The 125393-nt window shown below is 42.3% G+C and overlaps 3 protein-coding genes and 1 pseudogene across 5 annotated transcripts; 2 read left to right on the top strand and 2 right to left on the bottom strand.

The window, feature by feature from the left end:
- The first annotated feature begins 29388 nt into the window (after positions 1-29388).
- Positions 29389-32399, top strand: LOC139023546 (cGMP-dependent protein kinase 1-like; annotated as a pseudogene).
- A 208-nt stretch (positions 32400-32607) lies between these two features.
- On the top strand, positions 32608-62723 carry acsl2 (acyl-CoA synthetase long chain family member 2). Of its 3 annotated transcripts, XM_023978631.2 has the most exons (22): positions 32608-32732; positions 47805-47906; positions 52918-53171; positions 53839-53965; positions 54067-54131; positions 54248-54349; positions 54547-54646; positions 54767-54945; positions 55133-55165; positions 55266-55317; positions 55542-55615; positions 55896-55973; positions 56073-56207; positions 56307-56441; positions 56543-56638; positions 56754-56826; positions 56941-57029; positions 60487-60603; positions 60709-60852; positions 60949-61050; positions 61164-61235; positions 61768-62723. In XM_023978631.2, exons 3-22 carry the CDS (start codon positions 52920-52922, stop codon positions 61906-61908), a joined length of 2166 nt encoding a protein of 721 aa, XP_023834399.1. In that variant the 5' UTR covers positions 32608-32732; positions 47805-47906; positions 52918-52919; the 3' UTR covers positions 61909-62723. The 3 variants fall into 3 exon arrangements, with proteins under 3 accessions (XP_023834399.1, XP_023834400.1, XP_023834398.1); XM_023978632.2 differs by lacking the exon at positions 47805-47906 and having other exon boundaries at positions 53851-53965; XM_023978630.2 differs by lacking the exon at positions 47805-47906.
- Positions 62718-97473, bottom strand: bin3 (bridging integrator 3). The gene is made up of 9 exons (XM_023978636.1): positions 97332-97473; positions 91893-91941; positions 89341-89381; positions 83965-84026; positions 81277-81413; positions 77419-77459; positions 71358-71499; positions 67369-67503; positions 62718-64232 (listed from the first exon to the last, which is right to left on the bottom strand). The coding sequence occupies exons 1-9, from the start codon at positions 97337-97339 to the stop codon at positions 64086-64088; spliced, it is 762 nt and encodes a 253-aa protein (XP_023834404.1). The 5' UTR covers positions 97340-97473; the 3' UTR covers positions 62718-64085.
- Positions 97474-98009: 536 nt separating this feature from the next.
- egr3 (early growth response 3) lies at positions 98010-107814 on the bottom strand. The gene is made up of 2 exons (XM_023978635.2): positions 107351-107814; positions 98010-104091 (listed from the first exon to the last, which is right to left on the bottom strand). The coding sequence occupies exons 1-2, from the start codon at positions 107502-107504 to the stop codon at positions 102983-102985; spliced, it is 1263 nt and encodes a 420-aa protein (XP_023834403.1). The 5' UTR covers positions 107505-107814; the 3' UTR covers positions 98010-102982.
- Positions 107815-125393: the final 17579 nt, after the last annotated feature.

Below are 125393 nucleotides of genomic sequence, written 5' to 3'. Positions count from 1 at the left end.
CCGCCAAAGCCGTCATATCGGTTTAGCTCATTAGGGAACCTCCCCTATCATTTCCCTGTAACCATATCTACCTGTTTTGGTGTTTATGCATTTCTGTGATTATTTAGTTAGTTAGTAAATAAATGATTTAGACAATTGATGTATGGATGATTCATAGTAAAGGCTGGGTTCGTGCAGATAACCAACCATTTACGATGTTTGGAATGAGACTAACGTGAGGTAAAGAATAATTCATTCATTAGAAGACTAATTGATCAGATATTAAAATATCTGAAGAGTTATATCAGGAAAATTATAACTTTGTAATCTGAAAATTTTCCTTGGTGCCCCGACTTCCTAGTTAATGACATTTACATGATTAGTTTAATCACGTAATAATAATTACACAGAATTGATTTGATAAAATAACAGTCTTCACTTTAATGATGCCAGAGACACGACATTATAAAGGTTCATGTTTATGGTGAACAAAATTACTTACCCATAACTTGAAACTCACGCAACACATGCTAATAGCTAGACTACAAACTATCTAGCTAGCTAATGTTGGCTAACTTAGTCTTGTTGTTAACACCTGGTTAGCATAACAGCTAAACTAAACTTGAAACCAATCAGACTTACCAGTGATGAACTGATTGGAGTAGACTGTCTGGGTTCAGGTCTTGACGTTCAAAAAGTTTATTTTTATTTTTCTGACAGCTCTTGTCTTATCTCCTTGGTGTTTCATGATTGCGGGTAATCTTTTTTTTTTTATCCAGTTGTCTTTCCTGCCTTGTTAGAGCAGCCAAATACTGCACAGAAATTGATCATGGTAAGGAATCAACTAGTGTTATGCACTGTTATCATACAGCTTGGGGTAGCCACTCAGCTGTTGTTHTCGAAAGAATTGATGCGGTGGTCTTCCAACATGGCCGCTAAAAGCCATCATACAGTGCCTTGCAAAAGTATTCACACCCCTTGTCATTTTCCCTATTTTGTTAACTTACAACCTGGAATTAAAATAGATTTTTGGGGGGTTTGTATCATTTGATTTACACCACATGCCTACCACTTTGAAGATGTAAAATATTTTTTATTGTGAAACAAACAAAAAATTACACAGAAAACTGAAAACTTGAGCATGCATAACTATTGACCCCCCCCCCCCCAAAGTCAATACTTTGTAGAGCTACCTTTTGCAGAAATTACAGCTGCAAGTCTCTTGGGATCTGTCTCTATAAGCTTGGCACATCTAGCCACCGGGATATTTGTCCCATTCTTCAAGGCAAAGCTGCTCCAGCTCTTTCAAGTTGGATGGGTTCCTGCTGGTGTAACAGCAATCTTTATGTCATACCACAGATTCTCAGTTGGATTGAGGTCTGGGCTTTGACTAGGCCATTCCAAGACATTTAAAAGTTTCCCCTTAAAACCTCTACGGACCCCCCATCCCGGACCGGGATCATCCCTCATCAAAAAAGCTGACTAGCATAGCCTAGCCTAGCGCCACAGGGATATCATATAATATAATTCATGAAATCACAAGTCCAATACAGCAAATGAAAGATAAAACATCTTGTGAATCCAGCCAACCATTTACGATTTTTTAAATGTTTTACAGCGAAAACACAATATATATTTATGTTAGCTCACCACAATAGCCAAACACCACAACGCCATGTTTTCACCGCAAAGGTAGCTTTCACAAACCCACAAAATAGAGATAAAATTCATCACTAACCTTTGAAACAACTTCATCAGATGACAGTCTTATAACATTGTTATACAATACATTTATGTTTTGTTCGAAAATTTGCATATTTATAGGTATAAATCGTAGTTTTACATTGCAGCCACCGTCACAAAATAGCACCAAAACAGCCAGAATAATTACAGAGAGCAACGTGAAATACATAAATACTCATCATAAAACATTTATGAAAAATACATGTTGTACAGCAAATGATAGATAAACATCTTGTGAATCCAGCCAATATTTCCGATTTTTTAAGTGTTTTACAGCGAAAACACAACATATATTTATGTTAGCTCACCACAATATCCAAAAACACAACGCCATTTTTCCACCGCAAAGGTAGCTTTCACAAAACCCACAAATAGAGATAAACTTAATCACTAACCTTTGAACAACTTCATCAGATGACAGTCTTATAACATCATGTTATACAATACATTTATGTTTTGTTCGAAAATGTGCATATTTATAGGTACAAATCCTGGTTTTACATTGTGAATACGGCGCCATAATGCACCAAATTGTCCGGAGAAATTTTGGACAGTCACGTAATCTAACCAAAGAACTCATCATAAACTTTACTAAAAAATACATGTTGTACAGCAAATGAAAGATACACTGGTTCTTAATGCAACCGCTGTGTTWGATTTAAAAAAATAACTTTAGTACAAAGTACAGCATGCAATATTGTGATACAGCGCCCAGCAATTCTCCGCCTTGTTGGAGCCAACATATACCACAAAAATACGAAATAACATCATAAATATTCTCTTACCTTTGATGATCTACCATCAGAATGTAGTGCAAGGAGTCCTATTTCCACAATAAATCGTTGTTTTGTTTTAGAATGTCAATTTCTTCTGTCGAATTAGCAACTTTGGCTAGCATTGTGGCACACGTGTCCATCATCTCCTGGCGCATGGAACGAAAAATTCCAAAAGTCACAATAAACGTCGAATAAACTGGTCAAACTCGGTTGAAAATCCATCTTTATGATGTTTTTCTCATATGTATCCAATAAAGTCCGAGACGGAGCATTTCGTCGTGTATACCTAACGCATTTCAGAAGACAATGTCGTGTTCCCTGGTGCGCAGTTGAATACTGCCAATAGGGCGGACCTGTCACTCCAAAAGCTTTCATTCGGTCTCACATCAAGCTAGACACCCCATTCAACATTCTACTGCCTGTTGACATCTAGTGGAAGGCGTATGAAGTGCATACAGATCCATAAATATAAGGCAATTGAATAGGCAAGCCCTGACACAGAGCCCCATTTTCAGAATTTTCACTTCCTGTTTGGAAGTTTGCTGCCAAATGAGTTCTGTTTTACTCACAGATATAATTTAAACAGTTTTAGAAACTTCAGAGTGTTTTCTACCCAATAGTAATAATAATATGCATATTGTATGATCTAGAACAGAGTACGAGGCCGTTTAATTTGGGCACGATTTTTTCCCAAAGTGAAAACAGCGCCCCCTATTTCCAAGAGGTTTTAAACCACTCAAGTGTTGCTTTAGCAGTATGCTTAGGGTCATTGTCCTGCTGGAGGGTGAACCTCCGTCCCAGTCTCAAATCTCTGGAAGACTGAAACAGGTTTCCCTCAAGAATTTCCCTGTATTTAGCGCCATCCATCCTTCCTTCAATTCTGACCAGTTTCCCAGTCCCTGCCGATGAAAAAACATTCCCACAGCATGATGCTGCCACCACCATGCTTCACTGTGGAGATTGTGTTCTCGGGGTGATGAGAGGTGTTGAGTTTGTGCCAGACATAGCGTTTTCCTTGATGGCCAAAAAGCTGAAGTTTAGGCTCACCTTACCAGAGTACCTTGGGGAGTCTCCCACATGCCTTTTGGCAAACACCAAACGCGTTTGCTTATTTTTTTCTTTAAGCAATGGCTTTTTTCTGGCCACTCTTCAGTAAAGCCCAGCTCTGTTGAGTGTATGGCTTAAAGTGGTCCTATAGACAGATACAATCAATCTCCGCTGTGGAGCTTTGCAGCTCCTTCAGGGTTATCTTTGGTCTCTTTGTTGCCTCTCTGATTAATGCCCTCCTTGCCTGGTCTGTGAGTTTTGGTGGGCAGCCCTCTCTTGGCAGGTTTGTTGTGGTGCCATATTCTTTCCATTTTTTAATAATGGATTTAATGGTGCTCCGTGGGATGTTCAAAGTTTCTGATATTTTTTATAACCCAACCCCGATCTGTACTTCTCCACAACTTTGTCCCTGACCTGTTTGGAGAACTTCTTGGTCTTCATGGTGCCGCTTGCTTGGTGGTGCCCCTTGCTTAGTGGTGTTGCAGATTCTGGGGCCTTTCAGAACAGGTGAATATATACTGAGATAATGGGACAGATCATGTGACACTTCGATTGCACACCGGTAGACTTTTTAAAATTCATTATGTGACTTCTGAAGGTAATTTGTTGCACCAGATCTTATTTAGGGACTTCATACCAAAGGTGGTGAATACATACGCAAGCACCCCTTTTCCGTTTTTTCTTTTTTTACATTTGTATTTGTATTTTTTTCATTTTTTCATTTCATTTCACCAATTTGGACTATTTTGTGTATGTCCACATGAAATCCAAATAAAAATCTATTTAAAAATTTGAAAAACGTCGATGGGGGTGAATACTTTTGCAAGGCACTGGCAACCCTCTATAATCAAGTGCTGCTAAGGACCTTGTTAAACTACAGCTGGCCAAGAACAGAGCGGCATGTTTTGCTCTTCATTGTAATCAAAGGGCTAATATCAATACTATGCATGCCAGTTTCTCTTGGCTAAGAGTTGAGGAAAGACTGAAAGCATCACTTTTTGTTTTTATAAGAAACATTAATGAGTTGAAAATTCCAAATTGTTTGCATCATCAACTTACACACAGGACTGACACACACACTTACCAGACATGCCACCAGGGGTCTTTTCAAAGTCCGCAGGTCCAGAAAAATTTAAGGAAACGTACAGTATTATACAGAACCATGATTGCATGCAACTCCCTTCCATCTCATATAGCGCAAGTGAACATCAAACCTGGTTTCAAAAACCAAATAAAGCAACACCTCACAGTACAATGGCTCTCCCCTATGTAACCTAATTTTGTGTGTACAGTATGTACTGACATGTATAGTATGTGTAACTGATAAATGCACACACACAACATGTTAACGTTTTTAAATGTATGTAAATTGTAAAGTATTATGTCTGTAATGTCTTTTTCGTTACGTGTCGGACCCCAGTAAGACTAGCTGTTGCCATTTTCGTCGGCTAATGGYGATTCTAATAAAATAAAATCAAACCTTAACCCCTAGCCTAGCTAATGTTAGCCACCGAGTGGCATAGCGGTCTAAGGCACTGCATCTCAGTGCAAGAGGCAATACTACAGTCCCTGGTTCAAATCCAGGATGAATCACATCCGGCTGTGATTTGGAGTTCCATAGGGCGGCGCACAATTGGCCCAGCATTGTCTGGGGTAGGCTGTAATGGTAAATAAAAAATGGTTCATAACTGGCTTGCCTAGTTAAAACCTTTTCTCAATAGGGGGGCGCCATTTCGACTTTGTAAAAATTTGTTCCCAAATTAAACTGCCTCGTACTCAATTCTTGCTCGTACAATATGCATATTATTATTACTATTGGATAGAAAACACTCTCTAGTTTCTAAAACCGTTTGAATTATATCTGTGAGTAAAACAGAACTCATTTTGCAGCAAACTTCCTGTCAGGAACTGAAAAATCTCAAATCGGGGGCTCTGTTCCAGGGTCAGTTTATAACTTTCCATGTAATCTATGGGTCGACATGCACTGCATACGCCTTCCCCTAGATGTCAGTAAGCAGTGAGAATTGGAATGGTGTGTCTAGGTAGATCTGAGGCCGTATAAAAACTCTTGGAACCGGGTGTGCACTCTTTTCAACGTTCATCATGACGCAAGACAGACCTCAGGATTGCATTCTGAAAAGCTCTCGTTATAGGCTTTAGATATATCCGGCTCTGATTTTATTCGATATAGGTGTTAAAAACATCATAATGTAGTTATTTTAAACCGAGTTATATCAGTTTATATCAGTATATTGCGATTTTCGGTATTTCATTTGTGCTGCGTTATAGTGAGTTGGGCACGTCTTCGCCACATGGCTAATGTTTACTGCTAATTCCAAAGTTGAAGACGACAATCTACAACCGAGCAACGATTCTTCTGGACAAAGGACAACTTGCACAAGAATTCGAATGGAGCATCCATCAAATAGTAAGAACTATTTATGATGTTAATTCGTTGTTCTGTTGAAAAATGTTAAACTACTATTCCGGCATTAATTTCGGTGCGGTCTCACTTTAACGCACGCTGTATGTCGTAGTAACGTTAATTTTAAAAATGTAACACAGCGGTGTGCATTAGAACTAATGTATCTTTCATTTGCTGTCCAACTGTATTTTTTAGTCAAGTTTATGATTAGTTAATGATTAGATTAGGTGCCTCTCCCAAGATTTCTCCCGACATTTTGTTTGCAGCTTGGCTGCTATTCTCATTGTATAACCACGATTTGTGCCGCTAAATATGCACATTTTCGAACAAACAATATATGTATTGTGTAATATGATGTATAGGACTGTCATCTGATGAAGTTTTGAGAAGGTTAGTGAAATTTTTTATATCTTTTGCTGGTTTATTCGCTATCGCTAACGTGCAATGAATCAATGCTGCTGTGTGGTTGGCTATTGTAGTAAGCTAATATAATGCTAAATTGTGTTTTCGCTGTAAAACACTTAAAAAATCTGAAATATTGGCTGGATTCACAAGATCTTTGTCTTTCATTTGCTGTACGCTGTGTATTTTCATAAATGTTTTATGTGAGTATTTAGGTAATTCACGTTGCTCTCTGTAGTTATTCTAGTTGCTTTGGTGAGAGTGGTGATGGTGGCTGCAATGTAAAACTATGATTTATACCTGAAATATGCACATTTTTCGAACAAAACATATGCTATACAATAAATATGTTATCAGACTGTCATCTGATGAAGTTGTTTTTGGTTAGTGACTATTTATATCTTTATTTGGTCGAATTTGTGATAGCTACCTATGCAGTAAAAAAATGGTGGAGAAAAAAAAGTTGGGTCTTTTGCTATCGTGGTTAGCTAATAGAAATACATATTGTGTCTTCCCTGTAAAACATTTTAAAAATCAGAAATGATGGCTGGATTCACAAGATGTGTATCTTTCATCTGGTGTCTTGGACTTGTGATTTCATGATATTTAGATGCTAGTATTTACTTGTGGCGCTATGCTAGGCTATGCTAGTCAGCTTTTTTACTGATGAGGGTGCTCCCGGATCCGGGATTGGACCAATTAGAAGTTAATATAGGTTCAATAAGATTTTTTTTTTTTTTTAAACCTAGCTAAACATTAGTGTTAGCCACCTAGCTGATGTTAGCACAACAAATTGGAGTTCATAACATATCATACGTATTGCAGATTCGTGACCTATCGAACGAATTGCAATTCGTAACATATTGTACGAATTGCAATTTGTAACATACCATGTGAATTGTAAAATCGTTACATATCATACGATTTAACTTTACTATGTTTACGTCTACCCCTGAGTCCGGGTTGGAAATGTTCTCTTAGGCTGATAAAGTGTTTCCTGCACAGACAATAATCATAATGATTGATTTATACACACTGTATGACATTGGCTCAAGGCTTTAGTGCCTTTGTTGTCAAACCTAACCACAATGACATTACTATTAGATATCCCTCTAGTGGGTGGGGGCTGTGCTTTGGCAAAGTGGGTGGGGTTAAATCCTTCCTGTTTGGCCCTGTCCGAGGGTATCATCGGATGGGGCCACAGTGTCTCCTGACCCCTCCTGTCTCAGCCTCCAGTATTTATGCTGCAGTAGTTTGTGTCGGGGGGCTAGGGTCAGTTGGTTATATCTGGAGTACTTCTCCTGTCTTATCGGTGTCCTGTGTGAATTTAAGTATGCTCTCTCTAATTTCTCCTTCTCTCTTTCTTTCTCTCTCTCGGAGGACCTGAGCCCTAGGACCATGCGTCAGGACTACCGGGCATGATGACTCCTTGCTGTCCCCAGTCCACCTGGCCTTGCTGCTGTTCCAGTTTCAACTGTTCTGCTGCGGCTATGGAACCTGACCTTCCACCCGGACGTGCTACTGTCCCAGACCTGCTGTTTTCAACTCTCTAGAGACCGCAGGAGCGGTAGAGATACTCTTGATGATCGGCTATGAAAAGCCAACTGACTTTTACTCCTGAGGTACCCTCACCCTGATAACTACTGTGATTATTATTATTTGACCATGCTGGTCATTATGAATTTGAACATTGAACTCCTTGGCCATGTTCTGTTATAATCTCCACCCGGCACAGCCAGAAAAGGACTGGCCACCCCTCGTAGCCTGGTTCCTCTCTAGGTTTCTTCCTAGGTTTTGGCCTTTCTAGGGAGTTTTTCCTAGCCACCGTGCTTCTACACCTGCATTGCTTGCTGTTTGGGGTTTTAGGCTGGGTTTCTGTACAGCACTTCGAGATATTAGCTGATGTACGAAGGGCTATATAAAATAAACTTGATTTGAATCTTGATTTGATTTGATACTTATTGATTGCCTCCCACACGGTTTACTACTTCAGGTCACATGAGCTGATTAAGACCTCCTTTTTAGAGAATTACTTTCTAAAGAACCTGGAAAGTGGGCAAATCCTGGCTATAATGGACTGTGTGTACCCCACCACGGTCAACCAAGGCTGCTGCGTCATTCAAGAGGGAGACAGTGGAACTCTTGCCTATATTCTAAAAGGTAAGAAGTTAAATCAACAGTTGTTTATAGGTGGTGAGTAAAGTGGGGATTGGGAATACAGCCACTTCAAGGTCCTTCAAGGTCCCAACCACTGTTTTCTTGAATTTTCATGCATAGCCCTACTCTCAAAAACCAAAGTCCCCAATGTAGAGTAATTGCTTGAGACATTTTGGTGAATTATTCATCAAGCACTTGGTCTCCACAATCGAAGCGCAGTCAGCTCATGGTCTTTAATGAATGCTGCTTATTTGTCTTTTATGTTTGCTCAGAGATGGCCCAGTGAATGTTACTCAACAGTTGCCCCTCCTCATTTCCTCCTCCCTCTGGCTCATGTACGAATTGCAATTTGTACGAATTGCAATTCGGGGTGTCAGGTGGCCTAGTGGTTAGAGCATTGGACTAGTAACTGAAATGGTTGCAAGCTCAAATCCCCAAGCTGACAAGGTAAAAATCTGCCCCTGAACAAGGCACTTAACCTCCTGTTCCTAGGCCATCATTGAAAATAAGAATTTGTTTTTAACTGACCTGCCTAATTAAATAAAGGTTTAAAAAAAAGTTGAGTTGGTATTCTCCTCTGTTAGTGCCAGCACTGCTTTATAGCGCAATGAGGGGAAATGTTAGAATGATCTGTTTCTGGAAGGAGAGAGTGAGAGATGGTGGTGGTATGCATGACAATAAGTGGCATACATAATGTTTTGTGATGAAATGTCAGGCAGGGACAGGGCAAGAGGTCCAACTCAGCCCTGGTATGCAATGCTCATTGATAATGGTGCTCAGGCATTTCTCAGACTACCCTCATATCTGATGTGACGGCTGTCCAATTTGCTTTTCTTGTTACCTGAGGCCTAGACTTTGTCTGTTTCTGCTGTGGTGTTGTAGATTAGTGTCTCTACCTGTCACATGGCATATCTCAGACAGCTGCGTTTATCTGATGGTGTGTCAGACACACTCCCTGTCAATCACCTGCAGCTGGGAGCTGAGTAAGGAGGGCTGAGCTAATGTGTGGTCACACCTCTTCAGCTGCCACCCTGCTGTCGTGGGGGACGCCACAGACTGCCATCATCATCCTTTATCATCCTCCTCTGAAGGAGCTCAAACAGAAGCTGCACTGTCACACACACACACACACACACACACACACACACACACACACACACACACCACACACACACACACACACACACCACACCACACACAACACACACACACACACACAAACACACACACACACACACACACCACACACACACACACCACACACACACACACACACACACACACACACACACACACACACACACACACACACACACACACCACACACACACACACACACACACCACACAGTCCTACGCCCAGTTTTTAGCACCTCATACAGTTTTTTTTCAATCACTTTCGCAAATGTTTCATATGTAAGTGGTATAACCTCTAAGCTGATAACAATGCCCCCTATCTTGTGTTCAGAACCTTTGATTGTGCATTAATTGGGGTTTCACATTTTTCACCCCTGAGTCATTCATGATCAATCAAAGTTTTCCGTGAAATACCATGATAACATTTTGTTTAGTCACCAATACATCAGATAATGATAGGCTCACCATTTAATCCAATAGCAAAAAACACAAGATACACCTTTCAAAACAGCTATTTTTGAAGTGCTAAATAAAAATAATAGTAGATGGTACATTTTCCATCCAGTATTTGACTATAACTTGACATGCACCATTTAAAAATAATAATTAGCATCCAATGGCAGGTTGTGAACATGTTGAGAAACATGTCAGTCTTACAGTTTCATTATCGTTATACAGTACATGCGTAGGATAAATCATCAGAAATTGAGGTATTGTAAAGTAGTTGGACAATGTAAAAATGTAGCACAGTATGCCAATTCTGCCCAATGCAACCCTGTACAAGATCACCTTCTTTTTTTATGTGACAGTATCGCCTATCTCTCTGCTTCAAATCCATCAGTTTACAGTGTATCAATGAAATTCAGATAATGAGTGGAATATATTGTTAAATACAACTCAGGTATTTCAGTAGTGCATTGTACAATACTCTATAATTCCAAATGGTAGCACATAGTGACTCTTTCCACTTTTTCCTATTGAAGCACACTGGCTGATGTAGAATGATGATGTACAGTGCCTTTAGAAAGTATTCATTTTTCCACATTTTGTTGTGTTACAAAGTGGGATTGAAATTGATTTAATTGTCATTTTGTGTCAACGATCCACATAAAATACTCTAATGTCAAAGTGGAAGAAAAATTTGAACATTTGGAAAACATTTATTGCCGAAAAAACACTAATATATCTTTATTAGATAAGTATTCAACCCCCTAAGTCAATACATTTAGAATCACCTTTGGCAGCGATTACATCTGTGAGTAGTTCTGGAAGGAACGTGAGGAAGGCTCCACACCCCTCTCTCATTTGAGTATCTTACCTAGTTATTTTCAGATGAAGAACGGCGAGTTCAGCTAAGCCCATACTGCCCTTCAGTCCCTTGACTTTTTGGCCCTGACGGAGACATAAATCACCCCAGAGAACAATGCTTCTCCAGCTGCTCTCTCTTCATCTGATTAAGTTTTTTCTCATTGTCCGAGAGCATCTGGTCGTCGCGGTGGTGGCACAGGGATACTAATTTCTCCTCAGTACAGATTTTCTCTTTTCTCTTTTCTCTTTTCTCTTTTCTCTTTTCTCTCTCTCTCTCTCTCTCTCTCTCTCTCTCTCTCTCTCTCTCTCTCTCTCTCTCTCTCTCTCTCTCTCTCTCTCTCTCTCTCAATTCAATTCAATTCAATTCAATTCAAGGGGCTTTATTGGCATGGGAAACATGTGTTAACATTGCCAAAGCAAGTGAGGTAGATAATACACAAAAGTGAAATAAACAATACAAATTAACAGTAAACATTACACATACAGAAGTTTCAAAACAAGAAAGACATTACAAATGTCATATTATATATATACAGTGTTGTAACAATGTACAAATGGTTAAAGCACACAAGTTAAAATAAATAAGCATAAATATGGGTTGTATTTACAATGGTGTTTGTTCTTCACTCTCTCTCTCTCTCTCTCTCTCTCTCTCTCTCTCTCTCTCTCTCTCTCTCTCTCTCTCTCTCTCTCTCACCTGTCCATCTCCTCATTTGAATTCCATACTGTCACTGTCACTTGTCCACTCAAGCTTAACATTGTTGTCATCTTTCACCCACCAGGTGCCCTTAGAGCGTTCCTCAATGGGCTTGACACCTTGATAAGCTAATTTCCTGACGATGGCTCACCGCTCTTCGTACTTAGCTACTTCAACCCCCGACATCTGCCTTCGATTCATTTATTTCCAATGCGCTCTTTCTCCTCCTTGCCTCTTTTGACCTCACCCTTTTCCAGTCCCCTTACACTCACAAGGCAGGCATCTTTACTAGAGGATGTTCGCATACTAATCTCTCACTGCAAACCCCCTCCAGGTCTCTGATCACTACTTTGTTTCCTTTTCTGTCTCCCTTTCCTCCAAACCTAGTCACTCAGCCCGTACCCAGATGGTCATGCGCCATTGCAATCTTCGCCCCCCCCACTACTCTCTCATCTTCTATCCTATCATCTCTCCCTTCTGCTAAATCCTTCTCCATCCTGTCTTCTAATTCTGCCTCTTCGACCCTACTCTCCACACTTTCCACATCCTATGACTCGATTTGTCCCCTTTCCTCCGGGGCCGTCTCAGCCCTCCCCTCCTGCTCCATGTCTGAGTGACATTGCGACCTTACAGAACAGGGCTGCGGGCAGCTGATCGAAAATGGAGGGAAACTAAACTTCTGGAGGACCTATCATCCTTTCACTACCTCCGCTCTACCTTCTCTTCCTCTGTATCCACTGCTAAAGCCACTTTCTATCACTCAAAATGTCAAGTTTCTGCTTCTAACCTTAGGAAACTCTTTTCCACCTTCTCCTCCCCCTAACTCTCCACCCCCTCTCCCTCCGTCTCTGCGGATGACTTTGTGAATCACTTTGAAAAGACGGTTGCCTATTTATTCCACTGTTTCCACACACACAGAACTACCCTACACCTTGACCTCTTTCTCCCCTCTCTCTCCAGATGAAATCCTGCTACTAGTGAGGTCCAGCTGCCGACCAACCTGCCCACTCGACCCCATCCCCTCCTCCCCTCTCCAGACCATCTCTGGAGACCTTCCCCCATTCCTCACTTCCCTCATCAACTCATCCCTGACCACTGGCTGCATCCCAAAAATGTCCAGAGACCCTCCCCTCCTCAAGAAACCAACACTCAACTCCTCCCTTGTCAAAAACCTCCTTAACTTCTTGACGCTAGGAGGCAGAATTTTTATGTTTGGAAAAATAACGTTCCCAATGTAAACGGCCTATTTCTCAGGCCCAGATGCTAGAATATGCATATAATTGACATATTAGGATAGAAAACACTCTAAAGTTTCCAAAACTGTCAAAATATTGTCTGTGAGTATAACAGAACTGATTTTGCAGGCGAAAACCTGAGGAAAACCTGAGTGTCTCTTATTTTGAAAAATCCCTGTTCCATTGCCTGCCTATCCTCCATTTAAAGGGATATCAACCAGATTCCTTTTCCAATGGCTTCCACAGGTTGTGAACAGGCTTTAGACATAGTTTCAAGCTTTTATTCTGAAAAATGAGCGAGATTTATCAAATCGTGTCAGTGGATAGCCAGATGTCCTTTGATTAGTTCTTGCGCGCAAAAGTGGTAGTTCAACATTTTCTTTCTCTATTGTATTGAATAGTTTACCGTCCGGTTGAAATATTATCGATTATTTATGTCAAAAACAACCTGAGGATTGATTATAAAAACGTTTGACATGTTTCTACGAACTTTACGGATACTATTTGGAATTTTCGTCTGCCCTTCATGACCTGCCTGGGCCTGTGGATTTCTGAACATAATGCGCCAAACAAATTGAGTTTTTTTTATATAAAAATTATCTTTATCGAACAAAAGGAAAATGTATTGTGTAACTGGGAGTCTCGTGAGTGCAAACATCCGAAGATCATCAAAGGTAAGCGATTAATTGTATTTATTTTCTGACTTTCGTGACCAATCTACTTTGCTGCTAGCTGTGTGTAATGTTTTGTCTGCTGAGAGCTGTCCTCACATAATCGCATGGTTTGCTTTCACCGTAAAGCCTTTTTGAAATCTGACACGCCAGGTGGATTAACAACAAGCTAAGCTGTGTTTTGCTATATTGCACTTGTGATTTCATGAAATTAAATARTTTAGTAATTTAAAAAAAAATTGGCGCTCTGCAATTCAGCGGTTGTTGATGAAAATGATCCCGCTAAAGGGATCCGTGCGCCAAGAGGTTTTAAGCGTGCTGTCTCTGACCAACTCGCTCAGATTGATATTCTTGACCCTAACCAATCAGGCTTCAAGWTGGGTGTCACTGCGACTCTCCACACTGCCAAAGCTGACGCTTTCTCCTCTGTTCTCATCCTCCTAGATCTATCTGCTGCCTTCAACACTGAGAACCATCAGATCCTCCTCTCCACCCTCTCAGGGCTGGGCGTCTCAGGCTCTGCACACTCTTGGATTGCATCTTACCTGGCAGGCCGCTCCTACCAGGTGAAGTGGAGAGGATCTCTGTCTGCACCACGTACTCTCACTACTGGTGTCCCCCAGGGCTCGTTTCTAGGCTCTCTCCTCTTCTCTCTATACACCAAGTCACTCGGCTCCATCATATCCTCACATCATATCCTCTCTCCTATCATTGCTATGCAGATGACACTCAATTACTTTTCTCCTTCCTTCTTCTGACACCCAGGTGGCGACACGAATCTCTGCGTGCCTGGCAGATATCTCAGCTTGGATGTCGGCCCACTACCTCAAGCTCAACCTCGAAAAGATGGAGCTGCTCTTTCTCCTGTGGAAGGGAGAAATAAAGAAGTAGTCCTATTCATTGTAAGTGTCACTCCAGGTGGACTCTACTGTTTTGGTGCGCGTGAACTGGAGCGCGCTTCACGTTGTTTTTATCCGGTATTAGAAACAGTTTATTCCGTCTTAAATTTGATAGATTATTTACATTTTAGGGTACCTGAGTTTGGATTAGGAACGTTGTTTGAAATGTTTGGACCAAGTTTACAGGTAACTTATTAGATACTTTGTAGGCATGTTGGGCGAGTTGAAACCGGTGTATTTCTGAATCAAACGCGCCAAATAAATTGACATTTTTGGGACATAAAGAAGGACATTATCGAACAAAAGGACCATTTGTGATGTTTCTGGGACATTTCGGAGTGCCAACAGAAGAAGATCTTCAAAGGTAAGGCATTAATTATATAGCTATTTCTGACTTTTGTGGCGCACCTGACTGGTTGAAATATGATTTTCATGTGTTTGTATGCGGGGCGCTGTCCTCAGATAATCGCATGGTTTGCTTTTGCCGTAAAGCCCTTTTGAAATCTGACACAGTGGCTGGATTAACAAGAAGTTAAGCTTTATTTTGATGTATAACACATACTGTATATCTTCAATAATGTTAAATATTTGAATTTGGTATTTTTGAATTTCGCGCTCTGCAATTTCACCGGATATTAAGAAGTTTTAACTAGGCAAGTCAGTTAAGAACAAAATGTTATTTACAATGACGGCCTACCCTGGCCAAACCCGGACGACGCTGGGCCAATTGTGCGCCGCCCTATGGGACACCCAATCACGGCCGGATGTGATGTAGCCTGGTGTCCCCCTCCCAGAGTGCAAAGAACCTTGCCGTGACCCTGGACAATACCCTGTCATTCTCTGAAAACATCAAAGCAGTAACTCGCTCCTGCAGGTTCATGCTCTACTACGTCCATAGAGTACGATCCTACCTCACACAGGAAGCGGCACAGGTCTTAATCCAGGCACTTGTCATCTCCCGTCTGGACAACTGCAAGTTTCTGTTGGCTGGGCTCCCTATTTGTGCCATCAAACCCATGCAGTGCAACCGCCTGGTGTTCAACCTTCCCAAGGTCTCCCATGTCACCCCGCTCCTCTGCACACTCCACTGGCTTCCAGTCGAAGCTCCCATCCATTACAAGACCATCGTATTTGTCTAAGGAGCAGCAAAAGGAAATGCCCCTCCCTACCATCACGCTGTGCTCAAACCCTCTGTTCTCTGTTCTGCACTCTGTTCTTCCACCTCTGGTCTCTTTGCCCTCACTCTTCTCTGTTCTGGCACAAATAATCCCACAGCACTCCCCCCCCCACACACTTTTTTCTACATTGTAGAATAATAGTGAAGACATCGCAACTATGAAATAACACACATGGAATCATGTAGCAACCAAAAAAGTGTTAAACAAATCAAATTATATTTTATATTTGATATTCTTCAAAGTAGCCACCCTTTGCCTTGATGACAGGTTTGCGCACTCTTGGTATTCTCTCAACCATCTGCATTAGGTAGTCACCTGGAATGCATTTCAATTAACAGGTGTGCCTGGTTACAAGTTAATTTGTGTAATTTCTTTCCTTCTTAATGTATTTGAGCCAATCAGTTGTGTTGTGACAAGGTACCTATTTGGTAAAAGACCAAGTCCATATTATGGCAAGAACAGCTAAAATAAGCAAAGAGAAACAACAGTCCATCATTACTTTAAGACATGAAGGTCAGTCAATCCAGAACTTTTCAAGAACTTTGAAAGTTTCAGTGCAGTCCCAAAAACCATCAAGCGTTATGATGAAACTAGCTGTCATGAGGACCACCACAGGAAAGGAAGACCCAGAGTTACCTCTGCTGCAGAGGATAAGTTCATTAAAGTTACCAGCAAGTTGCAGCCCAAATAAATGCTTCACAGAGTTCAAGTAACAGACACATCTCAACATCAACTGTTCAGAGGAGACTGCATTAGTCAGGCCTTCGTGGTCGAATTGCTGCAAAGAAACCACTACTAAAGGACACGAATAAGAACAAGAGACTTGCTTGGGCCAAGAAACACGAGCAATGGACATTAGACCAGTGGAAATCTGTCCTTTGGTCTGATGAGTCCAAATGTGATATTTTTGGTTCCAACTGCTGTGTCTTTGTGAGATGTAGAGTAGGTGAACGGATGATCTCTGCATGTGTGGTTCCCATAGTGAAGCATGGAGGAGGAGGTGATGGTGTGGGGGTGCTTTGCCTGTGACACTTTCTGTGATTTATTTATAATTGAAGGCCCACTTAACCAGCACGGCTACCACTGCATTCTGCAGTGATACGTCATCCCATCTGGTTTGCGCTTAGTGGGACTATCATTTGTTTTCAACAGGACAATGACCCAAAACATACCTCCAGGCTGTGTAAGGCTACTTGATCAAGGAGAGTGATGGAGTGCTGCATCAGATGACTTGGCCTTCACAATCACCTGACCTCAACCCAATTGAGATGGTTTGGGATGAGTTGGATCGCAGAATGAAGGAGAAGCAGCCAACAAGTGCTCAGCATATGTGGGAACTCCTTCAAGACTGTTGGAAAAGCATACCTCATGAAACTGGTTGAGAGAATGCCAAGAGTGTTCAAAGCTGTCATCAAGGTAAAGGGTGGCTACTTTGAAGAGTCTAACATATGAAACATATTTTGATTTGTTTAACACTTTTTTGGTTACTGTCAGGTTTTGGCCAGGACTGTTCAGGTTTTGGTCACTAGATGTCCCCATTGCACCTTTTTTGTACCTTTTGTTTTTTCCTTGCTCTAATTATTGTTTGCACCTGTGTGTCGTTCCCTTGTTAGTATTTAAACCCTGTGTGTTCCTCAGTTCTTTGCTCAGTGTTTGTATGTTTAGCACCAGCCCCAGCCTTGTGTGAACATATTTTCTTATTGGATTTTCCAGAGGTTCTCTGGTTTAGTGCTTGTGTATTTTTGAGTAGTCTTTTGAGGTTTGTTTTTCCCTGCTGTTTTTACCACTTTGTGGAGTTTTTCTTGTATTTTGGAGGATATCCATTTTGTGCCTCTTGGCTTTATTTTAGGACGTGGTGGATTTATATTCTTTGCCTGAAGATCTTGTCCTTTTATTAAACCACCATTTCTAGTACTGCTGAGTCTGCCTTATCTTCTGGGTTCTGCCGACTATTAGTGACTGTTTCTCTCACCGGGTCCTGACAGAAAACACTGAGCCATTAAAATGAACCCAGAGGCAGCCAGTACCCAGGACTTTTTTCCCATGCTGTCCCACCACGAGGGGACTGTCCAACGTCACGAAGCTGCTCTGGTTCAGCAAGAGGCCTTACTGGCTGGACATTCTCAACTTCTGTCGGAGATGATGACTTCCATAAAACAGATTTCTGATCAATTTTCCCCTGCAACCGCTTCTGCTCCAGTTCATCAGATTCAAGTGCCCGTGGCAGTTAACCCCTGGCTGAACCTCGTCTGCCGCCTCCCCAACGGTTCTCAGGTGATCCGAGTGTTTGTAAGGGTTTTTCACCCAATGTTTCTCTCTCCTTCGAGCTGCAACCCTCGTCGTTTCCACCGACCGGTCCAAGATAGCATATATCATCACCCTGCTGTCGGAAAAAGCCCTAGCCTGGGCTACTGCTGTGTGGGATGCCCAAAGTCCCTGCTGTGCCAGCTACTCTACCTTTGCTGAAGAATTCAAGCGAGTGTTTCAAGATCCCACCAGGGGTCCTGACTCAGCCAAACAGCTCCTGACTCTCAGCCAAGGTCGGCGCAGCGTGACGGACTATGCCATCCAGTTCCGCACGGTGGCAGCAGCGAGTGTGCTGGAACGACGAGGCGCTCACAGTGTGTTTTTTGAAGGGTCTTTCCGACACCAATCCAAGATGAACTGGCCACTCGGGAACCACCGGACAACCTCGAGTCCCTGATCAAGTTGGCTTCACGCATAGACCAGCGTCTGAGAGAGAGAGAGCTCAACCGTAGATCTCTCACCCTAGCTCTATCGGTCCCAGCTCCGAGTCTCCACCTTTATCCTCGCTGACTCCACCGGAATCCATGCAGGTTGGACGCATCCTCCAGGCTGAGAGAGACCGCCGGATAAGGGAGCGATGCTGTCTATATTGCGGCAAACCGGGCCATTTCTCTCCACGTGTCCCGGCTCCAGGGAAAACGCACTCTCCCGTGCAGGCCTGGGAGGACTGTAACGGGAAACATAACCTCCTCCCATCCATCCAACTCCCGCCTGCTTATTCCAGTTACCCTTTCCTGGGACAACCACGAGCTTCCCCTTCAAGCCTTGGTAGACTCTGGAGCCGCAGGTAACTTCATGGATGGTGTTTGGGCGAAGGAGAATGGCGTTCCCTCTGAACCTCTAAGTGACCCCATAAGGGTTACTACGTTGGATGGAAGCCCTTTGGGATCTGGACTTGTCACTCGTGTCACTACCCCCTTGCGACTTTCAGTTTCCCAACACCAGGAAGTGATGAACTTTCATCTGACCTCGTGTTCGAGTTCCCCTCTCGTCCTTGGATACCCCTGGCTTCACAGCCATAACCCTCACATCGACTGGTCTGTGGGCACTATCAAGCAGTGGGGTCCTACGTGCCAAGCCACTTGTATCTTCCCTAGTTCCCCAGTTCCCCTCCCGAGTCTCTAGAATCCATCGACCTGTCCCGAGTTCCCGAGTGTTACCATGACCTAAACCGGTATTTAGCAAACAGAGGGCCACCAAACTACCACCCCATAGACCTTACGATTGCCCCATCGACCTGTTTCGGGCACCTGCCCCCCCGGGGTCGGATCTTTTCCCTATCTCCTCCCGAACGAGCTGCTATGATACCTACATCAAGGACGCTCTGGCAGCAGGCCTCATGCGTCCATCCACCTCGCCGGCGGGAGCAGGGTTTTTCTTTGTGGCCAAAAAAGACGGTGGATTACGACCTTGCATCGACTACCGGGGACTTAATGCCAAAACCGTCCGTAACCGCTACCGCTACCCTTATGGCCACAGCCTTTGAGCTGCTCCAGGAAGCAGTGGTCTTCACTAAGCTTGACCTACGGAACGCATACCATCTTGTGCGGATCAAACCCGGTGACGAGTGGAAGACCGCTTTCAAACACCCTACTGGTCACTACGAATACTTGGTGATGCCCTTCGGCCTGACCAACGCCCCGGCTGTGTTCCAAGCGCTCATAAACGATGTGCTTAGGGATATGCTTAACGTTTTCGTGTTTGTTTACTTGGATGACATCCTCATCTTTTCGAGCTCCCTTCAAGAACACACTAAGCATGTCAGACAAGTGCTCAAACGCCTCCTAGACAGCCATTTGTACGTTAAGCCGGAAAAGTGTGAATTCCATTCCTCTCGAGTACAATTCCTGGGATTTGTAGTGGAACCGGTCGAGTCCAGATGGACCCCAAGAAGGTAGGGGCGGTAGCGGATTGGCCCACCCCCAAGTCCGTTAAGGAAGTTCAGCGTTTCCTGGGCTTCACTAACTTTTACCGCAAGTTCATCAAGAACTTCAGCTCGTGGCAGCCCCTCTCTCAGCTGTAACCAAGGGTGGCAACACAGGTTTCTGTGGGGAAGAGAAGCTGAGACGGCCTTCCAAGGACTCAAGCAGCGCATCCTCTCTGCTCCAAATCCTGACACTACCGACGGCGGATGAACCTTTTGTGGTGGAGGTAGACCGATCAGGGTTGGTGTTGGAGCTGTCCTGTCTCAGAGGGGGAAGACAAGAGCTTCATCCTTGCGCCTTCTTCTCTCACCGGCTTACCCCGGCCGAGAGGAATTACGATGTGGGGGATCGTGAACTCCTAGCGGTTAAGATGGCATTGAAGGAATGGAGACACTGGCTCGAGGGGGCTTCTCAACCATTTCAAGTGCTTACGGACCACAAAAATCTGGAGTATATCCAGCAGGCGAAGCGGTTGAACTCCAGACAAGCTCGATGGTCTCTTTTTTTCAGCCGATTCCAGTTTATCCTCACCTATAGACCCGGGTCGAAGAATCTCAAACCGGACGCCTTGTCACGAGTCTACTCTCCTGCCATTCGAGAAGATACTGACATGACTGTTCTTCCTGCCGCTAAGATCGTGGCTCCAATCTCGTGGCAAGTTGAGGATACCGTGAGACAAGCTCAAGCCATCGAACCGGGTCCTAAGGGAGGTCCTGCCAATCGGTTGTTTGTTCCCAAGGCAGCAAGATCCCAAGTCCTTCTGTGGGGGCACTCCTCTCGCCTCACCTGTCACCCGGGCGTAGGGTCGCACCTTGGAGTTCATTCAGCGTAAGTTCTGGTGGCCCACATAAGAGAAGACGTTGCCACTTTCGTCAGGCCTGTCCGTGTGCTGCCAGGGCAAATCTCTCACCTCCGCCCTCAAGGCTCCTTCACCCTTTATCTATTCCCACCGACCCTGGTCCCATATCTCGTTGGACTTTATTACTGGCCTTCCTCCGTCCCATGGTAATACTACTATCCTAGTCATCATCGACAGGTTTTCTAAGGCGGCCAGGTTTGTTCCCTTGACCAAATTACCTTCTGCCAAGGAAACAGCTGAGTTGGTGATTAACCATGTGTTCCGAGTCTTTGGCATTCCGCAAGATATGGTTTCCGACAGAGGTCCCCAGTTCGCCTCAAGGTTTTGGAAGGCCTTCTGCCAACTCATAGGGGCCACGGAGTTTATCTTCAGGGTACCATCGGAGTCCAACGGCCAAACCGAGAGGATGAATCAGGAGCTGGAAACCACCCTCAGATGTATGGTTTCCCAACCCCGTCCACATGGTCATCCTTCATTGTTTGGGCCGAGTACGCGCACAACACCTTGTGCTCCTCCTCCACTGGTATATCCCGCACGAGTGTCAGTTTGGCTATGCTCCTCTATTGTTCCCGGACCAGGAGGCAGAAGTCAGAGTGCCTTCAGCCTCGAGGTTCATCAGACGCTGTCGGCTTACGTGGAAGAAGGCCCGTCTTAATCTTCTGCGTTCCTCACAGCAGTACCAGCGACAAGCCAACAGACGTCGCCGTCCCGGTCCTACCCTGTACCCCGGCCAGAGAGTATGGTCTTCAACAAAGAACTTACCGCTACGGTGGAGTCTCGTAAGCTGTCCCAGAGATTCATCGGTCCCTTTAAGATTGCCAGGAGAGTCAACTCCGTTACTTTTCGCCTGCACTTACCCAGATCCCTTAAGATCAATCCAACATTTCACATTTCTTTATTAAAACCTGTTGTTTTTTCTCCCTTATCTGGCAGGCAGACCTCCGCCCCGTGTCATCGGAGGCCAGTCGGCTTATACCGGATACTGGATTCCCGCCGGGTGCAGCGGTCCTGGCAGTATCTGGTGGACTGGGAAGGCTACGGTCCCGAGGAGCGCTCCTGGGTTCCTGCCAAGGACATACTGGACCCTGACCTCATTCGTCAGTTCAGGGCCCTCCACCCTGAGAAGGCTGGTAGGAACGGCTCCTGACGTTCCTCACCCCTCCCCTCCCGAGGAGAGTTCTGTCAGGTTTTGCCAGATTCTGTTCAGGTTTTGTCACTAGTATGTCCCCCATTGCACCTTTTTTGTACCTTTTGTTTTTTCCTTGCTCTAATTATTGTTTGCACCTGTGTGTCGTTCCCTTGTTAGTATTTAAACCCTGTGTGTTCCTCAGTTCTTTGCTCAGTGTTTGTATGTTAGCACCAGCCCCAGCCCTGTTGTGAACATATTTCTCTTATTGGATTTTCCAGAGGTTCTCTGGTTTAGTGCTTGTGTATTTTTGAGTAGTCTTTTGAGGTTTGTTTTTTTTCCCTGCTGTTTTTACCACTTTGTGGAGTTTCTTTGTATTTTGGAGGATATCCATTTTGTGCCTCTTGGCTTTATTTTTGGACGTGGTGGATTTATATTCTTTGCCTGAAGATCTTGTCCTTTTATTAAACCACCATTTCTAGTACTGCTGAGTCTGCCTTATCTTCTGGGTTCTGCCGACTATTAGTGACTGTTTCTCTCACCGGGTCCTGACAGTTACTACATGATTCCATATGTGTTATTTCATAGTTTTGATGTCTTCACTATTATTATACAATGTAGAACATAGTAAAAATTAAGAAAAACCCTTGAATGAGTAGGTGTGTCCAAACATTTGACTGGTACTGTACTTGTGAAAATTGCACCAGAGTGATTGAAAAAAAGAACTGTAAACACGCACATTCAAAATGTAAACATGCACAAAGGTAAAGACACACGTGTACACACACGCCACATAATGCTGCAACATCCCTGCCTTCTGCCACACTATGATTATTATTCAGTTGACAATGATATATTCAGTATTTGCTGCATTGTGTATGTATGTTTAAATGTGTGTTTAACAGAAGGGAAGATGGAGGTGACGAAGGATGCCAAGAAGCTACTCACAATTGAACCAGGAAAAGTGTTTGGGGAATTGGCACTCCTGTTCAACTGCACACACACCTACAAGTACTGGAGCGTTGTGCATGGAGTGCTGTGTAGCGTGGTTGTTCTATTCTATTGTAATAACAGCTGAAGTGAATATAAAATGTCATCCAGAAATCCTTTCTTTTGCTGTGTTTGGATGGATTTTTCATAATAATTATTATTCAAGAGAGCAGAACAATCACAGACCAGCCTATTCACAGCTGAGTAGATCTGGTGCAGAGGGAAGTACTCTAGAATTTCTCATCAAAATATATTTTTCAAATAACATCACAGCTTTACATGCTCCTCTCTGAGATGTGGGGAATACAAAACACGTCTTGCTTTGGCTCATAAAAACTCATCTCCTGTCTCAGGGCTCCCACTATTTATACCCGGTCCTTGGAAATGGAAATTACTGTATGCTAATATGTAAAATGGTATATCAACACATTTTATTTGATTATACATTATTTGATCAATTTCACAAAATTTTTCCTCATGACCAACCAAATATCCCCTCAATGAGAGCTATTATTTCTCAGTGGCTTTAACTTGATTTTCTCAATGGAAAATGAAATGTGTGCTATAGCTACACTGTCTGTGCTCAGCCTCTGCTGCTCACATCTGACTTGCTTTCACAAAGAAATAGGTTGACGAAATGGAAAGAATCAGTGCAAATTTTAAAATATTTTTTTCCCTTCACAGTGTTTCCTATACACTTTTCCTCTGTGCATTTTCTCTTTCAGTGCAATGATGCTTTCCTGATTAATTGTATAGCACCTTTATCTTTCAGTCAATCCCTCTCCAATTCCCTCTCTCTGTATATCCGTTCTCACAGCAACAGTTCAGCAGTTCTTTCTTCCATATCCACTCCACCCATTCCTTTCCCTGGCTTGGCACTGACCTTGTTCTCCTGGCTGACTTGAAATGACTTTCCCTTTGTTGCCATCAGAGAACATCAATAAAGCTTCCTCTCCTGTGGTCTGACTCACTGTGACTGCAAGAGGTTCTAGTGAAAAAAGGAGTTCATGGTTGCACAGGATGTTCTTCCCAGAAAATGGCAGAGAGTATGACATAAAAGGGTTAGACAAATATCTTAGAATGCTCTATTAGGTGTCAGTTGACATTCAGGTTTTAAACTCAAATATACTGTAGCGATCCTCACTATATGAGCCACGTTACAACACCCACCAAGAGGGTTAATCCTATTTGCGTGATACATAGGGTGTTTGTCTTTCAAGCCAGCAACCCTGGTTCACTTCTCTGCCCTGCTGTTCGCTACAATTACGTACCATATAAAGATAACAATGTCATTGATTTCACACAGCAAGTTAATTTAGGGACTTAAATAATGACATGATTGGTAAGAATTCAGAGCATTTCTCAAGGTTAATTAACCCCATTTTGGAATGGAATCTTCATAGTTGACACAGTATGCACCTATTTACACCTCTTTCCTGTATGTGACCTATTCCTTACTGTTATTTCATTGTCACTATTAAATTCATTAGTGTGATGTTTGCAATGTAATCTAAGCGTGTAGTGTCTATTGTACAGTAGAGAGGAAGGACTAGAAGGATTGGAGTTGTACGGTTAGTACAAGACAGAGGCTCCTGTTTGACGAAGCCCTGCTGAATCAATTCTTCTGTTTCATTATAATTTAGAACATCTCTGTCAGAGTTCCATTCCTGTCTGGCCAAATAACCAACAATGAAAGAGAGGAAGGCTGCATGGAGTAATATGATCTAGAATCTGTCCTCCTTATTCCCTTATCCACAACACCTTCAGAGAAAGGAACACAAACACTCAGATATTCCTTAAGAGTAGAGGGAACATTTCTAGTACTGTTATCTGACTGTGTTTCTAAGAGGGAAATGGTTGGAGAGCATCATTTGCAAACACAGCCTTGACAGGTGCTGCATCTATTTACAGAGTTAAACATGTGAAACAGAAGACATTTGCTAAGTCCCCTGGATCCTTTCACAGCATTATAAGACTGCGTTTAAAAATATATATTTGTATTTTACCTTTATTTAACTAGGCAAGTCAGTTAAAAACACATTTTTATTTTCAATGATGACTTAGGAACAGTGGGTTAACTGCCTTGATCTTGCAACCTTTCGGTTACTAGTCCAACACTCTTACCACTAGGCTACCTGCCACCTTTGAGACAATGACTTATCATTGACCCAAGCCCAGCTCAGTTAATCCTTACCATTGTGTCGCTGAGTTGTCATGATGCTTCAGAAAATGTACATTATCCCAGGGGCATTGGAAGACACAATGTAAGTAACCTAATTAATGTCCTTCTAACTGCCCTGAATGCCTCCGCTGATCCTACAGCTATTGTATGTTGTAATCATGTGCCTATGAACCAGAGTTATATTGTTAGCATTGAGGCTGTGTGCCTTAGTAGGAAGTCTACTTTGTGCAGCTCACCCTGCTCTAAGATAAATAACATGAGCATGTCTACTTCTGCTAAGCTTCCCAGCAAAGCAATGAAAACAATCAAGTATCCCAGAAAAGTGCTAAAAATAGCCCATGTTAACATATGTAGCTTAAATAAAGGTTCATTTAAAAAAAATATTGGTTCACACACTTCACCACAGTGTTTTCCAGTCTATATAATATATGATTATAGATGTGTTGTTGTTTATTTTATGTATTGCCAAAATAAAGGTTCAATAAAATAAGTAATACACTTGAGTTCTTACTGGTGGCAAAGACTGACTACAAAGACACCACATTCAAGTCCTCCATCCCCCACTTAGTCTGACTGCTGCTCTCTCTGGCTCCACAACAAACCCCCGCCCGGCCATCTAGAGGTGTGAATACCCAGCCAGCCTACAAGTAGAGGATGTGCTTTAAGTGCTAAGTGCTTTACAGCAGAAAGAGACTTGGGATTTGGGACCAGCAGCACAATGATGTGTAGAGGGTGTTCTAAATTCTGTAATTGTAAATACTGTTTTTTTTTTTTTTTTTTACTTTGGGTGGTTTGTGATGTGTTTTCTTATGACATTAGATCAGTGTTGGCTGCTAACTTGGCCCTTTTCTTAAATATTTCAATTCTGTGTTTGGAGACATTGGATCAGCATTCTTGTTGCATCTCTTGTTAGTACATTTTATGGAGGCAAGCTAATGATCCATAATATATGACATTCCTGGGAGTGTGTAAACTAGTTTTTTTATTAGCATAGCATTTTGTATGTTTTCTATAGTTATATTCTTGAAATGGATCAATTAACCAATTCGCCCACTTGGAGGCCACTTGGGTACATTTGGGCAAATCGTGAAGGACACCTAGGTGACTTCATACTAAATGTCATGTAGCTTGCTCATTCTTGAATTTATCAGTCTGAAACTTTGCACATACACTGTTGCCCTCTTGTGGACACCATCTAAATTACCTGTGTGACCTTTCTCTTGCATTTCAAAGATGATGGTACAAAAAAAATACAAAAAACCTGTTGTTTCTTTCTTAGTATTTTCTTTTACCAGATCTAATGTGTTATATTCTCCTACATTCATTTCACATTTCCACAAACTTCAAAGTGTTCCCTTTCAAATGCTATCAAAAATATGCATATCCTCGCATCAATGCCTGAGCTACAGGCAGTTAGATTTGGGTATGTCCCTCTAGGCAAAAATTGAAAAAAAGGGGCTGTGCCTTAAGAGGTTTTAAGGAACCTTTTGGTCCTAGACTTGGCGCTCTGGTACCGCTTGCCGTGCGGTAGCAGAGAGAACAGTCTGACTTGGACGACTGGAGTCTTTGACAATTTTTTGGACTTTCCTTTGACACCGCCCAGTATATACAGTAGGTGATGGATGGCAGGAAGCTTGGCCCCAGTGATGTATTGGGCCGTACGCACTACCCTCTGTAGCGCCTTACGGTCAGATGCCGAGCAGTTGCCATACCAGGCGGTGATGTAACCGGTCAGGATGCTCTTGATGGTGCATCTGTATAACTTTTTGAGGATCTGAGGGCCCAAGTCAAATATTTTCAGCCTCTCGAGGGGAAAAAGGAGTTGTCGTGCCCTCTTCACGACTGTCTTGGTGTATTTGGACCATGATAGTTCGTTAGCGATGTGGACACCAAGGAACTTGAAACTCTCGACCCACTCCACTACAGCCCCGTCATGTTAATGGGGGCCTGTTCGGCCCGCCTATTCCTGTAGTCCACGATCAGCACCTTTGTCTTGCTCACATTGAGGGAGAGGTTGTTGTCCTGGCACCACACTGCCAGTTCTCTGACCTCCTCCATACAGGCTGTCTCATCGTTGTCAGTGATCAGGCCTACCACTGTTGTGTCGTCAGCAAACTTAATGATGGTGTTGGAGTCGTGTTTGGACACGCACTCATGGGTGACCAGGGAGTACAGGAGGGGACTAAGCATGCACCCCTGAGGGGCCCCAGTGTTGAGGATCAGCATGGCAGACGTGTTGTTGCCTACCCTTACCACCAGGGGGCGGCCCGTCAGGAAGTCCTGGATCCAGTTGCAGAGGATGGTGTTTAGTCCCAGGGTCCTTAGCTTAGTGATGAGCTTTGTGGGCACTATGGTGTTGAACGCTGAGCTGTAGTCAATGAACAGCATTCTCACATAGGTGTTCCTTTTGTCCAGGTGGGAAAGTGCAGTATGGAGTGCGATTGAGATTACGTAATCTGTGGATCTGTTGGGGCGGTATGCAAATTGGAGTGGGTCTAGGGTTTCTGGCATGATGGTGTTGATATGAGCGATGACCAGCCTTTCAAAGCATATCATGGCTACTGACGTGAGTGCTACGGGGCGTTTACTCAGTACTTTGTTGAAGCACCTTTGGCAGTGATTACAGTCTTAAGTCTTCTTGGGTATGACACTCCCATTCTTCTCTGCAGATCCTCTCAAGCTTTGTCAGGTTGGATGGGGAGGGTCACTGCATAGCTATTTTCAGGTCTCTCCAGAGATGTTAGATTGGGTTCAAGTCCGTGCTCTGGCTGGGTCACTCAAGGACATTCAGAGACGTGTCCTGAAGCCACTCCTGCGTTGTCTTGGCTGTGTGCTTAGGGTCATTGTAGTGTTGGAAGGTGAACCTTCGCCCCAGTCTGAGGAGGTTGTCATCAAGGATCTCTCTGTATCTTTCTTTCGATCCTGACTAGTCTCCCTGTCCCTGACGCTGAAAAACATCCCCAAAGCATGATGCTGCCACCACCATGCTTCACTGTAGGGGTGGTGCCAGGTTTCCTCCAGGCGTGATGCTTGGCTTATAGGTAAGCCAAAGAGTTCAATCTTGGTTTCATCAGACCAGAGAATCTTGTTTATCATGGTCTGAGAATCTTTAGGTGTCCTTTGGCAAACTCCAGGTGGGATGTGATGTGCCTTTTACTAAGGAGTGGCTTCTGTCTGTCTCCCTTCTCCACAGAGGAACTATGAAGCTTTGTCAGAGTCACCATCGGGTTCTTGGTCACCTCCCTGACCAATGCCTTTCTCCCCRGATTGCTCAGTTTGGCCAGGCGGGCCAGCTCTAGGAAGAGTCTTGGTGGTTCCAAACTTCTTCCATTTAAGATTGATGGAGATCGCTGTGTTCTTGGGGACCTTCATTGCTGCAGAAATGTTTACCTTTCCCCAAATGGTACCCTTCCCCAGATCTGTGCCTAGACACAATCCTGTCTCGGTGCTCTGCGGACAATTCCTTTGATCTCATGGCTTAGTTTTTGCTCTGACATGCACTGTCAACTGTGGGACCTTATATAGACAGGTGTGTGTCTTTTCCAAATCATGTCCAATCAATTTAACCACAGGTGGACTCCAAGTTGTAGGACATCTCAAGGATGATCAATGGAAACAGGATGCACCTGAGCTCAATTTCGAGTCGAGTTTCATAGCAAAGGGTCTGTATACTTATGTAAATAAGGTATTTCATTTCATTTTATTTTTAAGGTGCAAAATTCGCTAAATAACCMGTTTTCATTTTGTCATTATGGGGTATTGTGTGTAGATTGATGAGGAAAACAATTAGTTTAATCATTTTTAGAATAAGGCTGTAACATAACATAATGTGGAAAAGGTGAAAGGGTCTGAATACTAGCCGAATCCAACGTATATTGTGTTAGTGCTTGTTATAAGCATGTATGAACCTTTATTATGTCTTATCATAAGGCTTATAATATGTTTTGTTTCTCTATCTCTCTGTTTTGTATTTTAATGAGCCATGATCCAAATGAATCATTACGATGTATTTAACCTTTATTTAGAACCAGTAAAGCAACATGGGTAACTCTTCTTTTCCGTGTGAGCTGGTCAGAGGAAGATGCAGCTCTCCTCTTCAACGTGTCTCTTCGGGATTTCCAGGTCATATGCAATCTAGTAGAGGGGGAAATCGGTCATTCTGAGCTGATGAGTTGGGAGGAAGTAGTGGGTCAGGCTTGAAAATGTGTCAGTAAATCCCATTGCATTGTTATTGTCTAGTTTCCAACATTTATTTTAATGGATAGGCCCACATGTTGACGTTGTAGTTGATGTTTTTATACTTTTCTCAGGTACAGCTTGAGACCAATATTAACTGCCTTTTCACCATGAGGGTGTTGAGGAAGCATCAGATTCTTATGGTTGGTCAACAGGAGCGCATCCTCAGGGAAAGACACATCCTCATGGCAGCACATAGTCCATTCATCGTGAGGTATGCTCCCACCCACCAGCCTAACATACCTCAATATGATCGCGGGTTATAGGCATTGTACCTTAGGCAATGTTCCCGCGTTCGCAAAGATCCCATTTACGGGAAATGCTGCATATATCAGATCAATCGGAAATTGACTTTAAAAACCGCAATGCCTTTAACCTACGATTGGATTGAAGCCCTGCCCTTATTTTAGACTGGTGAACTCACTATATGGTTATCAACTGGACAATACCTGTGTCTTCTTTGCCACCGCTAGGCTACACCGTACCTTCGGAGATGCGAAGTGCTTGTACATGCTGGCCGAAGCTTGTCTAGGTGGTGAGCTTTGGAGTCTACTGAATAACAGGTACTGCTAACGGCAGTACTGTCTACATATTATGTTTGTATATTTTACAGTATGGATTTTATAACGGAATTGATAGGATTTGAATACTTCTCCTAGGGAACAACATCGGAATATCCCATGAAACTTTKTGATCACTATTGTGCTCTTGCTTCTACATTTCAGAGGCTCGTTTGATGACAGCAGCACATGTTTTTACACTGCCTGTGTTGTTGAGGCCCTCATCTTCTTGCACCACAACGATATCATCTACAGGGACTTGAAGCCTGAAAATGTAGTTCTGGACCAGTGCGGATATGCCAAAGTGGTAACTTAGAGACTACAATTCCATTTGATGCATTTTTAATCCACCCAAGATGAAGAAAGGMGGCATCCTTATAATAATATAGTAATTGTCAATTTCGTACATAGTTACACAAACAAATACAGTACGTCCAAAGGTTACAGTTATATTATCATACATAGAACTGTTTCACTTTGGAAAATCTATGTTATAGATCCATTGAGATACCGAAAATCCATATTTATCACGTTTCAGGTAAGTCCCAGATGCAGACAACTTTGAATGAATAACAGTTTATTAATCCAACAGGGGCAGGAAAAAGACAGGTCAAGGGCAGGCAGGGGTCAGTAATCCAGAGAGGTGGGGCAAAGGTACAGGACGGCAGGCAGGCTCAGGGTCAGGGTTGGCAGAGGTCAGTAATCCAGAAAGGTGGGGCAAAGGTACAGGACGGCAGGCAGGCTCAGGGTTGGCAGAGGTCAGTAATCCAGATAGGTGGGGCAAAGGTACAGGACGGCAGGCAGGCTCAGGGTTGGCAGAGGTCAGTAATCCAGATAGGTGGGGCAAAGGTACAGGACAGCAGGCAGGCTCAGGGTCAGGGCAGGCAGAAAAAGTCAAAACCGGGAAAAACTAGAAAACAGAAACAATCAAGAGACAGGAACAGAGGGAAAAACGCTGGTAGGTTTGACAAAACAAAACGAACTGGCAACAGACAAACAGAGAACACAGGTATAAATACACAGGGGATAATGGGGAAGATGGATGACACCTGGAGGGGGGTGGAGACAATCACAAAGACAGGTGAAACAGATCAGGGTGTGACAATATTCATAACTTGACTGTGCTTTGCCTTTCCTAGGTGGGGTATGGTTCTGCTAAGAAAGTGGGCTTGGGAAAGAAAATGTGGACATTCTATGGCACGCCTGGCTATGTTGCCCCTGAGATAATCCTAAACAAGGGCCACAGTGTATCTGTAGATCTCTGGTCTCTGGGCGTCTTCGTGTTTGAGCTGCTGAGTGGAAGGTAATATTATTAAATAGTCTATTTCTCTCCAGAGTGTTTTGTCCTATTTTTGTTCTCTGTCATCTCTAAGTCCTTCTACTTGATGTCCCTTCTCAATCTTTACCTTTCCAGTCTCCCATTCTGTGGCCCTGATCCTATGAATACGTTCACAGCTACCATCCGTGGGATTGATCTGGTTGAATTCCCTAAAACCATCAGTAAGAGTGCCTCAAATCTGATCAAGAAGCTCTGCAGGTGTGACACAGCTAAGCCATACAACAATGACTGCATACAGACATTCATTGTCTGTATGCCAGCAGCATACCACCCTGCATACCACTGTTGGCTTGCTTCTGAAGCTAAGCAGGGTCGGTCCTGGTCAGTCCCTGGATGGGAGACCAGATGCTGCTGGAAGTGGTGTTGGAGGGCCAGTAGGAGGCACTCTTTCCTCTGGTCTGAAAAATATCCCAATGCCCCAGGGCAGTGATTGGGGACACTGCCCTGTGTAGGGTGCCGTCTTTCGGATGGGATGTTAAACGGGTGTCCTGACTCTCTGAGGTCATTAAAGATCCCATGGCACTTATCGTAAGAGTAGGGGTGTTAACCCCGGTGTCCTGGCTAAATTCCCAATCTGGCCCTCAAACCATCATGGTCACCTAATAATCCCCAGTTTATAATTGGCTCATTCATCCCCCTCCTCTCCCCTGTAACTATTCCCCAGGTCGTTGCTGCAAATGAGAACGTGTTCTCAGTCAACTTACCTGGTAAAATAACGGTAAAATAAATAAATTGTATCATACTACCTCAGCAATTAGTTGTGTGTCATGATGTCTCTCTGTCCTGGTCTCTCAGGAACAACCCCACAGAGACTTGGGAATCATAGAAATGACTCCAAGGACATCAAGAAGCACAAGTAAGATGGCTGAAATGGGTTCCTGGGTGGTGCAGCGGTCTAAGGCACTACATCTCAGTACAAGAGACGTCACTGCAGTCCCTGGTTCAAATCGAGGCTGCATCACATCTGGCTGTGATTGGGAGTCCCATAGGGCAGAGCACAATTGGCCCAGCGTCGTCTGGGTTTGGCTGTGGTAGGTCATCATTGTAAATATGAGTTTGTTCTCGACTGACTTGCCTAGTTAAATAAAAAAGATGGAAACATCAGACTGTGGCACTGTCATCTATATAGCAGCAGGTTTGTTATCTTGTTCTTTCTTTCAGGTGATTTGAAGGTTTCAACTGGGAAGGACTTCACAAAGGCACAATATCTGATTATATGTAAATAGACAAATACATAATTTGAGCTTCATCATGTGAATACATTCAACATTTGGTTGTTAAATCATAGGATGTTTTAGAGCAGTTTAATTAATAGAACAATGTAATCACCTCCAGCATGTTTTTAGTTGAGATACAGTGTGACGCGCTTTACTCGTTCAATAGCTTTTTCTCTCACGATACTTTTTTCAAGCTGACGTCAGTCAAAGAAGAGGGGTGGTTAGGGTGTAGCATGGGGTAACACTTTGGCATGTGGTGGCGGGTGAGTATTTCGCTTCTCATGCTGAAGTAGGGGAACACAATTTGAAGAACATTGGGTAATCTACATTTTACTCAGGTAAGAGGCGGTAACTCGAGACTTGTAAAACTATTTCTTTAAAGGTATTGGGAAAGTTCTGTACTCGCTACAAATCAGCTACAGTATGTAATTGTAACGCACTAGTAGTGACACTATTATTGGATACAAAGTATCCATCGTGGCTTTGTTATAACACTGTTATAACCTGTTCATCATTTCCATTCGATACAAGCTTTGAAACGTTTTGACGATTTTGAATTGTCCTGCTGCATTTTATGTCAATGGAGATAGAGGTGTCGGTTCTGAAGATGATGCATGTTGATTTATATATTTGGCATGGATGGGACAGAAATACGATTTTCGACCTCACCTCACCGACCTCACCAAAATGGTTTTAGTTTTAACATTGTGGCCTTTTGTTTTGTAAGCTACAGCATTGGGCAAAACTCCAATATCTGCACAGTAACTAAAAAACACTCTATTCTAAACTTTGCAATGCATGGTCAAAAAAAAGTCAGTTTCAAGGAAGGATATATATGTACTTCAGCACGTCTCTGTACTTTTAACTGTAGTTTATGGTGTGAAAAAAACTGCACAATTATGTGGTCGTTCTTTTCCCCAAAACACACGTAATTTCTATACGGCTTGAGACCCATGACATTTGGCCAGCTGGACCAAACCCATGTATAGCTTGAGTTCTTTGGAATTCCTAATTTTGCAGTTCATGCTGTACAGTCACTATAAATAATGTCTGGCTGCATGTCCCTATGTGTCTGCTTTGAGTTTGTTTTTGCAAGGGCTTTGTGCCTTTGCCGTAATCTTGAAGGCTATGTCTGTCTATGGAAACCACGGGCAACGTGTTGAAAGTTGTTCCATGTTGTTGGAATGCACAGCCTGGGTAGGGCTGAGTTGGCACACTGGTAGTGATGGGTCGTTCGCGAACGAACTGCTGTTTTCGAACGGATCTTTTTGGTGAACGTCGGGAACGGAATTGTATCTGTGGCAGAGGCCGTTCATTTAGCTCCCTGATTTGCAAACTGCTACTGCTGCTTTCTGTGCTCCAGACAGCTATTATTTTTAGATAAGTTACAAAAAACATTATCTGAAGATGGTAATTCCTCACTGCAGGAACACGTAGTGAGGAGAGTAGTGCTGAGCGATTAGTGCTTTTTGAGGTCGGTTCGATTTCGGTTCAATTATTAATAAATAAAGATTTTCGGTTTCGATTATTATTTTTTTAACATTAAATGCACTATGCATTATGTGGGATGAATGCTGTAGCAACACAGAATAAAACAATTAATTAAAGTCCCATGATGGTAGTGACTGTCCATGACTGCTTCCCTTATTAACCATCAGTTATTGTCATTACTATGCAACAGGGTTGGTTATAGTTCCATTTGCCAATGCATACATGTGCATTCGATGTTTATGTATTCCTATTGCTTGGTTGAATTTACATATCTATTAGATGTTATGCCATTGGCCATGTTTGCAGTCTGATCATGACATGCACTACAGTATTCTATTTTCATATTTACAATGTGTACGAGTTCACTATACATGGCCTGATATATACAGTGCAATCGGAATGTATTCGGGGGCCCTTCCCTTTTTCCACATTTTGTCACATTACAGCCTTATTCTAAAATGCATTAAAAAAAAAATCCTCATCAATCTACACACAATACCCCATAACGACAAAGCGAAACAGGTTTTTAGAAATGTTTGCAAAAAATAAATACAATTACCTTATTTACATAATTATTCAGACCCTTTGCTATGAGACTCGAAATTGAACTCAGGTACATCCTGTTTCCATTGATCATCCTTGAGATGTTTCTACAACTTGATTGTAGTCCACCTGTGGTAAATTCAATTGATTGGACAAGATTTGGAAAGGCACCCACCTGTCTCTATAAGGTCCCACAGTTGACAGTGCATGTCAGAGCAAAAACCAAGCCATGAGGTCGATGGAATTGTCTGTAGAGCTCCGAGACAGGATTGTGTCGAGGCACTAAAATACTTATTTTAGGGCACTAAAAGAATTCTGCAGCATTGAAAGTCTCCAAGAACACAGTGGCCACCATCATTCTTAAATGGAAGAAGTTTGGAACCACCAAGACTCTTCCTAGAGCTGGCTGCCCAGCCAAACTGAGAAATCGGAGGAGAAGTGCCTTGGTTAGGGAGGTGACCAAGAACCCGATGGTCACTCTGACAGAGTTCCAGAGTTCCTCTGTGGAGATGGGAGAACCTTCCAGAAGGACAACCATCTCTGCAGCACTCCACCAATCGGGCCTTTATGGTAGAGTGGCCAGACAGAAGCCACTCCTCAGTAAAAGGCACATGACAGCCCGCTTGGAGTTTGCCAAAAGGCACCTAAAGGACTCTGAGACAATGAGAAACAAGATTCTCTGGTCTGATGAAATCAAGATTGAACTCTTTGGCCTGAATGCCAAGTGTCACGTCTGGAGGAAACCTGGCACCATCCCTACGGTGAAGCATGGTGGTGGTAGCATCATGCTGTGGGGATGTTTTTCCACGGCAGGGACTGGGAGACTAGTTAGTGTCGAGGGCAAGATGAACGGAGCAATGTACAGAGAGTTCCTTGATGAAAACATGTTCCAGAGCGCTCAGGACCTCAGACTGGGGCCAAGGTTCACCTTCCAACAGGGAAACGACCCTAAGCACACAGCCAAGACAACGCAGGAGTGGCTTCAGGATAAGTCTCTGAATGTCCTTGAGTGACCCAGCCAAAGCCCGGACTTGAACCCAGTCGAACATCTCTGGAGAGACCTGGAAATAGCTGTGCAGCGATGCTCCCCATCCAACCTGACAGAGTTTGAGAGGATCTGCAGAGAAGAATGGGAGAAACTCCCCAAATACAGGGGTGCCAAGCTTGTAGCGTCATACCCAAGCAGACTTGAGGCTGTAGTCGCTGCCAAAGGTGCTTCAACAAAGTACTGAGTAAAGGATCTGAATGCTTATGTAAATGTGATATTTCAGTTTTCCATTTTAGAATAAGGTTGTAAAGTAACAAAATGTGAACAAAAAGGTCTGAAAACTTTCTGAATGCACTTTATATATATATATACAGTGGGGAGAACAAGTATTTGATACACTGCCGATTTTGCAGGTTTTCCTACTTACAAAGCATGTAGAGGTCTGTAATTTTTTATCATAGGTACACTTCAACTGTGAGAGACGGAATCTAAAACAAAAATCCAGAAAATCACATTGTATGATTTTTAAGTAATTCATTTGCATTTTATTGCATGACATAAGTATTTGATCACCTACCAACCAGTAAGAATTCCGGCCTCACAGACCTGTTAGTTTTTCTTTAAGAAGCCCTCCTGTTCTCCACTCATTACCTGATTAACTGCACCTGTTTGAACTCGTTACCTGTATAAAAGACACCTGTCCACACACTCAATCAAACAGACTCCAACCTCTCCACAATGGCCAAGACCAGAGAGCTGTGTGTAAGGACATCAGGGATAAAATTGTAGACCTGCACAGGCTGGGATGGGCTACAGGACAATAGGCAAGCAGCTTGGTGAGAAGGCAACAACTGTTGGCGCAATTATTAGATAGAAAAATAGAAGAAGTTCAAGATGATGGTCAATCACCCTCGGTCTGGGGCTCCATGCAAGATACTCACCTCGTGGGGCATCAATGATCATGAGGAAGGTGAGGGATCAGCCCAGAACTACACGGCAGACCTGGTCAATGACCTGAAGAGAGCTGGGACCACAGTCTCAAAGAAAACCATTAGTAACACACTACGCCGTCATGGATTAAAATCCTGCAGCGCACACAAGGTCCCCCTGCTCAAGCAGGCGCATGTCCAGGCCCGTCTGAAGTTTGCCAATGACCATCTGGATGATCCAGAGAGGAATGGAGAAAGGTCATGTGGTCTGATGATTCAAAAATAGAGCTTTTTGGTCTAAACTCCACTCGCCGTGTTTGGGAGGAAGAAGAAGGATGAGTACAACCCCAAGAACACCATCCCAACCGTGAAGCATGGAGGTGGAAACATCATTCTTGGGGATGCTTTTCTGCAAAGGGGACAGGACACTGCACCGTATTGAGGGGAGATGGATGGGGCCATGTATTGCGAGATCTTAGCCAACAACCTCCTTCCCTCAGTAAGAGCATTGATGATGGGTCGTGGCGGGTCTTCCAGCATGACAACGACCCAAAACACACAGCCAGGGCAACTAAGGAGTGGCTCCGTAAGAAGTATCTCAAGGTCCTGGAGTGGCCTAGCCAGTCTCCAGACCTGAACCCAATAGAAAATCTTTGGAGGGAGCTGAAAGTCCGTATTGCCCAGCGACAGCCCCGAAACCTGAAGGATCTGGAGAAGGTCTGTATGAAGGAGTGGCCAAAATCCCCTGCTGCAGTGTGTGCAAACCTGGTCAAGAACTACAGGGAAACGTATGATCTCTTAATTGCAAACAAAGGATTCTGTACCAAATATTAAGTTCTGCTTTTCTGATGTATCAAATACTTATGTCATGCAATAAAATGCGAATTAATTACTTAAAAATCATACAATGTGATTTTCGGATTTTTGTTTTAGATTCCGTCTCTCACAGTTGAAGTGTACCTATGATAAAAATTACAGACCTCTACATGCTTTAAGTAGGAAAATCGGCAAAATCGGCAGTGTATCAAATACTTGTTCTCCCCACTGTATATATACAGTACCAGTAAAGAGTTTGGACACACCTACTCATTCCAGGGTTTTTCTTTATTTTAACTATTTTCTACATTGTAGAATAATAGTGAAAACATCAAAACCATGAAATAATACATATGGAATCATTCAGTAACCAAAAAAGTGTTAAACAAATCAAATTATATTATATATTTGAGATTCTTCAAAGTAGCCACCCTTTGCCTTGATGACAGCTTTGCACACTCTTGGCATTCTCTCAACAAGCTTCATGAGGTAGTCACCTGGAATGCATTTCAATTAACAGATATGCCTTGTTAAAGTTAATTTGTGMAATTTCTTTCCTTCTTAATGTATTTGAGTCAATCAGTGRTGTGACAAGGTAGGGGTATATACAGAAGATAGCCCTATTTGGTAAAAGACAAAGTCCATAGTATGGCAAGAACAGCTCAAATAAGCAAAGAGAAACAACAGTCTATCATTATTTAAGACATGAAGGTCAGTCAATGCGGAAAATTGTAAGAACTTTGAACGTTTCTTCAAGTGCAGTTGCAAAAACCATCAAGGGCTATGATGAAACTGGCTCTCATGAGGACCACCACAGGAAAGGAAGACCCAGAGTTACCTCTGCTACAGAGGATACGTTTAATTAGAGTTAACTACACCTCAGATTGCAGCCCAAATAAATGCTTCACAGAGTTCAAGTAACAGATACATCTCAACATCAACTGTTCAGAGACTGCGTGAATCAGGCCTTCATGGTCGAATTGCTGCAAAGAAACCACTACTAAAGGACATCAATAAGAAGAAGAGACTTGTTTGGAAGAAGAGACATTAGACCGGTGGAAATCTGTCCTTCAGTCTGATGAGTCCAAATTTGAGATTTTTGCTTCCATCCACCGTGTCTTTGTGAGACGCAGAGTAGTTGAACGGATGATCTCCGCATGTGTGGTTCCTACCGGGAAGCATGGAGGAGGAGGTGTGATGGTGCGGGGGTGCTTTGCTGGTGACACCATCTGTGATTTATTTAGAATTCAAGGCACACTTAACCAGCATGGCTACCACTGCATTCTGCAGCCATACACCATCCCATGTGGTTTGCGCTTAGTGGGACTATTATTTCTTTTTGAAAAGGGACAATGACTCAACACACCTCCAGGCTGTGTAAGTGCTATTTGACCAAGAAGGAGAGTGATGGAGTGCTGCATCAGATGACCTGGCCTCCACAATCACCCGACCTCAACCCAATTGAGATGGTTTGGGATGAGTTGGACCGCAGAGTGAAGGAAAAGTAGCCAACAAGTGGTCAGCATATGTGGGAACTCCTTGAAGACTGTTGGAAAAGCATTCTAGGTGAAGCTGGTTGAGAGAATGCCAAGAGCTAACCCTAACCCTAACCACCCTTTAACCTAAGTCCTAACCTTAACCCTAACCCCTAGTTTAGCTAACATTAGTGAGCTAGCTAACGTTAGCCACCTAGCTAGAATTCATAAGATATCATACGTATTGCAAATTCGTACCATATGGTACATTTAGCAAATTCGTACCATATTGTACTTTTTGAACATTCGTAACATATTGTACGTTTTGCAAATTTGTCCCATACAATATGAATTGTAATCCGTTACACATCATTCAAAATGGGTGATGGACATCCACAAATGAATACAAACCATACGAAAAATAACATATCATACTAAATATAGAGTTTTGGTTTTACGTATAGAATAATCCAAAATGCTCTGAGACCAGGTTGCTAGAGGAGAAATCCTCATTCTGGTCTACGCAATMTTTTTCAATGTGTTAAAAATACTTCACCTTTTTTGGAAGTGGTTTAATTTCATGTAAAAAATGTATTTGAACTCACATTTCACGGTCTGGCCTAATAGTAGCCAACTTTTTAGCCTTTACATTAGATATGTTCTATTTTTCATGTTTTTTCATAATTTTTTTAAATTAAGCACTACTAAACAAAGAGCCGTTTGCGAGGGAAATGAATGGCTCTTTTAGGTGAATGGAGCCAAAATATCTGGCTAACCGATAAGACTCGAAATGCCCATCACATACTGTCCTGTCTCTCTCTCTGGTACAGTACAGTTAGACAGGGAAGCTACAGCTGTAGGATCTTAATTTGAGTCAGTTTGCTACAGCAGGATAATAATCCTGCAGCAATGCAGGACATGTGAATTATTATGTTGATTATAATTCATTATTATAACATTTTTGTTGAGGTTGCTACATTTTTCATAAGGGATAATATAGTCAGAAATGTCTAATTACAAACTTCAGAAGCCTTTTTAAACCTCAAATATACAAACATTTTTAAATTTCCTGTTTCAGAGAACAGGTTACTTTGGAGGAAGACTCTTGGACACTTGTCAGATGAAAACACAGGTGATTTGAAATGGTCACTGACTTGTCATGTTATGTTTGTTTTATTTACTGACCAGAGGAAAAACATGAAGTCAACAGGAGTCAAATCTAATTAAAGATTAGAGCTGTGACGATAAACCAAAAATGTGCCTGTCAATCATGTCAGACAGCCACAGCCCTCACAGCTGAACCTGTGAGTCTTGTGTGCTTCTGATTGTTTGTTTGCAAGTGTTTCTTGTTAATATCATTCCAAATACTGCAGTAATGTTTTGATATAGTCAACAAGTTACTTGGCTATATAAAATATCCTTATTAGGGAAAGCAAAAATATATTAATCACTGAAAAGCTCCATTGCTGAAAGCTCCTCCACCACGCACTTGTCTGGTTGAAAGCCTCCTCTCCCACCCTGCCTCCCGACACAAGCCTCTCCCAACTGCCTGGACCCCACCTTTCAGTCTGCTCCCGACTACCCAGGCCTGCTCCCCCTGTCTGGTACAGGTACCTCTGCCACTTGCCCCCTTCTCCCCCGAGCTTCGCTCACCACTCCAGCACCCACTTACATGCACACACTGTGGTCTCTGATTCAAATTGTATTCTTAGCCTGTGGACTTGTGTGGACTTTTACTCTGGAACTTGTATGCATTTAGATTTTTATTTGATATTATATTATATTGTTATTTTATTGTAGCTTATTTCTTGTAGCTTAGGCCTATTTGTGATTAGTGTGCAACTACCTAGTCCTATAGACCGGAGTCTTAGAAAAGGTATGGTTATTTCTCACGTTGATCGATAGGCTACAAACAAACATGTTGTGTTTCTGTTGTCTACCCTTGACTCTTACACTGAGGATGATGCATTTAGGGCCCGATACTAGGCCTGTGGCGGTCACAACATTTTGTCAGCCGGTGATTGTCAAAATCAGCAAATAATTGTCGGCCTCACGGTAATTGACTGCAAATTAACAAACACATTTAACATCTCCTGGCTCTTGGAACATTTACATTTTTAAAAGTCTAATAATTTCATGTAATATAGCCTACACCTTCACAATAAATCCATTCCATTCTTTATTTTAGACAGGTCTAAAGAAACATGATGTGAAGAAAATGGAGTCTATTTCAGAAGAACAGAATAGCATACTCTGAGTTGTCCTTATGTTAGGTCCTGATCTGGCTATGCCATATGGTTGTGGGCTACACTAGTTAATTTAGCAGGCAAGATTCGCTTAGAATTGTGTGTAATGATTTTATATTATTTTATAGTATGAATAATACATATGAACAAAGCTGAATAAAATAAAAATATATTCTATATTTTCTCCAAACGATGAGGGAGTGCGCACATCCGGCTATTCTGTGTTGAGCGGTGAACAAAGAAATAGGTGTCTCCTATATGCTTAATTTAGAGTTATTACTGTAACTTTAGTTGTTTCACAAACGTTGGGCTATATGTTTTGATTTTTAATACATTGCAAGGCTGCATGATGCAACTCTAAATGATGGTTTGAAAAAAGTTGCTTGAAAGGCATGAGCTCTGCTTWGTTTTTTTGCGCAGGCTGTACACACTCCAATAGTCTCTCATTCASAATTTGACAAGCACTTGATAATACCTCGAATTTCCCGGTGGCATCCCCTTTGTGTGGCCATAATGCACCCTAAAAAAATCCATCCCTTTTGCTGCCCTTCTCCCTGAGTGCTGCCTGCTTCGAAGCATCACGTGATCTGGTCTTTCTCACAGGCTACAAATGAAGACAGACACATGCAGGATGAAACTGCGCGCGTCCTTATCCAATTCCAAGGTGCATATTGAAGATATTAAAATAAATTTGCACATTTACTTAGTAGGCCTAACGAATAGCAAAAGCTCTAGCCTATGTCAATCTACTATCCCCCATAGAACAAAAGTTGACCTATTATATTCTGTGTGAGAAATAAATATTCCAAACATAGTCTGGAACAGTTGTGGGATGCGATTGTTCCCAAATGAATACGACCACTAGCATCAAAAAAATGTTTTTACGTAATGAGTCTGAACCAACAGATGAGAACGTTTAGCTTAAAATGTTGATAAAATATTAGGCTATTTCTTCACATATAAGCGCAGCAATGCGCACACGGCAGTAGGCTATAAGTGTGAATGTTCCACTAGTGGGAAAACACAATTATCAAAAGTGCCCACAAATGTGATTATGCATGTAATGCTTTAATTATAAAGGTGCATTTTTATGGTGAAAATTATCTTCCCCAAACTTGAAACTCACTCGCTGCTTATTTATTGCAGTTAGGCTCTACACCCCTTGTAAAGCGGATTAATGTGCTTAATTTTAAGAAGTTATTTGGACACTGTAGTTGTCATACAAACCTTTTCAAAACATATAGGCCTATGGGCTGGGCTACATGAGGTGTGCGGCTATTATATATATATTTTTTTAAATATGGCATTGTTTCTTGCCTTAAGCGGGCATCATACACAAGTGATAATACAGTTGAAGTCGGAAGTTTACATACACCTTAGTCAACTACATTAAACTCAGTTTTTCACAATTCTTGACATTTAATCCTAGTAAATATCCACTGTTTTAGGTCAGTTAGGATCAGCACTTTATTTTAAGAATGTGAAATGTCAGAATAAAAGTAGAGAGAATTATTTATTTCGGCTTTTTATTTATTTTGCCACAACTTTGGAAGATGCTTTGGGGTCATTGTCCATATGGAAGACCATTTGCGACCAAGCTTTAACTTCCTGACTGATGTCTTGAGATGTTGCTTTGATATATCCACATCATTTCCCTCCTCATTATGCCATGTATTTTGTGAAGTGCACCAGTCCCTCCTGCAGCAAAGCACCCCCACAACATGATGCTGCCACCCTCGTGCTTCACGGTTGGGATGGTGTTCTTCGGCTTGCAAGCCTCCCCCTTTTTCCTCCAAAGATAACAATGGTCATTAGGCCAAACAGTTCTATTTTTGTTTCATCAGACCAGAGGACATTTCTCCAAAAAGTACAATCTTTGTCCCCATGTGCAGCTGCAAACCGTAGTCTGTCTTTTTTATGCGGTTTTGAGCAGTGGCTTCTTCCTTGCTGAGCAGCCTTTCAGGTTATGTCGATATAGGACCCGTTTTACTGTGGATATAGATACTTTTGTACATGTTACCTCCAGCATCTTCACAAGGTCCTTTGCTGTTGTTCTGGGATTGATTTGCACTTTTCGCACCAAAGTATGTTCGTCTCTAGGAGACAGAATGCGTCTCCTTTCTGAGCGTATGATGGCTGCGTGGTCCCATGGTGTTCATACTTGCGTACTATTGTTTGTACAGATGAACGTGGTACCTTCAGACATTTTGAACTTGCTCCCAAGGATGAGCCAGACTTGTGGAGGTCTACAAATTTTGGAGGTCTACAAGGTCTTGGCTGATTTCTTTTGATTTTCAATTGATCGTCAAGCAAAGAGGCACTGAGTTTGAAGGTAGGCCTTGAAATACATCCACAGGTACACCTCCAATTGACTCAAATTATGTCAATTAGCCTATCAGAAGCTTTTAAAGCCATGACATAATTTTCTGGAATTTTCCAAGCTGTTTGAAGGCACAGCCAACTTAGTGTATGTAAACTTCTGACCCACTGGGATTGTGAAATAATCTGTCTGTAAACAATTGTTGTAAAAATTACTTGTGTCATGCACAAAGTAGATGTCCTAACCGACTTGCCAAAACTGTAGTTTGTTAACAAGAAATTTGTGGAGTGGTTGAAAAATGAGTTTTAATGACTCCAACCTAAGTGTATGTAAACTTCCGACTTCAACTGTATGTAATTCACAAGTGATAAGCTTATTGTCACCCATCAGACTATTCTTGATTTAATCTTGTCTTTACATATACTAAATAATATATGTGTGAAATTCGTTTTGATTTAGAATGGACCATTACCATGCACCTGTCTCAAAAACAGGGGCACGGAAAAAAGACATATCATCTCTGCACTTAAATAGCGAATGGAGGACACTTTTCCTGTGGTTCATTTTCATGCCAGCCAGGTAGGCTATACTCTTGTTGTAAAGACAAGCAATGTGCTTAATATTAGGAAAGTTGATAAGTAAATATAGTAGGCCTAGCCTATAGAAAACTGATGGCATCCTCCTCTTTTTAATAGAGGCCATCCCTCTGTTTTCTCACGCAATTTCATAGCCTATAGAAATGTAGTGCAACATGAGCTCATGGGCTCTCATGAAGTGTTTGATTAGATTTTCGATTATATTTGCATTGATGTCAGAGTGATTAGAGGGACAATAGAGTGCTGAGTACCAGGCAGTTAGCAAGTTTGGTAGGCTACTAATGACCATCAGCAGCATCAGAGCTTATACAGTCACTGCAACAGCTCTACCCGATACCCCTTAAAAGCAGAGCACTTTAAGTGTTTATTCCATGTTGCGTTCTGGGAGAAATCATGCACTTGCCCCACTATCAATGACAAAGACTTTGGCATTGATGGCTACAATGTTTTTGGGTCAGATTGCAAATCTAAGGGTGGTGGTGTTGCTGTATACATAAAATACATGTTTTTGGCGACCATTCTGACTTACCAAACCCAAGCAATTTGAACATCTGTCTTTAAAAAAAAATCTTTGCACATCCTTGATTCTTTTTGGCTCCTGTTGTTATAAACTCCCATCTGCTATTGCTGGCTCTCTGGATTGTATTTTTGAATTACAAGTCAGAATTTTGAACAAATTTAATTTCAAATTACTTTACCTGTTGTCCGCCAATTTCGCCCCGATGTCGGAGGTAATCTGATACAAAATATCCACAGGGAAGTGTTATGAACCCGACCTTCAGTACGCTGGTCTGCATATCGTTTGTATTTTGTATTTTTTATTTTCAATACTGATGCAATTCGCACGTGACAAACACTTTTACAATGTGGCCGAGCCTAACCAAACACTTCCAGSTGATTGCGAGGAAACGTGCTTCCGTCGACTACATTCGGTTACAGTTTACATATTGCGCATCATGTGCAATGCGTCAACAGATAAAAAATACAACAGACAGAACTTACTGGCGCTGCAAAATGTCGGGTAAACAACACTTTCCTGTGGATACATTATCTCCACCTCCTACCGCCAAAAGTACCAACATGTACAACCGGTAAAGTAAGTGTAAATATAATTTTATTCAACATTCTGCCTTGTAGAGACTATTGCATATTTTTTACAGTGACTTGTTTCTGACTGATATTCATGGTATTTGGTATTTTATTAAGATTGCCATTAGCTGTTGCAAAAGCAGTGGGTCCACACAAAACATGAAACATAATACAGAATGACATAATACAGAACAACATTAGACAAGAACAGCTCAAGGACAGAACAACATACATTTTTAAAAAGGCACACATAGCCTACATATCAATGCATAAACACAAACTATCTAGGTCAAATAGGGGAGAGGCGTTGTGTCGTGAGGTATTGCTTTATCTGTTTTTTGAAACCAGGTTTGCTGTTTATTTGAGCAATATGAGATGGAAGGAAGTTCCATGCAATAAAGGCTCTATATAATACTGTACATTTTCTTAAATTTGTTCTGGATTTGGGGAAAAGACCACAATGTCTTTTGTGGCATGTCTGGTGGGATAAGTGTGTGTGTCAGAGCTGTGGTGTAACATGATAACAGTCTGATGTTTAAGCATGGGTGTCCTGAACCTACACTGGTTGACATCCAACTCTGATCAACTCAAGTATCTGCGTAACAATGTAACAAGGTTGAAAGTAAAGTGTCCTCTAAAATCCTCTTTGATTGATCATATTTTAACCAACACTCCACATCGTTTTAATGATTCTGGTGTTTTTACAAATTGTATAAGTGATCACTGGGCAGTTGCCTTTGTAAGGGATGGTAAAATTCCTAAACTACCTCCACGTATCATGAAAATGAACTGGAAGAAGTTTGATACTCAGGGTTTTCAACATAGCCTGGAATAGAGTTGAATTCAGCCCTGATGAATTAGCCTTTTCTTACTTCCATAAAGCATTCCAGGATATATACAACAAGCATGCCCCTTTCAAACGATACAGAATTAAGGGCAGAGATAACCCTTGGTTCTCAGATGAACTATCTGAAATCATAAGGAAACGGAATGCTATTTGGGCTAAAGCAAGATGGTCTGATTCAGCTGATGATTGGATGGTTTTTAAATGCCTTCGGAATTAGGGTGGGTATGACAAAAACTGAAAGCAGACCTCTACCTCAAATCTACTGCTGATAATATGAATAATCCTTCCAAATTTTGGCAAGTAGTGAAAGGTTTAGAATGCAAAAAATATATTCAGRTCACTTAACAACTGCTGGTTGACCTCTATTCTGAACTCTTTTAAATCAAAATGTTCTTGATGCAGGTAGATTATTTGATAGGGTTAAAGGTAAACATGAGTACCCTGTGTAATTACCTAACACTCCCAAGCACTCCTTCTCGGCCTTCTCTTGTCTGAGGTGCGTAGAGCCCTGAAAGCAATTCATGTCAAAAAATCCCCTGGCCCTGATGATCTACAACAATAAACTGCAGACATCATTGCGCCCCCTTTTGGATTTTATGTCCATATTGCCCAGCTCTATTATATATGTTTAACCTTATTTCAGATAGGTCCTTTTAATCAATACACCATGGACGTCTAATGATGGTGGTAGGAGTGCTGCAAAGGCCTCCTGTGTTCTTTGAGTGTGTGTTGACTAGAAGGAGGGTCTCTGCTCTGCTCTGTCTGCTCCTGGACAGTTCATCATCCCAGCAGCCCTAAATCGTGATGCATAGCTTGCCTCCTTTCTTCCTCTCCATCGCCTTCCCCTTCCCAAAACCTTCATTGTGACTGTGTTTTTCACGCTTAATTTGGGAATCACAGCCAGAAAACACCAGTGCATTTCACTCTCTCTCTCCCCTTACTCTCTCATTCACTAATCTCACGTTAGTATTGTTTTGTGGTGGCTTTTGATCACTGGAAATCTGGAAAACACTGCTTAATTTCTCTGCTTGATGAGGAAGTCCCTTACCAACCACATTCCCCCGTGCACCTCTCTCCTGTGGAACGGAGCCCCAGGTGTGTAGATAAATAAGCCCCTATGTTATTTTAGTGCAAAGACAATGAGGATACCGATAGTGGATGCAATACTTTCCACAGACAAGTATTGCATCATCAAATATTCTTATTTACAAATTGTGTGGTTTCTGTTTTTGTCTTAGTGTTGCATTTTTTAAAATCTATCTCTGCCTGCCAGCAAGAGTGAATATGCACAGACATGCCCTTGGGTGTCTGCCCTTGGGTGCCCTTGGGTGTCTGTTAAGTATTTGTTACTTCCTTTTGAAACTCTAAGCTGGTGCCTTACGGCAGTTTTTAATGCGTACCTTACTGAGCAGTATAGGTGATTCATTCCAGATTGTAGTGTTATATCTATACGTTACAACACAGCAAATATACATGTTAGAGGCCTTTAATCCCTCTTAGATATATAATTTGCTTAGTAACTGTTTGACATGTCTCCATTATTCCCTTTCTCTCATTTCTGTTTGGGAGTAAGTGCCAGGGAAGCACAATAGTCTCTGTCTGGCTCTGACAATAGCCATTATAAATGGGACTGCAGGAGGAAAGGAGAGAATACTAAAGTCTAGATAAAGAGAGAAAGACGGGAACATGGGGGGTATACTCTTCTCAACAAACTATTTTTCTTCATGTGTCATATGAAAGCCCATTTATTTTCTCTTTGTATACGTCAAAAGAGACATGGGGACCTTCCAAACTCCATCTGCAACTTTTCAGCAGGTATTGGCTTCTATTGTAGTGCAACACTTGGGCCAATTGTTGTCATATTTTTTTATTTTATCAGCTAACAGCATTCAAATGATTTATTATTGTGGATGCTGGGCACAGTATGAATTATGCGACAGAGCAATCTAAGCATTTTATTTGAGTATTTTCTATGTTCTGGCTTGATATTGTGCATTTGGAGAGGTCCTAGAACCTTTAAGAACTTTATGAAAAATTAATGAGAAAAAGAATGGTCATTTTATTCTCCAGGGGCGTGTGCTGGGACATGGTCGGCTTGGTTTAAAGACTGAAGGAGAGGGGGTGACATCACTCTTTATCCCCTTTACTTTTGGAAGAAGAGGGAGGAAGTAGGTGAGAGGTTGAGGGGTATGGAGGAGGGGGTTTTATTTGGTGAAGTGAATTCCATGTGCAGATGGAGAGGAAGTGGAACGGTGGGCAAACTCATATTTTGGAGGGACATAAGATATTTTAGAAGACAGGAGGGTGTGAAAATGAAATGTTTTAGTAGATGTAAGTTGGTTTCACATTTCTTTTGGTTAACGTATTGTGGCCAGGATTTTTTCTCTCACACTGGTTTGGTTGTGAGCAATTACAGACTGGCAGGGAAACATGAGGGTGGACCTACGGGCCACCACACTGTCCCTCCCCCTCACCCCATCTCGCCACCAAACTCTGTTACTGTATGCATCTATTCTCTCGCTCACTCTCTCTCTCTCTCTTTTCTCCTCTCTCTAGCTCCATTTCTGTCAGTGGACACAGCATGACAGAGTAACCTCAATAGTGCCTCTTTCTGTTTAGCCAATCATGATTACATCTGAGTCCCTCTCCCCTATACACCCCAGCCATTCATTCTCTCCTCAGTCCCCCTGTCTGTCTGCTGAGCCTGAGAGCCAGTGTGCTTCAGCTGGGCTTTTTTTAAATATCAAAATGGGATGTTGTAGTATTTAGTTTTGTTGTAGTATTTAGTGGCCAAGTTTGTTTGTTGTAATTTTGTTGTATTCATTCTGTATTGTATAGGATTTCAGTCACTTTAATTCTTATTTGTACCTCTTCCACTCTGTGTTTGATCATCCTGTTTTTAATTTGCTGTTTTTGATATTGTTATACTCTTGTGAACTCAATGGTTTTTACTAGATTACTTGTAGTTTTTCATGTTGTCTGTCTGTAATTTTTTGTAAMGACTTGGTGCTGCCTATCTTGGCCAGGACGCTCTTGAAAAAGAGATTTTAAATCTCAATGAGCCCTTCCTGGTTAAATAAAGGTTAAATAAATAAATAAATAAAGATTGACCTCTCTCAGCCCCTCTTGTCCCAGAAACTGACATGTTGAATGCTATTGTATAGGGGAGTTTAGCTACTCTTTCCTGCATACAGCAGATGCTTTATGTTCTGTTTCTAAAGTAGAATAGCACCTATGTGGACATCTTTTTACAAGTTTGTTGAGAATTCCTGGATGTAATTTCTTCCCCTTCACGGATCCCCCCGGTACTGCTGCTCATTCCGTTCACCAGCTCCGGAGGTCTACGTCACCGGCCTTCTAGGCGTCACTGAACTGGATTCATTACTACCAACCCCGGACTGTCTTGTCTCATTACGCACATCTGGTTCCCATTCTCCCTGATTAGTATGTTATATATGTGCCCTCTGTTACAATGTCCGTTGGTCCTGGAGTACCTGTAACTGTTGTATCGGCTTCCATGCTACGTGTATTTGTACACTTGTTTTACGGGTCTCGTCCCGTGTATTATTTGGAGGTTTACTACACGTCGCTCTATTGTTTGGGTGGAGAAAAAAAACTATTACGTATTCCTGCGCCTGTCTCCAATCATTAGACAACGTGACAGAATAACCAACCAAATAAATGGAGACAGCAGGGAAGACCGAGCTATCGACCATCGTAGAGACAGTCCAGCATCACGAAGACTGTCTCTCCAGAGACGTGCTGGCAACCATCCTGTGCTTGGAGGGGAATGTGCAGTCCCTCCAGTCTCTAGCACCGGTTCTGGCACCAGCCCCCACACCACGACCTGACTCTGTCCCATCTGAGCCGGGCTGCAAAATACCCCTGTCCCTCCCGGGGCGCTTTGACGGCATGCCAGCGAGATGCAAGGGATTCTTTCTGCAATGCGACCTGTACCTCGCTCGCTACGCCGAGGCTGTCTCTGGGAGAGACAGGGTTGCCACCGTCATCTCAGCACTGACCGGACGGGCCCCGGATGGGGGGGGGCACTGTCTGGGAAATGGGTGGATCCGAGGTCGAGTCCTACGAGCGCTTCACCCTCCTCTTCCACTCTGTGTTTGATCATCCTGTGGAGGGCCAAGAGGGGGTTGAGCGCCTACTCCGACTAAGCTAGGGATCTAGGACCCCTCGGAGGTCACCCTGGAGTTCTGGACCATCGCGGTCTCCACCGGATGGAACGAGTCGGCTCTGGTCACCGTGTTCCGCCGCAGACTGCGGGAGGAGGTATAGATGGAGTTAGCCTGCCGTGATGACAACCTGTCACTCGACCAGCTCATCAGCATGGCGATTCATTTGGACAACCTCCTGTGGTCCTGACAAAGACCTGCACAGAATCCGGAGCCCATGGCTACACCTGCTCCGTGGCCAGAGCTGATGGAGGTGGACTCTGCACGTTTGTCCGAGGCAGAGCGTAGGACGAGGAGGAATCTGGGCCTCTGCTCCTTTCCCCCTGTGGGGAAAGGGGTTTCCCATTTCTCCTAGACCTGCCTTCTATCCATAAATAGGCGAGGAGGTGACAAGCCAGGGAATTCTCCTGCTCCAACCCAGGTAGGATGCAAGATCTCCCCACCTTTTCTGTCAACTCAACCAGTGTGTTTTCCCATTACATTCCCTGAATACCCTAGCCCCTCACTCCCGTTAGCTCTGATTGATTCCGGAGCTGCCAGGAATCTTTTAGATAGCGCACTGGCCACTGCATTTGGTTCCCCTACAGTCACCTATTCCCGTTCGAGCCCTGGATAATCATCCAATAGAGACAGGGCTCGTACATCACTGTTCCAGTTTATCTGCTGACCCATGACACTCATTTAGAACAGATCACCTTTTTGATTATATACACCCCACGCACCCAGTTGTTTTAGGTCTCCCTTGGTTGAGTTGGTATAACTGTTATTTCCTGGTCTGAGAGGAGACTGCTGGGTTGGTCGCAGGAGTGTCAGGGGAGGTGTCTCGTGGTGTCTGTCAACACCACTACGGTGGAAAGTCCGGACCACGCCCCTCAAGTGGAGTTACCAGAGGAATACCAGGATCTGCACCGGTGTTTCTCTAAGACCCAGGCTACACGCCTGCCTCCTCATCGCCCCTGGGACTGTGCCATTGACCTGCTGTCTGACGCAGCCCTCCTGAGAGGACATGTCTATCCCCTCTCCTATGCGGAGACCGAGGCCATGGAGACCTATGTACAGGAGAGCCTCCAGCATGGTTTTACCCACCCCTCTATGTCACCAGCCTCCTCAAGCTTCTTTTTTGTTAAAAAGAAAGATGCGGGACTACGCCCCTGCATTGATTATCGAACTCTGAATAAAGCCACGGTAAAGTTCAGCTATCCTTTACCCATCATCCCAACCATCATCAAACAAATGCACGGGGTACAGTACTGCATGAAACTGGACTTGAGGAGCGCCTACAATCTGGTGCGCATTCGTGCAGGCAACGAATGGAAAACTGCCTTTTCCACGACCACGGGCCATTACGAGTATCTCGTAATGCCCTTTGGCCCGCCTAATGCTCCTTCAGTCTTCCAGGCCTTTATTAACGAAGTGTTTTGGGACATGCTGGGAAAGGGCGTAGTGGTTTATATAGATTACATTTTGGTCTATTCTGCTGACCACGTCCAGCATGTCTCGCTAGTCAGGTCTGTGCTGTGGAGACTGTTGGAGCATAATCTTTATGTTAAACAAGATAAGTATTTGTTTTTCCAGCGGTCCGTGTCCTTTTTGGGCTACCTCATATCCACAGAGGGAGTGGAGATGGAGGAGCAACGCGTCAGCGAAGTCAGGTCATGGCCCATCCCCAACAATGTGAAAGCAGTCCAGCGATTCCTGGGGTTCGCCAACTATTTCCGGAGGTTCATCCAGGGCTTCAGCACGGTGGTCGCGCCTCTTACCTCCCTGCTGAGAGTTCGGTCACCAGTGGCTTCGTTGGACGGCGGAGGCAGAGAGGGCGTTCGAGACACTGAAGGCACGCCTCACCACTGCTCCCGTGCTGGCACATCCCAACCCCTCACTTCCCTTCATCATCAAGGTGGATGCCTCTGAAGTAGGAGTCGGGGCAGTGCTGTCCCAGTGCACCGGAACCCCTCCCTGCGCCTTCTACTCCAAGCAGCTGAGCCCCGCCCAGAGGAACTACGACGTCGTGGACCGGCAACTCTTGGCGGTCAAGAAGGCTCTGAAGGCGTGGAGGCACTGGCTGGAGAGGTCCAAACACCCTTTCCTGGTGTGGACGGACCACCACTACAACCTGGAGTACATCAGGGCAGCGAAGAGGCTAAACCTGAGACAGGCCGTTTAAAGTCCTGAGGAGGGTTAATGAGGTAACGTACTGTTTGAAACTCCCAGCTGATTACCGCATTAACCCAACTTTTCATGTCTCTCAGGCCAGTGGTGCCTGGTCCCCTCGCTGAGGCTGGACCCAGTGACACCCCGCCTCCTCCTCTGGACATCGAGGGAGGTCCGGCGTACTCGCCCCGTGAAGTCCTGGACTCGAGGCGTCGGGCGGGGTGTCTCCAGTACCTCATCGACTGGGAAGGGTATGGCCCAGAGGAGCGATGCTGTGTTCCTGCAGTGGACATCCTGGACGCTTCGCTGACCAGGGATTTTCACCGTCGCACCGCGCCTCTGTGGTCGAGGCCGGCACGCCGGGGGGGGGGGTACTGCCACGGATCCCCCCGGTACTGTTGCTCATTTCATTCACCAGCTCCGGAGGTCTACGCCACCGGTCTTCTAGTCGTCACGGAACTGGATTCATCACCACCAACCCCGGACTGTCTTGTCTCATTACCCACACCTGGTTCCCATTCCCGCTGATTAGTATGTTATATATGTGCCCTCTGTTACAATGTCCGTTGGTCCTGTGAGTACCTGCGCTGTTGTATCGGCTTCCATGCTACGTGTATTTGTACACTTGTTTTACGGGTCTCGTCCCGTGTATTATTTGGAGGTTTACACATCGCTCTTTTGTTTGGGTGGAGAAATTAAACACCCTATTACGTCTTCCTGCTCCGGTCTCCAATCATTAGACAATGTGACACCCTTTCAGTGTTACACTCATTACATTTCTCTCATTCATTCAGGCAAATACACTCATTCTTTCTCATTTGTCTTTCTCTCTTTTTCTCTCACAGCTATGCATTTTCAGGAGTGGTTACAGTCCCTTCACTCCAGTGGGGGGGTTCGGGGACCTGTGAGGGAGGACTTCTGGAGCCTTCTCCCCTCTCTCCCTTCGTCATCCTCTTTCTCCCTCTCCTCCCTCTCTCGGTCCCCCTCCTCTCTGCTGGGTATAGGGGCTCTGGCCTCCCTCACTGCATACTGGCTGGTGACCCGCCGTCGGCCCATGCAGCCCCCCTGTGATCTCAATGCCCAGTCTATCGCTGTACAGGTGAGAGCATTATGTTCTGTAAGCTTTAAGTAGCAGCTGAGTGAGATTAGTACGGGTTATATTTATTCAGAACAGTCAAGTGCTCGTTTGTGTTATGGATAGTAGTTGTATTCATCATAGTGTTTTGGATTTCAGTTATAACTAATTAACATTGATTACATCCCAAGCCCTGTTTATACCTGGTTCTAACATGTGTCCTTTGTCCACATTCTGATTGTGCCAACATTTTTAAACAGGTGTAGATGATTAAGACGCATTGATCGGATTGTGATCAAATCTTCCTGACCACCCTCGGAGGTAGTCCTACACCATTGTGTCTGGATACCTTGCAAGTGTAGACGGATCTGGACAGTGAAATCATTTAAATCATCTTTATCCCGCCCTCTAAAATCATTGACAAGTGACGCCATTGACTTATGGCATCAATATGTGTTAAAATATTATTTAGAAAGCATATTGTCAATTAATTTGCATACAGGGAGGGACCAGGATACGCGGTCACATTGCGGACACAGTGGATGGATAAGAGACACATTTTACTGCCATGTGTAGGTCCCACGGCTACAATGTGGGCACAATCAGAATATAAATAAGATCAGGACAAAGGACACGTTAGCCCTCGGTATAAACAAGGCTAAAGAGCTGAATAGGGAGAGTTTTTATGCAGTCTGTGTTGCAGGGAGAGCCCAATTGGAGGCGTTCAGCTTTGCTCAAGGACGATGCCCTGTTGGAGTTCTACTATGATGACACCAGGACAGCCTATGACATGTTCCAGAGAGGACTGAGGGTGGCAGGTGAGCTAGCCGGACACAGTGGACTAACAGGCTCGTTAGGAGCAGACATGGACTATTTACCAGACATGCCAGAGTGTACCTGAGACTGTGTTGATGCACAGGGGACGGCCCATGCCTTGGCTTCAGGAAACCTGGGGAGCCTTACCAGTGGATCTCCTACACTGAGGTCTGTGGATCTTTGGTCATTATTACTATTTACAAGGAGAATACAAGCATACAAATATGCTCAAGCTCTATTCAAGGATTGTATTATTGTTTCTGTCTGATTGTTCTCTGTTTTAGGTGGCTGAACAGGCACAGGTGCTGGGCTCTGGGCTTTTGGGCAAAGGCTGCCAACCAAACCCTGAGCAGTTTGTTGGAATATTTGCCCAGAACAGACCAGAGGTGCAGAAGGCTACACATTCCTTCCCTATTATTTTTATGTAGTGAAATGCCATGATGTTTAATGCTAAGGCTTCCCTGTCTGTTAGAGCACTGTCCTTGTAGAGACTCCAGCAATGTAGTGACCAAGCATCAGTTAGGAAGGAGTCTGGGATCTGTCGTTCTAATAGTGTTGCTCTGTCTCCCTCTGTTGGTGGCAGTGGATAATTTCAGAGCTGGCCTGCTACACTTTCTCTATGGCAGTGGTGCCCCTGTATGACACACTTGGAGAGGAGGCCATGGTGCATATCCTCAACCTGGGTAAGGCTGGAATACTCTGCTACAAAAGACTGATGTATGGGGAAATGTATATATAAATCAGTACACTCCCATACCACTGGCCTATAACTATTCATGTTGATTGTCGCTGTTTCCTCCTAGCGGAGATCTCACTGGTGATCTGTGACAAGGAGGAGAAGGCAGAGTCCCTTCTGGGGAATAAGGAGAAAGGTGCAACACCCACTCTCTCCTGTCTGGTGCTCTTTAATGACTGCAGTGATGCCATAGTGGAGAGGGGCAAGAACTGTGGAGTGGAGATCCTAGAACTCACACAGCTCATGGTGAGAAGAGGGTAGCTGCAGACAATGTAAAGATGATGAATTGCTAGAATAGATGCCGGCTTCTTTAGTTGTGACATTGGATCAACATGACAAACACAAGAGAGAAGTCCCTTTCCATGGGGTTAGATTAGAAGACATCTTGATTACCACAGACTATCACAGTGTGACATGACCCTGCATATTGCAGGTACTTGGACGACAGAACCTCAAAGATCCTATGGTGAGTTTTCCTCTGAATGTTGATAAGGTCTCTTTGACAGTTTTTGTTGCTTCACTGCTGTTTTTGATCCTGTTGTCATTCATCTGTCTTTTTGTTYCAGCCACCGAAACCCCAGGACCTAGCAGTCGTGTGCTTCACCAGTGGAACCACAGGTACCATTTGTTTTTATAGATCTCTGTGTGAGTCCTCATGTAGCCTACCCCCACTACTCTGCATGTTAATCATATACTAAAGCATTWACCCACGCTACTAGAGATGTGCCCATGGGGGCCCACTGACAACCTCTCATTATGTTATGAGATGAATTCTTGTGCTGCACAGAGCCGTGCAGTAATGCCCTCCTCCAAACTAAACTGTGTTCTGTTTATTTGGCCAGGAAAGCCGAAGGGAGCCATGATCACCCACGGCAACATCGCCTCCAACTCCTCCTCTGTTATTAAGATCCTGGAGGTCTGTTCTGGCTCCCTCTGTCTGAAATTCAGAAGGAGTTTCATGGCTAGCTCCATTTTCTCTCTATTTCTCTCACTACATCTCTCGTTCCATCTCAATCTGTTCCTGTGATAAATGGGATGTTTAATAGAAATAGTTGACCCATTATTTTCCTTCTAAAAGATACACTCCACATCTAATTGCTGTTGTAAAATCTAGATTGCATATTCAATTGGTATGCCACCTCTATTATCCACTGTGTAACCGTTTTATTTATCAATTCTTTCTCTCCATTTCACAGGGGTCATTTTTTATTCGGCAAGAAGACGTGTCAATCTCTTACTTGCCTCTTGCCCACATGTTTGAGAGGATGATTCAGGTAGCTCACCCTCTTTTGATTACAATAATAAATGTATGTGTCTGTCTTGGACTCAGGGCATGTCAGACAGTTCTTTAAATGCTCCTACGTCTGTCTCAGGTGTCCATGTTCTGTCATGGGGCCAGGGTAGGATTCTACCAGGGGGATATCTCCCTGCTCATGGACGATATTAAGACTCTGAAACCCACTTTCTTCCCAGTGGTGCCTCGCCTACTCAACCGCATCTACGACAAGGTCAGTCCAAATCCTATGATACCAAACATACTATATAAAAATTTAAAAAGTATTTTATTTTCTATGCTCTCTTGTGTGTGAATGCGTGTCTGTGTGTAGATCTTAGGCTCTGTGACGTCCCCATTGCGCCGGGCAGTGCTGCACTATGCAGTGAGAAGGAAGCAGGCTGAGCTCAGCAGTGGGGTTGTACGTAACAACAGTCTGTGGGACAGGCTGGTATTCAACAGGATTCAGGTCAGTCACTGAACACACTGAACGTGGCCCAACGTCTCCCCTTTTAGAAAACTCTACTTGTTAGACGTAATGGGATTCTATTTGTTTTCCATGCGTTTCAGGATCATTTAGGAGGTAATCTGAGGTTCATCCTGACTGCCTCGGCCCCTATCTCCCCCACCGTGCTCTCCTTCCTCAGGGCCACCCTCGGCTGTCTGGTGAGAATGCCTGCCTGGAGCTCAGACTAAGTGTGTGTGTGTTTGTGTTTATTTCTGATGGGAGTGTGGGTATGTGAGGTTTGATGATGTGGAATGTTCCTGCTGCTCTGTGCAGATCTTCGAGGGTTACGGGCAGACTGAATGCACAGCAGGCTGCACCTTCTCCATGCCAGGAGACTGGAGTGCAGGTAAGGGGTTGACTCTCTGACAATGGGGAAACTATCCAAGTATATCTGGAGACGACTAGTCCGTGATACCCATGTCTGCGTGTTGGTTATACTCTGAAACTCTGTGTGTCTCAGGCCATGTTGGCGCTCCCCTGCCCTGTGCAATGGTGAAGTTGGTTGACATCCCTGATATGAACTATTATGCCAAGAATGGAGAAGGAGAGGTGAGGTGGTTAAAAAGCATAATGGTATTACGGTGCTATTTTACAACATAGTGAGTCAGAGATAGTTACCCAGAAAAAGTTTATCCCCCTGGCTGTTGAGTATCGTATGTTATATTAAAACCCATTTAGTCACAATAGTGAGATTTTTGTGGGGGTAATTCACAGGCTCTAGAGAAGTTAAAATTGTATTTAACAACAAATAAGTCATATTATGCATTATAAAGGTGTCTAGTATGATTCAGAGAAGTTTCGGATGATTTCTCAAAATGGTCACAAGACCACAAGCATCTAGAAGGCGTACTTTTACAGATGAATTTGACACCAGAATTCTGTATTCAACAGTTTGAAAAAACAAATTGGTGAAATGTTTTAATTTGGTCTTTGTAAATGTAATGTTTAAAGGGTTGAGTTTACATTTATGCCTTCATTTTCAATAGAGTGAATCCATGATGCTCATGGCATATGAAAATATCTTAGCCCAATGGGAAAATACAGTGGCTCTAACTTTATATACAGTGCATTCGCAAATGCAATTTTTCCACATTGTTACGTTACAGCCTTCTAAATGTAAAAAATAAATAAAATGAATCCCCCTTATCAATCTACACACAACACCCCATAATGACAAAGCAAAAAAGGGTTTTCTACATTGTAGAATAATAGTGAAGACATCAAAACTATGAAATAACACTTATGGAATCATGTAGTAACCAATTTTTTTTTAGTATATTTTTGATTCTTCAAAGTAACCACCCGTTGCCTTGATGACAGCTTTGCACACTCTTGGCATTCTGTCAACCAGCTTCACCTGGAATGCTTTTCCAAGTCTTCAAGGAGTTCCCACATATGCTGAGCACTTGTTGGCTGCTTTCCTTCAATCTGCGGTCCAACTCATCCCAAACCATTTCAATTGGGTTGAGGTTTGGTAATTGTGGAGGACAGGTAATCTGATGCAGCACTCCATCACTCTCCTTCTTGGTCAAATTGCCCTTACACAGCCTGGAGGTGTGTTGGGTCATTGTCCTGTTGAAAAACAAAATGATAGTCCAACTAAGCGCAAACCAGATGGGATGGTGTATCACAGCAGAATGCTGTGGTAGCCATGCTGGTTAAGTGGGCCTTTAATTATAAATAAATCACAGTGTCACCAACAAAGCACCATCACACCACCTCCTCCATGATGGGAACCACACATGCGTAGATCATCCTTTCACCTATTCTGCGTCTCACAAAGACACGTCAGTTGGAACCAAAAATTGCAAATTTGGACTCATCAGACCAAAGGACAGACTTCCACAGGTCTAATGTCCATTGCTCGTGTTTCTTGGCCCAAGAAAGTCTCTTCTTCTTAGTGTCCTTTAGTAGTGGTTTCTTTTCAGCAATTCGACCATGAAGGTCTGACTCAAACAATCCCCTCTGAACAGTTGATGTTGAACTTTGTGAAGCATTTATTTGGGCTGCAATCTGAGGTGCAGGTAACTCTTTTAACGTATCCCCTGCGGCAGAGGTAACTTTGGGTCTTCCTTTCCTGTGGTAGTCCTCGTAAAGCTGGTTGAGAGAATGCCAAGAGTGTGCAAAGCTGTCATCAAGGCAAAGGGTGGCTACTTTGAAGAATCTAGTGTACATTTTTTTTTTTAAGTAACACTTGAATGAGTAGGTGTGTCCAAACTTTTGACTGATACTATATGTATATATATGTGTGTATGTATGTACAGTTGAAGTCGGAAGTTTACATGCACTTAGGCTGGAGTCATTCAAACTCATTTTTCAACCACTCTTGTTAACAAACTATAGTTTTGGCAAGTCGGTTAGGACATCTACTTTGTGCATGACAAGTAATTTTTCCAACAATTGTTTACAGACAGATTATTTCACTCATAACTCACTGTGTCACAAATCCAGTGGGTCAGAAGTTTACATACACTAAGTTTACTGTGCCTTTAAACAGCTTGGAAAATTCCAGAAAATTATGTCATGGCTTTAGAAGCTTCTGATAGGCTAATTGACATCATTTTGAGTCAATTGAAGGCCTACCTTCAAACTCAGTGCCTTTCCCATGACATCATGGGTAAATCAAAAGAAATCAGCCAAGACCTCAGATTTTTTTCTTTGTAGACCTCCACAATTCTGGTTCATCCTTGGAAGCAATTTCCAAATGCCTGAAGGTACCACGTTCATCTGTACAAACAATAGTACACAAGTATAAACACCATGGGACCACGCAGCCGTCATACCGCTCAGGAAGGAAACACGTTCTGTCTCCTAGAGATGAACGTACTTTGGTTCGAAAAGTGCAAATCAATCCCAGAACAGCAAAGGACCTTGTGAAGATGCTGGAGGAAACGGGTACAAAAGTATCTATATCCACAGTAAAACAAGTCCTATATTGACATAACCTGAAAGGCCGCTCAGCAAGGAAGAAGCCACTGCTCCAAAACCGCCATAAAAAAGCCAGACTACGCTTTGCAAATGCACATGGGGACAAAGATCATACTTTTTGGAGAAATGTCCTCTGGTCTGATGAAACAAAAATGGAACTGTTAGGCCATAATGACCATCGTTATGTTTGGAGGAAAAAGGGGGAGGCTTGCAAGCAAAGAATGCCATCCCAACCGTGAAGGACGGTGGTGGCAGCATCATGTTGTGGGGGTGCTTTGCTGCAGGAGGGACTGGTGCACTAGACAAAATAGATGGCATCATGAGGGAGGACAATTATGTGGATACATTGAAGCAACATCAGTCAGGAAGTTAAAGCTTGGTTGCAAATGGGTCTTCCAAATGGACAAGCATACTTCCAAAGTTGTGGCAAAATGGCTTAAGGACAACAAAGTCAAGGTATTGGAGTGGCCATCACAAAGCCCTGACCTCAATCCTATGGAAAGTTTGTGGGCAGAACTGAAAAAGCGTGTGCGAGCAAGGAGGCCTACAAACCTGACTCAGTTACACCAGCTCTGTCAGGAGGAATGGGCCAAAAATCACCAAACTTATTGTGGGAAGCTTGTGGAAGGCTACCCGAAACGTTTGACCCAAGTTAAACAAATGAAAGGCAATGCTACCAAATACTAATTGAGTGTATGTAAACTTCTGACCCACTGGGAATGTGATGAAAGAAATAAAAGCTGAAAGAAATAATTCTCTATTATTCTGACATTTCAAATTCTTAAAATAAAGTGGTGATCCAAACTGACCTAAGACAGGGAATTTTTACGAGGATTAAATGTCAGGAATTGTGAAACTGAGTTTAAATGTATTTGGTTAAGGTGTATGTAAACTACCGACTTCAACTGTGTATAATAAAATATGGTTTACATGTTATTGTTACTAATGGCATAAGATTTGCATAGTGACATTTGGGAACAAATGGGTTAATTTGGGAACAAATTGTGACATTTGGGAACAAATGGGTTAATTTGGGAACAAATTGGTTAACACTGTTCTTACCTTTATGCTTTGTTAGATCTGTATCCGTGGCCACAGTGTGTTCCGGGGTTACCTGAAGGATGAGGAGAAAACAGCAGAGGCCCTGGATAGTGATGGCTGGCTGCACAGTGGAGATGTGGGCCAGTGGTTACTGGTGAGCTGGGTTACAATATAGGACAAAATATGATCACTAGATACTCCAGTCAGTCAAGTCATATACATTTGCATGTGAATGTGTGTTCGTATGTTTTCCTGTTAGAACGGGACACTTCGCATCATCGACAGGAAGAAGCACATCTTCAAGCTGTCCCAGGGAGAGTACATTGCCCCTGAAAGGATTGAGAACATCTACATGCGTTGTGTCCCTGTGCTACAGGTCTTTGTGCACGGTGACAGCTTAAAGGTATGAGATACCGGTACTCTTACATTCACTATCAGAGGATAGTCCTTTTTTTGGGACATACCAGCATTCTCACACTGTTTTATGTTTTGTTTCCAGTCTCAACTGATTGGTATTGTTGTGCCAGACCCAGAAGTGTTTATTGATTGGGTTAAGGAGAGGGGAATCATTGGATCCTACAAGGAGCTCTGCCAGCATCCAGTATGTGACGTCACCGTAGCTCACACAATAGGCCATCTGCAACTTTACAATGTGTGCCTTTGTTGGATTGTATCAACTCAACAGGTACAAATTGAAATCTTGTCTCACTACAGGATGTGAAGAAAGCAGTGTTAGAAGACATGACAGCCGTGGGGAAGGAAGCTGGGCTGAAGTCTTTTGAGCAGGTGAGGAATCAAATCAAACTATTTGTCACATGCACCCGAATACAACATGTATATGGTTAATTACAAGCCCTTAACCAAAAGTACCGTTCAAGAAAGAGTTAATCAAATATTTACCAAATAAACTAAAGTAAAAAGTAACACTATAAAATAACGAGGCTATATACAGGGGGTACCAGTACCGAGTCAATGTGCGGGGGTACAGGTTAGTATAAGTAATTTGTACATGTAGGTAGGGGTGAAGTGACTATGCATAGGCAATAAACAGTGAGTAGCTGCAGTGTAAAAAAACAAATGGGTGGGGGGGTGGGGGGCTGTCTATGAAAATAATCCAGTGGCCGTTTGGTTAATTGTTCAGCAGTCTTATGGCTTGGGGGTAGAAGCTGAACCTTGAAGCTGAATACTTTCATACATTGACTTCGTACTTGTAACAAATGGTGCCATGGTATATGAAGACATAAAACATGGTGTAACAGGAAACTGAATACAACAAAGACAACACTGATAGTTTTGCCATCTCTTTCCTCACTGTCAGCTGAAGGACCTGCACCTGCATCCAGAGATGTTCAGRGTTAGCAACGGCCTTCTCACCCCCACTCTGAAGAGCAGACGAGTGGACATCCGCAGGGTCTTCCAGGAACAGATCACAAACATGTACAGCACAACAGCCATCTAGTAGACCTCAAATCAATGTAATACACTCACTCCACTGACATTTACATGAACTGTATGTTTCCTGTCACTAGACAAAGATATGCAGTTTGCTGGATCTCACTGTCTATAGTACTAAAAACTGWGCATGTAGCCAAAACAACAGACATTCCTACAGTACTTAGCTCAAATACTATCAAACACGTTTGGTACGGTTTCGGGGAATTTCAGTTTGACTCCACTTTCAGTTTGACACCATGCTGCTTCTTGTACATCAGTATGTTAAATGTATTTTCATTGTTTACATATCATAGACAGGAACAACATTGAATGGGACCAAACCATTTTTGCTCCAATGTTGTCCACGCAGAAAACCTAGCCATAGAAATAGCTACAGCTCCACTGTAGAGAGCAGTGGGCAAGTAGACACTACCTGGGCCTGTTAATGGCCTCCTGGATCACACTTCCATCCTTCTGATTAATATAGAGAATCTAAACCTCTGGAAGGCTGCTTTTGAAGTGTACATTACTTACTCTGATTCTAGATATGACAGTTTAGTGTTCTCAGTGAAACAGTGAATGAGTTACAGTAGCTCATTCCAAATCAGACCACCGTCATTTATCCAAGGTTATATGAGGGATTAAAGTGAAATGTTACCCTTGATATCATTTATGTAGTTACCATTAAATAGTCAATTTGTAAATGGTAAGTATATTTTTAGCGGTAAACATTAAGAATGCTGATGAAATAGGCTCACTGGCCACTATTTTAACTAACAATTCCCAACAATGTAGAAATATTCTTGTACGTTTCCCTGAATAAAGAAATMATGATTGTCATTACTCAGTTTTATTTAGTTGAAGAACAATGAAGGAAACCCTTCTTCCAATCCATGTATTGCATGATTGTTCATAGAAAACAACATCTAAACAGATGGTAACATAGCTCAACAAAAATGATAATAAAACCCACTCTTAACAGATTACATGTCAAGTTTCTCACTCAATAATAATAATAATAATGTTAAATTAACTAGAACCAGGCCTGTCAGAAAAGTTAAAAAAATCTACGCTAATTTAGTCAAATGCATTTTGTGCATAGCTGTCCACAAAGAAAAGGCAAGAGGTTTCCCTTAACATGAGAAATTGACAAAGAACGTAGATATGGTCAAATGAACAATGAACTGTAAGTGCCACTAGAGGGAGCAACAGCATTGGTTTTGGAAAACAAGTCCTCCAAACCTATGCGAAGAAGAACAAGAAGGGTAAAAGGACCATCTCAGTCTAAGACAATGTCAGATTATTCCTTAGCCTTTCAGAAGCAGGGGACGATTAGGCAAAAGCCAAAGAAAAATGTTGACACTCCTTTATACAGGCACCATCACAGATCTGAAAAATAATGACATTGACTTATGATATCCATAGTCAGGAAGCTGGAGTGGCTAGTGTTAAATACTACAGGTAACTTTCAATATCATTTTTACCTCAACAAATAAGTTCCTGGTCCACAATACACAGGCTAGATCAGTGTGCATAAACCCTGAGGGGAAATATAGTGAATAACACAGAAATGGAGCGATTCAAATTAATGTAGCTTTTTGACCCACCACCCCGAGTCACATTTCATCCTCTAGTCCGCTTACAGTACTATCCAATTTGCTTCAATAAATTAATTTCCTGTTATACATAGACTTGATGAAATGCATGTTTTGGTACATACCTTGATTTGGAAATGACTAGAAAACGGATTCAAAATGAGTATGCAGCTTTGAGAAGAAAGGTGTGACCCACAGAGATCTATAAATCTATAGTACTATTTGTAATTCTATGGTGTGAACCACAAATTAGTTCTTAGAAGAACGGTTTCATTACACGATTTAAAAAATATATACATATTGGCTTATGATAATAGCATTTAGCTGATGGCTTGGTAAATGTGGCAGTTAAAATGCTTTGAGTTGCTCTCAGTGTTTTTTTAGATGTTAGGAAAGGGTCAGGTGAGTGAATTGAGAGAAGAGTGAAGGAGAGAGAGAGAGGAGATTAGTGCAAGAAAGCTATTAATGATTAGGCTATGACCAAAGCGGTCCATTTTCACAGTGAGAAGGATCCTGAAAAAGATAAATCCATTCACTGAGGTGTGAAAGGAGGCAAGGCCAGAGGTTTAGAGGGAGCCCTTCCCCTTCTTGGTGTTCTCTCACTCTCTCAGTCATCAGCGACAATGGACAGAGCACGCAGCTCATTCAGCTTGGCCTCGTTCTCCCTCTCCCTCTGCTCATCAGTCAGCCCTGCCTGGTCGATCTGATCCGTCAACTCACTGAAGATATTGTGCATCTCTGTGAAGTACACCACCTGAAAGAGATAAGGAAAGAGTGGAATGGTTAGGGAAAGGGTCTTACGTTAACTGTTTACAGTTTACTTACAACATGCAGAGGCTGGTCCTGGTCCTACAGCCCTTCACCTCCACTAATGAAAAGCCATTCAGAAGTAAAGGAGTGAGCCCGGAGAACAAAAACAAACCCCAGAACATCAGTGGGTAGTGACCCTGCCTTTTCTCTTCCAGTCTGAACATGAGATAGAGTGTTCGCTGAAAGCTTTCCTGACACATCCCACCCCTGCTTCTTTCCCCAGTTCATGAGTCAGAATCCCAGGAGAGATACTTTGATGATTAATAGACTTTAATCACATTACAATACTCCAMAAGAGTGGGCCGAGAATGAAAGTACTGGGAAATACAACCCCTTGAAACCCACACACATTTCYATATTTATTCATGCAGCGATGCATATGCTACAGTGCACTTAAGGGGGCATTTCTGATTTATTTGCAAATGTGCACGTTTGTTCTGTTCTATATAGAGGTTGGAATAAAATAATAGCTGCTGCTGGCCAATTATGGGCGTTGATGGGCTGTAGGCCATAACAGAAAATAAATAGAGGCCATTTCAGATAGGAAAATGAAGATCTTTCCTGGGTAGACTAGGGAGAAGACTGTTAACCACATGCTACTATAAGAGCTTTGTCACAGGATGCATGCTGCTAGAGAAATGACAATATGTAGCCATTTTCAACTAATTACATCTGAACTGTGATCAAAGGACATTTAATTCAGTCCAAATGTCTTATCCACATGATGTGTGTGCCAGTGGCAGCAAAAGTTATATTAACAGAAGCTCTTTAGTTGGCTAACCGGAAGAGGAACCCGGTTTGAAAGGCCTCTGTGTGTTTATAGCYAACTCTGCCACCTAGACCACATCAGTGGGCCATGAGTATTAAGTTACCGGTGTATGTGGGGGTAAAGTGGATATTTTTCATTTGAAAAGTGGCTTGGTGAAAAAGCTATGGAATACATGTCAGTAATAATGCACACACAATCACTGTGTTCGTTCCGGCGTGAACATCCTTCTTGTCATCCAGTCTCTACAATTATCCCAGTAAGTCTACATGGACCACATATGAAAAGAAGCCAAATTCAGACTATTATTTGTAAGACCTCCGTGACGTATTTTTTGAACAAACGTCCAAATACACACCCTTGTCCTCACCCTAGCCCTGATTGACTAAATATTGATTTAGACAGAGAGCTACGCCGGCTCATCAGACCTCAACTCTGATTATTTCACTAACAATATTTCAATAACATACAGTACGTTGGAGAAAAAGTAATAGAAATTTGGCATCCAATATGATCCCATCTCTATCAATCTAGTCTATCAATGGGCTCAGGTGCAAAATAACTCAATCATTATGACAGTAGCGTGTGTCAGAAGAACATAATTTCTTTCAGTTTGTACAAGTAGTACAGAACACCGTAACCAAGAACAACCACCGGGAATCCACACTCAGACAATGGCTCAATTATCCAGCATCTGTACAGGTGGACAGGCACATCKGATCACAGCAGAGCCGAGCAGAGCATTGCTTCCCATTCACAGCCGTTTCATGGAACTAGTGGTGTTCGAGCCTCAGAACAAAGAGAGGCATTGTGAGGGTGCTCTGGGAGCCATGCAGCATGTCCGGGGGAGAGAGAGGGGGAGTGGGAGTCCAGACTGCGCTTGCAGGGCCAGCTGAGGGGGTCTGGCCCGGACCCGAGGTCCACTGGGCTGCTGTGCTGTGCTGACTGACCACCCAGTAGRGGCTGTACTGGAGGAGTGGCTGTGTACGCCAGCCCAGCTCTGGAGTCTGTCCCTCTGACCCAACTCCACACAACCCCCCTAATTCACACTGCTAGGGTTAGAGATGAGCTATCTGAGCAAGTTTGAGTCATCAGCGCTCTGCCTCCATCAGAGGGCCCTCATTACTGTTTGAAGCTGCTTCAGCAGTGAGTCAGTCTGTTTGCAAATGACTGAGTAGTACAGGCTTGCTCCAGTGTCCATAGAGGACAGTGCACTGAAACAGGGACAATGTAACAGTGGGAAGGCCCAAAATCTGTACCCATTAATTTTCATCRACAACCAGTCTCTATTAAATCCAAATCTTATAGGGAATGATTATGCTTGTATAATCATCATTCTAGGAAGAGATAATGACACAGGGCTACTATGAAGGAGATAATCCTGATCAGCTAACAAGATTACCAGAGACCTAATGGCAGCTATCAAGTCCATAGAGACTACTTCCAGTGACACCATCTCCTGAGCAGTGAAGATTAGGCTCCGCTGCTGTTACACCCAGGAGGGCTCCATTCACTTAGTCTACTAGTAACAGTCATCACATACAAGCCTACCCACCTGCTCTGCTATCATAGGAACGCACAGAACTTGGATTGATCAAAGGGCACACATATCCTTTGAACCCCCTCTGGGCTTGCCTGMCAGTATCATTGACATGTGGGCTGAGTCTGATAGGCAGCCGTCTGTCTGCCAGTGTTTTTGGGGGCGGGGCGCCAYCCTGGCCTAGTGACGTGGCCACTTCTCAATCTGATTAGGCGTGTGTCAGTCTTTAACCATAAGAGGAAATGACACGGCGGGGGGTGGGGGTAGGGTACGGAGCGTGGGCGACAGTGGCGGGCACTCGGCTCAGCTGCTGGGCTGGTTATAGCGAGGCGGGCTGACCGGGCTCCTAGGTTAGAAAGAGGCTGGAGCAAGACGGACAGACAGACAGACAGACCTGGGCTTCCTGGGCTAATTAGGAAGGCGTGGGGCCGTCACTGGGGTTAATCACATTAAGACTGGGTGGAGGGAGACAGGGAGGATTACACTCACTCTCTTCTACACTACCACTCTCTCTTGCTCTGATGCTGGTCAACAGACGGCTAGGGGCAACACTACACCCACATAAACAATCTATTAAAACGACTCAAATAAAACCCATTGGAAACTATTTGAACTGGGATTGGCAAGTTGTGAACAGSTTTTGTGTGTCAACTGAATGCTTATACCTAGGCCTTATAATTCATAACTGAGCATGCATGCATTATAAAGATGGCTCACCAGAGTTAAACTGGGTCGGTCACGAGTGTGCACCCAATCATACACTATATAGCTCACCTGTGCCCGGATGAGTGCCTCAAAACTGGGCTGAAAGTAGTCGATGCGGCTGTGGTAGAACTTGGGCATCTCATCCAACAGCTGCTTGTTCTTGGATTCAAAGTCCTCCCTGACTGGTCTCAGCTCCTCCTTGGCCTGGARAGATTAGGGCAAACAGAAGACCGGTTGACACTTTAGCATACATACCTAGGGCTGTGGCGGTCATGTCAACCGGTGATTGTCAAGCAAATAACTGCCGGTCTCACAGTAATTGACAAACATATTTAGCACACATGGCCTACAAGCCACTGGTGTAGATCTTTGGAACATCTAAACTCAGCAAAAAAAGAAACGCCCCTTTTTCAGAACCCTGTCTTTCAAAAATAATTTGTAAAAATCCAAATAACTTCCCAGATATTCATTGTAAAGGGTTTAAACACTGTTTCCCATGCTTGTTCAATGAACCATGAACAATTAATGAACATGCACCTGTGGAACGGTCGTTAAGACACTAACAGCTTAAAGACGGTAGGCAATTAAGGTCACAGTTATGAAAACMTAGGACACTAWAYAGGCCTTTCTACTGACTCTGAAAAACAACAAAAGAAAGATGKCCAGGGTCCCTGCTCATCTGCGTGAACGTGCCTTKGGCATGCTGCAAGAAGGCATGAGGACTGCAGATGTGGCCAGGGCAATAAATTGCAATGTCTGTACTGTGAGACGCCTAAGACAGCGCTACAGGGAGACAGGACGGACAGCTTATCGTCCTCGCAGTGGCAGACCACATGTAACAACACCTGCACAGGATCGGTACATCTGAACATCACACCTATGGGACAGGTACAGGATGGCAACAACAACTGCKCGAGTTACACCAGGAACGCACAATTCCTCCATCAGTGCTCAGACTCTCAGCCTATTGCGGACAGAGGCTGGACTGAGGGCTTGTAGGCCTGTTGTAAGGCAGGTCCTCACCAGACATCACCGGCAACAATGTCGCCTATGGGCACAAACCCACTGTCGCTGGACCAGACAGGACTGGCAAAAAGTGCTCTTCACTGACGAGTCGCAGTTTTGTCTCACCAGGGGTGATGGTCGGATTCGCGTTTATCGTCGAAAGAATGAGGGTTACACCGAGGCCTGTACTCTGGAGCGGGACCGACTTGGAGGTGGAGGGTCCGTCATGGTCTGGGGCGGTGTGTCACAGCATCATTGGACTGAGCTTGTTGTCATTGCAGGCAATCTCAACACTGTGCGTTACAGGGAAGACATCCTCCTCCCTTATGTGGTACCCTTCCTGCAGGCTCATCCTGACATGACCCTCCAGCATGACAATGCCACCAGCCATACTGCTTGTTCTGTGCGTGATTTCCTGCAAGACAGYAATGTCAGTGTTCTGCCATGGCCAGTGCGAAGAGCCCGGATCTCAATCCCATTGAGCACGTCTGGGACRTGTTGGATCGGAGGGTGAGGACTAGGGCCATTCCCCCCAGAAATGTCCGTGAAGAAATGTCCGTGAACTTGCAGGTGCCTTGGGTAACATCTCACAGCAAGAACTGGCAAATCTGGTGCAGTCCACGAGGAGGAGATGCACTGCAGTACTTAATGCAGCTGGTGGCCACACCAGATACTGACTGTTACTTTTGATTTTGWCCCCCCCTTTGTTCAGGGACACATTATTCCATTTCTGTTAGTCACATGTCTGTGGAAATTTTTCAGTTTGTCTCTCAGTTGTTGAGTCTTATGTTCATACAAATATTTATATATGTTAAGTTTGCTGAAAATAAACGCAGTTGACAGTGAGGACGTTTCTTCTTTTTTTTTCATTTTAGAAAGTCTAATAAATCTATCCATGTTATATAGCCTACACCATCACAATAAATCCATTATTTGTTTTAGACTGGTCTAAAGAAATATGATATATAGAAAAAAAAAGATTTCAGAAGAACAGAATAGCATACTCTTGAGTTGTCCTTATGTTAGGCCCTGATCTGGTTATGCAATATGGCTGTTGGCTACACTAGTTKATTTAGCAGACAAGATTTGCTTAGAATTCCGTGGCATTATTTTATATTATTTTGTTGTATGAAGAATACTGAACTGAAGAAGAATTGAACATGGCTGAAAAAAATAGAAAGGATATTTTCTCCAAATGATTTGAGGTAGTGCGCACATTACATTTACATTTACATTTAAGTCATTTAGCAGACGCTCTTATCCAGGGCGGCTATTCTGTTTTTGGTGGTTAACAAAGAAACAGGTACTCCTATATGCTTAATTTAGAGTTATTTATGCATCTTTAGTTGCGATACAAACATTGGGCTATATGTTGCAATTTTTTTGGGACATTCTAAGGCTATATGATGAGGCTCTAATGATGATTTGAAAAAYGTTGCATTAGCTCTGCTTTGTTTCTTGCACAGGCTGTACACACTTCATCAGTCTTTCATTCACAATTTGACAAGCACTTGATAATGCCTTGAATTTCCCGGCGCCATCCCCTTTGCGTGGCCATAATGCACCCGAAAAAAATACATGCCTTTTGCGGCCAGTGACCGTTGTGCCCTTGGGCTGAAAATAATAATTATAATTCCCTTCTCCTGGCTGTGTGCTCCAAAGCACCTCTCACCTCCACGGTTCTGTCAGATAGCTAAATTCTTATTAGCCAATGCCCGTCACATGATTGAGTCTCTCTCACAGGCTACAAGTGAAGACAGACACATCGGGGACGCAACTGTGCACGTCCTTATCCGAGGTGCATGTTTAAGGTATTGGAAGAACTGTCCACATTTACTTTTTCATCWGCCAACAAGATGAGTAGGCCTAACAAACAGCAAAAGCACAGAGCATATAGAAATGTTGCGCAATATGAGCTCATGGACTATCATGAAGTGTTTGATTAGATTTTCGATCACATTTGCATTGATGTCAGAGTGATTAGAGGGACAATAGAGTGCTGAGTACCAGGCAGTTAGCAAGTTTGGTAGGCTACTAATGACCATCAGCAGCATCAGAGTTTGTAGAAGTCAAATTAACATGACTAAACATGACTTTAACTGCCGTCATGACTCGTGACCGCCGGTGTGGAGGTAATACGGTCACCGTAACAGCCCTATGCATACCTCATAATCACTACTGGGGCTCAACCATAACATATCAGCTACGTTCTCAGAAATGTCATCCGTCAACAACAGTGAAAAACAACAGGAYAATGAAAATGTCTTCCCACAGAGAAGAATAGAGAAAAAAGAAAAAGCCTAATCACGATCACAAGTGAGGAGGAGTGGGTTATGTGGGAAGAGTTGGCTGTGTGCAGACCACGCCACCGCTGATCAGGAACGTGTGTGATGTATTAGTGGGTAGTCTGGTGGGCATTAAGAGATGATATCTCAATGAATAGGCAATGATARCGTGTGTGCTCGAGAGGGGATATAACATATGTAGAACAGAATCACCTGTGTGAAGTAATATTTATCTTAAGTAACTCCCCTGTGTGTCTGTCCTTTGTTTGTCTTTAAATGGCATGTTAGTGTTTGGTCAGAATCATTTCTCTAAGAGCTGTGAGATTCAAAGGCCAGGGACATAGGGGGCCTCTTGACTCTTTGTGCCACTGACAATGCTTTTCTCGATATGTGTGGGTGGCCACCCATGTGAGGGTGTGTGAGCCCAGGCAGCGCTGCATTGATATCTGTGAATGCTGCCCTAGAGGTCTCAGCGAATGTGTCTACAATACTAAATGACGTGCCCGTTTACYTGCAGCAGTGCCTTTTCAAAAGGCAATACTTGACAGCCTGGTCGCTTGTGTGGGTGAAAAGAGTGCACATGTACAGTTTGTTCATATCCAGTCAGCATTTGTACCTTGTTCATTTATTGATTGTATTCAAAACACTGACACCATGCAAGGCAAGAGCTTAAAGCCTGACTTCTGTTGCTCAACAGACAGATTTCAAGTGGACAACACACGTGACAGCAGCCGCTTTTAGCACAGTTCTGTTACATATATAGTGTACCTGGTGTAGTTTGACCATGATGGGACCTGTCTTCTCCTTCTCTTCATACTTCTCTACCTTGGACTGTAACCTCTTGTAGTCCTGTAGAGCTTGCTCCCTTCGTTTCACGGCCATGTTGAGGCTGGGGAACACACTGCTGTACCTGAGACACACAGAGAATGAGATCTAGGCGCAGAGACTGACAGAGATACTGCTGGACCACATCATGGAGACAAAGTGACACTGCTTTGTACCGGAGATATACGTGGACATAGGCCTAACAAGAAACGATACTGCTCTGTGAACATAGACAGGCAAGAGCCCTGTCAGAGGAACAACTGCCTATTAACAGACAATCTGAATGATTCTTCCTACTTAATGCAATGTGCTCTCAATTCAGACCAATACATCTAAACCAATCATGCCAACTGAACCCTAGATGTTGTCTTGAAATAATAAAAATGTGCATAGAAAACTGCACTTTAAGAAAAAATATTTTTAAAAATCTATGCTTTTTCTGAACCATTGAGAACTTTTTGAATTGGGGTTTACAAATATCTTTCAGAGGTYCTTGTGTGAGGTCACCTGGATCGATACGCATGTAACACAGAAAAGCGCCCTCAAGTAGGAGACCTCAGTGTAGACTAGATACACTGTCCTTGGTTGTTAATATTGAATTACTCTAGTGCAAATGGCATGAAACAATTCATTCGGTTTCAATTATGTTATTCAAAATGAAAATACATTCTTTCAGAGAGAATCCTTGTCTTAGGTACTAAAAATAGGAAACACTCATCTGTAACTTAGCAACAGGAGTCCATGCCTCATCCTGGGACTTACTTTGCTCCAACACACTGGTTCTGTGCGTTCTGCTTTTATTGGGAAATACAGTGCAGGAAAGCAGCTACGCCACTTCATTTGCAAAAGATTAACATTTTCCAAACTACAAAACAAATGGTTGCCAACCTGTTTAGTCAGAAAATCTAACCAAGTGTCACATTTGAGAGCACTTTAATATATTTTGTGTGATTATATATAGGCACAGTAAGACAGGTGTCATATTCACCATGCATGTTTAATTACACAGGTCTAATGCAAGTTTCATAACCTGATGACATTGCTTTGTTTTTCTATTAATCATCTGAGATGATTTCATACAGGCTGCAGATAGCTATAGCGTAGTTCCTTGGTATGCTACTCTCACTAGCGTAAAGTGTGCCAGTGATTCACTTTTTACTCAAACAATGAGCCAATCTTCCTTTCCCTCTACTTACTATGCAACAGGTGAAGGGAATTGACAATGGACCTGACAAGAGGTTGTGAAATCCAGTCTTCCTCAACACAGAGTAGAGTAAGCCCTGTGAAGGGGTGGGCCGGTGGGAGGAGGGCAGTGTGACGTGACCTGGGCCTCAGACAAGGTGTGGATTGTTTCCCCACAGGAAGTTGAGAAGGGAGCGGCCCTGTATCATTTTGGCGACGTCACAGAGCCCAGCCCCACKGCCCACGCTCTCCCTCCATTTATAAAACATCACTTTGGCTCAGTTTACGGCAGGCAGCGCAGAGTGGATGCCTTCCTCTAGTAGTTTACTATCTGCCTCTTGCTCCAGTGTAGTGTTCACATACTTCGAGTGCCAGGGGATTATGCAACCACCCTCTAGGCACGAGTGCACTCTGAAACAATTCCATTGGTCCATGACATTACACACCACACTGGCTCACTAAATAGGCACAAAAGCTGACCACATTCTCCTCCACCAGAGCACACCACCTCTGCACGGTGTCATGAGGTGCCATGATGTCTGATGACTACAGCAAAGCAATAGAGTAGTAATGACAGCATTTAGGTCACTTAGTCACCCTCACACATGATCACATTGTAGGTAGGCGGTATCTGGTAGTGGCGACAGTCAGTCCTTCCTCTTAATGATGTGACTGAGAGAACACCTGTGTGAGCCGATACAAGGAGTTGATCCCATCCTTCCACACTAATGATCTCCTCACTGTCCCAATGCTTGTATACCTAGAGGTAGAGCTCCAAGAGGATGCCAATGTGTCCGTGTTGTGCTCAGACTGTCTCAAGAGGAGCTCTGTGGGAGCCTGTCTGACTCAACTGTAACTCAGACATGTAGTGGCGTGATAGTGGCTGTGTTTGAAGGTCACTGTACACGCTGCGTAATGATAGTTTGGGCTGGATCGCTGGCTGGGTTGGACATTTCCCTAGATGTCTCTGGACTGACGTCCACATACTGACCGGTCAGCTCCAGACCAGCCTATATTTACTCCAGCCTTGTCTAGCCCAGGCTCTGCTGGACCAAGGGCGCACTACCACCGTCTGTGTGACTGGTCATTTAGGGTGTGGTGGCTGGCTGAAAATAGCAGGTGGACGAAAATAGCAACTGGTCGAGAGAGCTTGTTTATGACAAGCTGATCCATAGCTGGACCGACACAACCCGACAGTCAGCCAAGCCCCAGTCTGGACCAACCAGCCCAGCTGGAGCTGACCAGAGACCTGGGAGGAACCTTAGTCTGGCAGGCTCACTGACCGCTCCACTTAACACCGTCAATTTCACATTACTAAAATAACAAAAAGGTATCTCTAAGAATATGTTGACCTCCCATATCTCACTATGAAATGAGGGACTAACAGTGAAAGCCAAGATTACTCATAAATGATGCATATTTTGTGATTGAGTAATGAAAATATAAAGTATACGTAACAAAAATATCAACGCAACATGTAAAGTGTTGGCTCCATGTTTCCTGAGCTGAAATAATAGCTTATTTCTCTAAAGTGTTGTGCACAAATTTGTTTATATTCCTGTTAGTGAGCATTTCTCCTTTGCCAAGATAATACATCCACCTGACTGGTGTGGCATATRAAGAAGCTGATWAAACAGCATGATCATTACACAGGCGCACCTTGTGCTGGGGACAATAAAAGACAATGCAACAGATGTCTCAAGTTCTGAGGGTGGCATGCAAGTGGCATGCTGACTCCAGGAATGTCCACCAGAGTTGTTGCCAGAGAATTGAATGTTAATTTCTCTACCATAAGCCGCCTCCAACGTTGTTTTAGGGAATTTGGCAGTACYTCCAACCGGCCTCACAGCCGCAGACCACGTATAACCACGCATGCCCAGGACCTCCACATCCAGCTTATTCCCCTGCAGGATCGTCTGAGACCAGTCACCTGGACTGCTGATGAAACTGTAGGTTTGCACAACTGAAGAATTTCTGCACAAACTGCCAGAAACCGTCTCAGGGAAACKCATCTGCATGCTCGTCATCCTCACCAGGGTCTTGACTTGACTGCAGTTCGGCGATGTAACCGACTTCAGTGGACAAATGCTCACAATGTTGCAAGGATCTGTACACAATTCCTGGAAGCTGAAAATGTCCAAGCTCTTCCATGGCCTGCACTCACCAGACATGTCACCCATTGAGCACGTTTGGGATGCTCTGTATTAACGTTTATGACAGCGTATTCCAGTTCTTGCCAATATCCAGCAACTTTACACAGCCATTGAAMATGAGTGGGACAACATTCCACAGGCCACAATCAACAGCCACATCAACTCTATGCAAAGGAGATGTGTCGCGCTGCATGAGGCTGCTACCCAAGAGAAGTTACTGGAAGTTACTGGAATTCGAAATTGCTTCAGTTTTACGTCTTTTGTAAGGAACAATATTTTCCAGTTTTCACGCCAGATACTGACTGGTTTTCTGATCCTAGCCCCTACCTATTTATGTAAGGTATCTGTGACCAACAGATGCATATCTGTATTCCCAGTCATGTGAAATCCATAGATTAGGGCCTAATGAATTTATTTCAATTGACTGATGTCCTTATATAAACTATAACTCAGTAAAATCTTTGAAATTGTTGCATGTTGCGTTTATGTTTTTGCCGTTTGTTGGGTCTTGTGTAGGCTAGGCTAAGTGTAAAAGGGTAAAGACAGAGTATGTGTTAAATATGTGCCAAGCAGAACTCCTCTTTTTTTTCATAGGTAGGTTTTTTCTCTACCGAACATGCTTATGCTTTGACTCTGTTAATGGAAAGTGAGAGGACTAACGCAAGCTAGATAACTGATCGCACAGATATAAAGAGGGCAATGCGCAGAAACCCCAGATAAGGGGGGGGGGGGGGGGGGGGGCAGTTGGCATGAGTCTAGACTGAACATAAAAACATACAAATAAAAAACATTTCTGTGATTAAAACGTAGGCTAGTTTATAGGCTACGTCATTTTGAGTCACCCCCTTAAACACATCTAATTGCTACTATTTCACAACAACAGAAATCCAACAGCACCTTGAGTAACTCCCAAAGCAGGCTAAATTAACCAGAGTGTCGGGGAAGTCCATTTCCCAGCCTTGCTAGCTTAAAGGAGCAGTGCTGGTTTGCCCTGCCACTGCTTGGACCAGAGCAAGCCTTTACGACAGAGCTGCCTTCAGTCTTACCCAAAAGAGCAATGGAGCAGAAAGGGTTCGGCTAGGAGGCCCAGATAACAGCAACGACTCATGCCCACACACTCCCCCTCCCTCCACATAAACAGACTGATGTCATTCACTGATTCCGCTGAATGGATGGAGAGCGAGACAGAGAGAGGGACAGAGAGAGAAAAGGGGGGAGAGAGAAAGAGTTAGAGGTATGGAGACAGGGAGAGAGACAGATAAAGGGAGAGACTGAGGGAGAGGGAGACAGATAAAGAGAGAGAGAGAGAGAGAGGTGAGAAGAAAGACTGACCTTTTTGAGCTCATTATTTCCTGGATGTGTTAATACAGTGAGTGTTAATGACCCAACTAAGTGTGGCCTAAATGTGAATACACACCGGCCGGCACGTACACACACAGCCCATTGAAGGGACAAATAAAAAAAAAACATTAAGAGACTTTCCAGGCTCGGACCATTCTCTGCTCCATTTAAGATTCCACAGGTTCTTACAGATCGACACAAAAACAACAAAAGAGTACTGAGACTTCAGAAACAATGGTCAACATTCAGTTACTGGTGGACTAATGGAAGCTTAATGTATGGTGGCTTAATAGATCAGTCCTCTATACTTCGATGATTAATTACATTACGCTGTGCTTCAACGCCATATACAGCAAAAGGGCTGACGGCTTGTATTCCCGATCTTAAAACATTGTTTATGCATGCAGGACTAAACCTACTACTTCCTGACCTATTTCAATCTCATATAAGTGAGAGGCTAACTTCATCTGGCCTCAGAGCCCATCCTGTTAGTTCAGTGACTCCCCACAATGTGTTTGTCCAATGCGGTATGTGTGTACTGTCCTGAGACAAGTCCTGCTCTCCAGCCAATCTCCTGCCCTTGGCCCAGGAAGCTGGGCCCTCTGCCATATTCAGGGCCTGCCCACACGTCCGCCTGCCGCCCACCAGGAAGAGGAAATTAGAACCATTCCATCCTGTCACAGCTCCGGCACCAGAACACAAGATGAAGAGGCCAATAGCACACGCACACTAACTCATAGCATTCTTATGTTCCATCAAAGTTCACTTTGTGAAGGGTTTGATATGAAAAGATCAGGGATTTCAGACCGATTTGTGGTTATAAACAAAAGTTACACACACAAATTCACCAGACAGACACTGGCAAGAGCATTAAGTCTCTCTTTTTCAAACACACACACACCCCACTCCAAAAAACAGCCTCCGGGGAGGGGTCAGCAGGAGGAAGTAGGACCTTAACAAGCACTACGGAAGACGGGTGGGATCCTTGCTCCCGGCCTGGCCACTCCCTCTACCGCCTCTGCACTGTGTGTGTGTGTGTGTAGTGTGGTGCTTGGACGGACGGGGGCGAGAGTAGGGAAGGGGAACCAAGTAAACTTTCTTCCAGACACACCACCACAGCAGCCCCATTCTCTCCCCAGTCCAGTCCAGTTTTACTATCGACTATGCTTTATTACAGAGCCTTCTGGACCTAGTGCTAAGCTCCCCTTAAGTGTGTGCTCCTTCCCACTCTACAGACAGAGCAGCTTTTAAGACACAGCAGCTGCTGCTTGTGATGTATTAAAAATATGCAGACAATAGGAGAGGTGCAGGTCCAGATAGACACTTACTTTTTCAGAGGATCGATCACCGTCTTTGAGATCTGGTTCACCTATGGACGAACAAACACGGGTCAAACGTTCATTTAAAAAGTGCAGTACTTCTCTTAAACTGAAAGGGAATGTCTTTATTACTTGAAATTTGTTGTCAAAGTGAATTATTTTAAGTTGAACAAAATACAAAATAGCTCCAAGTCCCACTCATTAACAGCATGATAAAAAAAATCAACAACTGTGTATTTTCAAACAGAGCACTCAAGACAATAGAGGGGAGGGAGGTGAGGCGGGTTGCAAGAAACTTTTGTGACGTTGACTCTTTATTGTACACAAGCCCCGAGGAGAAACACCTGAATATTCATAGAGCTGAACAATACAAAAGGATGCAACTGTCAGGGGACGGACATGAAAGCTAAGCCCCACTGATTTCAAATCCTGCGGAGGGTGGGCTGCCTTACAAGATGAAAGTTCTTTGCAAACAAACATTTTAACAATAACAGTTTATATTTTCCTGCATTCTCCTTCTCGGAGCCGACAGGGGAAGGGGGGGGGCTTTGTTAAGTGGAAGTAAATGAACATCTCATCTAGAGGCCTCCAGCCTGGGTGCCAAAGTCTCATCGACAGAAGTTGGCACACATTTAATAAAGTTTACAAAGTCATTTACATTGCAGATTCAATATGACTCGTAGATCTACGTCTCTGACAGAACGCTAAGTTAACCCGGCAAACAACTCCAGTGAAGAGCATCGTTCAAAACATTTCAATGAGGAATAAAAGTGTCAAGACAACTCCATGAGAACAATGAGCCTAGTACAACTAATCAATCATTCACTAGTTATTGGAAGGATAGTCAATCACAGAACATAAGAAGCAAATACTGTACAACAGCAAAGCATTGTGAATGCCCTGACAGTCTCTGAGAATATACACCCACACACACTCGCAAGGCATCTTTCCAAATACATAACGCGAATGAATGTAGTTTGAGAGAACCAATAACAAATAAGTACATGGGAATTCACATTTTCCTCCGTTTTACATATTCACACCATCCCCCCCTCCCTGGGAGAGTGAAAAGGCTGGAGCTGGGCTGCTGCCGAGGTGAGTGCATGCAGTAAGCAGGGAGAACAACACCAGCACATTTGCTTAAGCATGCTGGTGCCCTCTACCCTCTGCCCTTTCCCACAGAGAGGGGGGAAGGACTATTCAGCTGAGGCCCAGCAGTGCCTGAGGCCGGAGCTCTAGCAGCAGTCTCTGTGAGTGAGTCACGGGGCAGAGGCCATCCCGGCACACAGGCCTCCCAAAAATACACGCAGATCGCGGAGGAAATCAATACCCCTCCAAACGGAGCATCCGCTACTGCTCAGCCGCCATTTTCACTAGGGCTTGACTTCAGCAGCAGTGTGCCGGGGGGGCTCCGCGCCCTCCTCAGCCCTAGAAATACACACACAGGCCTGGGCCACTGCTGCCTTCATTATCCATGCACGTTTTATCCGCTCGCTCAATCGCAGCCCCCGCGGCAAATCATCTCGTCTCAACACCAAGGCGAGCAAAGAATGTTTGCTTCTGTGTCTGTTTTGCTTGAGCAGTTGAGTCGTTGGTGGTGCCGTCAGAAGGAAGAACAGCCAGCTTGGAGGGAGAGCTGGTGGAGTATGATTCTGGTGAGCTGCGCTGGGCTTTAACATCTCTGGACTCCTGAGGTGATATTCCAAATATTGAACCAACTGACCAACCAAAGGCCTAGAAAAGCTTTGCCGTCAGGTTTCAACCAGTTTAACGAATGCCAAGCTAAGCGGCACAGAGAGACATACTGTAGCAGAACACAGTCATGTTAAACATCTTGTTGACTGAGACTGGCTGAAAAAGGAGGCCTCTAAACTCAAGTACCATTTTGTGATAACAGAAGGGTTGCATGTCAAAACTGTCTCTGAAGGCCACTTAAAAATCATGAAGAAAAAAAAACAAGCAGGCTGGATATGATTGAGAATAATGTATTTTGTATTATTTTCTAACTGCTTCGCCTCCAGAAGTGAGAAGGTGTATTTGGCTCCATGCTGCCTGGCTGGAGCCCTGTCCAGCAGACCATGGCCATGAAGCCAAGCAAGGAAATTACACCCTATGGAGCCAGCCAACGCCTCCACTCCTACACACTGTTAGAGCAAACCTGCACCTTTTGTTATTGACCTGCAAAACGCCAGGGATGTAAAACAAATAAAAATACAATACCGCATTGACATCTAGCTGTTCCTGACCGTATGACTCAAAGCAGCTCAAAACCAATTGGAGATGATTTGGAAAGCTCAAGTAGTCCAACAAGATGAATGCTGTGTAGTGCAAAGCTGGCCTCCCAGGTTGTGCAAAGGTGAAGGCGATGAAGGTTATTAGCGTAGTCAAAGGGAAGAGGGCTCAGAGGAAAACAGTAAGAGATGTTAACTACCCTTTAGGGTCTTGACACTGTTTAACTAAGAGGGAAGTGGAGAAGGAATGAGAAAAGCAGACTGAAAATGGACTCTTAATTGCCTACATTTCATAACAGTTCGGTAGAAAATATTGGCAATGCTTCTGCTTTTGTAAAGATTCCAGAATTTGAGCTGAAAGGATTTTGATGTTAAAATGTATGAAAATGTTACTCATTTCCAATCTTCAGAAGACATTCCATATTAAAGACAGTCAAAATTGAAGGACTGTTCTTCTTGGCAGACCACTAAGAACCAACCCACCATAGATCATCAGCTGTGAACCACAAACAGTCACCACACTTAACTTTGTCCAGTCATTTCAAATGACTACTGTATATCTTGATTACATCTGAGCACAGTTTACGTGGTGTATGTCTAGTCTTTGCTTGAAGAATGCCTTGTTGTTGAGCGCTTGAAAGGAATTCACAGAGATCTTCAGAATATGTACAGAGATGGACATTGGTCACTCAAGGTAAAGCCATCAGCAAATAAAAGGATGCTGGGAAAACTAGTCAAAGGCACACTAATGGAAAAAGCACTCTGAAGTTATAGTAGAATCAGGWCTTGTACAATTTTTTTTCTTCTGCATTCTTGATGATCAGTGTGATTCCCTGTGTGACTGACTTCTCTACCTTAACAGAGTTGCCTCTCACAGTGCAATGCCCTGTAGAAACACACATGCAATGCCAACCCTATGATTTCCTTAGCAATTACCTGCAGCGATGATTTTAATCAAATATGTGAAGCACACATGGCAAATAACATAAAGGAGCTAAGAGCAGAAGTAGCATTGCTCACAGAGAGGGACTGGGGAAGATCATGCAGAGAACAGATCCCATTAAAACAGCCTGTGACATTCCCAAGTGAAGCTATTCCATAGTATGAGTTATTTWAAAAAAATACTAGTGAGTCACAAATGCATCCGATCTACAGCTCTCTGATATTCGACAAAGATGAGCAGCTAATAGACCAGTGTGTTGCTGGAGACGCTTTCAACAGACGAGAAGAGATCTTGAGTGAGATAATTTTTTTCTCGTTCACACAGTTATGCAATATTGACAATGATGAAAATACACTTAGGCCAATCAAACCCTTTTGGTTTCTGCCCTTTGAGTGTTTGAAGAGAGGGGAGCGTATGAGGCATACCTGTCAAGATACTGAATACAATGCCCATAGGTAGAGCTGTGAAAGCTAGGCTGGAGGAGGGTTTCTTCTACCACTGTATTCTCCTAGATTGTATTCCAAGTGGGGTGCATCGAAATTGTCTATTGAAACCAAAATAAACTATATACTCTTTTTATTTTGGTTTCAATAGACAATTTCGATGCACCCCACTTGGAATACAATCTAGGAGAATGACTCGGCTGTGGTGTGAGGCAGAGGGAGAGAAGAACGGACAGGTCCTGACACTGACCTTCTCCTGGTTAAAGGAGTCCATCCTCTTCATGGCTGTGTCCAGAGCCGTCATGGACTCCAGGAAGGCCTGGTCCTGTTCACACAGCGGGTTACTGAGCAGGTCACCTGAGATCTTCACTGCTGCCTTGGACATCGCTGAAAGACATAAAACAGGCAGGGAATATTAGTATTCAAATGGTAAACTGGTCCTGAAAAGAGGGAAATGGGAAGGAGAGATATAGAGAGAAAGAAAAAAAGCGATAACCGAATAGAGAACGGAGGAATGGAGAAACATACAGGTAACTGCCAAAATAAAGGAAACACCTAAATAAAGTGTCTTAATCACCACAAGCCGGAACACCTTCAATGCACCTTGACATAGATTCTATTAAAGGGATGCAACATCATTCTTCTATGAGAAATTCCATAATTTGGTGTTTTGTTGATGGTGGTGGTAGAAGCGGTCTCATGCGTCGCTCCAGAATCTCCCATAAGTGTTCCATTGGGTTGAGATCTAGTGACTGATATGGCCATGTTATTTGGTTTACAAAATTGTCATGCTCATCAAACCATTCAGAGACCACTCATGCCCTGTGGATGGGGGCATTGTAATCCTATAGRCATGGTAGCCAAAATAATGGCCTGCCCAGAATTTTTATACATGAGCCTTCCCCTGAGCATGATGGGATGGAACCACACCTGTGTGAAAGCAGCTGCTTTCAATATACTTTGTAAATATATAACTTACTCAAGTGTTTCCATTATTTTGGCAGTTACATGTACAATCAGTATTATTAATGTTTGACCTGGTTTGACTATTTGGCCCAGACATGCTTGATGGGCATGGCTAGCAGCAGAGGTGAGCACCCATGCCAGGACTGACACTGTGTGCATTTGATAGACACAAAAGTTAAATAAGCGAAAAGGAAAAGTAGGATAGAGAAGCAGCAGCATCAGTTGGAGAGTCGAGGGGGTGGTGGGCTCGGCTGCTGTGATGAATATTCACAAAAGCACTGGGAATGTGTGCAAATGTTTCTATAGTGCCAACGCCAATTACAGTTAATCTGCACTCCTGCCACTTTATCTTAGACACAGAGCACATATCGGATCACCGCATCACTYTCAAAATAAATTAGATGCACTGGGGACATACAGAGAAATTGATAAGACGTAAAGTAAAATAAAAAACCCCACATCAAACTCTACTGAGGCCTCTGAGCTCTGAGGATCGGGTAAAAACACATTACAATTTTTTTMAATTAAGTATGTTTAAAAAAGCAGCTTTTCTGTGTTGGAATAGTGTAGGCGTACCTCAACAACAAAATGGTGTGGCCGCATACCAATCATTACAAATATTAATGCGAGTAGACTGCTGATTGGCAAACTCAGCCAATGAGCCAACATGACATCATGTTCTATGAGGAATTATAAACTGGGTGGTTCGGCTGACATCTGTGGTGTATCAGACCGTTTACCACGGGTATGACAAAACATTTATTTTTACTGCTCTAATTACTTTGGTAACCAGTTTATAATAGCAATATGGCATCTCGGGGGTTTGTGGTATATGGCCAATATACCACGGCTAAGTGCTGTATCCAGGCACTCTGCGTTGCGTCGCGCTTAAGAACAGCCCTTAGCCGTGGTATATTGGCCATTTACAACACCCCATGTGCCTTATTGCTTAAATAGCAAGCATTTTTWTTTTTTTTGTCTGTTTGAGATACAAGTTTGAGGTGGTTTTTTTTAAAGTGGTTTTTCTCCAATGTATACTTTGGCCACAAATACGAGTACAGAATGAGTCAACAACATTATTTAGGTATGAGAATATGAACTTTTAAAAGTGTGATTTTCACTGGACAGTTCAATTTTAATTCCATAGTGTGTTCTATTTTTAGTTAGGTAATAAAGATTTGTGTTGCCAATGGTATAAATGGCTTGTGGTCAGTGATATCCTGACTCTATAAAGATGAATCTCTAATGACTTGTGGACTTGCCCCAGAAGAGCCCACAATTTCATCGTCTTACTTTAAATAGACTAGACAAATGATTGCCATTATGAAACGCTGTGTGGAGCACACTGTGCTGTGCAGGCAGGTCCACTCTTTGTTGTTTGGTGGCAGTTGGTGGAGAAAGGACCTGTGCAACAGATGGAATCCATTAATTATAACAAGATGTTGACAGCTCTGATACTTTGATGAGGCATCATCCCATATTCCAGAGCACAAAGCAGAGGAAATGAAGAAGCCCCTCACTCCCCCATCCTTCCCCTCTCCACCCTCAGAGTAGATCGCTACCAGGGGCAATTTCTGCTACTGCTCCTCCCAAAGATACCCATTTCCATTTCCAAAAGCTCCAACAAAAAATAAATATCTTTCTTAGCAGCAGAAATGTAAAACAGAATGTAAGCTAAAAGCTATGAGTAGGAAGAGTGTAAGTATGTTTGCTTATTGCTTATTTTTAAGGGCTACTGAAATTAGGCTAACCTCATTTTTCAAAATTGCACAAGAGACATTGTCCCTGAAAAACCTGACAGGCAACAACAATTAAGGTGTCAGTGAATGTATGCCGAGCGTGTGAAAGAGATGAATTGAATGAGAGAAAGCTAATGATTTKAAGAAGATTTGTACATGATAGAAAAGATGATCAGTGGGAATGTTTTTTCCAGAGACTGATCAAAATATGAAACACTGTGTCAAAAACACACCTATATCAGCCTCTGTGCTTTTCTTCATGTCTTTGTGGAGCTTCTTTGTCTGATCTTCCAACCTGTAAAATAAGGGAAACGTAGTTTTTTCAGTTCAGGTTCTTGGATATCACAATAATACAGCATTTAACATTTGGTAAGTATCGGTCCAAGTATAGTTAAGCATCTACAGAGCAAACTGACAGTGGGATCATGTGTTGGCATTCAGCAGCTAGGGTAGGCAGAGGGCAGTACAGAAAAAGGGTCCACTGTGTGCACCCTGAACAAATCACTAATGCCTATACAGAGCTCACTGACAGTCTTACTGGGATCTCAGTCCAACAAGAATGCTACAAATAACATCTACAAAATAACCTACAGTACATTCGGAAATTATTCAGACCCCTTGACTTCTTACAAATTATGTTACGTTATAGCCTTATTCTAAAACTGATTGAATTGCTTTTTTCTCTCATCAATCTACACAGAATACCCCATAATGAGAAAGCAAAAACAGGTTTTTAGAATCTTTTGCAAATGTATAAAAAAAAAAAAAACGGAAATATCACATTTACACAAGGATTCAGACCCTTTATTCAATAGTTTATTGAAGCGCCTTTGGAAGCGATTATAGCCTTGAGTCTACTTGGGTATGAAGCTACAAGCTCAGCACACCTGTTTTGGGGAGTTTCTCTGCAGATCCTCTCAAGCTCTGTTGGGTTGGATGGGGAGCGTCGCTGCACAGCTATTTTCAGGTCACTCCAGAGATGTCGATTGGGTTCAAGTCCGGGCTCTGGTTGGGCCACTCAAGGACAATCAGAGTCTTGTCCCGAAGCCACTGCTGAGTTGTCTTAGCTGTTGCTTAGGGGTCATTGTTCTATTGGAAGGTGACCCTTCGCACCAGTCTGAGGTCTTGAGCAGTTTTTCATCAAGGATCTCTATGTACTTTGCTCCGGCATCTTTCCCTCGATCCTGACCAGTCTCCCAGTCCCTGCCGCTGAAAAACKTCCCCACAGCCTGATGCTGCCACCACCATTCTTCACCGTAGGGCTGGTATCAGGTTTTCTCCAGACGTGACGCTTGGCATTCAGGCCAAAGATTTCAATCTTGGTTTCATCAGACCAGAGAATCTTGTTTCTCATTGTCTCAGAGTCCCTTAGGTGGCTTTTGGCAAACTCCAAGCGGGCTGTCATGCCCCTTTTTACTGAGGAGTGGCTTCCATCTGGCCACTCTACCATAAAGGCCTGATTGGTGGAGTGCTGCAGAGGTGGTTATCCCATCTCCACAGAGGAACTCTGGAGCTCTGTCAGAGTGACCATCGGGTTCTTGGTCACCTCCCTGACCAAGGCCCTTCTCCCCGATTGCTCAGTTTGGCRGGGCGGCCAGCTCTAGGAAGAGTCTTGGTGGTTTCAAACTTCTTCCATTTAAGAATGATGAAGGCCACTGAGTTCTTGGGGACCTTCAATACTGCAGAAATGTTTTGGTATCCTTCCCCAAATCTGTGCCTCAACACAATCCTGTCTCTGAGCTCAATTCCTTCGACCTCATGGCTTGGTTTTTGCTCTGACATGAACTGTCAACTATGGGACCTTATATAGACAGGTGTGTGCCTTTCCAAATCATGTCCAACAATTGAATTTATCTTCAATCAAGTTGAAGAAACATCTCAAGGATGATCAATGAAAACAGGATGCACATGAGCTCAAATAAGGTATTTCTAAAAACGTGTTTTCACTTTGTCATTATGGGGTAGTTTGTGTAGATTGATTAGGAAAAAATTGTATTTCATAAATTTTAGAATAAGGCTGTAACTAGGGATGCATGATATATCGGTGAACTAGATGTCTAGTTTAACGCCAATGTTGAAGCTGACGTGCATACCTATATAGTGTAGTTTGCGCTACACGTGCAACACAGCATTCATAACCTAGCTCACAATATCTGCTGTGTGGATCGAACAGTCAACAAGTCGAGCAGTCATTTGAAAGAGTAAGAAAATTTCAGCGAGAGAACTCAAAAGGCGAAATCCATTAAAGCCAAGATAATGGAATTCATTGCCCTTGACAATCAACCGTTCTCTGTCGTGAGTGATGTTGGCCTTCGCCAACTGGTCGAGCACCGGTACACACTACCAAGTGCGCTATTTGTCAGAAGTTGCCCTAGCGGAGTTACACAGTAATAGCGTCACTGCTGTTAGCTTCAAGACATACATACTATGGAACGCCGTTTGGGTCTTTGCATGTCAAAAAAMATACAGTAGCACTGTCAAAGCTGTATAGAAAAAGTCTGCAAACAAGCAAACACCGGCCACGAACGATGTGTTTCCAATACCACGTTGGTAATAAAGCATCATTTGTTCGACCGCAACTTCTGGGGTAGCTAGCTTTAGCTTGGTACCTAGCTAGCACCAATACAACCAGCCTGAAAACAATGACCAGTAGAAACTGCAGTCATTTTCATTATTCTTAGCAATGATTTAGGAATCCTTGTGAGCAAGTATTAGCTAGGTTGCCACTTGTTGTTCGCCTATTGAAATTGAACTTCAGTTCATGAAAATAAATAGCTAGCCAGCTACTTAACCGTGTTGCCCAAAGCTAAGTGTGGCCCATAAGCTGCCAGCTAGCTTCATCTGGCTAGTGAGTCTCGACCGGACTTGGTTATCAGTTGTGAAACTAGCCACAATAAGGATTAGGCACAATAGTGGACTTTGAGATTAGCCTTCAAAATCATTGACAGTGATGCAAATGAATACAAATAGTAGAGGTATGCCATACTTTTATTTTGAAGGCTAACCGCAAAGTCCACTATTGCGGCTGATCCTTATTGTGGCTAGCTTCACATAGATGGGTCCGACCACCATAAATCAAATAAAAACTGGTCTTATAAATTAGGGTTATTTTAGATGATGACAACTAGCTATATAGTTAGCTAGCTAACTATAGCTACTGAAACAGATTGTTGCTTTGCTATGTTTTTGGGGAAGAACATTGTTTGCATCCATGAGCTAGCTAGCTTTTTTTTTTTTAAATGACCAGCACTGTAGGTGCGCGAGACAACTTTACCAGTATCGTAGCATACGTATTGATGAATCGTTGTGACATGAAATACAAGTGATAGTGTAATCAATGTGTAATAACTATGTAAAAAATGTATGAACACGTCAAATTATTATGTGACGTGCAGTCATATTCKGGTCCTGATTGGTCAACAAGCTTATTTGACACGTCAAAGAGTGTTATCTACTGGTCATTATTTTCTTTTTTGACACACAAAGACCCAAACTGCGTTCCATAGCAAAGACCCAAACTGCGTTCCATAGCAAAGACCCAAACTGCGTTCCATAGCAAAGACCCAAACTGCGTTCCATAGCAAAGACCCAAACTGCGTTCCATAGCAAAGACCCAAACTGCGTTCCATAGCAAAGACCCAAACTGCGTTCCATAGCAAAGACCCAAACAGCGTTCCATAGAAATCCTGGTTGAGATTGAAACGACTGAACAATGAAACCACACAGCAAGTAAGTGAAAAAAATTGGTTTGATGATGTTTTACTGGTAATGGGGACGTATGTAACTGTCAACAAAATAACTTTTTGGTCAGTGCGGTGTGTGTGTGTGTGTAACCTTTATTTAACTAGGCAAGTCAGTTAAGAACAAATTCTTATTTACAATGATGGACTGTCCTGGCCAAACCCGGACGACGCTGGGCCAATTGTGCCCCGCCCTATGGGACTCACAATCACGGTCGGATGTGATACAGCCTGGATTCGAACCAGGGACTGTAGTGATGCCTCTTGCACTGAGCCTTAGACCGCTGCGTCCATGTGTGTGTTAACTATTTAACTGTATTAGAATGCAAACATTTTTAATATCGATTATCTTTACCGTTTTGGGTTTTTTGGCAAGGAAAATATTGGATATCGGTATCGGCCAAAAATGTCATATCGGTGCATCACTAGCTGTAACGTAACAAAATTCAGAAAAAGTAAAGTGGTCTGAATACTTTCAGAAGGCACTGTATGAACTGGGACATTCAATAGGATTACAAATTGCATTGATTTTATATAAAACACATTATTATGACATCCCTTTAGCTAATTAAAAATACTAGGATTGCTTCATGTTTCGGTCAACTAAATTCTGGCATATAAGCATTTATGTCTTCAATCATCCCTCCACATTCATTCAAATGATGGGTGTTAAAATAGCAATTATGAGAGTACGGAGGCTGTATCGTGTGTCGTTCATTATATCAATTAAGGGAAACGAGGGACTGTTTAGCAACTCCCAGGAGACTGCTGTCACATTAGTTTTCAGGGATTCATTAAGGGAGGGGGACTGAAAAAACAACAACGCTTTTCCCATTTCCTTGTCCAATCTGTGTTATCTGACAGGGGGCAGGAGAGTGTGAAGGCTGAGGAGGGCTCTTCTGGATGTCGGCCAGGTGTGCCAGAGGTCTGTTCCTACAAGGTGTTAATGGATGCCTGCTGAAGCAGCTGCTGCTACTCACTGCTGGGTGCCCCAACAGTTTGCCCTCTACTGCCGCCAACAGCCAGCCTCTCTACACTCCCTGCTGCTATGGTATAATGCCATAGAAGTATGGAATTAGCAAATGATCTCAGGTATAAAAAAATGAAAAATACTGCTTTGGGATTAGAGATGCAAGACTTAACGTGGAAGGCATTGGATGATAAAATAATTTGCCAAATTGGAGCCCGAGAGGTCTTTAAAATGACACTGGTTATATTTCCAATCAAATGAATAGAAATATTGAATTCAACAACAGTTCAAAGAGCTAGATGACAGACTACGTTCACTAAGAGTTCCTGATATGGATCTGAAGGGAGTGCCAAGACGTCTGTATATGCCTGCTCCTCTTACTCATCATGTGTAAGGTATATTGTGGTGCCATGTCTCCTACTCAACGAAACCTTGAAGCGCTCCCACTCAGTCTGCAGGCCCATCGGGGAGTCTCTTTAACCTAAGACACACAGCAGGGGAGGGCCTCCTATGTGCTAGCTCATGGAAGGTCTTGGGCAACAGAATGCTTTGAACACTTCTCTACTTGGTTTCACACAAACAATCTATATTGTGTAACCCAACTCAGTTCTGCATGGGTCTGAAAAGAGAGATGTGAAAGATTGGGTCTAACATTGTCTTTCCCATTGAAAACAATTATTTAAATGTTGATGTGGAAGCCTAAAAGCCCTTAGATAACACGCATGTGTGTTCACCTCCACAAATCAATGGAATATGTGCACTTAAAATAGCAGTCATAATGCTTTGTAGTCTGTGTCAGTTCAGTGTTCGTCAGCAATGTTGTTTTTTTTGCTGTAATATTGATGCACAGTCAATACATATGGGAAACAGAGCACAAATTAAATCTTTAACAAACTTACTTTTGGAGCTTGTCATATTCTCGTTCAAAGTCTCTTTCAACCTGTAAAAACACATTGAAACTCATTGTTAAATACAACATTATCATCTTTCTGTTCAAGTCTGTTCAGTCAATGTTGTTCCATTTTAGTCCTAACACGCGCTTACCAAATACTAAATATCCCTGCTATTGGAGAGACAGGTCAATTACACAGTAACAGAATTACGCTTTGACTCAGAATCTTAAATATAAAATATATTTTGATTTGTTTAACACTTTTTTGGTTACTACATGATTCCATGTGTGTTATTTCATAGTTTCATGTCTTCACTATTATTCTACAATGTAGAAAATAGTCAAAATAAAGAGAAACCCTTGAATGAGTAGGTGTGTCAAACGTTTGACTGGTAATGTATATGAAAGTCATTCTCATGTTCCACAAGTTTGGAAATCACAGAGCATACTATGCCTTAATTTCCCCCAAAATATAGGCTCTTAGCTATGGTTGCAAAGCTACTGGTAATTTACTAAAGTTACCGGAATCTTCAGTAATTTTGGTAAATAACAGAAAGGCAATCTACTGTAACTTTGGTAATTTATACTTGAATAACTTTTTTTAAATTATTAATATATACAGTAGCATTCATTTTTTATATCTGTGTTCATATTGTCTATGAGTTTCTAGTAGATAAACCATATGGTTCAAGAGAAAATAGCCATATTAATGAAAAAAGCACCAAATCAACAATGGCATTATTTTCTATTAACTCTGCAACTCTTCCAAATATTTACTTTTTTCACAACTGCCACCAGATTGACGCCAAAACATTGACAACAAATACATAGACATAYTAAAATAAATACGTTGGTGGTATTCATTAAGTTGATGGTTTATATTTAGGATAATATTTTACAGCTTTGTCATTCAATTTTTTTGAATTATTTCAGACATTTTACATGTGATAAGGCCACACAGAGGGCCAGAGATATTTACAGACACCTGTGATAATCTGAAGTACCCAAAAGGGCCACTAGATGTCTTGTGATAGATTACTTAAAATCCTTGAAAGATACCAAATTTGTGGTGGTTTACTGGTAAACTTCAAAAGTTTCCAGTAATATACCCTCCCTTTGCAACCCTAATCTTGGCTTTCATTTGACACCCAATTTGATATGGAACTTGTGCTCATGGGTCCTTTTCGATGGAAATGTCCAACAATAAACCCATAATCTGAGCACAGACTGGCTCCCCCTGGTCCTTGGACAATTAGAAGTCACTCCAGTTCCTCTAATTTGTTTCATGTTTTTAGTTCTAGAGGTCTGGTTGAAAGCCCACACCCTCCTCTGCCTCACATCAGACTAGACTGATTGAACAGGCCAGCGCTGATTATGGAGGTAGCAGGGGTTCCTTTTTTGTGGTTCTGTGGGCTTCTGGATAAACAGGCAGCTGCCAGTCTGTCACCGGAGGGAGGGCTGTCCACAGGGCTCCCTGTACTCTAGCCCACTCCCTGGGTCTGGCCTGGGATGTCACAGGAAGCTGCCCAGGAGCCTGTTCTTACTGTCTGCCGCTGCTGGGCCACAGTCAGACAAATTACTGTGGAAGTGGTTTTCCCTAAGGAGGGTGCCCACTCACTGGCAGCAACCTCTGCCCCCTCATATGGTTTGGACAAATTGACACCCCACAGACTCACTTGACCAGGTTCATTGATGAGGGTACAGTAACTTCTCTGACAATTTGCTGATGGTTACCTCTAGTACACTATGCTCATTTTGTGAACCTAGACTCATAAGCCTTATACAATATCAAGATATTTCTGAAAATCCAAGGGTAACAAGTTAAAAATGTAGTTGGTCAGGACGAGGGTCTTCCTTTAGGTTTCCTCCACATTTTTAAAAAACATTTCTGAATGTGCTGATTATAGGCTCCTTTGGAGAATCAATAATTGGAAGTAGAAGCTGGGTAACTGCTGTCCATTAAATTCTGTGGGACCTGAAACATTGTGTGAGGTTTATGGAGTCACTCCACAGGCCACAAAGACACGAATTAAGCCTAACTCCTTCACTGCCCAGTATAGTGTGTGGATAGGGGTGCTCTCCCTCAAAGCTAAATCCATTTAAAAGCTAAACCTGAATTTGTCTTCCAGAAGAAAATGTCGATCCTCTTCCAGAGCCACCACGGCATTTCAGTCTTCGTCAGAAGGACACTCATATTTAAAACACATAGCATACATTTCTAACAACAAAATGCAAATGACTATTTTTAATTGGTTGGGCCAGAGTGCCTAGCCTTAGCCCATTGAGGTACAAATATCAAGCTTGGATTGTTGCAGTCTGAAAGTCTCTCACGCATCAGTAAAACAGTGAGTTGTTGTAAGATCCCAGTATGCCTCTATACAACAACAAGCTAAATAAAGCCTGGTAGAGAGTGTCTAGCGAAATTATACATGATTTCATTATCTATTGTCTGGTTTCATTGGTGTTGAAGGTGCAACACTAATGGAAGCTCTTATGTTGGTATGTTAGGTCGTTTTTGTAAATTAGGGACAGGGAGAGGAGAGAATACTGTACACTTACTGTTTTGGAAACAATCTGCTTTTTTGGTTGTCCAATCTTGAAGGGCATCCTAGAAGCAGACAAAATGATCAATTGGTGGGACAGACACATACATGTACAACCACATTCTGCACATCACAAAGACAATCTAACACATCCAAACACAGACATTTAACTGAAATGAGAGGCATTTTTAAAGGGCTGGTAGACCACAACAGGTACTCTGACTGGTAGGTAATAATGTGTTGTGAAGTGGGACCAAATGAACAAGTGTATCCTATGGCTAAGTCACAGCCAGCCAAATGCAATGCTGTTAACCCCTGGCCTTGTGGAGTGCGTTTCAGGAGCCCTGTGCCTTGACTTCCTGTCACCACATCTGGCTTCCATTGCTAGCGGATATCACTAATTAGAAGTTGCAGTTCCCTCTGCTCCTAGTGGCTTTCCTGCATCCCCCCCACCAATCAAACACAGGCCCACATCAAACACAGGCCCACATTTGATTTGATTTGATTTGAGATAATGGCCATAGCCTGACAGATTGCTGTGAATTGAGACTGCAGAGAGGCAGCTCACAATGCATCACTCTGCACTCCTTACAGCCCCCAGTCAGTCTACAGCCTATGGTTTATTAAAAACTTCAACGCCAGTATGATGACAAGATCCAAGGTTAGCCTACTCATCGTTTGATAGAAGATTTCAAGATTCCCAAATTGTATTAATGGTGTAATGGTTATGTGGTTAGATTAAGCATTAGGCTACATCCATATGCAATTTTCCTCTATATTAATAAAATTCATGCCACTGCTGCCAAAAATTATGTAATAAAAYAAAATGGATATATATTTAAGTCTGAGACAAGCTTTTATATGGAGTCATTGGCTCAAATGACTGGAAGTCTATGGGAACAGCTAGCATGTCATTGCGCTAACACTAGTAGCAATGCACACTAGAGGTTGACACGGGAACAGGATTCCCGCAGATCCCACGGGATACCGGCAGGAATGGGAGTGAAGTTCTAGAGTCAAGTTCGGGACAGGATCGACAGTCCACAGGAACGAACAGCACATAAATAGTTCTTATTCTTACAAGCATTTCACTACACCCGCAATAACATCTGCTTAATATGTGTCTGTGACCAATACAATTTGATGAAAAAAATAATGTAGCCCTAATATAGTTTACTTAATAAAAATCTATAAAATTGTCATTTCCCCCATATCATCAGCTCACTCTCACGCATCACTGCACAGTCACTACTTTACCTCAGATGCCAACATAGGTCAGTGAATGACGAAGCTTGCAAGAGAGGAATTGCGTTCATCCGACTCTGGGTAAGTATAAGGTCTGCCTTCATTGCCAAAATCTCGTAATGTGGTTGTTATCAGCTCTGTGTGTAGGGCAGGCACTGTCTCGTGAGCGTTGAGCAGCTGCCAAATGGAGCAGTTGCTATGGCTACTCACACACAGAGCGCGGGACAGACAGACGAGCGGCTAACGGAGGAAGTTATTTCTGATTTCTGTGCGTAAAAATTAGCACAAATGATTTTTATCAGGATGGGACCCGAAAGTTCTGGGGTTATATAACTTTGAACAAAGTAAGGGAAACATTTTGACAGGATAAGAGACAGTAATGGATTTTCACTCCCCCGTGTTAAAACCTCTAATGCATCCCCCTACCCTTGCCACCACTGCTGAAAAAAATCCAAGGGGAAACGCTGATACGTAAAATAGACCTACACTGTGACATCTGATGCTAGTTTTGATAGGTAATGGCATCTTTTCTTAATGTCATCAGTTTTTTATCCACCTGAAACCAACTTTCTAAACCATGTCTCYCTACATAAGTTGTTACTTAAATCACCAGAATGATGGAGAATCCATGAGGAAGAAAACTTTGTCTTTATATAGCCACTGCACATGGCTGTAGGATGTCATTGATGTGAAACTAACAACATCCAAGGCACATGATGGACGGTTGCCGTTGACAGGCTCAGTGAGGCAGCAGCTGCGTCAAAAAAAAGGTGTGTAGACTAATGAGATAGAAAGGAGAGGGTGTGAGGTAGGGCAGCGTTGTGCAACCAGGAAACGCCACTGATGTGTGTGTGGCAGTTCCCTTAGATGACGGCTCAATCAGAAATCCCAATACAGCCAAGGGAGGCAACAGTAAAATTGGCTTAATCCAAATTACAACAGAAAGGCTGTTTTCACTGACAGGAGGGAGTATTAAGTCCCTGTCAAACTAACCCTGGTAAAGCTCTAGGAGAAATATGATTTTTGATTCCCTTTCTGACTCCTAGAGTAAAGCAATGTTAAGGYAAAAAAAGAATGTATCCCATTCATAAACCACTGTGTCATATCAGATCAAGTCCAAGTTCTAAGGTTGAAATGGCTGCTTTCAGGAGGAAAACATACTTTCACCTATGTCATACTTCTGATGAGCCAACACCATCATGGAAAACTACATTTTGTCACCCACTGAAATTCCTGTGGTCCACAGGGTGACTCATCTTACTACATGCAACGCATCACCAGACCACTATGGCAGTAACTAGGCCTAACTATCTGAGCAACAATCTGGAGACTTCGCAAGGACTATTATGATATGTCAACTGTTTGTTAAACATGCAGTAACTTTCCAATAAAGAAGGGAAGATCATTAAGGCAACAAGGCCTGCTAGAGCTCTTGCAAAACACCCTGACTAGCCTAGGTTGTATCTTTAATCCTTCAATACAAAAGATCTTGGCCAAGTAGAACATGCAATCTAGCCCACTGTAAGACAATAGGTCATAGACTGCTGTTGTTAATAAGTATACTTAGCCTATGTGGACACTGCCTTATTTGCTCAAATTCCCAAAGCGATCCAGAGAATGGTAGGCTATATAGAGGGGTAGAGGAAGGAGGATGGTGTATGCTGTGGGAATCGTTTGTTATGTTTCTTCACACACTGTGCCATTTTAGTAGAGGCCTGTACATTTAGAAACTTTGGTTAGCAATAAGCCCTGATCCCATGACTTACTCAAAGAAGGGCAGGAAAGACACGGCTTGCACAGAGCTACATTAGGTAGGCTAACTAGAGAGCACAACCTTCTCTCCTATGGACAGACTTGCAGCTTATTAGTCTAAGTGAACACTGCAGAGTGATTACAGCACGCCAAGCACAACAACAGCACAACATTGTGCTCAAACTACAATAGGTTAGGTCTAGATTTAAGGTTCAACAACTGAGAAATAAGATGGCATGTTTTGGGGGATTATTCTATAGAATAAATATCAGGTCAAAAATGATCATGTTTAGCATCTTTGGACATGTTCCAATACTTGAATTCAAAACAGGAATACAGTGCTTAGCCTATAGGTCAATAAACTTAAAGGCATAAGGCATACTTTCACTTCATTAATCAAAGAGTAGGCAAAGCCCAATTTAAAGACAAAGTCTTAACCCTTCATTTTTTATATTTAGCCTAAATATCCTTACACAATTTTAGCCCTAACTTTTTTCTTTAAAAATTAAGCACAATAGTCCCAATTTTCCCAGAGTTCTACGGTGGTCCACACAACAATATGGCTGATGGTGTAGTAGGGATGTCAAATGTTCAGCCTGCTGCACAGACCCTATGAACCGTCTAGTCTAGGGTGCCTGGTTATATTTTGCTTAGGAGCATTTTTTTTTTTTTAACTCTCTCCATGTTAAAGTAGGAAGAAATACACTTAGTGTAGCATTATTATGTATTTGGACATATAAAACCAGTGTTTTACATCAAAAAGCCATGACAACAGGAAGCAGCAACCGTATAAATCTCAATGTATGTTTTGGGAATATAAATGGTACTTAACATTTTCCAACAGGATTCTACTTTATCAGGTTAGTAAAATCGTGACAATATGTTTGTCCTGGCTAGGTGTAGGCCTATTGCTTAAAGTGGCAAACTGCAGGTGAAACAATAAAGRAGGCACCCCACCACTGTTTTGGTAAAAAGCTGAGGGATAGGGCTAGAGAAACATAACAACTCAAATTCAGGCCGAGCTACGGATGCAAGGACTGACCAACCATGATATCAGAATTATAGTTATGACTGTGTGTTTCTATACAGTGTTTACATTGTTTACAAACATTGGATTAAAGCAAGCTTATATTTTGGATTCTGATGTGGTAGGACAGTTGAACTCAGCTATGAGGCATTTATAAATTATATTCTTCAAGAATCAAGGACTAAGCTGTTTCCTTACAGACGTCACTCTAGTCTAGTCTAGACGTATGCATGCCCAGAGAAACAACAGTCTTATTTACCATCACAGCTATTGGCTCTGCATGATACAAATACAGAAATTATGCTGCTACAGCTAGAACAAATTAATACGTTGGAACTACAAATGTGTACGCCATCGGCAAGGGGATACAATTAACTGGGGCTATTGCATGGAGTACAGACGGCTGGTTGAGGACATTAGGAGTGTGATTGTTCTGATGACCCCTGAGTCAAATCKCTCACGTCATAGAAGCTAGAGTGAGGGCCTGACTGGAATGCATCGGTCAGCAAAGTCCATAAAGGGCTCTTTCACTGGACTGGACCTTATGCTCAGCTGTGCCTTCTGATGGAAGCGTAGCCTGCCAGCTATTGATCCTCAGCCTCAGCTGTGTGACGCTATCTTGATTATTTCATCACTGGCACATTATAGCCATGCAAATGGGGGGCAGTCACAGAAGCACAAGAAACGACCAAAGATCTCCACCCAATAAGTCCCCTACATATATCAAAGACAGGTCTGAAGGAGTGGGGGCTAGCTAATGTGTATGGAAAATGTACTGTTCTGTATAGCCTGTAAGGGTATCTACACATTTAGGCTACGGTGAAATGGTGGGTGTCAAGCAAGTTCCTCCTGCCTAGCTGGTAACGTTTCTTACCTAGCTAGCTAGCGAACGTTAGCTAAGAATGTAACTCCAAAGTTGACCATGTAAACATCGGATTTAAATTCCTTAGCTAGTTAACGTTTCTTAGRACTGGCACGAAACGATATCTGCTAACTAGATGGTAGGTTAGCTAAATTAGTTAATAGTTAGTTAGCTGCTTACTTACTCTAACAAGCTGAAGTAAGCAAGTCAACAGATAGCTTGCTAAGGTAGCTAGATTGCTAATGTAAATAGATAGCTAACGTTAGGTCGCTAGCTAGGTGCGCTTATGCTAGCGTTTGAAAATGAGTTGACGATTTTGCAAGGCAACTGGACCCATACTATTGGCTATATCTATTACGACATTAGCCACATAGCTAATTTGTATAATATATTTGTAAAAAGTTGATCAGTTCTAGATTACTTTACTGAAAGCTAAACCACACAGCCTAAATTCGCTAGTTAACAATTGAGCTGTCGCTAACCCCCACAACGTCACTTGTCTAGGCAAACTGTTAGCTTGAAGGTGAATTCGTCTTTCGTTAAACTAGCTGTTTTATCAAAATACATACCAGCTCATTTTGTCTGAATTTCTAATCCAGTTTCAATGGGCAGCTTTTCTCTCAGCAAACCTCATCCCCTTTCACACAAAATAATAGATTAAGTAATCAGGAAGTGGCTACGGTAGTTTGTGTTCACGTGGGGGTCAAGGGATTTTAACTACGGAAAGCAGAAAGGCCTGCACTGGGTAACATGGATATAAGAGATCGATCGAGATAAAACTATTTCTGTGGGATTCTCTCTTCAGAATGTAATTTTTTCAGTTTTAAATGTTATATTATAGTTTAGAAAATACATTTGACGAAATTATGCTTCTGATAGATTAGCTCAAATCAAGGAAAGATCAGAAATAAAAGAGATCCAAGACCTTGAGGATTTCGTCCTGGTCTCTGTTGATTTCAGCCCAAATGTGGAAGCATGGAGATAGTATATCTATATGGATGGAAGTATGATGCCATACCAGTGGGTCTAGGCAGATCCCATTTTTCTAAGTTCTTTAAAACCTGTGTGCCTAACAAAATGGTAATTCCATAGTAGTCTACATCTGTTGATAGGCATATAACAGAATGTTTCAGGCCTATTCCTCCACCAAATCAAAGATAATTTGAGTCTGTGTACATTCTGAAATGTTTTAAATAAGAATGTTATCTTTTAAAATGTATATATATAATACTGAAAATGGTACGCACACAGTTTCATTTTCTTTATTCAAGTACTTTACATAGAAATAACAAAAACAATTGCGTTACAACAAACTGAAGTGCCAAGTTAACAATGAGGGGAGTACATCTCCCCACCACAAAAGGATAATACATGTCATTACAATATTCAGAATTTATATTAAGACCTTATTATAAGGTAATAGAAAAACATGAAGTAAAAACATCCACAACTTTTTCAACAAGACCTCTTGTTTTCTTTGAAAAGAAGCCAACAAAAAACAGTTCTCAAATCCTAGTGTGATTTTCCAAAATGTCCATATTTGTATTTCCGCAGTTTGCCCCATTTTACTAACGTTTAATGTTTTTATTGTAATAATTATTTCCATGCATAATAAAATTAAAATAATTGAGCACCACCTTTAGAACCTTAGGGTCGCTCTAAACATGTTTGGAACCTTTTCGTGCACATGCAAACATGAAGATATAATGAAAAGGAAACAGGAGATAACAAATACAATTTTTCCCAAAACATTTGAGTGCCATCTGCGAAAGGTTAACTTACTCTACTTAATATGGACCACATTGACAATTTGTGGAACCATCCTCAAAATAAGCGTTTAGGATAGCAATCTATCATCAATTTCAACAGTTGCAGCATTTTTGGGTCATTAAGATGAGAAGAGCTGCAGGATTTTATCCTAGTACAAGAGTGGCCATGGAGGTTTTGTTTGGAATGTTTACTTTCAGTCTTTAATATTCTTGCACAAAGGCAGCTTTGCAGTAAATTAAAAGAGTAAACGCAGACATCAGCACAGGGCTGTCTTGAYCCGTAAGCTGACTGAGGTCACATTTACGTTTGTTGCTTCTGTGGAGTTCTCATTGCATATTGTTCCTAATCACCCAACCATGCAACCTAATTTGGCACAAACATGACTGTTAAGGTTGGCTTGGGTCCAAGACTGAGCCCAGAACCATCAGGATGATGAGGAGAAGATATGAAGGGAGCTCTCTTATTTTAATCTCTTACACACTTAACGTATCCTCTCAAATCATACCAGAGCAAGACAAAAACAAAATGGAAATCAGTCTAGAAATAGTTCAGCTCTAATTGACATGGTAATGTCGACTACTGAAAGTACTGTGTTCAGATCATGTGGGACAAACAAAGCAGTATTGAATCATGATTCATGAGGACAGTTTTTACTTTCAGATCTTTTGACAGTGGTTTGATATTTAACAGTAATGTGAAATAATTTTTTAAAATTGTTATATGTAATATAGACCATGCTTTTACACTGTGCAATTTGCATTAATCAGAAATGTGACAGATGACATCCAGTTTACAATGTTGTAATTACATGTCTTTGGGTGACAGATAGAAATATGTTGGCGTATTCTCCTCTCTTCCGAGCACAACTTCCACTCTTCTCACCGAGATCTAGATAAACACAGTATTCTTTAAAACCAAATCTCATCCAATACCAGAAACTCAACATTTGAACTTTCAGATACGAGCATCAAGTCCACAGGGCTGCTATATGATCTCTGAAAACTGTCTTTGTTATTCTACTCTTACTGAAAGGCTTTTCTTGCTGAACRATGCTGGCTGAATGAAAAAGTACAGAATAATTCAGAAGGTATTTTGCTCATTCTCTATGGTTTTACATACCATGTACCCTTAAAAGAATGAAGACATCAATCTAATGCACAAGATGCTTAAACAACATTCCAAACCAGCAAATTATGTCTACACCAAATCCTTGGAGACGTTCGGTGTTCACTGATATAGATTATGTTTACCCTTTCCACCTGAGAGCCAACCCTGTCTCAGCTGTTGAGAATTATATCCCCTCAATCACCCAGAAAAGTTAAGATGGGTTCACTTGCTTGTGTACACACTTTCAACATTAAAGGCCAGAACTGAATGAAGAAATTCAAGGGTTCCAATCCATACGGTTTTTTAGACTTCACTTAGCTTATGGCAAATCACACTTCAATTGATACAGTTTTGATTCAATAGAGACCAGTGTTATTTGAGTGTCATTATAGATAGACTGTAATCATCTACATTCCACTTCTATATCCTTTATTTTCCCACTTTATTCATGAACAGTTATCAATTCTTTTAAAATTCCTTCCATACATCGAACTAGCTCAAGCAAAGTCCAGGAAATAATAATAATTGTCACCAAGAATACAAGTGTCCTAAAATGCACTTCAATAAAGCCATTGATTTACATAATAAGTGATATGATACTGTTTGTGTGAACTCGCCAACACTTTCAGACAATGCAAGGGGTCTGCTAATTTACCCATTTACAGTAGATGAACTGGAGAAAGACTCTCTGGGGCCAAATTAATTGGAAAATAAGTGGACACTCGCCAGGAAGCCCAGGAATGAAAACCGGTTTGTACAGGAAAGAGGGAATATGGCCTTGGAAGCACATTGGAGAATTCTGTGTTCTCAGAGAGCAATGCATTTGTAAATTCTTATTGTTGCCATTTTCAATCAAGATTTCTGAAAGTTTTTACTATCAGGCACATCTGCTATGACAATAAGTAATCCATATCAAACACACAGAGAACACATTCGACTGTGGTGCAGAAATTATTTCACACAGGGCCTGATGGGACAGGAGGGGAAAATAACTGTCCTTTCAGGGGAAAGACATCCTAGAAAAACATCAAGACCACAGCTGACAAGAGCATTGAGCACAGTGAAGACAACAATCTAATGTAGTGGATCAATTACCAAACAGTTTGGATTCACATCCCTGCAATGACTGATATTATCCATTATTAGCTATACCTATACAGTGTTATAATTAGTGAAACTACTTGTTTAATGGTTTTATAGATTTGATGCATTTGAGTGCATTTTTTAATCAGTATGACCTAAGAAATTAATTTTCTGAATCTAGAGCCAATCAAGTAGTGTATAGCCTTCAGTCAATGCCAGACCTGGCATTTGTAAAATTGTATATTGCTTTACTGATCAAATAAAAATGATGATTTGTTTTGCATACTGTGTACTAGGCTTATCTTTTTTCATATATTTGACTGAACTTTGGAATCCAATACATTACAGGTTTGTTTGCAATTGAAATACACACGATTTTTGTTCAAAAATGTTTTTTGTTTATTTTTCTTATTAAGAACACATTAGTGTTTCCTCAAACCACTTCCCACTTACAACCCTACAGTAGGTACAAATAATATTAGATCATTTTGAAATGGAAGATAAGGCACCCAATTTGGCACTGTCTCAATGCTCCAAAGTCTTTTGCAATGACTTGTTTTCACAGAACATCCTGCAGTATCATTACTTTAGAGTAAGCATTTTAAGACACCTTCTGCACAAGCATTCAGTCAGTTAGAAATGTGTGCATTTTTATATAGTGTACATCTAAATACACTTGCACACAAATGCACAATTTAATACTGAAGTTTCCACAATCTGAGTACACAAGTTTAAGTAATATACCTGTATACATCTCTCACTGTAGAAAAAATAATAATCCCTAATTTCTAAATTCAGAATCTCTCAAAACAGTAGGAGGTGTAAAAATGGAAATATCATGTAGATTCTATGGTAGTTCTTACAGGTGTTGCTCATCATAACAATATGCAAAATATTTGCGTCCCTTTCATTTGACAATATCTCTAATTACATGCATGTAGCTGGCAGGTCTCTGTCAGTGAAAGCGCAGATAAAAGGCCCTCTAATTCATCTCTGCTTTTATCCAGATTTGTTGTCGGCTTGCAATAGCTTACAGAGGCAGGCATTTCAATGTTTCAGTCTTTTTCTCTACGCTCTCAACATTTCATTTCAAGATTGGTGGAATGTGTCTTAAATGCACTTATAAATATGACCAAGAGGAGTCTTCGGAAGATAGATGAAAGCTACATAAAACACTCTTACTTAAAATATATATATTAACTTAAAAAAAACTAATATATATATATATTTATTTATCTTGGACATCTTAGTAGGCTATCTTTCATGGATGTGTGTAATTTGTAGTGAACATGTTGAAAATGTGTCATTGGTTCATGATTATTTACCATTAATGTTGCAATCCATTTCACTGAGTGTGCATCAGACCACAATAGTTTACCACCAAATACTGGTCCATTGACCACAGGATCATGTTTGGATGGACAAAGCCAATGATCCCTGGGCTTTTTAATGCTCATGTTTTGAGCTTATAGCAAAATACTTTTGAACCATTGAACTGTAACTGTGATGCAAATAATTGCAAAAATGCTACTAAAATCAAAACTATTTTTGAGTATTTTGCGGCTACCAATCTGCCTAAAATCAATGTCGGAAACATAGTTTATGTCTTTGTAATGTTTGGTTAATCACAGGCACAATTAAGAAAACAAACATAGTCATTATTATCCCCATATGTTTGGCACATTATGTTGAGAAACAATAAAAAAAACTATATAATTAAATACTTTTTCAACAAAAGACAGGCAATCGAAAGTGCAGTAAATAAGGTATCAACAACAGTACACAAATACAACCAATTGCACTTTTAACAACCAGATGAAATAAATGCATACATCCCAAACATAGCTCACCTTATTCTATGCCTAGTTGTAATTCAGTCTCAACCCAATTGTACAAAAATGTTTGAATCCCTCCTCAGTCAAGATTCTTGGTGAATTTCTCAGAAAACACAAGACATGATATGACTTCAGAAACTTGAATTGAATTCTCAATGATATGCCATGTCCTCTTGGACAGCCGGTGCCATGATGCCCATCTGCTTGCTGGCATTCACACAGTTGTTGGCCCTCCCGTCTATGTCCTCTCCTTACCCTACTCTTACAACAAAACAAGCCCATCTCCAAATAGAGGAGGGAAATATTACCTGGAATTAAAAATGAGGAGAATGTAAGAGAAAAAGTGAGAGAAAAAGTCATCTATTTGTCTCATTGTGGATAGGACCTTTCCTCAGTCTTATGTTAGAGCATGGCGATGATCCATCCTAAGCACAGGTAGTGACAGTCATGATGTTGCCACCGCTGGGCCCTCCACTGCCACCACAGGAACTGGGGGGTGAGCTGTGGCTGCCAGCTGCCCCACTCCCCTTGTCAGCCGGCTTCTTGTCCTTCTGCTTGAGGTGAACTTTGGCATGTCTCTTGCGCTCGTCACTCCGGGCAAACTTGCGTCCACAGAACTCACAGGAGAAGGGCTTCTCGCCCGTGTGCGTGCGGATGTGGGTGGTCAGGTGGTCACTTCGGCTGAAGGAGCGCATGCATATGCGGCACTGGAAGGGTTTGTGACCCGTGTGGATGCGGAGGTGGCGTGTCAGTTCATCTGAACGGGAGAAGCGTCTGTCACAGTTTTCTGCTGGGCAGGCATGAGGCCGCTCATGCACAGGGGTTTTGCTGGGTCGATTTGGGTACTTCCGTGGTCGGATGGGTTTGAGTGTTAGCGTCTGTGGTGGCTGGTGGTGTTGAGGAGCAAGCTGCTGCCCGCCAATGAAACCTGGATGAATCTGCTGCTTGTCTTTGAATGCTCGAATGGTCTCAAGTGGTGTGATAGGTGGGGGGTTGACTCTAATTGGGTCCATGGACTGGAAGGGCTTGTGCTCCATCACGCCAACCTCACCCTGATGATGGAAGAGGTTGTAATCTGGGATCATGGAGAAAAGGCTCCCGTCCATGGAGGGCTTGGAGGTGGTGTGATAGTCATTGCCGGGGTAGCCGAGGGCAGTGCTGGTGGCAGGGCTGTGGTGGAAGGAGACCTGGTCCTGGTACAGCTCGCTGCAGGTGGAATAGGCGGGCAGTGGTGGACCGTACACTTGCTCCATGTCTGAGGACTGGCCGCCCATGCTGGCCCCAGAGGACGACGTCTGTGTGGTGATATTGCCAGGCGACGGGGAAACACCCAGGATGCCAGCACTTACTAAACTAATGATATTGTTYTCTGAACACCAGCCGGAGCCCCCGATTCCACCCGACGGAGGTGTGTCGAAGGCAAACTTCCCCAGATAGGTGACGGTCTGCCCACTGCGGTTTGACTGGAAGCTGGAGCCGTACTGGATCTCTGCGGTTCCCTTATCACTTCCCATCCCCAGATCCATGATATTATCTGGATGACAGGGAAACAAATTAAATACATTTTAATGAATAGTTCACCCAGCTGTTATAACATGAAAATGAAATACAACTAAAAGCAGAACCTGTTTGAAAAAACACACATGAAAGGGTGCAGTACAACTAGTGCAGAAAAGTTTTTATAAAGTCTAGAAGCTACTACGCTAGACTACGCTAAATATGAACTTGCTTGATTTCAGTCAGAGTCCTCGATTAGTCCGAAATTCAGCTTCTCTGCATATCTCTGCATATAGTCTGCCAAGAAAAAATCATAAAACAAAGCAGCCCAATACAGTTCATAGGAAAAAGTGAGCGGTGCTGTCAGACCTGCAAGTTTATCCACTGACTTGTGCATCTGAGACAGTGTTCTCTCTCTCAGATCCCACAAGCTCTCATAAATCAAGACCTAAACACCCCCTTTGATCCAGTCATTATATGTCTCACAGGAGGACAGCCACACTGAATGGCAAGATCTGATTTCCACACAATAGGGTGCAAGCCAGACACCACTGCTAGCATTTTCACAGATACATGCATGTCCAATGTAGCTGCGTGGGTTTTAGCAGAACGAGATATCTACTCAAAATGAGGAAATTCAACTGTAAAGTATACATCCTACTCAGATCATTGGGTCAGCTATGCACATCTGGTCATAGCAATGCACATTTGGCCATCTAGCTAAATGTTATGTCCACACTAACTTTCTTGCTCTTTTGTCAGTGTGTTTTTCACTAGTACTGTAGTAGTCTATCTTAGGTATTATATAATATCATATCAGACACCTGCAATGAAAACATCCAAATGAATGCAGTTTTGGCACAGTTTTGTGCAGAAAATGTTACAGAATTCATACATCAACAGAGATAAATCAGCCAATCATTCACGTCACAATAAATTATACACAGGGGTGCTTATATATTCAGTCCCAGTAATTACTGTCTGTTTACCAGAATTTGGCTAAGGGCAAAGCATGATGAAGCAAACAAAACCAAAATTACATACATTTCGCACAACTATTCAACACATGAGGTTATATTTGAATTCTTGTGGAGGTGAAGTTGAAGAAAACAAGCCTAAAAAAATAGCCAATGCGTAGGAGTGTGTTTCATCATGTAGGCTATTGGAATACAAGGCAGACACTATCTTGCTGTAATCTTCCTCAATATTTTGATTTGTTTGAGTTCAAATAAAATGTAAGCAGTGTCACAGATGTTGCTCTAAATTGAGCTGGTGTTATAACTTTGGGGTAAATATTGTGAGAGAACACCACTTGCACAAGGGACTTAATAACACCTGGCTCTAGGTATTTCAAAAGGTTGCTCATCATAGGGAATAGCTATCACAATGTGTGTGATTTGAATGAAAATATCCAGTCGGATATGATATGACATGAACATGTTAGATTATCATACATTGATGGCTACCTGGCAAACACTTGGCTAATCTAAGGTGTGAGGCATGTCAAAAGGTTTTCATCGCCATGACGTATTTCAAAAATCGTATTTATTTCCGATTAGTTATAAGAACAATGCTGTTTCTCTGAGTATCGAGAGGTGATAGGCCTACTTATATCAGAGCAAATGTCATTTTGCTACTGTACTAGGGCACCGGGACGGGTAATGATAGAACATATATCAATATTAGAATTAGACGTGGTTGGTGCTGTGTCTTCAGTCATATATTTGTAAAGGTTATCTACAATTTAGCCTACATTTACTTTGCAAAGTAATAGGTCTAACATATTGACAAATAACAAATATCCATAGATATTTGATAATCAATATCGATTATATTTGGACAATTGTAAGTATACATTGATGAACTTATAAACAATACTGACACTACAGATGGCTATATAATTACGCATTATATTTAATTAAGTTATTAAAGACTATATAGGCCTTTATCTTTAGCTTGCGGCTAACCACAACTCTAACAACAAGTAGGCCTATTTATTGTCAAATGCATTCATTTTTGAGTGACACACTTTCAATAGGGTACCATAAAATTGTAATTCCTCGTGTGTTGATATACAGTTCCCGAGGTCCAATTGAAATGTGTATAATATGGTACTGCTGGATCTAAATTTGAATAAAATATGTTGGTGTGTCTGAAGCATATTTGATCTGAAAACATGTATGTGCTGCTATCAAGGTTCGTTTCAATTATCATATTAAAGTTGGCCAACATGTTCATCAAAACTTCACTTTAGAATTGACAAACACTTGCATTCAATTTTAACAGAAGACATTATCATTTTATTTCACACATCTCTGAAAATGAAAGTTGCTGTCCTCTGGAGACTTGCATTCCAGTGAGAACCAAGACATACATTTGTATATGTAGCCTAATCATTATGGTCGTACAGAATGCTATAAGGCTTATAGCCTAGCATACTCGTGAGACTAGGCATGGGAAAGCTTGAAATGCAGCGCCGGTCGAACGCCCACTATATAGGGGATGGCCATGCCACCTTAGCCCAATCCAAAAACAATATCTAAATTGTCGACAAATATACAAAAAATTATTAATGAATTGATTAATTTAATGTTGACTAGACATAATGAATGTATGCAACTGTCGTTTTGGTTACAGTGGCACATGTATTTATGGACGATCAATCAACAAAACGATGGCTTTATCATGCTTCAGTTTAATTTAACAAAAAATATATAGGCCTTTCATACCAGGTCAATTTATGTTTTTGTTTCGGTGAATAGGCCTAGATGTATGATTTTTTATCTATGAATCTTACGCCAATTCGTACGTTTGTATACTTACTTTCACTTTAAAGGCATGCCAATCATTTTGTGTAAGTTTTCACCAGAGCAGATAAGTTCATGATACTATTAATTACTGTGTGACCTTGCATTTAAATTGCAGGTTGTAAAATCGTGACCTTATCTCATAGGCTTGGACATCGTTAAACTACGCATCATATTTCTGGCATAAATGCTTGCCTCTCATATGGTTAACACTAACAGCACTTGTTTTACATGTCATCAAAATAGTAGTATCTAACCTTTGTGAAATATGTTATCAAAAACAAGATCAGACTCGATTCAAATGAGATCGAGTCAGTGCGTAACAGCCAGAAGCGCAAACAGGTGCCTAGAAGATGTTCGCGGCGCGCGAGCTCCAAGACAACTGTTGCGGTGCCTGCATGCGCTCCACAGCTGAGACGCGCTGTAGATAAAACAGAGCCTTGATAGAACAGACCCAATCACATCACAAACAAAGTCAACTATTCTTACCTGTATTCATTTGCGAGTAGTGGTTTATAGAATCCGTATTGGTGAAAATGTTCATAGACGTCGGAATGTCCTCTTCTGGGTAAAGACTGTCAGGAATCGTGTTAATTAAACTGCTCATGGTAAGAGGGAGCTTGTCCGCTAGTTTCCCTGTCATAGCAGTTATTTAGTCTGACATAAATGGCAACGTGCAGGTGTCCGAATAGATCACGAACAGTGTTTTCAAATCGAAAACACAGTAGATGATGATCTATAAGGGTTAGAGAGTGGAGGGGGAAAAAATCCTAGATGTTGTAGGCTATCCAAGTTCCCTTCAGAGACAGCGTTGATATCTCTCCGTTGAGATACAGTCGAACTGAATTGTCACAGGCAATTGTTATTAATCTAATCTACAATGATTCCTGTTTTTGCTTGTTGGGAGTTTAAAGTCTGTGAATCAATGAAACCGTGGTGGTTGCACAAGTGTAGCGCTGATCTCTATTGCTCGTATAGGGAACTCCAGCGCTTGCTGGTATTAAATAGGGGGACGGAACATTTATGTGACGTAGATGACCATTTATGGATACACAAAGCCAGGCCGTACATAACACGTCACCAATGGAAGCACCTCATAGTGGAAACATTAGAGTCTGTTGCAGTAAGACAGTCTCAAGCGGCGGATGAGTTCCGTGGAGCGAAGCCTGTGTTGGTCTACTGTGCTACCTGTAGACGAACTCACATTTGATAAAGTTTTCAACCAATTGGCATAGCTTTGTAATGAAGCATGTTGTTTGATACGAGCTATTCGTGTTGTCCTTGAGAACACATTACACTTTTATCCTTTGTCATATTGGAACACTGACAACTGAACCACAAATCATAATCCTTCTGGTCAAAATGCCATTAGAATCATCATATCCATTAACGTGTAAAGCTGCTTTTGCAAAATCATCGCAATTATTCGTTGTGATATAAAAATGAAAATATACAAATTTGGCTAGACAACGGGTTATTGCACATTTGCATGGGTGACAGTTTTCAGCTTTCAACATATAGGCTAGTGAACATTGTAAAGGTAAGCTATGCTATAGCCTACCTACTGAACCAGTTGAATCCATACACAATATGCCCGCCGGAGACAACTGTGCGTAAAATTCTGAAGAGGGCATGTCAACTCTTCTCTTGAAAATGTTTTAGCGTGATTTAAGTCATGAATACTATATTCACATCTTAAATGTATGTACATGTACAGTATTATACACATGTATTGCATCATTACACATTATAGTTAAATAATGGCTTTTTAGCCTACAAAATCCATACGAGGCAAATACAGTTTTATGGATGCGTACTCCAATTAAGACTTTTGATTACAGTGGGCTCAATGACCCCAACTTGTGTGTCTCTTGTCATAATGTTGCACCACACTGCCTTCATGACGTTGAGCTGTAGCCTATACAGTAGAGTAGTCCTGCTTGAACTCGTTCTCACTTTATGTGCAAAAAATAAATAATCATCCCCACACAGTGCATCATGAAACAACTAACTTGCACAACATAACGCATGGGGTTTAATTGTCCTTCTACACTCTAAAACCCTTTTCATGCACCAACATTGGTTTACAAAGACAGTAATTGTCAGAGTTAATCGCTTGTAAATATTGCAAGCGCTCTGTGAAGCCACAGGCTTGCTTTGACTGAAGTGGAAACTCCAAATAAGGCATTGATCCGGCACCGCCCCTCGAAGTCTGTATTTGGTTAGTAAAGTTCCGGTGAAGCCACTGGTAAGTGGAAAAGAGATCTGAACCACAGATGACACAACGTCATGGGTCATAATTCAACAATATGAGGAACCTGAGAGACAAAATGTTAAGTGTTTCTTACCCAATTAATAGACCCTCCCTTGTTTGTGAGGTGCTTCCTTTGACGACGTGTTGTGTATGGCCTACTGTAAAGAACTGTCCAGATTCTTAGGAAGTGTCCATATGGCAGTGTGGGCTTAGCAGGCTTGTGAACTCACCACTATAAGACACTGACTGCTAGGTTATTACTAAGCTACTACAAGCTATTACCGCTATACTATCACTCACTATTCACTAATGATAATAACAATATGGTCACACAAACATAACTGGCCATATGTGGCAATATGGGGCTCATATTAAAATAATTCTAAACTTTCAAACAATTCTGAGTGGTAGAAATAATCACATTTGTTTGAAAAAATGTAATGTAGTATGACATTTCTGGCCTTGAATYTTTAAGAATGAGAGATTTAACAGTCTAGTATTAGCTCACAGACTCCCTTAATAAACGGAAAATAGAATGTGTGGGAGAAAGTCTGAATCATACTCAGTGTTTGGGGGGCTTTTACTAACAGGAAGTCCTGTGTCTGCTCCCTCTAAGGGCTATGTGGAACAGTCAGTGTGTAGGTGAGCCATGGGGGTGATAAGTTCAAATTGCCATCTGTGGATTCAGGGCRGACTCAAGCCTTTTGGGGGTCCTAAGTTAAATTTAGTTGGGGGACCCCCCACCCTAAGGGCAAAACATTTTAGTGCCCACCCTCTAGATGGCAGAGAGATACATTTGACGTTTTAGAGTTCATTTCATGCAAGTCTACACATTTTGCCATGTGTTGTAGAGAAAATGTAGTTTTATGACTCATTTCATGCAATTCTACTAATTTTGCCACGACTTATGTCATTGTAATATGACATCTGAGTGAGAGTGACTAACAAAGTCAATGTGGGTCCCCTGAATGTCAGGGCGCCTGGGCATGTGCCCTGTGTGCCCGGTCACTAATTCAACCATGATTACTACTAAGTTTAGATAGTTGTGATAACTCACCAATATACATAATTATTTTTGCTGACATGGGTTAATTGAGTGACTGACAATGACTGACATAAGCGAAAAACTGCTGATGCACAACCAAATTTTGAAATTGCACCTTCTATATTCTACTATTCTAAATCGCAACAGTAAGTTGAGACCCTGACTGATTTCCAAATTCCTTTCGCTTATGCCTGGAACCAGCCCTGTGTGCATTATTTTTAAGTAAGATCAGGGATATTATGGTTATTATCTGTGTTTGGATTTCCTTTTCTTTCAACTTAAAGAAAAAAGTCTGAGTCTGAAAATTCATGTGAAAGGAGATGAATCGGGCAAAAGTTGTTTTATAATCCAGATGTGAATGGGAATATATGATTGAATACCGTATTTACCAAAGGCACTCTCCCAGCTGATAGTTCATAGGCCTTTAGCAGAGGCCCACAAAGATGTATGTGTCTAGTAGTCAAGGTGGGAGTGTCTAGTAATAACGCAGGTGAAAAGCAGTGTCATTGCACCTCCCTCTAGTTAATGACTAACCCTTGACGGTTATTTTATGGATAAAAACCAGTGAGGGTATTCCCTTTGAACTAGAACACCAAGAGGTCCTGACTCCTTGCGCCTCCAACTCCTTTCCTCTGGGGAACCCTTTGTTTGGGGTGGAGAGAGGAAACTGGGCCGGAAATAGCCGCCTGTTGTATTTCCTAGACGTCCAGGTACATGAGGTGTCACAGTAAGGGAAGCAGTATGCATGGTGGAAGTGATTCGTTACATCACCGGATCAAAGCTCCCTGTCTGGTTTGCATATGGGGATTCCATGGAAGCACCGGCTTGTCCAAGATGGTTATCTAGCTCATTTGAATACAGTGCCACTATGGATATATAATCAAATTAGTTCACTTTTTTCCATCTTCATGGGGGCCAATTCAAATGTCTGTTCCTTGTTGTATCCAATGAACAGTCTAGCTTACTTATCCCTTACAAGAAGAAGATGATTTATACAAGTTATGAAACAACAATGAAAGTTGCCAAATACCATATCTTTATTATATGGGCTCTAATACTGACATGTATACATTGTGTTGCTGGGTATGATAGCTCATATTGCTAAAATAATACGATTTGCATACATTGGTATCATAAATCATAGGGAAAAGGCTACAGCCCTGTAAAAACAAAACAGCAAGGTTCCTAAAAAGTTGTATAACAATGTCCACTTTGGGCCTAATCTAATTTCACAGTCCATGGTGAGGATGGATGGCTAGATTTGACACAAGAAACCCTATATGATATCAGAGGATAGAGGTTTGACATCTATTGTAAACTTTCGTCACTTATAGTTATGACCAGTAACCACAGCAAGCAGTCTGAGAGCGTTTTAAAATGCCTTGCCTTGAAATACACACACCTACAGCCCCAGGGTTTCTGTGATGAGTCAAAAATAATATTCTTCCCACATAGCAAGAAAGTATGTGTGAGTGTCACATGTTAAGTGCGTTTTTTTGACTACAGAATAATAATATTATTGACTTATCCCAGAGATGGCCAGTGACAGCATGTAGGCTACAGTATGTGTCACTGTAAATCCCTCTTCTAAATTAACATGAGTTGGAAGATGTCCAGGTTAATAGCACAAACCATCTGTCTGAGGAGAGACAGACAGACAGAAGCCTCCTCTGCTGCTCCTCTCATAGTCCAATGGGGCTGGAGGACTGGGCCAGCCTGCTAAGGTGAGATGTCAATGTGTAGAGTTGAGAAGACTTGACTCTTGACATACGTGAAACAGATGGTACAACATCTCACATTCTTACCACTCCTCCTTAGCAATAAAGTAATGAGCTGGAGTAGAATTCCAAGTGAGAAATCTTTTGCAGCTCTCAAAGTTTACCAAAAGAAGAGAGAAATGGAGACTCATTCAAATCATTATGCATATTAGATCACTTGCTACGGTTAGGCAATTGAATTGATTATGCAAATTCCTTTAAATTAATGTAAGTTTGAATATATTAAGCAGTTATTAAATTATTTTCCCATATTATCAAGGGATGTGAGAGCTTTTTTTCCTGAAAATGCAATATATTGCACATCCTGATACTGAACTACAGCTGTCACTTTTTCTTAATCATAATATGTTAACCCTCCTGATAATTGGAGCTGAAAAACATATTTGTTGGCATACAGTGAAGCTGAGTGTCAGAATACAGCTTTTAGTTGAAGCTGATGGTGGAAGAAATGGCTGTTCCATGTAATCAGACTGCACCTTACACTGGACTAGACTAGATGTATAATGATTAGAAGTTAGAACTCTGTATGTGGAATATTTAACCTGTGAGCTGTGCGAATTATATTGTATTGCTTAATCACATACACTGAGTACATTAAGAACACCAGATGAAAGCTATGATCCATTATTGATGTCACTTGTTAAATCCACTTCAATCAGTGTAGATGAAGGGGAGCGACAGGTTAAAGAAGGATTTTTAAGCCTTGAGACAATTGAGACTTGGATTGTGTATGTGTGCCATTCAGAGGGTGAATGGGCAAGACAAAAGATTTGAGTGCCTTTGAACCAGGTATGGTAATAGGTGCCAGGCGCAAAGGTTTGTGTCAAGAACTGCGATGCTGCTGGGTTTTTCCACGCTCAACAGTTTCCCGTGTGTATCAAGAATGGTCCACCACCCAAAGGACATCCAGCCAACTTGACACAACTGTGGGAAGCATTTGAGACAACATGGGCAAGCATCCCGGTGGAACGCCTTCGACCAGTGGAGGCTCCCCAGAGGAGGAAGGGGAGGACCATCCTACTCAGTGAATTTCATAAAAATGTAAATTGTAAAACATTTAAAAAGTTATATTTTTTAGATAAAACTATACTAAATATAATCATGTCACCAACAATGCCAAGCATGTTTTAATCAGTTACCAACGTAACTGATTAAAACACACTATTTTGCAAATAAGGTCTATAGTGGCCTCAACAGCACTCTGTAGGGTAGCACCATGGCGTAGCCAGAGGACAGCTAGCTTCCATCCTCTTCTGGGTACATTGACTTCAATGCAAAACCTACTAGGCTCATGATTCTCACCTCCTTCCATAGACTTACATAGTAATTATGACAACTTCCAGAGGACATCCTCCAGCCTATCAGAGCTCTTGCAGCATYAATTGATATGTTTTCCACCCAATCAAAGGATCAGAGAATTTATCTAGTACTGAAAGCATAAGCTACAGCTAGCTAGCACTGCAGTGTATAACATGTGGTGAGTAGTTGACTCAAAGAGAGAGAAAGACAATAGTTGAACAAATTATTTTCTTCCAAAATGAAGGAGATGCAAGAGAGAAATAGACACGGAGATTGTCATTTTTTTTTCACTTTCAGTTTCACTTACTTAGCTAGCAAATGCAGCTAGCTAGTTTAGCCTACTAAAACACCCTGCTCAAACAGAAGTATGTAATGTTAACTAGCTGGCTATGACTGCAACACAGCACTGGAACTCTTCCAAGTCAAGGGAAGCTTTTGGTATTACTAATTTATTGCCACCGGGGCCCGCCGGTGTTACTGCTTACTGACTGTACACTAATGTTACTGCATGATTGTAGCGGGTTTCCTAACACGTTAGTTCAATTAGCTATGCTGACTATGATGTTACTTTATCTAATATGGTGACAACGATGCAGGCTGTGTGTAGCGGTTATGATATGGTTTGGCTTGGAATGGTTTTCCGCCTGGTCACATACAGCTGATGTGTTGTGCATTGAAGTCCACAAGCAAAAGGAAGACAAGGAATACAACGTTGCCGCTATGAAAGAGAACTCTGTTTACGCGTGATCAGGGGTGTTTTCATTCCGCCAATTCTGTTGAAAAACGTTTCTTAAACAGAAGCAAACAGGGATAAACGTACAGCACATTAATTTGTCCAATAGAAACTCTCGTTTGCAACTGTTGGACTAATGATTACACCCTATATCAGCTAGATGCAGGCAAGAGTGTGCAAGGCGGTCACCTTGATTACAAATTTGTCTCTCGACCTGTGTGCACCTACATTGTAAACCTTCATTCATAGGCTAGGTTGTAGCAACCTCATGATGTGTATAGGGGAAATTGTAGTATCATGTAGTAGCCTAAACCTTTCGCTGTTACATTGAACTGGGTGAATGGAATATGAATGAGAGTCATCCAATATGCTGTAATAGAAATAAAGCCATGCTCATAAAAAAAATGTGCCCTCCCCCATCTTAAACGGCACTGACCGCCACTGCTTTTGACACCTTGTAGAGTCCATGCCCCGACAAATTGAGGCTGTTCTGAGGGCAAAAGGGGGAGGGGGGGGTGCAACTCAATTTTAAGAAGGTGTTCCTAATGTTTGGTACACTCAGTGAATATATCTATGAAGATGAATAACACACAAAAAAGGTTGCAATTGATCAAGGTATACTGAGATCATATAGAATGAATTGTGCTGTGCTTTGTGCATTTTGCATTGTTTTGGTTGTGTTGTTTGTGGACTGGACTGCTCTGAATACTAAGTCTGAGAGATAAACAAAGCAAATACAGGACAATTGATCAATGATCTCCCAGAGTTCATTGAGAGGGCACATAGAGGTTTACCAAGGCTGGCTTAACCACCAAAGGAACAAAAACCTCTATTACCTACTTCAGCCTAGCCCACTGATGAGACACCAAAATAGGGTCAATGAAACCACCAACAAAACATTGATCATCAGAACATCAAAGTCCCTCATGTAAATCCACCCTTTTTCAGACATCTGGGGTATTAATACAACCCTATCCCTGGAGGAGAGATGCTGGTCAGATGCCAATATTCCTTACGGGGGGGTACTCTGACCCACCCTCTACAAAGACCTGTGGAAGTCCGAAAAGTGTACCTCAGTAGTCAAAGGGTTGAAAAGTTTATCCACACCGTCCTCTAAAGACATGCCAGGTGGGCCTGTCCAAAGTTCAAAATGGGTTCACAATTTTAAAGTTAAATTCAAGAACACATCAATACACCATGGCCTTTATATAGTCTTCCAGCTGATGGTAATTGCTGCATATTATCTCAGCATCTTTCACACGAGTGATAAGTGGTCAATGGAAATATGATAAACACATTCACAAACAGAATGTTCCATTCACCACAAAACAACAGAAAAAAACAGCAGCCCCTCCCCTGTCCTGTCACTCTGTCAATGTCTGCTACATGGCTAAATAGTGCTGAAGAGTATTTTGGTTCAAGTTCCACTGTGGCTTCCGGCTGTGTTGCGGTCTCGGTTTCAACTCCCACTTCCTTTTTTGGCCCTGACGTATTTCCTCCCCTGAATTAGAATCTTTCTTTCCACTGTTTTCACACTCAGTCCTGATATCAGGTTGTCTTCCCTCTCTTTTCAACCGGGTTTGGAAACTAACATGAAACCCCCCATCAGATAGTCAATTTCCTTCAATTTCCAACTTCCTTCAACCCCAAATCGGGTGACAGAAAACTCTGACTGCATCAAAATCTGCTTATATAGTGCAACACACACAAAGGGGAATTTGATATTATATTTACTGTACCTAGAAATCAATGATGCAACCTATTACATTCCAAGAATTTTAACATATTTCTATTTAAAGCAATATTAACTGTTCATTTATACCTATGGTTATTCAGTATGCCATTTTGACATTATAAAAGGGCATTTTGTCAGTGGATAAAGTACGTTCAAATTGCAATTTGAAGGTACTTAATGCATAAGCAGACAATTCATGATCAATCATTCTAGTAAAACAGTCCACTCTTCATGTGACATGCACCTTATGGATCAAGAAGATGCAAGGTGAGGAAAGTCAGGTTGTGTCTAACTCTAGTTCATGTGGTTTTGGGTGAGGAACTGTAGCCATAGGCCTTGGGGCGGCAGGTAGCCTAGTGGTGGTTAGAGCGTGTAGCCTAGAGCGTTGGATCAAATCCCCGAGCTGACAAGGTAAGCCCCTGAGCAAGGCAGTTGACCGACTGTTTCCCGGGCGCCGTGGATGTCGACTAAGGCAGCCCCCTGCGCCTCTCTGATTCAGAGGGGTTGGGTTAAATGCGGAAGACACATTTCAGTTGAAGCCATTCAGTTGTACAACTGACTAGGTATCCCCCTTRCCCTTTCTCAGACCAGATTGTTTGATGAAAGCCGGATGGTTCCATTTGCCTGGGTCAAGAGATGATAGGAGAAAAAACACTTTAATATCAGATATGTTCCACAACAAAAGATCAAATCATAGAAAAAATGTTACATGTTAATTACTGATTAGAAGGCCTACCTATCACATACTGTACTTTCAACCAAATACTGCTTTATTTAGTACACTGAGTGAGAGCGAAAGCTTGACTTGAGTAGTTTCCAAGAATGTGCATCCTTAATGGCCACTTTCTAACAGTGCAGCACTTGTCTCTGGGATGTGAGTCACTGAGAACAACACAGCTGAAAATAAAACATGTTGCTGTAATGCTGGAGGTGGGAACGCAAGGACTTTTTGGCAAGAAGATATGATTGATACGTTTTTCCCCTCCCCTTTAAAACAAACACCAGACGGCAGTCCGGCTGGTATGACAATATCACTTCATGGATTTTGACAACCACCTCATTCCCACCAGCTCCGCCTCCCTACACAAAGCAGGATTCCAAGACAACAAACTGCTCTCAGTTTCCACTTTAAGGGCATCCCACTGGGCACACACTGGTTAAATCAACYTTGTTTCAACGTCATTTGTCGTCGTATTGGGACGTAAAATACGCTGGGTTTGAAAAAAGTAATCAACCAGTACCTATTTTCATCTCATTTCAACCAGCGTTGTAAACATTGAAATTAGGGGAAAACTTAAACACATTGACTTAACCTGACTAACAAGTTACATCAATCTAATTTTAACATAATCATCAGAACTATGAAAACGTTAAAATTGAAAATTCAACATAGAAATGTTAAAAATATTTTTCATCCTATATTKAGTTGGGTGGTTGAAATTATGCTGAATTGTAGATTTGATTAGACATAATTTACACTACATGGCCAAAAGTATGTGGACAACCCTTCAAATGAGTGGATTCAACTATTTCAGTCATACCCGTTGCTGACAGGTGTATAAAATCGAGCGCACAGTCACGCAATCTCCATAGACAAACATTGGCTTTAGAATGGCCTGCACTGAAGAGCTCAGTGACTTTCAATGTGGCACCGTCATAGGATGCCACTTTTCCAACAAGTCAGTTTGTCAAATTTCCTGCCCTGCTAGAGCTGCCCCGGGCAACTGTAAGCGCTGTAATTGTGAAATGGAAACTTATAGGAGCAACAATGGCTCAGCCGCGAAGTGATAGGCCACACAAGCTCACAGAGTGAGTGCTGAAGTGCGTAGCGAGTTAAAATCGTCTGTCCTCGGTTGCAACACTCACTACTGAGTTCCAAACTGCCTCTGGAAGCAACGTCAGCACAAGAACTGTTCGTTGGGAGCTTCATGAAATGGGTTTCCATGGCCGAGCAGCCACACACAAGCCTAAGATCACCATGCGCAATGCCAAGCATCAGCTGAGTTGGTGTAAAGCTCGCCGCCATTGGAGTCTGGAGCAGTGGAAACGCGTTCTCTGGAGTGATGAATCACGCTTCACTATCTGGCAGTCCGACTGACGAACCTGGGTTTGGCAGATGCCAGGAGAACGCTTTCTGCCCGAATGCATAGTGCCAACTGTAAGGTTTGGTGGAGATGGAATAATGGTCTGTGGCTGTTTTTCATGGTTCGGGCTATGCCCCTTAGCTCCAGTGATTGAAAATCTTAACGCTAAGGCATACAATGACATTCTAGATGATTCTGTGATTCCAACGTTGTGGCAACAGTTTGGGGAAGGCCCTTTCCTGTTTCAGCATGACATTAACCCCAAGCGCAAAGTGAGGTCTATACAGAAATAGTTTGTTGAGATCGGTGTGGAAGAACTTGACTGGCCTGCACAGAGCCTTGACCTCAACCCCATCGAACACCTTTCGGATTAATTGGAACGCCAACTGCTCTTGTTGCTGAATTGAAGCAAGTCCCCCCAGCAATGTTCCAATATCTAGTGGAAAGCCTTCCCAGAAAAGTGATGGCTGTTATAGCAGCAAAAGGGGGACCAACTCCATATTAATGCCCATGATTTTGGAACGAGATGTTCGACGAGCAGGTTTTGACATACTTTTGGCCCTGTAGTGTATATGACCTTTTTTCAGTGTTGATGGTAAAATGGTTTGTTTGAACAGCATCAGTGTTTCAACGTCATGCTATCAACCTAAATAAAGAGTATAATTAAATAAAATGTGAAAACACAGTCCAATGATTTCTGCCTGAACAGTGACTCCTACTGGTATATGAGGGGTAATGCACTTCAATGAGATCAAGTCTACAATCCAGATAACTATCTCTATGTACCCTGTGTTCATTTCAGCTGAGCTATCATGCCAACACATTTAGACATTGATTAGCTTCCATACTCATTTGTGTAGACTACCTAAATAACATTGAATAGTTGAAAGTAACTCCTCTAACTTTTCTTACACAAGCTGTWTGTGAAAGTAAATTCAGAGTGAGGTTGTGTTTATGTTGGCTACATTGACATCTGATTTGCCCAACAAAAGACACCATAATTTCAAAGTGTAGCAAGGTATTCTATCATTCATCCATGTTTGATTGGATCCATTAGCCCTATAAATAGGATGCCAAAATCATGATATTAATAATACACATTTACTTGGGCGGAACTGCGTTAAAGCTGTCAAATCCACAAGCGGCACCCAGTATTATACCTAAAGCGAACATTTCCGTTGCGTTAAGAGAAATCCCACGCAGCCTTGTTTACAAGTTCGAACACTGGAATGAATGTGAGATGTAGGCTAGCCTAATCTACACCTCGATTAGGCTGATAGAAATCCTTTCAGAACTCAGGGATGGCTGTAGTTTCGTGACAAGGACCACACAAGCAGCTGCTCACCGATTTGACATCTCCGACACCGCCAAAACAGCAACTATGCGGGTGTCGGCTATGGCAGGTTAACACTTGATCTGACTGAATCTAGGCCTTAGTCTTGGGTGACCTTTTTCTTTACAAACAAAGCTTTGGGGTCTGATGAAGGGATGGGATTGTTGGCTTGTATTGACAGCTACAGTCGGAAGTTTACACACACCTTAGCCAAATACATTTCAACTCAGTTTCACAATTCCTGACATTTAATCCTAGTAAAAATTCCCTGTCTTAGGTCAGTTAGGATCACCACTTTATTTTAAGAATGTGAAATGTCAGAGTAATAGTTTCATCACATTCCCAGTGGGAAATTTACATACACTCAATTAGTAATTGGTAGCATTGCCTTTAAATGGTTTAACTTGGGTCAAACGTTTTGGGTAGCCTTCCACAAGCTTCCCGCAATAAGTTGGGTGAATTTTGGCCCATTCCTCCTGACAGAGCTAGTGTAACTGAGTCAGGTTTGTAGGCCTCCTTGCTCACACATGCTTTTTCAGTTCTGCCCACACATTTTCTATAGGATTGAGGTCAGGGCTGTGTGATGGCCACTCCAATACCTTGACTTTGTTGTCCTTAAGCTATTTTGCCACAACTTTGGAAGTATGCTTGGGGTCATTGTCCATTTGGAAGACCCATTTGCAACCAAGCTTTAACTTCCTGACTGATGTCTGGAGATGTTGCTTCAATATATCCACATKATTTRCCTWCCWKATGATGCCATCTATTTTGTSWAGTGCACCWGTCCCTCCWGCAGCAAAGCARCCCCACAACATGWTGCTGCCACCKCTGTGCTTCACGGTTGGGATGGTGTTCTTTGGCTTGCAAGCCTCCCCCTTTCTCCTCAAAACATAACGATGGTCATTATGGCCAAACAGTTCTATTTTTGTTTCATCAGACTAGAGGACATTTCTCCAAACAGTATGATCGTTGTCCCCATGTGCAGTTGCAAACCGTAGTCTGGCTTTTTTTATGACAGTTTTGGAGCAGTGGCTTCTTCCTGGCTGAGCTGCTGTTCAGATTATGTCGATATAGTACTCTTTTTACTGTGGTATAGATTCTTTTGTACCCGTTTCCTCCAGCATCTTCATAAGGTCCTTTGCCTTATTTCTGCGATTAATTAGCACTTTTTGCACCAAAGTACATTAATCTCTAGGAGACAGAATGTGTCTCCTTCCTGAGCATTATGACGGCTGCATGGTCCCATGGTGTATATACCTGTCTCTTATACACATCTAGATGTGTATAAGAGACAGGGTTAAATACTTGCATACTATTGTTTGTACAGATTAACGTGGTACCTTCACGCGTTTGGAAATTGCTCCCAAGGATGAACCAGACTTGTGGAGGTCTACAATTTTTTTCTGAGGTCTTGGCTGATTTCTTTTGATTTTCCCATGATGTCAAGCAAAGAGGCACTGCGTTTGAAGGTAGGCCTTCAAATACGTCCACAGGTACACCTCCAATTCACTCAAATGATGTCAATTAACCTATCAGAAGCTTCTAAAGCCATGACATCATTTTCTGGAATTTTCCAAGCTGTTTAAAGGCACAGTCAACTTAGTGTATGTAAACTTCTCACCCACTGGAATCGTGATACAGTGAATTATAAGTGAAATAATCTGTCTGTAAACAATTGTTGGAAAAATGACTTGTGTCATGCACAAAGTAGATGTCCTAACCGACTTGCCAAAACTATAGTTTGTTAACAAGAAATTTGTGGAGTGGTTGAAAAACGAGTTTTAATGACTCCAACCTAAGTGTATGTAAACTTCCGACTTCAACTGTATTTTAATAAGAGCTCTGGGTACTAAATTTATAATAATAACTGAATAAGATAGTTTTCATGGACAGTGTATTGTAATTGAAGCCTTTACATTCACTGGTAAAGTACACACTCTATAATTGTATCATTTCTATTTCTATCATCTGTGWAGGCCTGACATATTTGATACAAAGGAAAATAATCTTGAAGAAATAAGGCCTAAGTAAATAGATAGAGATAGCTAGCTCTGCATTTTCAATTGGAGGGAAACCCTGTCAGCTTCAAAGTTGCAAAGCTCACCACATCCTGGAAAGAGCCGCTGTGTGTGTATATGTGTGTGAGAGTGTGTGTGCGTGCATGTGCGTGTATGTGTATGTATGCTTGCATCGTTGTGTGTATTYTATGTGTCTATTTGTATGTGTACTCACGTTTCTTTGTGTGTTTGAAAGACAGAGCTTGAGAACAACCACAACCTCTTCATTCTATGAAAGGTAGTTAAGCTCATCGTTAAGCTGAATCATTTCCTCCTATGCTCTGGTATTTCACTGTACAGTATAGCGACTTAAACAGCTGCTATAACAGAAATAGGGAAATAACTATTTTTTGAAATTAGAGCCAAATATTCAAATTCTCCCAATCGGTTGAGAGAAAGCTTTTAGAGTTTTACCCACTGAGGGGTCTTACTGTACCTGGATGGATCAACACAACCAGGCTGAGATACAAACATCAGTCCTGCTGACCTCTCACACTGGAGCTGTACTTTCTCTCTGTCGACTGGTTCCTGCGTCAGGCCACCACACACCTCCAGTATAGAGTGTAACTGTTATTATCAATTATCAAGTCTACAWGTAAAAGTACAGAATGGTGTGAATAAATCTGATCCACCTACTGTATTGTGATGTGGTTCCTTCTGTCTCCGGACATTGAGGGAGGGAAGCCTGACACTGTGTCTGAGGCCCTGTCGGATGATGGCAGGTTCTGAGCTRAGCTGGTGGAGACGGTGAATAATAACTGGAGGCAGATTAGTCCCTGAGTCTTTCCAGGTCCACTCTGTGCATGGGAACAGGGCCTCTGTAATTGAGTGAGGGTAATAGGAGTTAAGTGACCTGCAGTTATGATGTGACATGGCACGAGCGGCCCCTACGGCCTGAGCACCACTGGAGATAATGTGCCGCCTCTGCAGATCCCGACCCTGGTCTAGCTGACCTGTACCCAGTCGCACAGACCCACACCCCATGGAACCACACACTTAAAGTGAATATGCAATAGAAATAAACTGTTGGTTTTATAAACTATGATGGAAGTGATGGGTGAATAAAATAACTTTAACAGCAAAGTCTAGTAGTATAGTATAGCCTTTATTTGTGCACAAAGCACACTCGCTTCTGCTAAGTCAAACAGAGGATGTTCCCATGTGGTGAGGCAGTGTTTTCTTGTTTTAAGAGCATATTGAAGTGAGACTTGAGAAACACTGTATGTCAGAATGAACATCACATTTTGAAGTAGGGCTTGTGAAGCCTACCTTTTTATATGGCCAGAACCGTCTACAGCTGTGCCTCATTCTTTCATTGGGCACAGATATGAAACACAAATGACAATAGCTTGTGTTGTCATGCAGGCAGGGTTGGCTTCCTGCTAACCACCCAAATTTACACATGACCTTTAAATAGCTTGGTGTCTGTTTCTGCTCATTTCAGGGCAGCGACATCTTTCCACCTCCCCAATCTGCCTGCTCATGGAAAGGACAGATAGAACCTGTGGGCGACGCTACTCTGTTTTCCCCCTCCCTCTCCAATCTCTTTCTGGCCATCTTGTTTGTGTGATGCAGGAAGTGCAGGGCTGTGTCGGGTGGTAGAAGGTTTCAGAGAGCTAGCCACATTCTAGTTGTTTCAACTAATTATTATTAAGTACAGCCTTTTTTAGTTCACTCAAATTTTCAGTCAGTGCTACCAAACTTAACATTTTTAGTTGGCCCAAACTTAGCTCCAACTTGAGAAAACTTAGGCAACAATTCAATGCTCATCTTGTCTCATATGTTCATTGAACTAGAAATTATTATTTTGGCATCTTCACAAAAAATGGCTGTGGAACTAGTTACACACACAAACAGTGCTTTGACATACAATGTTTTTAAATGAGATATTTCACATACATAATTACATTGTGCATGTGTATTTATACAGTAATTATTATTCAACATGTCCTCACCTGGGATTTGAACTCACAACCTTTAGGACAGAAGAACTCTGCCTAGAAGGCCAGCATCCTGGAGTCGCCTCTTCACTGTTGACTTTGAGACTGGTGTTTTGTGGGTACTATTTAATGAAGCTGCCAGTTGAGGACTTGTGAGGTGTCTGTTTCTCAAACTAGACACTCTAATGTACTTGTCCTCTTGCTCAGTTGTGCACCGGGGCCTCCCACTCCTCTTTCTATTCTGGTTAGAGCCAGTTTGCGCTGTTCTGTGAAGGGAGTAGTACACAGCATTGTACGAGATCTTCAGTTTCTTGGCAATTTCTGGCATGGAATAACATTAATTTCTCAGAACAAGAATAGACTGACGAGTTTCAGAAGAAAGTTATTTGTTTCCAGACATTTTGAGCCTGTAATCGAACCCACAAATGCTGATGCTCCAGATACTCAACTAGTCTAAAGAAGGCCAGTTTTATTGATTCTTTAATCAGAACAACAGTTTTCAGCTGTGCTAACATAATTAAAAAAGTTTTTTTTAATGATCAACACAATGTGCCATTGGAACACAGGAGTGATGGCTGCTGATAACYGGCCTCTGTACGCCTTTGTAGACATACCCTTAGAAATCAGCCGTTTCAAGCTACAATAGTCATTTACAACATTATCAATGTCTACACTGTATTTCTGATCAATTTGATGTTATTTTAATGGACKAAAAAAATTGCTTTTCTTTCAAAAACAAGGACATTCTAAGTGACCACCAAAACTTTTGAACGGTAGTGTATATATACAGTACCAGTCAAAAGTTTGGACACCTACTCATTCAAGGGTTTTTATTTATTTAGACTATTTTCTACATTGTAGATGTCATGCCCTGATCATAGAGAGCCCTCAGTTCTCTATGGTGTTTAGGTCAGAGRGTGACTGGGGGGGTTATCTAGTTTATATATTTCCAGGTTGGTGGTTTGTGTGGTTCCCAATTAGAGGCAGCTGGTAATCGTTGCCTCTAATTGGGGATCATATTTAGGTAGGCTTTTTCCCCACCTGCATTTGTGGGATATTGTTTTGTGTTTGTGCACCACGTAGTCACGTTTAGTTGTTTGTTTATTTATTGATATATTTTGTTTAAGTTTCTCTTTGAATGAAATATGTGTAACTAAACATCCGCTGCGCCCTGGTCCCGTTCTTACGACAGCCGTGACAGTAGAATAATAGTGAAGACATCAAAACTATGAAATAATACATATGGAATCACGTAGTAACCAAAAAAGTGTTAAACAAATCAAAATATATTTTAGATTTTAGATTCTTCAAAGTAYCCACTTTCAGGGTGGAAATGACCGGACCAAGGTGCAGCGTAGTGCAGCGTACATTTCTTTTTATTATGAAAGTTGGCAACAACAAAAAAACAACAACAACAACCAAAAACGACCGTGAAGCTGACTAGGGCTATACAGGCCACTAACACGGACAACTACCCACAACTAAGGTGGAAAAACAGGCTGCCTAAGTATGATTCCCAATCAGAGACAACGATAGACAGCTGTCCCTGATTGAGAACCATACCCGGCCAAAACATAGAAACAGAAAACATAGAAATAAAGAAACTAGAAAGCCCACCGTAGTCACACCCTGGCCTAACCAAAATAGAGAATAAAAGCCTCTCTATGGCCAGGGCGTGACATATGTGTTATTTCATAGTTTTGATGTCATCACTATTATTCTACAATGTAGAAAAGAGTTTTAAAAAACTGGAATGAGTAGGTGTGTCAAAACCTTTGACTGGTACTGTATACAGTTGAAGTCGGAAGTTTACATACACTTAGGTTGGCGTCATTAAAACTCGTTTTTCAATCACTCCACAAATTTCTTGTTATCAAACTATAGTTTTGGCAAGTTGGTTAGGACATCTACTTTGTGCATGACACAAGTCATTTTTCCAACAATTGTTTACAGAGATTATTTCACTTGTAATTCACTGTATCACAATTCCAGTGGGTCATAAGTTTACATACACTAAGTCGACTGTGCCTTTAAACAGCTTGGAAAATTCCAGAAAATTATGTCATGGCTTTAGAAGCTTCTGATAGGTTAATTGACATAATTTGAGTCAATTTGAGGTGTACCTGTGGATGTATTTCAAGGCCTACCTTTGTGCCTCTTTGCTTGACATCATAAAAAAAAGGTAGGGGTGTGGATCAGAAAACCAGTCAGTATAGGGTGTGACCACCATTTGCCTCATGCAGCGCAACACAGCTTCTTCACATAGAGTTAATC

The sequence above is a fragment of the Salvelinus sp. IW2-2015 genome, linkage group LG33, assembly GCF_002910315.2.
Source record: "Salvelinus sp. IW2-2015 linkage group LG33, ASM291031v2, whole genome shotgun sequence".
NCBI lineage: Eukaryota > Metazoa > Chordata > Actinopteri > Salmoniformes > Salmonidae > Salvelinus > Salvelinus sp. IW2-2015.
The sequence above is the reverse complement of the archived record's forward strand: the minus strand, read 5'-3'. Positions and strand labels throughout refer to the sequence as shown.

Coding starts and splice junctions, on each gene's coding strand:
- bin3 (XM_023978636.1), bottom strand. Junction 89,382..91,892: donor AGCAGATTGTTTCCAAAACA/GTAAGTGTACAG, acceptor GTGTTTTTACAG/GTTGAAAGAGACTTTGAACG. Junction 81,414..83,964: donor AAGCACAGAGGCTGATATAG/GTGTGTTTTTGA, acceptor TATGTCTTTCAG/CGATGTCCAAGGCAGCAGTG.